Here is a 133,804-nt window from a genome sequence, read left to right as displayed (position 1 = left end):
CCGTGGAATCGGCTCCAGAGACGTCCAAGGAGCAAGAAACAGAGAAGGTCAATGGCACCGAGGAAAAGACATCCGGTAAGAATTTCTCAGTACCATTGTTGCGACCTGCGCTCTTCCCAGTTTCCTTGGGAAGGGGCAAGGTGTCCCTCAGTTTCGCTTTTCATCTGATATTTGAATCACTAACCATGCTTCCGTTGTCGATTAGGCGATGCTGGCGCATCTGAAGAGAAGAAAGAAGCCACTGATGCTCCGGCTGGAGAGCCCGGGGCACCTGTAGAGGCTAATGACGCGAAGGAACCGGAAGCGACCGCCGCCGCGCCTGCAGAGTCTGAGGCCACCACAGCGCCCGAGGCTCAAGAACCTCCTCCATCTTCCAAGAAGTCTGGAGGCTCGAAGCGCAAATCCACTAGCGGTGTCCCCGAACACAAGTCCAAGCTGAACAGGAAGAAGTCGCAAGCCCGCATCACAAATTTGCACGCGAAGCCTGGCGAGTACTATCTCGCGCGCCTGCGGAGCTTCCCTCCCTGGCCATCTATTATCTGTGACGAGGAGATTCTTCCTCAAACTCTACTGAGCACGCGTCCAGTGACCGCTATGCGGGCCGATGGCACCTACAGAGAAGACTATGCAGACGGAGGCAAGAGAGCTCATGAGAGAACTTTTCCTGTGATGTTCTTCGAAACAAACGAGTTGTAAGTGCCATGTCGAACTTATCTATCTGCATGGAGTGAGCGGCTAATGAACGGCAGCGCGTGGATTCCCAACACAGACCTGACTCCGCTCGATCCCGCCTCTTGCAAAGACGTACCGGAGAAGGGCAAATCGAAACAACTTCTTGCTGCTTATGCGGTAGCCGCAGAAGGTCACGATTTGCAATACTTCAAGGGTCTGCTGGCCGATCATCAGCGCGCATTGCAGCAGGAGTTGGAAGAGCAGGAAGCCCAGCAGGCCGCCAAGGAAGCGGCCAAGGCTGAAAGGGAAGCCAAGAAGAACAAGCGGAAGAGCATGGACATTGTTGATGACCTGGAGGATATTGACATGGAAGATGCGGACGAGCCCAAGAAGCCAAAGATCTCTAAGAAGCGCAAGAAGGACGCAGAAACCGACGGCGAAGCTGAGAAGGTAAATTGTGACTCTCCATTATCTTTGTTCTTCACTGTCAGTATTACGCGGTCGCCGGACTAACATGCCTTTCTTTTGTTATAGCCTGCGAAGACACCCAAGACTGCCACCAAGTTGAAGTTGACAACCCCCAAGACCCCGACAAGCGAGACTGAGAAGAAGACCACTGGCGCCAGCAAGGCTAAACAGACAGCCAGCAGCAAGAAGACTGGCAAAGGTGCCGTCAGTGACGAGGGCGAGGAGGACGCTGGCGCTGCGTTGAAGGAGCCAGAAAAGCCAGTCGACCAAGGGGAAGCCAAGGAAAGAAAACAGAAAGAAGGTAGGGTCGACACTATCCAAAGATTCAGCATGAAGCCAGACTAACTTAGAGGCAGTTCTTTTTGTTCGCCACAGACTCCAGAAGGGCTTTATCTCGCGCGATCAACCTCCCAAGGAGGAGGAAATGACTACCATGTCTAGCTACTTCACTAAACTTGAGAAGGTGGCTGATGATCTTGAGGTCTCGATCATCCGTGCGACCAAAATCAACAAGGTTCTCAAAATGATTGTGAAGCTCGACTCTATTCCCCGAGAAGAGGAGTTTCAGTTCCGTCGCCGTGCTATCAACATCTTGTCCAAGTGGAAGAATGTGGTCGATGCCGATACCACGGCAACACCGGCCGAGCCAAAGGCTAATGGAGCTCACAAGGAGGACAGCGTTGAAACGCCAGCTAAGACTGAAACCGAAGGGGAGAAGGAGGAAGAAGAGATAAAGCCAGCCAAGCAAGATACGGCGGAATCACAAGAGGAGCCAATGCCTGACGTTGACGCTGATGCTTCGGAGAAGGCAGAAGCTCCAGAACTGGCCAAGGAAGCCTCCGAGAAAGAAGTCCCCAAGACTGAAGATGCGACCGAGGAGAAACCGGCGGAAGAGAAGGCAGAAGAGAAATCCGTTGAAGCAGCAGCGTGAACATAGGCATACATGATTGTCCGTATGCGTTCACCGGTTTCTCTCTCCCACTTGTACTTCTTATGCTTACAATAATGTGCCTGTCCCTTCAGTTTCGGCATTCCTGCTCATTTTCTGCCCGGCTGGATTTTCAACTGGCATCTCCTATGTCCCTTTTCCGCCGCCGATCGATGAGTGGAGATTTGAGTACTCAAAAGCCTTTGAACTCTTTTTCCTACCAAGGGGTCTTGTCCCTTATTGTCTCTGTCTATCCCATGTTTATGTTTCTTTTTCACTGGTCAGCGACAGTGACAAGACTGCAGCCGGAACTGGATCACCAAGGTCTGAAAGCAATGCTGTGTGGCATGGTGGGACACACCGTGAAAGGGTATTAAGTGCATTTAAACAAGATGAGGAAGAGAATAAGCAGGGCTCGCAGATTCTCTGTATCTTGGAGTTTCCTCCAAACCTTTCGATGTGATGGGGCTTTCTCGGGTCTCTTTTGTTGTATTACGTCTCTCAGAATGTTAATTAGTTTCGCGAGCTTCTTGTTTTGGGTTGAGATTTAGTCCTTGCACAATACAAAGTTATTCATTTTCAATTCATCTCGAGCATATCGTCTGGAACATCATGATGATAACGTGATAAATATATGGTATCCTATTCTATCATACTTTGAGCTTGTATAGTCAGATAATAACATATGATACAGCGCCTCCGGGACTATCTGCAAAAAGTGACACTCTGGTAGACCCAGCATGCTCTATACATAGGTAGCCACAGCGCCAAAACGCGGATTGTGAGTTGACAATTAAACAAACGCAGGCGTCTAGCGAGATTCATGACCCCGACCCTCTTCAACAGCCACAATGATCAAGACGCAGATGTCGTCCACCTTTCCGCCTCGGTACCAGTCGCCGGGATAATAGCGCTGGGCTTCTTTGGCGAATGGGCCGTCCCGTCGGGCATCCATGCTGGCCCGTTTGGCTTCCCCGGCGACTGTGGAAGCGAGTAGAGACTGGAGCGTATGGTGCTGAAGATTTTGGCTGGATGGCGCGACACTGCCTGACGTGCAAGTGTCGAAAGACGAGGATGGCGAGGGAAGTAGAGAAGCGAGGCCGTCCGGGCCCGTCAGGGCTCCGAGATCATCCGATACCTTGATTCCCAATTCGGGCGTGGCGGTCCATGCCCCGGTCAGAATCATCCGGCTGGTGATGAGCTTCAAGATGTCTTGATTGTTCAGGTTATCGAAGACCCCATCGGTCGCTAGCATGAGCACGTCGCCGTGCTGCATATGGAGGTTTGTGACGGCCGCATCGCGCGGGAAGTCCTCCAAGAAAGCGCCGCCGAATATGGAGGCCTGAGCACGCATTTTGGGGGGGATGATGCTCAGTTGATATGGTGTGTTGAAGCCATGAGTCTGTGGGACCGAATAATGATGCACAGCAGCAAGACGGAGGAGCATCGAGCCCGAGTCACCTAAATTGGCCAACTCGACCTGACCATCCTCCAAGCCCACCCCGACCGATGCAGTACTCCCACCGGCCCGGATCGCCCTGTCCGCCACCACCTGGTCGTATCCTGACTGAAGCAGGTGCTTGGCCCGCAATTTGTCGGTCGACGAGTCCCAAGATAGGGCCTCTAGCGCCATATAGCGGCACAGAGCGTGGGAGAAGTTCGCTGGGTCGACCTTGGACTCGACCCAGCCTCCAACTCCGTCCGCAACCGCGAAGGCGATGGCGCCGGAACCTCGACTTCCAACGCTGCTCACAAAGAAAGCATCTTCCCCACTGTCTGGTCTCCTCTTGCGTCTGGTGGCCGGGTCAATTTCTTCTGTGACCACGCCGATGGCATCATGGAGCTCAGGTCTGAAATTGTGGAAATTGGTGGCAGGGTGGAAACGGCGGTTCTTGGATGAGGACGAGGCCGCGACACGGTAGGAGATGCGCGGAGCATCGGAACTGAACGATGACGTTGCATGAAAAGTCCTTCGTGAAGATCGCGAGAGGTAGGATGGAGATAGTCGCTGGCTTCTAAGGGAGGAGAGGTAGGCTGGCAAGTGTCGAGGCCATGTTGCGCTGGATGTCGCAAATGAGACTAATCTGTCTCTTGCGACGGTTTGTAGGCTACTGCAGGCTGAACTGCAGGCTCTACCGGAGGAGGCCAGCGGGATCATCGGCAAAGAGCAAGATCGTCACCGGAGGGCCCTGTCCCTCACAATACCAAGACCCTCCAGCAGGATAATTCGAGACAACGATATTGTCTGCTGGACCATTTGAAGGATGGTGGAAAAATGGCTGGCAATGATACCGAACAAGCAGCCGACCGTCACGGATCAACCGCTTTGATCCGGATTGACAGGTAGTGAACGATAGGAGGGGGTAGAGGGAGCAATGATCACGTTCTCTACCTTTTGTCCATTCAGATGGAGATTTCTCGCTGGATAGAAAAGCCACTGGGCCGATCACTCGATCAAGCCAGAGTTTCTGGGAAGATCGTGGATAATCATTCTTGCTGAATTTTCCTTTCCATGACAGACGGGATTGCCGACCGCCCGGCGTCATCGGCCGCCTCAAGGGGTAGATAAGGGAGTTTGACATCGAGATGGCCTTTGGTGATATGCTTTCGGTACGGACACTTCTTCCAGACATAGCTATTAGTTTTACGAGGACTCATTGATGACTCGCGGTCTGGAGTTCGTGAAGGTGGAGGCGAAAGGTAGATAGCTGGTGCAGGAGAAAAAAAATTGACTTACCAGTAGCAGCCTGGATGTAGCTCATTCTCGATGAATTGGTTCAGTGTAGGTGTCGATCTTTGCAAGAATAATAATGAGAATTCAAGCTTCTTGCAAGGTTAGATGTAGAGAAAGATTCTCTAAGAAGAACGACTTGTGGTGATAAGAAAACGGTCAATCCGCCCTATACGTATGACTATGGATAACGTCGTCTTCGCTTCTCGTTTTCTTTCCTGGCTCCCGCTAGAACTGCGGTGTCACCATAAGAGCAACCGGAGGCTCTTCAGACTGAGGAATACACATCGGAAAATCTCTTGCTACTCTCTGCGATCACATCTCAGGCGAAAAGACGACCCAATAATCAAGTCATCCCTCTGATTCGAGGGTAATCTATCTCGTTTTGTCTCAAGCTCCCCGCCAGCATCCTCGTTCTCAGCGCCCAAGATGATGCACCCTTCAAGACAGGCGTACGTGGAGGAGTCCGAGGTATGAAGTTTTCCTCTTTTCTCTGGCTCTCATCTCTTTTATATACGTCCTACATACATATTGATCTACCCATGTTCACAATATGAAATCAAAGGCTCTCTTCAGGAATCTTTCCACTGACGTCCAATGATGTTTGGGTTGACTAGGATACGGAAATGGGCATTGACCTGGCAAATATTCGTAAGTAATAGCTTCTCTCGATCTGACTTTTGGATTGCGATCCGATTATTTAGTCCTTTGGCTGACTCTTCCATGTCAATCGCAGCCATCGACCGCGACTATGATCTTCCCTCTGCTGCAGCGGGCATACCCGCTGAACGAGCATCTGCCATCCTATCCCAATTCGAACGCAAGCGACGAGCAGCCGCCATGGCGGTTCCGACGGATGATAACCGTGTGCGCGCACGATTGCGAGAGCTCGGAGAACCGATTACTCTTTTCGGAGAAGGCCCAGTGGACCGGAGAGACCGACTGCGTGAGCTTCTGACCGATCTGGCCGAGAAGCAGGAAGCGGCGGCCGCGGAAGGCGATATATCCATGCGAGGGGTGACAGAAGAAGCTGAAGAGGCGGAAGAGGAAGCAGAACAACAGGAAGAATTCTACACAGAAGGCTCCGAGGAGCTACTCACCGCACGAAAAGCCATCGCCCGCTATTCCCTACCTCGAGCGAAAGCACGAGTAGCGCGCTTACGAGAGGAATCTACAATTCCGTTGAGAACACATATCAAGCACCGCAAAGCGATCAAAGAGAAGTTGCAAGGGTTCGACCTTTACGGGTCCCAGATTGCGGGCGATCGCCCTGTGAGCATCTGTCGCTTTGCGCCAGATGGAAAGACGATCGCTGCGGGCAATTGGGGTGGCGATATCCGCTTGCTCACCGTACCAAATCTGGAGGAGAAGTCAAATCTCAAGGGACATACGGATCGTGTCGGTGGATTGGCGTGGTTCCCCGGTGCGACGCTTCCCACGTCGAATGTTTCCGAGTCGAGTGTTAACCTTGTCTCCGGAGGCGGCGAGGGCAATGTGGCGCTGTGGTCTCTGGATAAAGATACGCCACTAGCTACACTGTTAGGCCACAGCGGCCGTGTATGTCGGACAGAATTTCATCCTTCGGGGCGGTACGTCGCCTCTGCTTCATTCGACACAACATGGCGCTTGTGGGACGTTGAGACAACCGTCGAACTCCTCCTTCAGGAGGGTCATTCACGAGAGGTTTACACAGTGGCGTTTAACAATGACGGTTCTCTGCTGGCTAGCGGCGGTCTGGACAGCATTGGGCGAATCTGGGATCTGCGGACGGGCCGAACGGTGATGATCCTTGAGGGTCATATCCGAGAAATCTACGGTCTCGACTGGGGCGTAGACGGATACCGTGTCTTGTCAGGGTCGGGTGATGGCTGGATCAAGTGTTGGGACCTCCGACAAGTGCGCAACATAGGTGGGATCGGCGCACATAAAAGTGTCGTGTCGGATGTACGGTGGTACAAGGGCACTGAGTCGGCTGCATCGTATCTGCCATCCGCTGAAGGCAACGGGCGAATGGATATTAACATCACCCCGACGCTCACAACGAGTGAACAGTCAACGCCAGCAACTCCCGTTCAACCAAAGAAGTCAGGCACATTCTTTGTCAGCAGTGGGTTCGACAAGAACGTCAATATCTTCAGCGCGGATGATTGGTCTTTGGTCAAAACCTTGAGTGGCCATGCAGGCAATGTCCTCAGTACAGACATCAGTGATGATGCCCAGTGGATTGCCAGTTGCGGGCACGATCGGACTGTGAAACTCTGGGGCATAGAGTGAGATCTATAGCACTGATCAGGACTAAATAAGTACAATCGACAATGCGGCCACATTTCCGCTCGCAGACTTATACACCTACAAGAAAGCCTTACGCTGCCTAACATAGGGGCTGTGTCGAACATGGCTTGATAAAAAGTCAATGCTCCATCTCGAGATTCCAGTCACTCGGAGAACAGAGTACTACCATTTGCCACAAACTTGGATATATAAATGTTCCAGCTTAGGCACCAAGGGGCCGTAGCTTCCCTCATATGTACACTCATTTGAAATGTATAGATCGGATCGATAATAGAGAAATGTGTATCGATTATGAAGCCTTACAATGCTTTTTCGGGATATATGACGTAAAGGGCGATCTAACTATCGCCGAAGTCCGATGCTGACTAAGTGGTATTGGTTAGTTATTAACTAACTATCTCATTATTGCTTGACTGAGAAGAAAGCCCTCGAAGCAATTTGCAGATGGAAGAGGAAAATCTGTTTCTACCATTCCTGATCTAATCGCTAGGCTGCGCCAAAGAAACAGATTCTTGGTTTTATCAGCCAACAGACATACCTCCTAAAGGAGAAGATGGCGGCGTCATTTCGCATGCAGCGGCTGGCACAGCGACCGCTGCTCTCCGCAGTTCCACCGTCACGAACGGAGGCAAGGCGCTCGTTATTTTCAACAGATGCCTGTATTTTCTGCCAACTGAGACCGAGAGTCTGGGCTGCGCGACCTGCGCGAGGTCCCGGTCTGACGTTGCAAACCCGTCGACTTGCCGCGACCTCCTCAACTACAACAGCCACCGAGACGAGCAATCGGGATAGCAACCTCCCAGACCTTACAAACCACTATACCATTTTCCGCGAGACCTTGCCGGCAGGGCCACCCCCCGCATCATCATTTGATATTCCTCTGAGCGCCTTGAAACGCGAGTTCCTCCGACTGCAGAATGTGATACATCCTGACAAGTTCCCGCCAGGGCCGGCGAAGCAGCGGGCTGAAGCGCTGTCCGCCCGGATCAACGAAGCATATCGCACACTAGCGGACCCTCTGCAACGGGCGCAGTATCTTCTGCGCGAGATGCATGGAATCGACGTGACGGCGGAAGACGGAGCGACCAAGCATGCGCTCGACCCGGAGACACTGATGGAGGTCATGGAGGTTCAGGAGACAATTGAAGAGGTTGGTGCAGGGCCGGAGGCTGAGGGAACCATCGCTGCACTGAAGAAGGAGAATGACGCGCGGGTGGCTGGGTGTGTGAAGAGCTTGGCGCAAGCCTTTGAACGGGGTGATATTGAGGCTGCGCGTCAGGAGTGTGTGCGGTTAAGGTTCTGGTACAGTGTCGGTGAAGGTTTACGGGAGTGGGAGCCGGGCAGGACGGAAATTCGACTGATTCATTGATTTATCGAGGTCGAGGCAGGTCGGGTTTTACACTCGCAGTCCGACGAGATGTACAGATTCTGGAAGTGCATTGTGTCCTTCGTCGAGCCGTGTCTGAAGGACATCTTTATCTTAGACGCATAGTTTAACACTACACACGAAGCAAGCACTGTATCTATTTGATATAGAGCACAACTGAGACATGCCGCTCATTTCAAGACATACACTGCCAGCAGTAAGAGCACCGTGTGTTCTCATGAAGATCGACTTTGAATATCATTCGACGAGCTGCACCGTCTAGTTGATCAAGTATTCCCTACCAGGACTCGAGACTGTTTAGACCGAGGCTCGTAGCATGAAACCAGCTGCAGCGAGCCCAGCCATATTCTCACTATCCATGAAGGTACTCGAAGTCCACCAATCTCACCGCCAGATCAGGAAAATGCACTCCCCAATGATTGCTAACATGTATATTATCGTGATAGTCAATAATATCCTTCTCTCGTTCATGGCATTGACATTTCAACCATTCTCTGGAGTATCGAACTAGCTCCGTCCACGAAACGACCCGCAGTTGGGTCATCAAGAGGCTGGCACTCGACATGAATCCTGTCATCGGGCAACAACCTAAGCCATTCAAGGAAATCGGCATTAGCATCCCCGACGCAGGAGTCAACGCTAACTGACCGGACTAATGCTACTCAAAGCACTCTCGAACGATCTTGCTTGGTCACTTCCAAGCCCCCCTTCGGATCGAAAGGAAGAAAAGAGCTGCAACTATCTATTACCCGCGTGACTTGCGCGTGTTACTGTTGCCGTCTGCATTTGCCTTGGTTCTGCTGCGTTGTCTGGAAACACTAAGAATCGTTCTCGAGAGTTGATGAGACGAACAGCTAGCCTAGCTGCACAGGGTCTTAAACGGGTCGCAGATGTTGAGCTATCCCGCGAATTACGCGATGCTAATGTTATCAATGGCAAGTTAAGGCTCGTCTTTCGCTTAGCGGTGCACACAGCAGGACAGTGTGTTTTACGGTGTCTGCCAATGCCCGATCTGCGAGCTGCCGTGATAAGGAGAATGGTTTATGGGGGTGTGTTTCCTGTTGGCACCGTTGGAGAAAGAAGTTAGCGGTCAAACCGCCCTAAATCCCGTCATGAACGCACACGTAGCAGACTAACATGACCCATCTGGGTCGGTTTCGCGCTTGTAGCATCTCATTTTAGCTTAGATAGAGGGAAATGAGGCTGCAGATGGTAAGGACAGGAGGGCGCAGGGTGGGAAACTTGAGCTCGCGTGGACTCGGCCCTGAATTTGAAAGAGACAACGATGACTATTTCGGGCTGTTAGTATTTATTGCAACGCATTCAGCGCCAGGGGAACAGAAGACAATTGCGTTTGCTCTGTTCTTGCTCACCTTTTTGTCTCGGTTGAGATCGTACTGTCCGTTTGTTGGAAGAAAAAGTGGAGGGACTTTCTAAAGGACAATATCGTCAATGGAGTCTTGTCCAGACTGGAGCAGGTGAGTTGAACATCTTCATCAATCAAGTTGGTGGGGGATATCTTTGTTTGCAGCATCCTGCTTTTGCTGCGCCTTCATTTTGATTTTGTTCCAAACATTCAACGAATGATCAAAGAAGCTACAAGCATTCAAGTCATCATGCCAACCACGACAGTGTTGCCACTGACTCTTCGAATCACTCTCCTGGATACAGCATCGTCCATTCACCGCCATTCACGTTCCTTGTTGGGCCTAGTCATACCAAATTGACGATCCAATCGGGCCTTGCCCGTCATGTCTCGAAACCGCTCGATCATCTCATGAACAGTGGCCTCACCAGGGAGTCCAAGCATCATATTGCCGTCTTGGAGGAAGAGGATGTCGAGACCTTTGTGGCTTTTTGCGAATATGCCTACACGGGCGATTACAGTGTGCCCCCACCGGGATCTCGCGAAGATGAGAAGGACGACGCCATCGATGATACGGCGTTCAAGGGGATGTTCTCGAATCCCTTCGCCTCGACCGTTCCTCCCCCAGCACCATCTCCTCCCCCGTCTCTCAAGCTTCCGAACAGGGACCTGGATGTGCCAGATCGTGGGGACTCGGAGACCGCCAGGAATGAGGAGTTGACGCAGCCGCAGAAGGAGGGCGAGAGCGTGAAGGATGGCAACAACGACGTGGGAGAGGATGTCGCGGCACCCGATGATCCGCCACAGGATCCTGCATCAGCCTGTGACGAGCCAAGTGAGCAGCCTCTTGCTACTCCTGCTGCCGAAGAGGGAGATCCCTGGGGCTTTGGTGAGGACGCCGCACCCTCGAAGGGCAAAAAATCGAAGAAGACCAGGAAGGACAAGAAGAAACAGAAAGGTGGTGCGACAGCGGAGGAACCTATGTCTAACCTGACTCCTCCAACAACCCCTCCTCCTGGAAATCCCAATGACCAGATTGATAACAACCTCACAGTCGAGACTACTGCAATGCTGGATGATCCGATCCCAGTGACCGAACATATCAAAGTGGGTGAGGTGGCGGAGGTTGTGGAAGTTCCTGAGCCCACGGGAGCGGATGAGTCCATTGACCCTGCTGCACCGTCCTTGGATACTGAAAGTTGGGATCGAGCAACATCTGTTCCTCCTAAGGTCAAGGATACCCTCAATGAGAACGTGAAACTCGAACACAACAGTCAAAAGGAGGACGAAATCAAGGAAGAGGTTGTGTCTCCCCGAAGCCAGATGAAAGCGTTCATTGACACCTCTTTCGCCAAGCAGCTATTTCCTTCGCGCCGCCCAACTGGAGTTGGTCTCTGGGATAAGTTTATGAGCTTGGACTATCTTGATCATCCCTCCACCTACGGGACAAGACCTCTCACCCCGGTGTCAACACACTCAGATTCAAGCAAGTCGGATCTTCCGTATCTTGTCTTTCACGCCAAGCTGTACGTTTTCGCCGTACGATACTTGATTCCCGCTCTGGCGCAATTGTGTCTCCGAAAGCTTCACGCGGATCTGCTGTGTCTGGCGTTTCCTGGTCCGAAAGACGGCGAACGGGAGGAAGAGCGAGCTGCTCTGACCGCAACCAAGGCCAGAATGGTCCTTGACCTCCTCCACTACACGTACACCAAGACGACCCGTCTGGAGCCGATTTCACCAACCTCGGCCACTCAGCTTCGCGACAACGAGCTTCGGAAACTCGTTATACACTACGCAGCGTGCAAAGTGAGAGAGCTTGCAGAATACTGTCCTACGATGGAGAGTATGGTAAGCTCGCCATTGGCTTCGCCAGTGGACAAACGGCCACCAAAGGCAGATCGACCTTCGAGCCGTGGTTTCCGTGCGCTCTTGGACTCGACAACCGAACTTGCCTCCGATTTGGTCTTCCGCATGATGTGACTTTCGGGTTTCACTTGCACTTCCCTTGCCTTCTGCTCATCCTATCAGACGTTTTGTTTGTGTCCCGTGTTGGGTTTCTGTTCAATTCGGCCCTCGCTTTCTCTCCTCTTGTCAGTCATCGAATATTCGCTTTATTCCAATTCGGTATATCCACTTATATCCTTTTCTGAACCACGTATCTATGCATGGAACGGGAGTATATGGAACGACGAGCAATGGAACAAATCTGAAACATACCGCTCGGAGTCTTGTCTTGATTTGAACACGGGAACACCGTTTCGTCCGAATTGACCACATAAGTGATGATGACCCATTCCCCTAGCCTTTCTGGTATATCCTGCCTTACGTCCTCGCTTTCTATCATTGCTTTTCTACGCCTCATTCACTTTGTCCATGACTGAAATGATCATTATGATTAACTGTCTATTTCTGATTCATCTCATCAATATACCACTGTGTTCATTGCGCAGGCACAACAGGTGTGGCATTTTCATATGGACGTACCAAGTAATCTCCCCCCGTGGCTACTGTACAATCACGTCCTTGATTCATCGCGTCTGTATGGCTAGAGCATCATGCCAACCCTCCACTGCGAGATCAACATCTGAATCACACCTTCTGTACATAGACGTCGAGCCCACTAGATAACGGATAGATATGACTGATATACCCTGTCGGCGTCGAAGTGGATTCGCTTCGTTGAGACTGGGGGGTGTGTGGAGACGAAGCCTCTTTCCGTCTCTTGGCCTTGATTCATACTGATATACTCCGTAGTGGATATTCCGACTTGGCGTTGTTGATATCTATTATCTGGTCTCCATGGACTGGACATTGAGGGAGTTGGAGTGCTTGGCGATAGTGGACCTTTGATCTGTCTGGTGGGTAGGTATCACGCCGATGTTGCGGTGGAATAAAGACGAAAGGCACTGGTTCAAGGTAAGCGACTCTCTGTAGATCACGCACATTGCGCTTTCGAATTCTATATTAGGGAGATGATCCTTACACAGCTCAGAGATCCACTCAACTATCTGGCCATGCACCTGAATTCAAATCTACCACCACAGCCATTCTTGGCTTGAGGATATGTGTAGAATCTAGGCACTGTATGAGGGTGCATCTAACAGGCAAGACTAGACAATAATGCTGATAGATCATGCATCATTACCTCATAGAGGACATTATTCTCAGAAATGGTTGTTGCTGCCTCCCTGATGTCGGTTGTCTCAACGCCAAGAGATGCCCTTCCCAGAAACGAAATCTGGACTGTCCTTCCCCTCGCTCCAGCATCTCCATTGACTCCATCGCCCTCTGCTCTGAGTTCATCTCTCTTGATTTCTCTAGAATCACAGATAACCACATTCTTATGGACCCAGGGATCTCTTAATGATTATGAATAGATCTCAGATTGTGGCGTAGAAATGCCACGCATTTACTCTAATATCCCAGCTCCAGGGGCATCTCGAAAAAGCAAACACAACCCACAGAGACCTAATCCCTTCAAGTAATGGCTTCATTACCACTCCCTTCCCCTTTCCTTATCTCTCACTCTCAGTCGCTGACTTGCTTCCATTCCCACAGCCACCACAAAGCTTGGCAGCGGGTCTCCCCGTCGATGATGCGCTGTCGATCCCTCTCTTGGCCCATGGACTCCTGGGCAAACCAGATTGAATGCGTCGGCGCACGTTGACATTCACTCGAGAAAGTTTTCTGTAATCTGCTGTATTCCAAATGTGCCGAGATCTTTCTCCATCTATGATTTGCTCGGATCCTGGCCATCATGGCCCACAGAACACCCAAGCGCCCAGATCCGTCTAATCGGCTTCAAAGCTGTTGCCTCCCCTATCGACGATCTATGTTTCTACTCCTGGGCTCAGCGGGCTGCTCCCCTTTTCCACTCCCTTCTGAAAATTCAACTGCTTCGGCCCGAAAGCCAGCAGCCAGGGTGACCCGGATGAGGTGCTTTCTTCATGCCATGGTCCAGTCCCGACTCCTAATCTTTGAGATCGTGCCGTTGAAGTCTGGAAAGGTCTCAAGACTCGGATGATGACATCCACTGTCGAAAGATTAAACTAGGAAAAGCGGCCAAAGAAGAGAACCCGATACCGTAAGAAGCAAAAGAAGCTACAAAGCTGACAAAATAGGAAATTGAGCCTTATCTCTCTTCCTTTTTTAGATGATGTGACAAGCCACTACTATCTTCGCTGTGAGCCTGTGACCTGTACCCGTACTATCGCCATAACGCGTCATCTGGATCAGCATGGCGAGAACGTTGAATTTGTTGTCTGCCATATCTTGCTCATCTTGCTTCAGGCACACTCTCATACCAAACATTCTCTTGGCGAAGTCTCGTCAATGGCCACTATCGTGAAGATCATGGCTCATCCCCCTTAGGCATCAGGCTTTACCTTTCACCCTCTCCTTGTCTAAACTCTCCACGGTGAACCTTCTCTCCTTGCAAGAGGCAAGTTGCAGCTACGCCCCCTAAATATGCGCCTGACTGAGCTCCCTTCCTAATCTTTCCGATTCGTGGTGGACACTACTGACCCATCCTGGGGCAATGAGGTTATAGGATGTCCTTTCGTGATATCCGCTAAGCCAACCGCTGTTGATGTATCCTGCATTCCTATTCTTGGACTCTTGGCTGATAATCAACCTTCACAACAGATGGGATGGCGGTGGTTGTCAACCTGAAGCCTTCAATGCCTTATGGTGAATCGTTCACATGTGCATGGCGCCTCTTCCGTCCGTTATAAAAGTATCTATTGCGCCACCGATATCTCGCCGTTCTCAATTGGATCAATTGCATTTCTCCAGGGCACTTCTAAACCCTTCTCTCTTCTTTCCTTTCTCAGCATCTGCATGGTGCATTCAGTCTTTCAATTGCACTTTGGCTGATCTTTAACTATCTCTGCTACGAACTCTTGACTTAGATTCAACTTTGTCCCAGTCTGTGGTTTCTGTAGTGGAGTCAAGAGCATTGACACATCTATACAAGCTCTTGCACCCAAATCTAGGATCCTCTTTCACGTCCCTCGTTCTACCGTATCTTCACTAAGCTTGACATATCTTTCATTCTTCTCTGCCTCCATCCATCCGCTTTTCGCATTCATATCGCGACCGACCTGCTTGGCAATCACAATGTTCAACAACCATGTTCCACCAACATCGTCACAGTCAGATTCTGGCTTCCTTGAGCATCAGATGAAGAGACCCCCTCGACTAAGCATTCGTGAGCGCCTACGGCATTTCACTTGGGCCTGGTACACCCTGACTATGAGCACCGGTGGACTGGCTCTTCTGATAGCTAGTCAGCCATACACCTTCAAGGGGATGAAGGTTATTGGGCTGGCGGTTTACATCATCAATCTTCTGTTATTTGCTCTCGTCTGTTCTCTGATGGCGACAAGATTCATTTTGCATGGCGGTTTCCTTGACAGCCTTCGCCACCCTCGCGAGGGCCTCTTCTTCCCTACCTTCTGGCTATCCATTGCAACGATCATCACTGGCTTGCATCGTTACTTCGGCTCCGACGATTTAGGATCGTATCTCGTCGCGCTCGAAGTCCTCTTCTGGGTCTACTGTGGTTGCACCCTTGCCACAGCCGTAATCCAGTATTCATTCGTCTTCTCTGCCCACTCCTACGGCCTCCAGACAATGATGCCATCTTGGATCTTACCAGCCTTCCCCATCATGCTCAGCGGTACCATCGCCTCAGTCATCGGCGAAGCCCAGCCTGCGCGGTCCGCGATCCCCGTCATCACGGCCGGTGTTACTTTCCAGGGACTGGGCTTCTCGATCAGCTTCATGATGTACGCCCACTATATCGGCCGGCTCATGGAGTCAGGGCTTCCCTGCCGCGAACACAGACCAGGTATGTTCATCTGTGTGGGGCCTCCGGCTTTCACTGCGTTGGCTCTAGTGGGGATGGCCAAGGGCCTGCCCGAGGAATTCAAGATCATCAACGATGCAAACGCCCTCGACGACGCACGGATCCTTGAGCTGATGGCAATCATCGTGGGCGTATTTCTCTGGGCTCTGAGTCTCTGGTTCTTCCTCATTGCCTTTGTTGCCGTCGTCCGGTCCCCGCCCACAGCGTTTCATCTTAGCTGGTGGGCTATGGTCTTTCCTAATACCGGTTTCACATTGGCCACTATTACCCTGGGGAACGCATTGGGTAGCCCTGGCGTCTTAGGCGTTGGCTCTGCCATGTCAATTGGTATCGTCTGCATGTGGCTCTTCGTTCTCTTCAACCACATTCGTGCCGTCATCAGACAAGACATCATGTACCCGGGCAAAGACGAGGACGTTGCAGATTAAATCTACCAGGACACAATCACTCTGTCAATGCCCTTCAACTGTTACAAATTTTCAAATTTCTTTCTTTGACACAATTTCCAGCGTTATGTCTTCCATCGTGTTCGAAAAGAATACCCCCATTACCTCAACCCTACCTTTTCTTTATGCTATTCTTCACTGTTTCCACTTTCCACACATTCAACCGGCGTATCCTGCATTTCGAAAGGCGTTGGGGGATACATAGGTCAGTCCCATTATGTCATAGTCGGTTTCATGTTCATCAATAATGACTGCCCATCTATGTTTTATTGGATCGACGCCTGCTTTTGGAGTACATGTGCAGGTTTTCGGGTTATTTGGTGCCCTTGCGAGATCTGGGTACTGTTTTAGATAGTTAGATTAGAATCGACGCAATCTATGAGGCAATTTCCAGCTCTGGAATCCCACTTGCAATCTCAAAACTTAGTGCAAGTCAAACGCAATTCATCATGATGCTTTATTGATTTTCCATCATACCCCCCCATTCGGGTAGCAGACTGACGTCCACCAGGTCAAGGAAAACATCCTGCCGTAGGTAAAAACCTTGACCAGGGCATATACCGCAATAAGTACAGGCCCAACTCCATGAAGACTTGCCATCAAACACAAAGGCAACCAAGAACACATCCCATGGTCAACCCAGCACAGTATCAGTCATAATCACAAAGGAATATCCACTGAAAGCGATGCAAAAGCGAAGCGGGGGGCGTGCCAGGAAGCCCTAAGATAGATTAGCAAACACGCCCCACGAAGGAATAAGACTAGCTCACATTATCGAATAATGAGCTTCCGTTTCGCTGCGGTGTGGCGAAGTTGTTTTTAGCCAGCCTATGATTGTAAGTTGGGTACACAAGGACAGGGAAAGGAGAGTTGCTTACAAGCTCTGTCACATACTGGGCTGGCCACGATGCAGCTTGTTGGCTAGTGGACTGTTCTCGAAAAAAGGTGTGTGTTTGCTGTAGCCTCGTTAGTAGAGCTATAGACAGAAGGGAAAAACCTACTGACAGGCTCAGAAGAGAAGTCGAAGCTGTGCCTCCGGTTAAGACAATTGTTTTTAGCCAGCCTTAAAGTTGTCAGCAAGGAATGAAGGTTCAATGGACGCAAAGAAATACATACAAGCTCTGTCACTTACTGGACCTGTCCGAACCGGCAGGTTGTCGTGGTTGTCGAAGTGATAGATGGTTGGCAAGACATTGAAGCGTGAAAGCGACGGTGGAACTCTGGGCTGATCAGAGCAGGTAACAATGAGAACACAGAGGAACTCCACTTACTGGAGCATGTCCCGTGAGGAGCTGGCCTGCGGTGCGAGCGGGTGTTTTTAGCCAGCCTGTGAAAGTCGTTAGTTCAAAGCAACAGCAGAGAGATATGCGGATTCACATACAAGCTCTGTCACTTACTGGGCCTGCCCGCGGTGCCAGGCATAATGCTCAGAGGAACGAGGGCGGAAACGGATAAAGATGCACGACCGGCTCCTTGTCAAGCCTCCGATGGTGTGCAATTGGAAAATGATCAGCCTGTGATTGAAACGACGAAGTTTGAAACTTACCAAGTGGTTTGTTCAGTTCGACATACTCAATGAGGTACCTATGCAGGTGATAGGCTGTGCTCTGAACAGAAGCTGACCCCAAGGCAACTTACACGGGCCGCTCTGACTAGGTAGATAGGTCACATCGAAACAAGGAGATAGGCAGAAGGAAGACACGTGAAGCACGGCGAAGATGAATATCTGGAGAGAGCAAAAAAGTGTTGTTCATGCTGAGGAACATGTATGAGGAGAAGAAGAGCGTAGGAGAGGGAGAAAAAGAAAACGTAGACTCTAAAGGGCAGCGGCGAAGGATGAGAGCAGGAAAGAAAGGAAAGAGGAGGAAGAGGGGAGCAGCTGCCTTTTTGTACTGCGCTGGTGGAGGGCTAGACCCCCAAGGCAACCGCTGCAGATAAGGAAGGTACGATCAAACTGTGGTACTGAATAGCGTCATGCTCCCCAATCTAGGAAAGATCGCTGCGCTGGGAGCTGGTTTGAGCAAATTGTTGCCTTCCGCCATATCAGACACTGTCGTATGCCTAAAGTCATGACGAAAGAGACATGTCAGAATGAAAGCGTAGTACAGGGTGTGCAAATAGGGGCATCTTGAGCTGTGGATCGTCCGGTCTGCTTTGCACAGAGAGAAGGTATATAGACAGTTCTTCCATACTCCCTCCAGTCAGTAAACGCATTGCTTGTGTCACTGTAGGAGTAGATCGGAGATAGCTCCTTCCTAAGATGCACCTCCATATCAGGATACATATTATAGCAGTAGTGAGGAAACGGGAAAAGAAGAATATGAATGCTAACGTGTCGAAGGCTTTGGTCGTTGACATCAAATGCTAAATTGTGCAGGATCTGCATGCATGCTAGTTCTATATACATACAAAAACCATAGTGCGCCATAATGATTCTTTCCCTGAACACCAGAAACGCCTCTTCTGTGAATGCCACTTCAATTTGCCCTGACCAGGTGTCCAGGAAGAGCTTGGGTAATCGAAATATGGGTATAATGCGACGCAAAAGGCGAACAACCCTTCAAAACTTTTTTCTGCCCTCGCCGAACACCTCAAGATATTGATTGTCCTGCCGAGGACCTCAGTGGTATGAAGTACAACTGACTGCGTGCCTGATCCCAACCACACAGTATAGAACCGGACGAGCGATGGCGTTTTGATAAGACTCGAGGCAGTTCACTCGACTTTGATGCCACATCTGGGTAGAGCATATCTCCCAAGCAGATCGGTCGTGGCTTGTTACCGAAGCATGATCGGAACAAGACCATCATGTGTACGCGGAGCTGCTTTACTGGTTCAGACGTGCAGAGAAGCCTCCAAATGACGGTTGAGCCTCGCACTAATAACCGCATGAGCATATGTAGCAGGCAGTCATATGCCGACAATTCGTGTCTTGCCGCGATCAAGCAACCTTCCGACCGACGTTGCCAATACCTCGTCCGACCACGCTCACAATAACGTCTCCTTGCTCATTCTCACCGGTAGCATCTCTCAGACCCCAACCAGGGGCACCGAACTTGGCCAAATCTCTGGCCAGCTGGATGATACTCTCATCGGCAATCACTTCCCGTCCCAATTGAATTCGACCAACGTCCTCTGACCCCATAGTCATCAAGCCCAGCATGGTTGAAGCTGCAGCCGGTGCGACGCATCCGCCTTTCGATATAGTTTCCAGGAGCTGGTAGGCACATTGTTTTCCAATATCCTCCGGTGCTTGGCCACCCGCAGGTGGAGAAGCAACATCGGCGGAGTACAAGCAGCCGGTCGAAGACTCCGCAACCAAGGATAAACCGAAGCCAAGACCGATCTTCCTCTTTGCGGATGGGTTGCTTCTGTCAGGAACCAGCGGCGCGGACGACACATCGGAGAAAATGTAGGTATCGGGAACGAGAGGATTGAGGATGCCACGGGCCACATCAATCATTCTCGCATTGTTGGACGCTGAAACACCCACCGAGTACGCCACGCCACGAACCTTCTTAACTCTGCCTGGGTTCATCAAGTGTAGTGTTTTCGGAAGACGCACTTGGTGGCCGAAAACCAACTGAACTTCTCCACCACCTCCCTTGCCGTTGGGTCCGGGATTAGACCTGCGGAGGACGCGAAGCTCAATGTTGTTGAAGATACCGAACTGGTTGTAAAGCGGAAGGATTGCAGTGCGGACGCTGTCCACGGACATGTCCCCAGTGGGTGTGGCCGAAGTGATAACGCCAGGACCAGTGAAGAGTACCTTGATCGGGGCCTTAGAGAATGGCGCGAGGAGACAAAGAGGTATTAAGAAGTAGCTGACTCCTCGAGTGCATCCTGCAGGGAGCTCATGCCGGATAACACCCCCACTGCTGACCCCATTCCCTGAAACGCCTCCAGTGATCAGACCGGGCTTGTAGATAACGATAGTTCCTGTGTACGAAATTTCCATCTGGGAGCCATTTGTGACAGCCTCCAAGAGACGCAGAAACGAGATTTCGTGTGAAGCAAGACCAGGATTCGTGGGAGACGACGGACGGATTTGGGAGATATGGACTGCCCGACCGGTTAGGGTTGAAAAGACCAGTCGGTTCACAAAATTCTTGTGGCCAGTGAACCGAAGGGGAGGCTGAGACGTAGTGGCCATGATTGCTGGATTGGAGATGCTCCGATACCCTGTCGTTGATATCAGAAGCCAAGTCTCTCAATCTAGGGATGTGGACAATTTTTGATAAAAAGAGAAAATCTGTCGGAGGGACAATCTTCCTTTCCGGGCGGCCTGTTTATCTAATTTTAACTCCGGCTATCTCCGCCCGATGGGATGACCGCATCGGCTCCTTGTATGATCATCAACCATGTGTGACTGCAAATATTTCGCAATTCGTCAATCCAGAGTCTGTCCGGCAGCAGAAAGGGCACCAAACTGAGAAAGACTGCGACAATGCTACCACTAGCTCTGAATATTCCAAAATGGTATTTCCTACCTGAAGTCCCACCTGAAACTATATGCCCCTCCCCCGCCTTCGCATAGAGCATCTCCTGATACGAAACCATGAAGTGCACATACAGTTCAGACAATGACCCGATTATAGGCTCGAAGAAAACTCTCACCTTCTTCAACCGCCTGTGAATAATTACTGCGTCTACCACCCCTCCTCTCCCGCGACAGCCGGATACACCGTCATGATCGTAGGCGGACCGAATGCCCGCACGGACTATCACATCAACGCGACCCCGGAATTCTTCTATCAGTATCGAGGCTCCATGCTTCTAAAGACAGTCGATACATCCGTCTCTCCTCCCGTCTTCCAGGACATCCCCATCCACGAAGGATCGATCTTCTTACTGCCCGCCAACACCCCGCACTGCCCTGTCCGGTTCAAGGACACCGTCGGTGTGGTGATGGAGCAGCCTCGGCCCAAAGACGCGGTCGATAAGATGCGGTGGTACTGCAAGAAGTGTGGGGAGGTTGTCTGGGAGAAGCAGTTTGTGTGTACAGATTTGGGGACACAGGTGAAGGAGGTGGTAGAGGAATTTGCTGCTGATCAGAAGAAACGGACTTGCAAGGGATGTGGGACCGTTGCGGAATCGAGATTTCAAGAAGGGGAGATTGTACAGCCACCTAGATTTCCGGAGTGATTGGGTTTCTACTTTCTAACCTGTAGGCGGGACGAAAAAGAGGCACCGGGAAAACCGGATGATGAGTCATGTACTATGTGGTTGTTCATGCACTGTATTGCGACGATCTCCAAATTGTACGTCGATTTGATGAGAAAGACACAGGCTGTTGGCCCAAAATGCGCTTGCTGACTACATGAAGAGCCGAGAACCACAACTTGCTTGGACGCGTCATGTACATTCTGGCTAAAGGATAGCGGAAATCAAAGATGGGGAAGGTGGGCCGAAGTTCTGCGGTTCTGCGGGGAGATATTTGTATCAGATGCAGTTGCTCGCCGGAAGAACAGGGTTTATTGAGCAAAAAAAGTACAGTAAGAATACAAAGGAGGGTGAAATGAAAGGACAAAGCTGGCAACAGTCGAGTCAGAAAGAAAGAGTGAGGGGTCGAAAAGCAAATGAAGGTATTAACACAAGCTCTGAACAAGGTCTTGCCTTGAGGTTGAATCTCTAAAGCAAGGTTGGGCTTCATATGGTCATGACAGCGAGAGCCCCCAAGAGAGGAGATTATAAGAAGTTCGAAAAGCGAGCCCTAGGGCAACAGGCGTATGAGGTTTGCCAGAATAGAAAAGAATGCAAAGTATTAATATGCTTGGTAATATTCCAAATGAAGAAACCCGCTCAGATCATTCAGATGCAATGACTGTCATTGTGTCAGCAAGGACAGAAGAAATAGGTGATCGTCCAACATGAGCCACCATCAGCAGCATCCCGAAGCAGCGGCGGCTGTTCAGTCATCAAAAGGACAATCAATGCTTTCATGACCGTCTCTCTCACAGAGCGCACACCACTTGGTTTCATCAATCACGCCACTGGCTTTTCCTGCAACAGGAGCCATTGAAGCCGTGAGCCCTCCACTGATACCCTTCAATCCCTCCAGGACGGCATCTCGTCCTGTCTTTTGCGGGGTGGCGCTATCATCATCCTTTGAAGGTAACGATTCTTCGGCAATGGAAGTTCCGGGGGTCGACTTGCCGTCCACGGAACCCTCGTGGTGTGACTGCTCAGCGGGGAGTACATGCTCATGCTTGGTTTCGGCCCCAAGGATGTTTGTGCAGCTCAAGATATCGTGACCGCCGGTTTCGCAAATCTCACACCACAATGAATTGCCGTCATCAGAGCGCCCATCGGACTCATGCATGGTCTCCAGACGGTTGCGGGAGGAGTCCGAGGCTCCTCGGTGGTGTGAGCCAAACGGCTGATACTGACCTTCACCATGAGGTTGCTCTTGCCAGTCATTAGGGACCACCGTGCGGTCAGACAGTCGATGAGCATGGTTGATAGTGTTCGCGGTCCCGATATATCCAGCGGAGCTCGATGGTTTGTGGTGAGTCGTTGAAGCGCTGATCGTGGAGCTGCGAATACGGCTTCCACTGTTAAGCCGCAGTTGCTGTAACTCCCGCTCAAGCTCCTCGATGCGATAGTTCTTGCTCTCGGTTGCGTGCTCAAATTCCTGAATACGCTGTTCCAGATGAGCGATTTGTTCCGAGTCATGGTCCTGTCGTGAACTTGCAAGCCCGTTCTGCAGGCCAGGAAAGTTCGGATCGCCCCTGCTCAACGAATGGATGATGGCTTTGAGGCCGCGAATCTCATCGTCTTTCTGATCTAGTTCCTTCGAGTTCTGCCGACCTCCTTCTCCGGCTGAATGGGCATCCCTCAACATAGCCGCGGAATGTTCCCGTTCCTTTTTCAGCTCGAGCTTTGTCCTTTCAACCTCTCCTCGTAGAAACTCAACCTCAGCCCGAGCTTCCGCCTCGCCGCGTCTTGCGTCTTCTAGGCCCTCTTCTAGCTCCGAAACCAGCTCTTCCAGCTGCTTCAGCTGCCTGGCAACGGCCTCCACGTCCTCACCCCGGTCTTGGAGTTCTTTGTTTTGCTGCATGAGTTCGTCCAGGCGCTGTTCGTAGACCCGCTCCGTCTCCGATGCGGCTATTTCCAGCGTATCGAGGGTGCTCCTGAAATCAGCTCGATGTAGATCGAATTCTGCTGTTAACTGCGCAATCTTCTCATTCTTCTCCCGCAGCTGGGCCCTGATGGACAGGGCATCCGAACCTTCCAGGTCCTCGATTGTCCTCTGGAATTCCGCCAGTGTATTTGCCTGTTCCTCCAGCTGCTTGTCGCGGTCCAGTAGCTGCCTTTCCAGGCTCTTAATCTGATCTTTCAGTTCCTGCACCTCCGACGCCATCGAGCTGCGATGGAAGTCGGAAGTTCTAACCGAAGACATGTCATCGTCCACGCTCAAGCGGGAGGGAGCCCTATCGGATGCGCGAGACGGAGCTTTAACCGGACTTCGAGGATAGCCATTGGGACTCGGCCCTGTTCGAGAGGCGGTGGACGGTGTACGAAGACCGGCAAGGCTGAGCTTGGAGGGGGGCGGACCACGAGGCGATTCTGGGCGAGGTAGAGAGGGTCGTCTAACGCGCGGACGAGGTACTGCAGGACTGGGTCCCACGGATTTGCTGAAATTGATCGGTCGCGAAGGCGTCGGAGGGGCCGTGCTAACGGTAGGGGCGGACGTGGAAGATCGCTTCGTGACGTAGCGATTGTTGTTCATGGGAACAAAGATGCCGGAACCGGGGACGGAGGTCTTGAAATACTTTCTCCCTTCCACATCTCCACTGTTCTTCCCTCTCCTGGCATGCTCCGGAGCCAGTTCAATCCCGGCGAATTTACCTGGTTTTCCGGCGACGCTGCCCAGGTAGCGGACCGTCCCATACATGCCCCCGGGAACGTTCACAACATCACCAACCTGGATATCGTCGAGAGGCGCCATGGGGATGGAGTTTGAGAAAGAGCTTCCTCAAAGTGCTCGAGGTGACGAACGCGACCAGAGCGGAAAGGTGAAGGGGTCCAGAAGTTCAGAAGGGACACAAATCGAAGAGGGGGGAAAGAAAGAGCGGCATTAAAGGGATGATGCGGTGCAAGGAAGAACAGACAAGAGTGGAGCTCCTGCACTTTAGATCATTGACTGGTCATTGACTGATAGGTAGGAGGAAGTTTTCATGGCTTTTCTGGAAGCCAACAATGGACTGTTAACTATTAAGGGGGTTGGACGGGGTTTCGTTTTCTTTTTTCTTATTTTGCCAGTTGGGCAGGGAAGAAGCCCGAAAAAGAAGAATGAAAAGAATAGGATGGGTCAATTGGCAAAAAGGGAACGACGAATGGAGATTTAGGCATGCATTATTAGATGGAGATATGAGAGGATTGACGCTGAGAAGAGACACCGATCATCGACAATTGCACTGAAAGTCTGGTCATGATGCTTCCCCCGTTATGTATCTTCATCCTCTATCTAGATACTTTTGTACGTAGATATAATCATAATATAATAGCCATTATGATGATGATAATAATAATAACAAACAACGGAGACACGAACCATGGGTTATCTGCTGCTCCACAGCGCCCATGCGTAATCCGACTAACTCCCTCCATGGCAGCAGTAAGGCAGTTCTTCCTTTTAATCTCTGATCTGTATCTATCTATCTATTCTGTATATTGTCGATGAGACATTCATCACAGCTCTATTTCAACCTTACTGCGACATGAGCCTACACTACAGCAGTATCTATCTCACCATATCCCGACGCTAAGAATTATTACCTTGGAGTCCTCCTGATCAACATCTCTCGGGTTCGTCCGACTATCCGTTCGTCCACCTGCCACGTTCATCTCCCAAGATTCTCTCTCTCCTTGCATTCCTTATCCTTGCTCCCCGCTCCGGCCTCGAGGCCACTTGTCTCTGAATATCATCCAATCTCGCCTCCCGACTTCCATTACTGGCGCGAAGTACGTACGTGGTTGCTCTACAGTGGGACAGTGGGACCACGCAAGTCGACGATTCTGCGGAGGCACTAGATAAAGTACGACGACCGCAGATTAATGAGCTTGGAAGAGATCACGTAAAACCAGTCGATTATAATCTTATTCTGATACAGAGTCCGTCGCGACAGCTTCCCTGATTCGTCGCGCAAGATGGCCCAATATTTCTTCGATCTGCTCTACAACTTTACAGATTGCATGTGCTGCTTTCCGAGTACGCCGCAGCTGAAAATCAACAATCGCAGCTTCAAATTATTACGGCTGCTAGGTGAAGTAAGTCAATCGGATCTCCAGATCATGTTATGTCGTTGTTATACCCCCTCAGCTGACATCGCCGACTCTGCTAGGGTGGATTTTCCTACGTTTACCTCGTCCAAGATAAGGCTACGTCAGAGCTCTTCGCCTTGAAGAAGATCCGGTGTCCATTCGGTCAAGAGTCTGTTTCACAAGCTTTGAAAGAGGTCGAAGCCTACAACCTGTTCACATCACAAGCGAACATCATCCATTCGATAGACCATTGCGTATCCACAGAGCCGGGCTCGAAGTTTCGTTCCGATGGCGGCGAACCAGGGTCGAAAACCGTCTACATCCTGCTTCCTTACTACCAACGCGGGAATCTTCAAGATGCGATCAATGCGAATCTCGTGAACCATACTCGCTTTCCCGAGAAGAAGCTAATGGTGCTTATGCTGGGTGTCGCCAATGCGCTCAAAGCGATGCACCAGTATCGAGTAAAAAGTGGCGCTGGGTCCACACGCAGAGCCAAAGCGGTTAGACGCGAGGGCGAGGAGGCAGATGCAGAATTATCAATGCAAATGGGAAAACCGAAGCGTCGAGCAAGCCAGCGAGTGGACGAGGAAGATTCAGAGAATGAGCCGTTGATGGATGACGAGGTTACCAGAAGCCAGGAGGGAGTTCAGGAGGGAGACCTCCGCCCCTATGCGCATAGGGACATCAAACCTGGTGAGTTGGCGCGCCTGCAATTCAAGTGCGCGGGGGGGAACTGACCTATGGCAGGCAATATCATGATCGACGATGACGGTCAGACTCCGATTCTCATGGATCTCGGCTCCCTAGCGCCTAGCCCGATAGCTATCACTTCCCGTTCCCTGGCTCTGGCCGTCCAAGATACTGCTGCCGAGCACAGTACTATGCCGTACCGAGCGCCTGAGCTGTTCGACGTCAAGACCGGGTCGATCATTGACACCAAGGTTGATATCTGGTCCTTGGGATGTACATTGTACGCCTGTCTCGTAGGGAAAAGCCCCTTTGAAGCCCGAAGTGAGGAGACCGGCGGTAGCCTAAGTATGTGTGTGTTGGGCGGGGACTGGCGGTTCCCAGATGAGAAGCCCGGGTCTACCAAGGGTAAAGGCCGAGCTGGAGCTGATGATGCGGGTAAAGACAATACTGCAACCATCAGTGAGCCAGTGAAAGAGGTAGTCCGGAAGTGCTTACAGGTTGAGCCTGCTGACCGCCCTGATATCGATGAGCTCATTCAGATCATAAAGGACGTGATCAAGGATCTTTCAGATGACGATGGTATCGCTTCAGGGTCCGCCTAAAAGTGATTATTCTATTGGGTGTGACGTTTCCAGTCTCTACCGCGAGGCCGTCACCTTTTTTCTCTTCGCATTCTTGCAACGAACGCCTTGTCTTGACCGGGCCCATTATGTGCGGGTTGATTTGTAAAGTATGAGCCGAGTGCTCAACATATTCCCCCGGAATATCTCTTTAATGTCCACCATCTCTTCTGAAATTTGCATTTCGATTATATCTTTCTCTGAGACCACAAGGGAATCCGGTCGATGACAGACCCTCGACTAAGTCTTCACTACTTCATTCTGCCGCGATAGCGACTCTGCTTCTTGATACTACTGACGATTGGCCGTTCACACTTGCTTGACCTTGGTAACAATCCACCAGACCAAATAAGTAATGGCACATCTTCAATTCTTAGGACGTCTTCCATACGTAATGTGAGCGGACTCATGATGACGAAAACCAAAGCCTCATTCAATCAGACAGCTTGCGACAAGTGAGGCTTCTTAATGCTACCATCAAGCTGTACAGACCCTGTGAGCTCTTGATCAACAGTCGCAAACATGGTACTCAAATGGGGATCCGAGACCAAAGGTGCCGATGTAGTCAATGCATTTCCCATGAGCATCAAGAAACGAACATGTACGCCAAACACGTCAAACCCTTCAAGTACTGCAATCATAAGCTAATCATTTCCATGAGAAGTTCTCTTGACCGGAGTCAGTCGGACAGGACTACCAGCAGCAACCGCCGAGGCCCTGGCAAGCGGCGATGCGGCCGCCATTATCCTGATGGGCAAGTCCCAGGCCGAAGCGCAAGCGATGATCGACGATATCAACCTCAAACACCCCAAGGTCAAGCTGATCTTCATCTCGGTAGATTTTGGCAGGTTGGCCTCTGTGCGCGACGCGGCGCAGGCTCTTAGGAAGCTTGATGTGCCTATTGATGGGTTTGTGGGATTTCCGACGGTGATGGCTGCGCCGTGGACGAAGACGGTGGATGGAATCGAGTCTCATTTCCAGTGCAACTATCTCAGTCATTTCCTTCTGATCAATTTGATTGTGGACTTGCTGCCGGCGGGTTCAAGGGTGGTCATGATTTGCTCTAGTATCCGGCCTGAAGCTCCGCCGCCGGCGTGGGATGATCCCAATTTCGCAGTAAGTGTTTTGCTCTGGTTGGAGTTGGGGTACAGAGGGTAATCGCATGGGTATCTGTCGATTCTGCAGGATGGAAAGGCATATCATCCATTGGATGCATTTGCTTTGTCGATGCTCGCCAACGTTCAGCTGGTCAAGTGTCTGGCTATCTCGGGGTCTGGACGGTCAATGTGCACCTTTTCTGTCAATCCCGGAAGTGAGTTTGCAATCTCATCATCCTCCATCTTTGGCGTAGGCTGAACATCCTTCAGACTCCAAGCCAAGCATTCAGACTGTTGCTTCGCCAGAGCAGGTAGCTTCATGGCTCCAAAGAAAGAAAGAGTGTGCGTGCCAGAACCAGATGACTCCCTGCAGTTGATGAGTTCCTGACAGTCAGCCATGTTTGAAGTGGGGGAAGATCTACCCCTTCTTCTTCAACAAGCGCCAAAGTCAGCTTCGCAGGCAATTGCCACGATTCTCATAGCTCTTCTGGATCCAGACATCAGTGGTGAGTGGGATCCTCTCTTCTGGTTTTGTAAGATACATGTAATGTGTCAACCGGAGGCTATCGTGCTGATGGATTTGTATCTGGGAATAGAACGCTCCGGCGCATACCTAGATAATTGTCGGATTCTAGCTCTGCCGAAGATTGACTTCCCTGCTGGCGAGGAAAACGGCCGAGCGTTGTGGACACGGAGTGAGGAGATGGTAGGGCAGGCGTTTAAGCGTCTCTAGTGCTGACCAGGTTGTCCACTTATGTGTGGGAAAGTAGCTATGATTCTTCCTAGATGAGTATACCTTTAGTGATCAGATAATAGAACAAATGTGTATCCTGTAGATGTTGTTTCCTGTGGAGATGTCTGGTTGAGAGGACGATATCAACCAAAGGACTGAGGTATCTTCATGTGCGGGGAAGCCCAGCTGTCTCCAACTGGAGCACGAATGTATCGACCACTTAGACAAATCATTTCATCTCAACATGATGCCTGTCGGCGAGCCCATCCAATGATGCAGAAGACAAGGAGGGGAGAACATGGACTATCAAGCGACGGTGATAACCAACTACCCCGATGGCGCTGATGTACAAGCTAGCTCCTTGCTTAGCTCGACGGCCCATTGAGACTGTCCAATAAACCTCACCAGCAGCTCATCGTCCTTGTTCCTTAATTCCTTTTCGGACCAAAGTACCGTCAAGAGAGGAGAAAAGTCCGCTTCCATCAGTGATATGCCCCTCTCATGCTTCTGATTCATTTATCGACTACTCCGTATGGAATATGGATCATCGTCTCCTCGTGGAGAGAGCCCCCGATAACCAGTCAAGTGGGCCTCTTTGATATCTGAACTTGATGCATCCATGTATTATCATCCAGTCCCATGACAGCGGAATGCTTCCGACCCGTGCTTATCGGCAATTGTTGCGATGTGGTACAGTCGTGAGTCGTGACGCTGATATCTATCAGGAATGTGCATATCCGCCATATCGCGTCTTGGTGGATTGGAGAGGAGCAGATAACAAGTGCATACTCATACTTCCCATTCAACTTCGTACGCTCCGGTTATCTTCGAGACTAAAGCTAAAGCTTATAGCAGCAAACGTGTACCCGTGCGTGATTGATACATTCTGCAGTGAGACTTATATTTGAGCTCGCCACTCGACTCTGATCGGCAGTCCGATTGCAACCTCCATCGAGCTGGGCAGCGGTGTTTGTACATTCGGAAAATCCAAGGACATGTAAACAGCATTATTGCAATTCACAAGCACTCATACAATCAATTCTGCTTCGTCATGGCGCCTCATGTGGACAGTGATGCCATCCCAGGCACGTTCATCCTGGTAGACTTGGATGGTGTCTTGGCCACTCGTCACCTTGATAGAGGAGACAGAGATATTGTGCTTGTGCCTGAACCCTCCAATGACCCAGATGATCCCCTGAACTGGTCACCACGGCGCAAGCTACTATCTACGATCTGTGTGAGCGTGTGAGTCAACCTAGGAGGTTGTTTGATCTATAGAGTTCTTTATGAAACGGCTAATCTGCTCCCTATCGTCCAGGTACACCTTGTTTGCGGGAATCTCAACCTCGGTTGTTTATTCGGTGCTTGTTCAGCTCTCTGAAGAGACGGGTGTTGCGGTGGACACTCTCAATCAAGGAACCGGATATATGTTCTTGCTCGCAGGCTGGGGCCTTCTCTTCTGGCAACCATTTGCATTGCAGTATGGCAAACGGTTGACCTACATTCTCTCATTAGTCGGAATATTGGTGAGTCCTGCAAAAGTATTGAGACAAGGTCAAGAGACTGACAGAGAATCCTTGCAATAGGCTACCTTGATATGGGGGTACGTTATCAAGATGCTTCGTCATGGACTCTAATCGCTAATGGGGACACTCTGCTAATAGTCCTTATGTTCGTTCGAACGGCGAGTGGATTGGCCGCAGCATTCTGTCAGGCTTCTTCGTTGCTCCGATTGAAGCCCTTCCAGAAGTGACGGTCACGGATGTGGTGCGTATTTGTGGCTCAAAAGTGTATGCTACTTATTGATGAAGTCTAGTACTTTACCCATGAACGAGGGACGTATATGGGACTGTACGCTTTCTTTTTGGCCGGGAGCAACTACTTTGCGCCAGTCATATGCGGCTTCATCGCCCAATATCAGGGATGGCAATGGGTTTTCTACTGGCCTGCCATATTCTGCGCCGTAACTATCGTGTTCCTCTTTTTCTTCATGGAGGAGACAAACTACGCACGGAAACATGCCGAGACAGCCACGGTCGAGGGCGTGCTAGAGTCGTCAACGACCCCCTCTGAGCAAGCTGACCAGGAAAAGGCTTTACCTGCCACTGCACAAGCGGATGAAACCGAGTGTGGAGTTATCTATAGCAAGAAGACCTATATTCAGAAGCTGGCAATCATTGGACCTCGACAAGCCCGGAACAACATGTTTAGGAGGTTCTACCAAACGTTGTATTACCTGAGCTGGCCGGTTATCTTCTATGCTGGGTACGTCAACCGGTTCCTGATCTTGATTTCAAACACTGGACACTGACGGGGGCAGGTTTTCGTATGGCTCGTATCTGATTTGGTTCAACGTGTTGAATGCCACCGCGTCTCTTATTCTGGGGTCAGCACCGTATAATTTCAGGTAGGACTGCTGAGAGAACAACCTAGCATGCATCCGACTAAGTATGGCAGTTCATCAATGGTCGGTCTGAGCTACCTTGCATGCTGCCTAGGTGTCATTGGTGGGTGAGTTGGTCTTATGGCTAGCGAGCAATCAACATACAGGCCCTACTAAACTCAGCCTAGATCTCTTTTCACCGGCAGATTCAGTGACTGGCTTACAATTAACCTAGCTCGACGCAACGGCGGAGTGATGGAAGCCGAGCAGCGTCTCTGGCCCTTCCTTGCATGTCTGATTCTTGTCCCTGGATCCTTGCTCCTCTGGGGTGTGGGTGCAGCCCATGAGGTCCACTGGTTCGGACTTCTAGTTGCAATGTGCCTTCTTGCGCTCGCCAACACCTGCGGAATCACCCTGAGCGTCAACTACCTCGTTGACAGCTACAGGGAGCTGAGTGGCGATGCGATGGCTAGTGTGATCTTGGTTCGCAACACGATGTCGTTTGCCATCGGCTACGGGTAGGTTACGGCCCAAGCGGACTTGAATGCGAGTGCTGACGAAGACTCGATTAATATAGTATTACACCCTGGCTTCAAGACATGGGATACCAGAACTGCTTTGTGTCAGCGGCATTCATTGGCATGGCCATATCTGCCGTGTTCCTGGTGATGATCAAATGGGGAAAGACATTCCGAGCTCGCAGTCGCGACAAGTACTGGAGCATTGTCATGGAAAATCAAGCAAGGGGAATGGGACATTGATGTCTTCATGACATAACGACATACGTTTATGATATATACATCTCTCGGAACATGCAAGTAGCTATACATCTGAATACCAAGCCCTCATTCAGCCAGCTTGATATTCCCCTCAGCATCATAAACAATCTCTCGCATCTTCACACTCCGCAGATGATCCACGCCTCCCGACAGCGAACAGTCATGATAGAAAAGATACCACTTCCCCTGGAACTCCGCGATAGAATGATGCGTCGTCCACCCGAGGACCGGCTCCAGGATCCGGCCGCGGTACGTGAACGGACCCAGCGGACTATCCCCCGTCGCATACACCAGGTAATGCGTATCACCCGTCGACCATGAGAAGTAATACTTGCCGTTATACTTGTGCATCCACGCCGCCTCAAAGAACCGCCGCTCATGGTCATCCGCCGCCAGCGGCCTCCCCTCCCCATCCACAATCTCCAGCTCCCGGATCTCCCCATCAAACTCAAGCATATCCTCCGTCAGCCGCGCCACACGCGGATACAGCGCCTTCACCCCGTCCCCGCTGGGCTCCTGCGGGCCCGTCTTCGATGCATCAAACTCCCATTCCCCCTTCTCCGACTTGGACCAGCACTGCAATTGCCCGCCCCAGATCCCGCCGAAGTACAGATACGCCTGCCCGTCCTCGTCGACAAACGACGCCGGGTCAATGCTGTAGCTGCCCCGGATGGGATTCGGCTGCGGCGCGAACGGCCCCTCGGGCTTATCGCCCACCGCGACGCCGATGCGGAAGATCCCCTCGCGATCGCGCGCGGGGAAGTACAGGTAGTACTTCCCGTTCTTGGAGGCGGCGTCGGGAGCCCAGAGCTGCTTGGAGACCCAGGGGACGTCGGAGTCCTTGAGGACGACGCCGTGGTCTGTGACGGGGCCGCCGACGGTCTCCATCGAGAAGACGTGGTAGTCGTTCATGTCGTATTGGTCGCCATTGTCGTTGAACTGGATGTCTGTCTCGCGGTCGTGCGAGGGGTAGATGTATAGTTTGTTGTTGAAGACGTGGGCGGAGGGGTCCGCGGTGTAGATGTGTTTGACGAGGGGTTCTCTGGCCATTGTTATTTTCTTCCCTGTGTTTCAAGGACGGCCTAGTCTAGCGAGTAAAGAAGTGATTGCCGTGAGCATTCTGATATCGACAGTGCCGCTGGATTCTTATAGCATCTCAGTGCCTCTCGGGTTTATCCGACTCAGGCTAAAACACCAGAAACCAAGAAATTACCCCACCACTCCATCAGGCTAAACGGGGTATTAGATTTATTGGAGATGCCTTTAATCAAATAGATTGGATAATATGATTTGAATCGCATCGAATTGAAATGTGGTCCCTGTCTCCAATGAGTATGCGTTTGGCTGAATGTAGATATCTATCAAGGCTGAATATGCACGCGCAGCATCACAACTCCCGCAAAACGAACAAAGACAAACAAAGACGACGCACCTTTCAGACCCCAACTGAATAGGGTCTGAAGAATCAACACCCCCATGCCTTCCACCGCAAAATAGCATCAGGATCATCCCGCTGCGCCTGCAAAAGACCCTGCTCCCACTCCCACTCCATCCTCGCCAGAAGCTCCTCCTCCGTTTCGTCCTCACTCGCAGATCCTGCCAGCGTCTCTCTATGATCACTAACAGTAGGCGACTCACACCCCCTCAGCCCAATAAAGCGACCAAACCGTCGCCGCTTCGTACGGAGGTTGACGCTCTTCTCGCCCTGTGTACCGATCCACGCGGGGATCGACACGGGGTATGCCGTCGTGGCTTCCACCGGGGGCCATACCTGGTGGAAGTGACGAGCTAGATCGTCCAGTTGCCGGGAGGTGAGTAGGTGGTAGGCGAGGAGGGTCTTGGGGAATTTGGGATGCTGCAGCCCCGTGGTGCTGGAGACGAGGGGGCAGAGCGGGGTGCGTAGATGGCGGAGGATGGACTGGAAGGATGGATGGGCCTTGCTGGGTCCTAACCCTGGTCTTGATTCCACTTGTGATGGTGACTGCGATGGCTTGGCTGTCAATCGGTTCGAAGTCGAGTTTGTGGGTGTTGACGGTGAGAATGTGCAGGAGATACTGGGGGATTGAGGTGACGAAGGGTCTATCACGATACGGGGAAGGGAGGGATTCTTGCCGCCCTGCATTCTGTATATGGAAGAATTAATTTCCTGGTCAAAGGTGAGATATAGACTTGGACTTCTCTGTCAGTTCGCTTCTTGTGTTGCTGCGTGGGAGTAGATTGCTCAAATCAAAGCAGTTGGATCGTAGCTGTGAGATCATAGAGACGAGAGCAGGCAATCGTCGCTTATATACGGTTTCATCATAAACCATGAAACAGCTGCTGTATGTCACAAAGATTTATGGCGAAGAAAAGCCAATGACAAGAATAGCAATTCTTTGTTGGTGCCAACAAACCAGCAGTTGACCATATTGGACTCAGCCTTTGTCTCAAAGGCTTTTCCGTTTCATCCTAGAAAATGAAAAATCAAACAATAAGATCATTCAACAATGTAATGAGCCATCCATTGAGGATAATCAACAAAGGATTATGAGACAGAATCTCGAATTCAAAGGATACCGACGCGGCTATATCAAAAGGTCATTGTGCACATCCAAGACTACAAATGCAGAGTCGTTACAGATACATCAGACTATGAAAGAGATAGACCAGCTACACGCTTCTCCAACGGTGTCTTCTTCGAGGTAAAGGCATCACCCTTCTCATCGGTCACTGGAGGCAAGCCGACATACTTGTTGATCCAGTTGAAAACAGTCTGGTGCCAGACGAGAGAGTTCTCCGGGTTCAGCACCCAGTGGTTTTCGTCTGGGAAGGTCAGGAAGGCACTCTCAACTCCTCTCATTTGCAGGATGTTGAACGCCGCCAGTCCCTCGGCTATTGTCAAACGGTAGTCGAGCTCATTGTGAATGATCAGATGCGGTGTCTGCCAATGTTCCGTAAAACGAGACGGATCCCACTTTTCCCAGTTCTCTGGGACCTTCCAGATCGGGCCTCCCAGATCATGGAGCGGAAAGTATTGTTCCTCACTAGCAAGCTGAGAGGTCATGCTGAACACTCCGTCGTGGGTGACGAGCGCCTTGAATCTGCGGCCGAGCGGATGGCCCTGGATCCAGTTCATCATATAACCACCATAAGACGCTCCAAGTGCAACGGCTCTAGTGGTGTCAACATAATCCAGATTCTCTTCGATGTAGTCAAATCCTTTTTCGATGTCGATATAAGGAAGGCCTCCCCATGAACCACGGATCGCGTCCGTAAATGGTTGCCCGTATCCGGTGCTGCCTCGGGGATTGGGCGTAATGACGACGTAACCCTGCTCAGCAAACACGGCAGGATTCCATCGAGTGCTCCATTGATCATTCCATGCTCCCTGGGGCCCTCCATGAATCAGATAAGCGAGCGGATACTTGTCGCCAGGCTTGAAATTGGACGGTTTGACCACCCACGCATGTACGGGGTGATCCTCAGCGCCTCTGAACCAAATCTCATCTACCTGTGTGGGTGAAAGGCCAAAGGCGGTGCCTCCACGGCCAATAGATGAGACGACCCTGACGTTGGAGGCATCCTGGGTGTCAATGATGGTCCACAAGCTATTGTCCACCAAATTGTTGCTGGAGATCAACAGCTTCGATGAATTCGCCCCTAAGGGGAAAACATCCGTAACATAACCAGAATGCGTGAGCTTCTTCAACGCATCGGGCGTACTATGGCGGACATTGTCGAGAGGAAGTTGATACAAAACGCCACGGCCCAGCTCCTCGACCTGAACGAATAATGATTGATCGTCCTTAGCAAAGGTCAATCCCGACGGACTGAGATCCCACTGTCCCTTGCCATCAGCAGAGGCAAAAACCTCAATCATCTCACCACTCCAAGGGTTTGGAACATATAAAATTCTGTTCTTGTCCGACTCATAGCCATCCTCACGCATCGCGAGGAGAGCAATCGAGCTGCCGTCAGACGAAAGGACAGGGGATGACATAGCGCCCTCGAGACCCTTGACCGTGCACATCTTGGCTTCCAGCGCGCCCACACCGGTCCACGAGAACATCGGACAGTAGTAGCACGAGCAGGAAGTGTGCGTCGCGGGGTTGAGATTAGGATCTTTCGCAACAAACACAATTGCTGACGGGCTGATGTCGAAATCGCCTGAGCCGCCAAAAGGTGGGATAGGCGACTCAACCCCAGTCAGCCCGCAAACCGAGATCAGGTTCGTCAACCCAGAGACGGAATATCTGCCTGCCTGCCGAGTGGCAGGGGACAAGGGTGCGCGCTGCAGCAAGCCATACCAAATGGCGTTGCGCTGTGGCTCAATCCACGAGTCCCAGTGTCGGACAAAGAGGGACGTATACAGCCTGCCTGAACTGAGAGGCTTCTTGGTGTCGTGTGGATTGTACAATGACCCATCCGGGTTGGCCTTCCCAGCCACCGCGAACCCAACCTTGCCCGGTTCGACAACAGTCACCTTGAGATCCGACACGGGACCGGGAACAGTGCCCGCAGTGTAGGTCTTGTCGACTTCCCGCGCGTCTCCGACAATGAAGCTGGTGTTGCCATTTGCTTTTGTCTTCAGCCAGACCAGCTGGTCGCTGTTATCCAGCCACTGTGGGCTGCTGGCGCCCGGGTCGTTCGTGATGAGGGCTGATCGGCCGGTGGCAATGTCTAGTACGCGGATCTCATTGGTCTTGGAATGAGAGTCGAAGGAGTAGGTTGTCTGTGTGTAGACGGCAAGTGTCCCTGAAGAGTTGGGGATGGGCCCAGAGCGGCGGGGAGCTCCCAGTAAGACCCTGATCAAGTCAGCGACCCGAATTGTGTTAAAACATGCCTGTTTTCGACTCGAGGACTTCACAGGCTCTAGGAATAGACATGACTGCCTTTTTTGAAAGACGAATGTCTACTTACTCCGGAGTAAACTTCATTGATCGGATGGTCATGAGTGATAAGAGCTGTCTCGATAAGATCGGCGCCAAGCGTTTAGGGGAAGACAATGCAATTGGGTTGAACAGACAAAACTGTGTAATTTATGGATAATGGATTATTATACTGTGTATATGGCAAGCAGTGAGATACAACAATGATGGACGCTGTCAGATCAGGAGGGGGTTGTGGAGGAGATGGAAGGGGGAAGAGAAGAGGAGGTTGGAGAAATGGAGAGCTGCCTGGTATTGCGTGAGGAGAAGCCAAGCAGATCAACGTTTAGTACTGAGTCTATCTACGGAGTACTTCACATAATAAATATTATTTGTGATATATCATACCCTGAAGATCATTGAATGATGGTGGTGAATATAACTACACTCATCAGAGATAATCGATAGAAATGCTACAAAAAAGACGCTGACAACTGGACGTGATCTGAAATCTTGGATTGAACATTCCTATTATCATTGCTTCCACATAGACCGTATAATTACAACAAAGAAAAATAAAACAGACGGGTCTAGATGCCAACAAATTTTATAGGCCCTTTACTCCTCTTCCTCCTCACTCTCATCCTCTTCCATGCCTTCAGCTGCCGTCACAGTAAACGTGGGGGCTTGATCGACACCCACATAGCTGTCGCACATTAGGTACAGCGTCAACTCATGCTCACCAGGCGTGGGCACAATGTACTCCAGGCGCAACTCCAATTTGCGTCCGATGGTAACTCGCTTGATGGCAAGCAAATTCTTCGTCTTCTCGTCTCCCACCACCAACCACCAATTCTCCATCTTCTTGCTGGGGTAGAACGGGGCGTGTACAGTGGTGTCAGGCTCCTCGTCCTCTTCGACTTCCCGTTCGATCTTGATTTTGAGATACGCCGGCTCGCCGGATGTGATATTCTCACAATCCTCCACCTGGAAGTCAAGGTCAAGGTTGGGATACTTCTCGTTCGTGAACGCGGCAGCCTGAGCCAACTGTGAGTTATCGAGACCAAGTCGCTTGACCAACGTGGTGTAGTCCTTGTTCTCGGACGGATCCATCGCTTCCATGAACTCGAAGATGTCATTGATGTTGTATTCATTGGCGACCTTGATGGCTTCAGGGCCAAAGTGAGGAATCTGCTTAAGAGGGCTATCCCGATCCCACATGGCTTGGACGACCATCTGTGACATTTCCATGGCATTCATCGCGTTCAAGTGACCCTCAGATGAGAGAACATCGACACATGCACTGAGAAGGTTGAGAACCTTGCTGACAATGACCTCCTGGTCCTTGGCAAGGTCAATGGGCAGTTGCATGCGGGAGAAGTGAGCTTGCAGGAGAACAAAGGCCTTGAAGTGAGGCGAGTCGTAGGCGGGTTGTGACATCTTGACGGGTACGCGATCGTACACCCGTCGTAGAATGTGGTCTTCGTGTCGACGCATCTGAATCGATTCGAATTCCGTGGCCGAGGTGATAATCTCCAGAATACCCTTGAGCTTCGTGCGAGCGCTGAGCGAAAGGAGGAAGGTCTGCATGGTGATGAAGGAAATGTTGTAGTAAGCGCCAATCATGGCCGCATTGAGGGGCGAAACGCTGTCATCCTCTTCATCCAGATCAATGATCTTAGCCTCCGACAGCTCCTTCAATGTGTTCTCCACCAACTCGGACAAGAAAGTGCTGAGACCTTCGTGGCTAACGTCACTTAAACCGTAGAAGCTGGGGTTGGCAAGGAGACGGCGGTAAAAATACGTGTAAGTCATCCAATCCACGGCGTCCTGGGTCGAAGTGACTGTCCTTGTGCTGATCTCGGTAACAAATGCGTCATGTAAGTACAATTGCAAATGACTTTCGACGGGCAAAGCTTCGTTAAGGAACTTCTTGTAATACTCGCGCTTGACTGCAGGTACCATCAGGACACCTCGGCCAATCTTGTCCTCCTTAGGACGAGTAGCTTTGCCGAACATCTGCAGGATTTCGCTGATGGGATAGTCGATATAACGGTGCTCGCGGCCTTCAAAGAATTGTGTTCCCATGACGATTACAAGATGCGCAGTGAGATTCAGCTCCCAGCAGACATCGCGTGAAGCAAGTAGAACCTGAATCGCACCAATGGTGAAGAGGTGCGAAACGATGCGCTTGTCAGTGGCGCTAAGAGCTTCGTGATAGTATCCAATGCCGTGGGAGAGCGATTCTGCCAGCGTCCGTTCCTGAACCCGATTCAGTAGTGGCGCAAGTTCATTCACATCAGCATGAAGGAACCGGTCTTCGTTGTCGTCGGCAGCGCAAGCAGCCAAGAGATCCATAGCTGTTGATCTTGTTTGCTTGCGATTAGGTACAAAGACAAGCGCGGGCTTGTCCGGAGCCAACTGCAAGATCGAGTGATATGCCGGCTTAGCCATGGCCAGCATGAGTGAGGGGAAGTGAGGAATGCTGAAGGACTGGAGATGGAGCTCGAGAGGCACAGGGCGAGCATGAGGGCTGAAATTGTAAATCGTATGCTTGCTCGCGCCAATCCACTCGCCAATGTCGCGGGCGTTAGCGAGAGGCACACTCAACCCAACGATACGCATACCATTCTCTAGCTGAAGGGCAATGGAATGCATGCGCGACACCACTACCTCGTACACGTATCCTCCATAGCCTCCAAGCATATGCAGTTCATCTGCTATAAACAGCTGCACAGATTGCACGTTCTTGCGCCTTTGCCATTGCCGGGACAGAACATCCCACTGCGTCGGTGTGGCGAGAACCAGATCTGCCTGATCCAGCAATTTAAGATCCGCAGTGGTCTCTCCGGTCAGCTTGACGATATTCTTGCCGCCACCGAGGTTACCCAGGCGCTTCTCCCAGTCCGCATGTCGTTGATCAACCAACTCTTGGAAAGGAGTAATATAGACGGCCCTGCCACTATCTCTGGTTGACCAATGCCGCAGCAACGCAAGCTCAGCACAAACAGTTTTGCCACTGCCCGTGGGAGCACCGAGAAAGACATTGTCATCGGAATCATATAAAGACTTGAAAGTTTGGGTCTGGATCTTGTTGAAAAATTGCCATTCAGGATAGAGCTGCTGGTAATCCTCACGCTTCAGTGCCTTGACGGGCGCCCGTTGCATGTCCAGCAAAGGAGTGTGGGGCGGAAATCGCTCTGGAAGGATCAGCTTCTGGAAAGACACCGCAATCTTGGTCTCTGAGTGCATCCACCGATCGGAAACGAGAGAGATGAAATAGTTAGGGGGCATCGGCTCGGTAATGGGAACAGTAAACTCGACCAGATGCTCGTTCATCTCGGCCTGTGCATAGTCCTTCCGGAGGATGAATTGATCGTGGAACAAAATTTCCTCGCCGTCACAGTCCTCGACGAGGATCCAAAAATCTTGCGCTGTCCCGTGCAAAGATTCATCCCACACGAAATTCGGAGTAATGGTAAGTTCCACTCGAAGCAATGACCGGGTGACAGGTTGAACTTGCGCCTGGACTTCCAAACGAGGGAACTTGGACACGAGATCACACACCGTCCGTCCAGCCTTGGGCATACCAAGGAGTTCGCCCATGCGAGGAGGGTCGAGGTCGAAATAGCTGGACCAAGGCACGTCAATTCTCTCCGCTTTCTGCAGGATATCCCGGGGACAGTGAGGGAATTGACGAAGTGGTGTCATTGTCGGCCACATTCGCCGTTCAGCCATCTTGCAGAGATCGAGAGCAGTCTTCGCGACAGATGACCAGCCTTTCCTCAAGGAAATCTCAAAAAGCGCCCGCAAAATACGACCCGCGGACTGAGTAACATACACCATGTCTGCCATCAAGGCAAGACCTTCTAGCTTTAGTCTGGAAATGTAGGCCTGCAGCAAGACGTTGATCTTCGAATGAGGCTCATCAATGCTCTCCTTCACAGGAACAGGAACACGACCGAGAAGTTTTGCTAACTCCAATTTCTCGTCTTGTCGAACAGGGATGTACTTGAATTCGTCGCTGAGGGCGAAAATGCGGAAGAGCTCAATGGTCGAGATGGATGGTTGGATGTGCTGAGAGTAGGTCAACATGGAATTGTGGCCAATGTAGTAATGCGAAGCAACTCGTCCCAGTTCGGTGGATTGCAGACGCCCAGTCTTCTTCTCATACTTAACAAGTCCGGCCCTTTCCAAGATGACGGCTGCGGAGTGAACAAGGTCAACTCGTTTTTGTTCCAACGCGTCGTCGTTCTCATAATCAGCGCCCACGCTGTACAAGCCAGGCGAGCGGAGCATACGGACAAAAAGGTAAGTGTAACCCAGCCACTCCACTCCCTCGTCGCGGTTGCGGATGTTCCCAAGAACGATCTCCGCATTCATGGTATCAGCAAGTTTGCTCATGAGCTGACTCTCAATTGGCAATTGCTGGTTCATGAGGGAGAGGTAGTACTGAATTTCAGATTGGGATGTGATAATAATACCTTCACCAAAAGTGTCGTATTGAGGTCGACCGGCTCGGCCTAGCATCTGGAGGACATCCTGAGGGCTAAGCTCAACCCAGCTACCCTTCTCTGGTGAATATACCTGGGTTCCTTTGATGATAACGGTATGCGCGGGAAGGTTGACACCCCAGGCAAGAGTTGCCGTGCATACGAGGACTTGGATGCTGCCATCAGCGAACAGCGCTTGGACGGAGTCACGATCCGCTAGACTCAGCCCTGCATGGTGAATACCGAAACCGTATGGCAACAGGTCTTTCAGCGATGCGTCGTCGACAGACTCGGCTTCTTCCGCTAGAATAGCCCTGCTTGCAGCATCGCTACGCAAAATCTGGCCAATAGTCTCCATCTCCAATGCTTTATCCCTGATATACTTGGCCGTCTTCGCCGTTTCCTTCCGGGAGTGGACGAAGATGAGCATCTGGTTTCTTCGCTGCCCGACTTGCTCAAGAACCTTGTTATAGCAAATATCGTTCATCGTCTTCAGCTGCTTGATAGCTTTCTTGTCGGTGACACCAATGAATTCCTGCTTCAAGGGGCATGGTCGATAAGAACCATCAAAGTGGAACAGGCCTTTATTGGGGTCAACTCGCAAGAAGCTGGCTACATCACGGTAGTTTGGTAAAGTCGCACTGAGACCAACGATGCGGACAGGTTCTCCCGTCTGCTCTACCTTGCGGATTGTCCGACTAACGATACTCTCAATGACAGGTCCTCGCTCGTCATGAAGCAAATGAATTTCATCGATGATAATGAGACGCACGAGCTTGGTGTAGCTCGTCTCCGACGCTTTTCTGGTGATGACGTCAAATTTTTCGGGAGTCGTGACAATCAGCTGGGTTTCAGCAATCTGTTGCTTTGTGAGTTGACGATCACCAGTCAGCTCAGAAACTCGAATGCCGTAGGGCTCGAGCCGTTTGCCAAAGTTGCCGACTTGCTCCTGGACCAGAGCTTTCAACGGAGAGATATAAATGATTTTGAAATCGTCGAGCATGATCTCTCCCGTCTCCGGGTTGCGATTCTTGCCGATCTCGCGAAGAATGGCAAGCATGGCAACATTCGTCTTTCCAGATCCTGTGGGAGCACAGACAAGCATATTGCCGTCATCGTGGAAGGCGGACGGGTAGCATTTGGTCTGAACTCGATTGAGTTCCTTGGAACTGCCAAAGCCGATACGGGCCCATTCAGGCAGTTCAGTGGTGGGGATGTTCTTCTCCCCAGGGTCTCGCTTGGGTTTTGGCGGTGGTACATGAATTTCCTCGTATCCTTTAAATGTCCGCTTGGTGGAACCTTGAGGCAGCTTGACATTCGGATTGGTCATCAGATGGTTGCCTTGATGGAAGACAAGGTTCTCCAGGTTGATCAGCCTCTTGGGTTGCAGACCGCCGACCAAGCCACCCTCTGCAGGCTTCTGCTCGGGGACTGGCGCGCTAGGGACATCAACATCCATCAAATCGAGCTTGATCTTCTTCTCAGGACGACCTGCCGCTTCATCACGGACTGTCTTGCCTCGAATTTCGTCCAAAATAGCTCGGTGGCCAGCCTCAACCATCTCACTTTCAACGAGATGGCGAGCATCGGCATCTTCGGCAACCCTGCGCCAACGAGTTACCCACACAATCTTATCGCGGTTTGTGACGAATTTGGCGACAAGGTCTGGGTGCTCATAATCGAAAAGTTCCATCAGATCGTTTTCCACGTCTCGCAGGGATTTCTCTGTGCCGTCCTCCACTTTGCCACCAAGTATTTCCAGAGCTTGTGTGGCCTTCTCCTGCTGTATATGAGCGTCGGTATAAGCAGAACCAATTTGACGTTGTAACCAGTAAGCGTCGATTTGCCGGGCAGGAACTATCAAGTTCTTGTCCTGTCGTTGGTCGGCGCGATCTAGCCCACCGTCGATGACCATCTCTTCGTCATCCGCAAGACCTTCGAGATTCGCCTTCTCGGCCGTCGCAGCCTCAATATCGGGAGCTTCTTGTTCATCTGGCTCTTCATCGTCTGTCAGGTCATCCTCGTCTCTGACCTCGGTGACAGTGCCCATCCGCTCATCATCCTCGTCTTCCTCGTCGAAGACGACGGCGACACCCTGGCGTTCGTCGAGCTCTGCCTCTTCTTGGCCGTCCAATCCACCCTCCATCTCTTCGTCCTCGTCCTGTGCATCGTAGTCCGTAATCTTCTTACCCAAGTTTACAAGCTCGTTGAACTCTTTTGGACTCATGGAGCTGCCAAGTAAATCATCAATCTCCTTTTTCTTGTCAAAGTCCTTCATATCTTCGTCCTTCAACAGCTCCAACACAGCGTCGGCAGCACTTCGGACGACTTCGTGAGGGACATCACCCAGATGGCTGGCAGTCATCGTAAGTATAAGATCGTAGGTCGCGCGGGTCGCGGGTGTCCGAGGGCGGTATTTCAACCCTTCGATGAGAGCATCTGCAGCGGAGAGAATACCCTGACCGCGTAATTGTTGTTGCCCGCGACGTTTTCTCTGTTCTCGAGCGAGCACATCCTCCCCTTCTCGGATCGCACCTCGCTCGATATCTGTAGGCCCGACGGCTTTCTTCTTTGTCTTTGGCACATCATCATGCGCGACTCTTGAGCCCATCTCCCGAATACTGATGCGCCCGGCAAGGGATTCTGGGTCTCCGGTGGGTTCATCGTTGATGCGAGAGATGAAACGACGGTCCGCCTGGAGAACCAGGTTGGACATCGCCGAGTACTTGTACTGGGAGATATTTTGGTCCGCCATCTTGACGATGTCTCAACTGCAATCAAAAATCCGACAAAACAAGAACGATCGTGCGACGACTTCTTTCAGTCGCCCGGGCTCAGTGGAGCTCAGATTCAGCCGGCGCGTCGAGACACCTGCGTCAAGAAATGAATTGTGGGGATGATTAAGTGTCCGAAAAGGCTTCACAAACCTGAATCATCCTCTTGCAGCAGGCAAGCTTACTCGTTGTTGCAGGGTTGCAAGCTGCCTGAGTGGTTTGGATGGTTGAAGGGAGATGGCGTTGAAAGTTGTCGGGAAGTTCTTCTGTAGCAGATTTCAGTGGCGAAGCGGGAAGGTTTGGCGAGTGACAGACACCTGAGGTTTGAGGTTCCCCTTTTTAGTTGTCGCCGCCCGCAATCTCATTCATCCACATCAACACCATCTTGGTGACCTGCTCAGCTCAAGACCATGCGCATCAATGGACTTCGATTCGCCCGTTTAGTCCCGTCGCGGTTCTATTATCTCCCTGAATTCGACACTTCTGCCCCGCATCGTTGCCTCGTGCATCGAACGATCTGTCACCATGCGCGTCGTCCACTCTCACGCGTCGAAGCTCCGTTACCAACGCCTCATCTCGAGCTCAGAAGGGGGGCGAAAACGCGGACTACGGTCAAACTCAAGGATTTACCGCAAGGCGCATTGAAACTCGAGCCGTATGATGATGCTACGGACGATGCGCCTCGATACCCCACCGTCGTACAAGGACATCGGAATAACATGCAGAAATTCAGGAATTGTGTTGTTTTGACTCGAGTAGGAGGCTTCTACGAGGTACGGACTTCGGACTGGCGGTTCGAGTAGATTTAGACAGTCGTATTCTCTCTTCTGAAGGCAGCATAGATCCCTGACGATTCTCCAGCTCTACTTTGAGCAGGCTGAAGAGCTAGCTCCGTTGCTGAACTTGAAGCTCGCCTTCAAGAAGACCAACGCGGGACCTGTTCCCATGGCAGGATTTCCTTTCTTTCAGCTAGACCGGTTTCTGAAGATACTCGTCCAAGACCTGAATAAATACGTGGCTATCAGCGAAGAGTTTGCCAATGTCGCCGAGGATAAAGCCCGGGGTGGTCTGCTCTTTGATCGCAGGGTAGCCAGAATTATCACGCCAGGTACCCTTATCGATGAGAAGTTCATGGATCCTTCGGAGAACAATTTCTTGCTGGCGATTTATATGGACGTGCCAGCCTTGAAAGCGCAATTAGAACAACAGAAGGATGATTTGTCTGCGCAGCAGCACATTTTGTCATCCGCATTCCAACGCGTAGGCTTGTCCTGGCTGGACCTATCCACAGGCGATTTTTTCACACAATCGACGACCGCTCAGATGCTTCCTTCGGCTATTGCTCGGATTGGAGCACGGGAGATACTCGTGGACCAGAAACTTCAGGATCTGATCGGGCAGGAGCTGCAACTTCTGGTCGGGCATGACCATCGTTTGATAACCTCTTTCGCATTTCCCGGCAGGATTCTACCTATATCGCAGTGGAGCTCTGTGCTTGAAGCGCCTATAGCTGGCCAAGATTCTGACGCTTTCACGCCAGAAGAGGTCTCAGCCGGTTATAGCTTGCTGGAGTATATCAGAGTACAGCTGCAGGGCTTGAATTTGAAGCTTCAGCCGCCTCGTCGTCGACATCTGAATGAGTCTATGAACATTGACCGTAACAGTCTGAGAGGCCTGGAAATTCTTGAGACGGCGCGGGACGGCTTTGGAAAGGGAAGTTTACTACATGCGGTGCGCCGGACGTCTACCAAAAGCGGAGCACGTCTGCTACGAGATCGTCTGAGTATGGCTCACCCTGTTCTGGTATTTTGCTGATTGTAGCTACATCGACTGATATATTCGTAGCATCCCCTTCCACGTCATTGCAGGTAATCAACGAACGACTCGACCTTGTATCAGTCTTTCTCGAGAATAGTGAATTACGCGACAGTGTAATCCAACTGCTAAAACGAAGCTATGATGCTCAACGCTTGGTCCAGAAATTTACCTTGGGGAGAGGAGACCCAGACGACCTGATCTGCCTTGCCAGGGCCATTCAGGCTTCGAGGGAGATCAAGAGGGTTTTATCAAGCCAAGATAACGGCCGGCTTGACAGTTTGCCTCATATACAGTCCATCGGCGCCAAGCGTAGTCTCTCAGCTATGACTGGTCGACTCTATCTGGATGGACCGACCATGCTGGCGGATCGAATCTCAGCTGCTATTGACGAAGAAGGTCTACTGCAGAAGCAGCGTCTTGAGGATGATACGGCTGCTGAAGCGGCGGTTTTGGCGCAGGAAGTAGCCATGAGCGAGGGTCTGCCTGGAGAAGTGGAGGCACTTCCGAAAAAAGTGAGAGCTAAGAACAGCGATCAATCGAAGGTTCCGACGGAAGAAACAATTGCGCTTGACAGTTGGATCATGAGGCGCAATGCCAGCGCGGCTCTTCTTAAGCTACATGAGTCCTTGGACCAGCTGCAAGATGAAAAGACGCGTCTTACTCAACGTCTTCGCGAAGCAGTCGGATCTTCTGCCCTCTCGCTGAAATGGACTCCTGGCCTGGGACATATTTGCCATGTCAAAGGAGTCAGAATTTCCCAGCAGTCTTTAGAGGAGCTAGGTGTGACGCGGAATGTGTCTTCAACCAAGTCGACAAGGTCCTTTTACCTTCCCGCCTGGACAGCATTGGGTGGCCGAATGGACCAGGTGAAAGTCCAAATTCGACAAGAGGAACAGGCGATCTTTGAGACACTGCGCCGCGAAGTGATTCTCAACCTAGTGAAGATTAGACGCAACGCAGCCGTGATGGACGAGCTAGATGTTGCGTGTTCTTTCGCCACCTTGGCTCAAGAACAACGTTTAGTGCGTCCGATCCTCAACAATGGAGTCTCCCACAAAATCGTTGGGGGAAGACATCCAACGGTCAAGCTTGGGCTCGAGGAGCAAGGGCGACAGTTTGTCAATAACGACTGCTTCCTGGGCGACTCGGAGAGGATCTGGCTCATCACTGGTCCGAACATGGCCGGTAAAAGCACGTTCTTGCGCCAAAATGCGCTAATCACAATTTTGGCACAGGTTGGGTCATTCGTGCCTGCTGAGTATGCGGAGATTGGCATTGTAGATCAGATATTCAGTCGCATTGGGGCGGCTGACGATTTATTCCGAGACCAGTCCACTTTCATGGTAGAGATGCTGGAGACGGCCGCCATATTGAAGCAGGCGACAGCGCGCTCCTTCGTTATCATGGATGAGGTTGGCCGCGGGACAACGCCTGAAGACGGGACAGCAGTCAGTTTTGCGTGTCTGCACCACCTGCACTACCGCAACAAGTGCCGGACATTGTTTGCAACCCATTTCCATGCTTTGGCGGACATGACCGGTGACTTTGAGGCACTGGGGCGATACTGTACCGATGTGAAAGAGACGGCCTCGGGGTCGTTCTCATTTGTCCATCGACTGCGCAAGGGAGTGAACCGTGAATCTCATGCGCTGAAAGTCGCGCAGCTCGCAGGATTGCCGAAGGAGGCCCTAGAGATGGCCAGTCGAGTACGACAGTCGTTGGGTAACACGGCTGCATGGTCTTCGGGCGGTAGCGATAGCAATATGTCGGGTGAGCAACCGCGTAGTGCTCGTTACTCCTGACCCTCCATGTACATATGCCGTATCTTCTCGTGTGTTGCACTTTTGCTCGAGATACCCATCTAGTCATGCTTATCGTACATTCATAACTAAGTTTCTCCAACGGACAAAGGCCTCCATTCCAGACGTAGGCAAGAATACCACCTCCTCCAAGCGTTTTAGAGCTTGGAAGCACCCGATGTCCGAGTCTTCCCCAAATCAACCACAACTCCTTCCCCAAACGCAGCCTCCTGCACATCCTCATCATCCACACCGTTGACAAACTGCACAACCACAAAATCCACCCGCCTGGAACCCAACACCACCATCGGCGCATGCCACGTCCCAACCCCATACGTCACCGCTTGCCCACCCCGCGCCACAAACGCCCGCACATTGTTCAAGTCAGGGGGGTCCCTGATCGTCACAGTGTCCCCCGAAGGCGTAGTTGCCGTCGCCGTCTGGCCCTTCAACGTCGGCGCCACGATAACCAGGTAGAATGGTTCCTCCGCATCGCCTGCGCGGGCCTGGCTGGATAGGTCGATAGGTGTGAAAGTCTGCGTGGTGAAGGGGTGTCGCTCCAGGATGCGGACGTCGAAGACGCTAGTCTCCCCTCCTGTTCCTCTGGAGCTGCGCAGTTTGCGCGGGAAGCACGAGAACATGCTCATGCGGGCGGAGGAGGGCTGTCCGCTGGGACATTGCGGGTAGCGGTCGAGGAGTGGGGAGATGGGGCTGTACTTGAGGGCGGAGGATTGGTTTGCAACGACTGGAGCGGGATCGTGAGGAGGGAGAGAGGACAGAGGAGGTGCGGAGGAGAGATTGCGTGGGAGAGGACAGCTGATGGCGGTGCCGAAGGGTGAGAAGGCCTCTTGGGTGAAGGGTTCGGGGGTGATGCGGAGAGTTGGGCTGGAGGTGAGGATGGGCGCCATGGTGTTTTGGATTTGACACTTCGTTGAGACTTTGGGAAAGTGTTAGTGTGTAAAGTTCCTTTGAACTCAATTGCAAGGACCAGCCTCGCAAAACCTGAGAGCAATGCTGGGTTAATAAATCAGGAGAGCAGTCGACAATGACTCCATAAGTGTCGGCACTCGCCGTGGGTGGCAGACGCTAAAAGCAGCTTCGGAAGAGGCCGACTATCATCAACACTTCTCCTATCGACTCCATTAAGAGGTATCTTTCGCAGTCTAAGAATAAGACGAGTTTCAATCATGCATTCTATGGTGATCGCTGATACAATTCATTCTTCTGAATTGTCTTGGAGTTGATTTCTGATTGATGATCGTCCACATCGATTTTCAGGGTCCTCCTCTAAACCAGTTGGCGGGATCTCGCCGGTCATACAACAGGGAGACTCACCACTCCAGCTTAATTTTTACGGACTTACACCGGTCTGCATCAAAATGCAGCAGAAGATTGACAGGGTTCAGAACAAGGCTCCTCTAAATATGGATGCTCCTTTTCTTCCCCGCATTCCCGCAACTCCGCAACAACCGATTGGCATCAGCCATTAACCGAGGCCAGTCTGTAGTTGATGGGGACAATAAGGGTACTTCAATCAACTACGATAAGACTTCTCTTGCTATAAATGTACCGAGGATCACTGCTGAATTCCTTCTAGTGACTATCCCAGATCCATGCGACTTCACCATTGTACTCTCGAGCAAGATCCATACCCCTAGCTACTGATCTCAATGGCCTCAACATCCAACCTGCCGAGGAAGCTCTGGGAGCATTCTGACCCGCAGTCTACTCAAATGTGGGCTTTCAAATCGGGTTTAGAGAAAGAGAAGAGACTTCAGCTTCCAGTACGTACCTTTGAGACTAGTATATCACTCTCCTTTTGTCGTCTAACGCGATTGCTAAGGACTACCACTCTCTCTATCTGTGGTCAACCCACAATCGTGCAGCCTTTTGGGACTTTTGCTGGAGATACTTTCCCATCATTTCAGAAGGCACTTATAGGAATGTTGTCGATGAATCAGCCCGCATTGACAGCATCCCTACCTGGTTTGAGGGTGTGCGACTCAACTTTGCCGAGAATATGCTCTTTTCGGCAGAGAGGTCAAGCTCGGGGCATCTACAGATTACAACGAAAGGCAAGGAGGACAATAAAGTTGCTCTGACACAAATTAGGGAGGGAGGCTCGGAACCAGCTTCAAACGTTACATGGGCCGAGTTGAGACGCAAGACAGGGGGAATGGTGCAAGCACTCAAAGCAGCCGGGGTCGTCAAGGGAGATCGAGTCGCTGCTGTAGCAAGTAACAGCATCGATACACTTGTCGTCCTCCTGGCAACGACGGCTCTCGGAGCGTTGTTCTCGTCAACGTCCACCGACACCGGCGTCAAAGGAATCCTCGATCGACTGCTCCAGTTAAGGCCAAAATACGTTTTCGTTGACGATTTTGCAATCTACAATGGGAAGCGGATTGACCTTCGACCAAAAATCAAGGACATTGTCGATGGTCTCCGGGAAGTTTCCGAATTCGAAGGCATCGTCACGATCCCACGATTCCCAGGCCAGCTAGTCGATGTGACCGGAGTGCCTAGAACACAGCCCATGGCAGCCTTTCTCGCAAGAGCACCATCAGACAAGCTCGAGTTTGTCAGGGTTGGATTTCGGGATCCTTTCCTGGTCGTGTACTCGTCCGGGACAACTGGAAAACCCAAACCCATCGTTCACGGCGTAGGCGGCGTCATCCTCAATACATACAAAGAGGGTCGGCTGCACCGTGATCATGGACCAGACTCGACGGTATTGCAATACACAACCACAGGGTGGATCATGTATCTGTCTGCCATATCAGGGCTAATGTTTGGCGCAAAAGCCATCTTGTACGATGGAAGTCCCTTCCTACCGGATGTCAAGTTCCTCATCGAGCTACTGGGCAAGCATAAAGTGACTCATTTCGGCACATCACCGCGCTATTTCCATGAGCTCCGGAAGAACAACATACGAGCAAGAGACATTGCAGATCTCAGGGCACTCCGCATCGTCACGAGCACCGGCATGGTCCTTTCCGAATCCTTATTCGAATGGTTCTACGACGAGGGTTTCCCATCTCATACCCAGCTGGCGAATATCTCCGGTGGCACAGATCTCGCCGCCTGCTTTGGCTTGGAGAATCCGCTTACTCCTTTATATGTGGGCGGGTGCCAAGGTCCAGCTCTGGGTATTCCCATTGCAGTATTCGATCAAGCGGATGAGGGTGCTTCTGGCGTCAAAGGCACTGCCGTTCAGGATGGTGCGCCAGGAGAGTTGGTAGCCACCGCAGCATTTCCAACTATGCCGGTCAAATTCTTGGGCGATGACGGGCCGCAAAAGTATTTTGACTCATACTTTGGCCGGTTCGACAGTAAGTCTCGTTCACAACTCCACCCTCTCAATCGCATCTACTAAACCTGTTATGTGTAGATGTCTGGACCCACGGCGACTTCATCAGCATCCACCCCATCACAAAACAAATCTTCTTCCTGGGCAGATCAGACGGTGTCCTCAACCCCTCAGGCGTCCGCTTCGGATCCGCCGAGATCTACAACGTAATTGACACGCAATTCTCAACCGAGATCGCAGATTCGATCTGCGTCGGCCAGCGACGGCCAACCGACGCAGACGAATCTGTCATGCTCTTCCTGTTAATGCGGCCGGGATTCCAATTCACGCCGCAACTTGTCTCCAGAGTGAAAGAGGCAATCCGGAAGGCATTGAGTGCCCGACATGTGCCGAAGTATATCTTCCAGACGCCTGAGATTCCGGTATGTGCAATTCTTTAGGGTCTCAAATGGACTTGACTAATGTGGTACAGACAACGGTGAATCTGAAGAAGGTAGAATTACCGGTGAAACAGATAGTATCAGGCAAGAAGATCAAACCGTCGGGTACTCTGCTCAACCCGCAGAGCTTGGATTACTATTACCAGTTTGCGGAGGTCGAAAAGCTGGTCGATCTCAAGAGCAAGCTGTAGAGTGGGCTTTACACGAGTCACTGGTTTCTGAAGCCATCCTTGCATTTTTTTTTTTATTGGTAGACTAGCCTAGAAGAATCGCATGCTTGTTGGCTATGAACACTCTTGGCCATCGTTTTTCCAAGCACACAGCTCTCAATAACTTGAGACAATCCATACCTAGTCCGAAAAAGGACGGAAATCAGACGCACAAAGCCTATCTCAGGAACTGCATCAAATCCACAAGATCGCGAATTCCAGCATCGACTACTCTTTTTGACCATAATGATCATTCATTCAATGGGTAGCTTTCTAAGATGAGCCCTTCTCCCGTGCATGCTTTGGCGAGTGCAGATTTCAATGTGAGAAGAGATGCGGCATTTACACAACGGTGTTTGCCCGCAGTGCAATGAGTGGTTTTAGATTGAAGGCTTCCATAGACTGCCGACAATGAGGAGCAATCCATATGGCTTGTGGCCTTCATTATAGCCCCGAGGTGAAGTGAGTCGCAGCAAAAATGGCAATAGACAGTCTCGCTCTTGAGGCGTGTGGTTTCGGCTGAGAGTACATCGTTCGCTTTTTCAGTTGCAGCAATCCAGCCCTTAGTGATGTCGTCTAGCGAAAACGCGTTTGTAAGTTAGCACTTATGACCTTCAATGCATTGGATCGAGACTCGAGACTTCCAGGGGCCAATAAAGGATATAGGAAAAATGATAGGACAACAATACCTTTGATAGTCACTGGAAGATTGAGGTCGGCGGGATACTTGGACGATGAACATCTCCAAGACATGGCAGCACTTGTGGAGCTTGTGAACAAGGAAGGTTGTCTGAAAGCCCAGCTGATATAGGCCCATTTCAGGCAGTTGTCCCATGTGTCGTAGACTACTTTCTTCGCATCGAGCAACCGCTTTATCCAGACTCCGAGGACAAAGGTACATGCCGGTTCACAGTCGAGATAGCAGACCACAGCAGCGACTTTCAGCATCATTGCTACATCCACCTCATTCGGGATCTGCTGGCCCTTCCCGTGGATGATATTCATGACTATCAGGAAAGCTTCAGGATCGCAGTCTAGCATATGGACTTCATCATACCCTGGCTCGTCGGCGGTGCTTGTTGGAGCGATGCGTTTCTTGATATGGGCCTTGAAGTACTCTGATGCCAGAGTGAGGTGTTTCGACGAGACTCTGAAGCGGGTCTGGGGTGTTTCAACTGCAGCTGGTGCAGCTTCCTCTGGATCAGAAGGTTTTTCTCCCGAATCTTGTTTGAGAGGCGTATGGTGATCTGCTTCTGTAGACGCTGGAGAAGTCGATGACGCCGGTTTGGCTTGTGCTGTTGGCTCTGTCGAGCTGGTCTTGACGGGAGCGCGTCGCTGTGCGGACAGGACTAGGACGACATCGCCAGAAGGGTCGATCTCGTGGTAGTGACCACTCATCCTATCTTGTTAGAATGAAGCCTTGAGGGGTTTGATGCGTGAGGAGGTTCATACTTGATGCTCACCCTTCTGAATGAGGGTGGTTGCGGGTGGTAGTTCCTTGATAAAATGAGGAGAAGCTTAAGCTGTCAGAGGTAACAACGAAAGAGGGCTGTTCTGTTGTTAGAAAGAGAAGAGTAGAGTGTTGCTATAGCGATGCTTGTGTTGTTAACCTCACTTTTCATCAGTACAGCTCAGGCACTGTCAGCGTATTCGATTAATTTGCTCGCTAATAAGGAGAAGGCATGTCAATAACATCAGTGAAATGGGATTGCAAGGCAATTAATCTTCAACATATGGACAAAATAAGAAAAATCACTACATGCACTAGTTAAAAATGGAGTTACATTGTCTTTCAGGTGAGGTGATCTTGATAGTGCACCCAAAAAGAGTGAGAACACACTCAGATTCCTATAAGAATCACCTGAGGCTTTTCACCCAGCCAACCACATATGTAGTTTCAGACCCTGTGGTTCTTCTGCCAATGTCAACGCCATCTCTCCGGTAGCAGGATGTGTCCAAGTGATTTCGCTTGACGGTATAGGCGCTCTTCGATTGCTCCAGGTCCAAGAAGCCCACCGCACCGACCTTTGCAAGATACCTCGGTGCTCGGTTTCTTGAATTCGAGGATTTTCTTAGCCACGCTTTCTGGTGCAAGGCCTTTATAATCGAGGTTCTCGCGGCGCCATGGCAGTCCGTGGGCCTTCATTTGCTTCATAAGTGCCCCTAGTCTCAACGAGTCGCACTCGAAAGTGCAGGTGATCTCGCCGGTCTCTAATTTCTGCCGCCTGGCTTCCACAGCTCTGAATATAAGGTACAGCAGATCTTTCCTTCTCCGATTGATGATGTCTTTCTATGTAAGCGTAACATCGCTAACATGGCTCATATGGGCTCACCTGTAACAGATAGCGGTATAGGAAGATCCAGCGTGTTGATGATGTCCTTGGTCTGTCGTGCCGCCAAGCATGTAACAGATGAGTAAAGCTGGCAATCATTGAACACCCCAGAAATGAAAATCCACTTGACGGTCTCATCACAGTAAGTGTTGGGACGTTTCGCCTTCCACGGTTCGATCCATCTCGCGGGATACAGCCCCAGAACTCCATGGCATTTGAAGTAGTCAACTTGGACAGCCAGCTCGACCAACTCGTCAAAGGTCACCGAGGTAGGAACTTCCTGCATGCGGCAGTGCATCAAATTAAGCAGGATCGAAAACGCCTTAGGATCAGTATCGGGGACATCCATCTCGACGCAGCCATTCTTCTGCAGTTCTTCGGCGTCGCCCGATTCTTTCTTCAGCCTGTTTTCGAAGTATTGCGAAGCCAAGATCAGATGTTTAGAGGAAGCTCGGTACCTGGCAACTTCTGCCTCTCCATCTAAATACAGCCTGGAGGGTGCGTATGCGCGAGGCTGCTTTGGTGGGGATACCACGAGGATGACATCCCCGTTTGGATCGGGGTCACTGGCTCTGTTCCCTTCTGTTTTCATTTTGAATTCCTCATCCTATGAAAAGGCCATGAAGGTATAAAATGGTTCCTGACTGTAGGATGAAGTTGAGGGCATCATAAAGAGGTCTGATGAGTTGACGAGATCAGTGAATATTGAGTGACCTTGGCAGAAGTGAATCTGATTACCTATGCCTTAGGTCTACTTCATTCACTCTGCCATAAATTGACCGAGTAGTTAATGATAAAGTACTAGCATATCTCAACCTAGTGCATATTTGATTTGACCTAAGAATTGCCTCTATTTACATGAATGCGCTCAGTCTATTGCTAGACTGACTCCATGGGAATAGGGTTAGGGTAAGTACCAATAGCTTAGTTCACTTCTACAAAGATCACTTCAATAATGGCGGTATCTCCTCTATTGCTTCGCTGAAGCTTAGGTACTATGTGTCACGAAGAGATTCGCTGGCTGTAGATTTCCTTCAGTGACTGGGTGACAGGAATGTTCTAATTAGGTTTACTTAGAACATCCCACCCATATCAGACTCGAAATAACGGAATCGAAAGATCGCCTCATAATTTAACAGTTGTATTCTTTGGACAATGGAACCGCTATTCGCAAAGCCCTCTATACTATGACTGTCATGAACACCGTCTCCCCTATCCGCCTGCGGCAGGGATCTCAGCAAATTCTTCAAGTCAAGCTGACTGGACACAGTCATCGTGTCCTGAATCATGTTGGGGCAGCCCAAGCCCTTCGCATGAAATAAAACATAATACAGGGTAAAAATGAACAAGAAGGGAAACCGGACAATGTACCCATTCTATGCGCCAGGTATACTCCATGGTAAGTATGCAGACCTCCTGACCAGCCATGCGATGAGAAACACTGAATAGAAGGACAATCCAGAGAGTCCCTCTATTTGTTGTGTATCAAGAAGTTGCGGAATGAATCCCAGTGATCCGAGTCGGCGTAACTGAAAAGCATTAGTATATGAAGATATCGCGTAGCAAAGTTGAGACATACATGTATACCATGCTGCTTCTCAGACTCGACATAAGTGTCTCTGGATGCCAACGGAAGATGTACATAACAAGTGCCCAGCTGAGACTTGCAAATACCGGCCACGCATTGGCCTCGATTCTTGCGCGCGATTCGGGAGTGATCAAGGAGGATAGCGGGTGCATATTCGGCTGGACAGAGAGTTTGGCAAGAGCAAGCACCACACGAGCAAAGACGTATATGACGATCTGGACAAGCACATTAGTCTCATTTCTCTCCTCCTCAAACTTCGAATTGATCGCACCTGCTGAGTAATGCTTGTTTTATGCCGACCAAACACTGCATATCCTCCCAGCAGACCCGCAAAGAAGCTGTCATAACGGCCTTCTTTCCCGACACCAGCAGGATTGACGTTGCGCAGAACAATCATGGAACTCTTATATATAAGAGCGAAAGTCGCCAGGTTCCGAGCATGCTGGCGTGTGGCTTTCAGGACGAGCTTGACCTTTTCTCGGAATCTAAATCACGGAATCAGTATTTTCGGCAACGTGCTCGGCATGTCGATAGGATCGCCTTACGTTCCGGAGCGGAATAGAAAGATCATTCTGTGAGATCAAGATATCTCGCATTAGCTGGGTTTTCGATGTCAAGATTGCGTGTTTCCGCCAGCGGAATCAGACATACACCAAAGCGTGCGGAAACCGCACTTTTGATCCATATACAATGCCATTGCGGGCACCCTTAACGAGCGACAGAAGGGGCGCAAGTTGAGGATTGAGGACAAAGGAATCCAGGCGAGACTAAACAGCGATCAGAAAAGTATGTGACATAGCCGGATTGACAAAGTCGAGTAGGAGCGTCAGGCATACCAGAAGCGCATCCATGGTGTCTGGGGAACCTCGGTAGGTTGATCGGACCAGCGACGGATTGGATTAATGTCTACCGACGGAGAACACCAGGTGTCAAGAGGGTCAGGATATAGGAAGGAATAGAGGTCAGGAACTACCAGGAACAGAACGACGAGGTATAAGTATGGATGGGCATGATCCCATCATCAGGACACATGGTGGGGAGGGCGGCATTTAATGGACTGCGCTGCACCCGCGCAACCGCAAATGATCCTCGGCATGTGAGGCCACACGTCATGTCACGTGACTGTATCCTCTCTCCTCCTTCACTTACCCTCCAACGTATCCGGTCAGCTACTGCAAGCAGTGCAGTTACTTCGCTCCATCTAAGCAAACATAATGCAGAGATAGCTAACCTAGGACGAGGCGAAGCAGGGCAAGGTCCCAGCAAGACCTTTAAATGAGGTTGCAAGTCTGCAAAAGGGCAGCATTTACGTATAGACTCCTACTACTGAGTCCTGAGGATGTTCACATTGAGGATGCGAGCAGCATCGGTTGTCCTACCAGACACAGGAGAAGGACGGGCCCTTGAGGCTCTGAAATGCTGCATCCACCGAGTTAGTCGACTGTGGAATCGAAATGCAGTGTGAAGAAATTGGAAAAGGGGTTGTCTTGACTCTGTCTTGACGGCATTCAAGCCTAATATGTAGCAGCTTGTCAGTATCAAGAAGATACCTCTGAGATTCCATGGAGAGGACGTATCGGCCCTTTCGAAGAATTGATTAAGGGATGCGTTGAGCGGTTCATCCTTCAGGTAGAAGCAAATTTGAACTCACAAGACTTAGATAGGAGGTAGGATGATGAGCGAATGAACTGGACAATAACCATGTCACATTCATCCTGCATCAGCATTGGCTTCTAGGTAATGGTAAAGGAATGCAGAAGCGTTTCAAACAGTGCAAGTGGAATGCTCAGTTGGTAGAAGAATAAGATAATCTTGATATATGCTGGATACTTTTAAGCTATAGTGACCATGAACGAAAATGATCGATCTGCTCGACGGCCTCGACAGAGAAACCAAACCACCTGAACGCCTTATGCGGTATAGATAGACAAAGTATCATGCGTCAAAAACATCGCCAGACAAACGGACACAACAGTCTATTCCGTTCTCGCCTTCTTCCGTCCCTCGTCCTCCGAGACTTCGTCCACATCCATCATCTCGGCATCCTCCTCATCAGACTCCACACCAGCACGTCGCTTCAGACCCTTCATCTTCCTCGTCTGCAGGCCAGACAGATCCTGCTTGCCCAAGTGCACACGACCGATCTTGTCACCCATGACGTCCATGCCGATGTTCTTCTTCGTCTTCATGTTCTCATTAGGTCTCTTGCCCTGCTTCATGGCCTCCTTCAGAGCATCCTTGGGCGCCTCCTGCAGACGACCGATCTTGAAGTCGAACTTGGGCCCGATCTCATCCAGCTCAACGCGGGGGAGTTTGTGTCCACTGCGCTTTGTCCGAACCTTGTACCACCTGAGATGAATAACAGGAGCCAGGCCGTCGGTAGGTTCCTCAGCGGCAATCATCAACACGTACTGCAGTCCCTCGACATCGATCTTATCCGACTCCTCGCCCTTGAACATATCAACAAACATGCTCTTCAGCATAACGTGAGCGGCAGAGTTGGAATCTTCCCACGCAGTACCCGTGAACAGCAGCATAGGCCGTAAACCGATTCCGATCTGCATCTTGAGGTTGTTCATCGCGGGGATCGAGTCTCCGTCCGGGTTAGGGAGCAGCATCAATTCGCACATGTCCAGGAGCTTGGAGTCGAATATCCGCGCCACAGTCACGCAGTTAGGTCTCTTCTTGCTGCTGCTTCCGAAAACAACAATACCGCACTCATTCTTGTTGGCGAGAAACTCGATGCTCTCGGCGCTCTCGAACGGGTGAATGTTCTCGTTCTTCTTGTGGAAGAGGACGGAGTTGGGGACCGTCAGCGAGTGTAATGTCTTGAGGACTGTGTTAAGTGCTGTCGGGCATTTTGAGCCATGCATGAAAAGGGTTCTCTTGGGGGGTTCGATGAGTTGGGGCTCGCGGGCCTTGAGAATGCGCGCTGTGCGCGGATTCTTGGGTTTGCTGTGGAGAGAAAGACCTTGTCAGATGGTACTTTCCTGCACAGAGATAGACAAATAATTCTGTTTCCGGGACAAGACTTACACTTCTCTGAGCATTTTGACTTCTTCTGCTTTCAACGACGAAAACTTGGGTGTTTCGCCGATCACCGACTTGCCTGGTCGAGGAAGAAAAAAGCGGAACGAAAAGTTTTGGCGGAAATGTCTTGGCGTCGCTTATCGATAAGCTTAACTGGAGATGTCCAGAGTCCAGACATCTGCAACTGCTTACTCTTCTTCTCGCATATTGTTTTGATGAAATATTTGGTGGGCTGTATAAATCCAGTAGAAAACAGCATACAAGTACATTAATTCCAGGTCACAGCAAAAGACTCGTGAGGGTCCAAGTAACAAGCAACAAGAAATGCATTCAACAGTAAAATGGCGATTTTTATTGTTATATCTCGGGGTCATCTAATCTACTCCAAGCGAAGCTTCTCAAACTCGCGAATCTGCTCTTCCAGCCGGGCAGCCTCACTCTCGGCATCCCGGAGCTTTCTTTCTTCCTGTTCACGAACCTCTGGCTTAACCTTCTCCTTCCATCCAGCGCCGTTGACGAGAGTCTGTTGGCGGCGAACAGTCTCGCGTGCCTTCTCCAGGCTGGCCTTGGCCTTCTCTTCCTGCTCCAGAGCTACCTCTTTCGACACACGGAGGTACACAGCGGCCTGAGCACCGACGGCGGAAACGACACAGCCTGAAGGGGGATTGGTGTTCTCGGGGTTAGCTACGCTGAGGTCTCCCAAAAACTTGCCACCCAGGGACTTGATACTAGTCACCTCGTCCGAGATGGTCTTGTGGCTGACAGGGTCATATGTCTGGATAATGATGTCGCCCTTAGTCTTGATCTCATATTGGGCAAGGATCGACCGGATGGCCTTGGAGGTATTCAGGATGAGCTCGTAAGCCGTCTCGGCTTCGGGGTCGTTGAACTCTGGATTGTACTGGGGGTAACGAGCCTTCATGATCGAGGTGGTCTCATCACCAGGTCTGCGAGGTAGACGCTGCCACAGGTGCTCAGTAACGAAAGGCATGATGGGGTGAATAAGAGTCAGTGCGCCCTCGAGGGCAGTGTACAAAGTCTGCTTGGCCGATTCCTGTACTTCGGCGGGCACCTCAGGCGCCAACAGATACTTCGAGTTTTCGATAAAGATGTCGCAAAGCTGGCCGTACCAGTACTGGTAAGTGGTGGAAGCGGCGACAGAGAACTCACGCTGCGCCAACGCCTCATTGACCTCCTTGGCAGCGGTGTTGAATTTATGCAAAATCCAGCGCTCAGAGAGAGACTCCCGGCCAGTCTTTGAAGGGGTTGGCAGGGGCTTGAAGTCATCGCCCAATCTGCCCAAGACGAACTTAGTAGCCTGGTAGATCTTGTTGCAGAAACGGCGGTAGCCGTGGATAACCTGAATGTCGAATGCGATATCACCGCCTACACCAAAGTCAGTCCATGTCAGCTTCGAAGTATATAGTAAGGACAATGGCCTATAGCGACAGACGGCCATCGGTTTCGGTGCTTTGATTCGGCCATGCCTGGGTCAGGTAGTATCAGAACTTACCACCAGTAGTATAAGACACGAGGGCGAAACGCAGAGCATCGGCACCACATTCCGGAATACCCTTGGGGAAGGCCTTCTTCTGGTACTTGGTCGCGGTTGCAACCTCCTTCTCAGCAAGGTTACCAGTGAGCAGTTTGGCATGGAGAGCCTGAAGCTCAATACCCTCCATAACATCCAAGGGGTCAATGACGTTACCAAGGGACTTGGACATCTTGCGACCCTCAGAATCTCTGATCAAGGAATGGCAGTAAACTTCCTTGAAGGGCACCTTGCCGGTCAGCTTGATACCAAGCATAATCATACGGGCGACCTGCAAAGTGATTAGCACAGTTACAGATAACACAATTGTAGCGGAAAGCATACCCAGAAGAACAAAATATCCCATCCAGTCTCGAGCACAGATGTGGGATACAAGTTCTCCAAGTCATGAGTCTGGCGGGGCCATCCCAGTGTTGAGAAGGGCCACAGCCCGGATGAGAACCAGGTATCGAGCACATCGGGGTCCCTGATCAAGGAGAATGTCTTGCCAGGGAACTTGGCCTCAGCCTTTTTGCGGGCTTCTTCTTCGGTACGCCCGGTAACCCAGAGGTTACCGTCACTATCATCGCCGTCTTCACCCTCGATCTTGACGAAGTAAGCAGGAGCCTGGTGACCCCACCAGAGTTGTCTGGAAAGACACCAGTCATTGATACCTCTCATCCAGCGGAAGTAGTTCTTCTCAGCGGATTCGGGTTTGATGACAATTTCACCATTCTCAACAGCCTTGATGGCAGGTTCGGCAAGATCTTGCATCTTCATCCACCACTGGGGTTTCAGAATAGGCTCAATAACATCATTCGACTTGGCACAGCGAGGAATCTTCATGGGGTTATTCTCCCATTTCACATACAAGCCCTTTTCCTTCAGCATCTCAATGACCTTGTAACGGGCATCGAAACGCTTCATGCCAACGAATGGGCCACCATTCTTGTTGAAAGTACCATCATCGTTCAGCACAGATATGAATTCGAGGTTGTGGGCCTTTCCACGGTTGAAATCGTTGAAATCGTGGGCCGGCGTGATCTTCACCGCACCGGTACCGAATTCGGGATCGACATCCGTGTCGCCAACGATGGGCATCAGGCGGTCAACGAAGGGATGGCGGGCGAACTTGCCAATCAGGTGCTGGTAGCGCTTGTCGTCAGGGTGAACGGCAATACCTGTGTCACCGATCATGGTTTCCGGACGAGTGGTAGCGATCTCGATTCTCTCCTTGGTGCCATCAATCTCATAGCAGAAGTGGGTCAAGACACCGAACTCGATCTTCTTGTCGTATCCAGGCACGTCAAGCAGTGTACGTCCTTCGACCTCCTTGTTCTCGACCTCGAGATTGGACAAGGAAGTATTCAGGGCCACACACCAATTGACGAGACGGTTGGCACGGTAGATGATGCCTTCTTCGTGGAGTCGTACAAAAGTCTCTGTGACGGCGGCCGAGAGGTTGGGGTCCATGGTGAAAGCCTCGCGCGACCAATCAAAAGAACCACCGACTCTCCGCAAAGCATTCTTGATGTTCGCATGGTACTCGTCCTTCCAAGCCCATACTCTCTTAGTGAACTCCTCACGGCCAAGATCGTGGCGGGTCTTTTTCTCCTTCTTCCAGAGCATCTTCTCGACAACGCTCTGAGTGGAGATACCAGCGTGATCCATACCAGGAAGCCAAAGAGTGGTCTTTCCCTTCATCCGCTCCCAACGAATCATAGTATCCTGAAGGGCATTGGTAAGAGCGTGGCCCATGTGCAGGGAGCCTGTCACGTTCGGGGGAGGAATTGGAATGACGAAGTAGCCCTCGGGCTTGACCTTGCCATCGGGGCCGAACTCGGGCTTGAAAAGATCACGTTCCTCCCACCATTCGTACCGGCCGGATTCAATGACCTTGGGGTCGTAAGCATCGGTCGTCTTCTCCTTCTCGATCTTGTTGGCCTTCTTATCAGCCTTGGCGGGTGCAGGTTTGGCCGCAGCAACCTTTGCCTGTTTCTCGGCGAACTTCTTCGCTTTCTCGGCCTTTCGTCGTTCTCGCTCTACTAACCAACGGCAACATCCCACCATCAGCAACCGATGCAAATGCTATATCATCCACATTTCGAGACTCGAGAGACATACACTCTTTCTCACTCTTGACCTTGGGGGCGCCCTGAGCATCCTTCGCGGCAGGGTCAACAACCTGATTTCTGGTCTGGTCATCGGCCTGAGGGGCGGGGTCGGCTATAGGAGCTCTCGGCTCACCCACTGAATGAATTCAAGACTGTTAGCCATTTGCATCTCTCCCCCGCGGTCTGATTGATGATGAGTCACGGCGGGCAAAGCACGGAGGATACTCACCCGGGTTCGGAGAGGGAGTTGGCTGAGACATCCTTGAATATGTTTTAGAAATCGGAGGAGTTAACAATCTCCAAGGCGCCGACCGCGCCACAAAATGCCGGATGAGTATCTTGAATACCGAAATGAGAACAAGGAGGGGGAGGGGCAGGTGGTTGTGCGAAATGCGGGCAATTAAATTTGGCTGGCGCAGAGCAGAGAACGGAACGAATCAGCGGATGTTACTGCGGGGCCCAGTGAAGACTCCGGCGGTGGAGAACGATTGAGCTGAGATATGGGATGGATTTGGTGTCCAAAAACATGAATGACCAATGTCATCTACTATTCGGGGAGCATAAGAATGGCCAGTCAACCAGCATTCTTTGTTCTTCTGCTTCAAGGTCTAATCGATAGGGAAGACGCGAGAATTTGAGTCATGTCACGTGATAGAACTCAGCCCGAGCCCGAGCAGCAATTCTAGTTTCTACTCCTCTGTAAAGCAGCATCTGAGGCTCCATGTTTATAGTCGAGTATGACAGTGATTTGATCTATCGGAAGTCGCACATTAAGGCAAAGGATACTCAAAATCTCGTAATGCATGCTTTCGCCACTTCAAAAAGAGAAAAGCTTAGAGAATCAATTAAGCACCCAATAAGACCCCTCACTCCTTTCCATGACAAGAACGGAAAGACATCAAAGACACAGATTCGCAGTAGAGCAGGAGGGTGGTGAAGTAAGATAAAACTGAAAGTGGTAATGGAGAAGGCGAATCCCACAACACCGTCGAGGCAGTTTACGAAATGAACAGGCGAGGAAGATGTGGAAAAGATATGAGAAGCATGGAAAGTGAAATATAAAATATCAGTCCGGACGGTCATCAGATACATTGGAGTGCGCTGTACGCCAAGACTGAGGTGAAATGGGCTCTATACCCAGGCAACATATTAGGTGTACGTCATCTGTCATCATCGTTTGTTTCCGCATTCCATTGCTCATCGCACAAACGGTGCGTAAAATGATACCAGTGAGAGGCAGCGACTGGCCGCCGTGGGATCCCGTTTGCACCTGTGTTGATTGATTGGCACCACTCTCTTTGGACCTAGAAATTGACTCAAAACTTCGAACCAAGCCGGCGGTGTTCAAGAACGCAATTGAATCACAGCAGGTGCTGAGTTAGGGTTCGGTAGATCCCTGAATGTATGAAGTAATAGTCAGGTCAATAACGCCTGGCTTCATGATTGAGACGTCGCATTGTTCCGAGCGGCCTGCGACTCCGCTGCGCGAACCGGGGCGAAATATGGATGAGCCATGGCCTCCTGGGCTGTAAGCCGTTCCTAAAAAGTGAAGAAAGGTCAGCACAGATAAGAATTGAACGAGAGGTGGGAGACTTGCAGCATGATCATATCGAAGGAGTTTGTCAAGGAAGTCGATCGCTTCGTCGCTGATGAAGCGTTGGTTGTCGGCATTGATGAAAGAGTGCCAGGGCTTTCTCGGGTAGCGAGAGAGTATTTCATCATACTGAGGATCAAGCTCGATGTCGTACTTATCCAAGTACTCAAAAAGCTCCTCGGTTCCCAGTACCTTGGCAATCTTCACCAGCTGATCTGAGTTGCTCTGGCCGTGGAAAAAGGGTTCCTTGCGGAAGATCATCGAGGCAAACATCGCACCCAGAGACCACATGTCCAAGGAGTAATCGTATTCCTGGAAATCAACAAGCAGCTCAGGGCCCTTGAAGTACCGAGAGGCGACACGAACGTTGTATTCAGTGCCTTTGTGGTAGAATTCGGCAAGACCCCAGTCAATCAGCCGTAGCTAACGTGCCCTGTCAGCGCCTGACCTATATTGGGGCGTACTCGATAGAACTCACTTTGCGCTTCTCATGGTCAATCATAACGTTGTGGGGCTTGACATCCCGATGCATGATGCCTTTGCTGTGGCAGAAATCCAGAGCCTTCAGAAGCTCATACAGATAAAAGCGCACATCGTAGTCGGTGAAACGAGGGTACAGGGTCCGAAAGTCGGTGTTGTTGACGTATTCGAAAACCAGACTCGGGGTCTTGCTCTGACTGTCACGAACCACATCCAACAGAGCTACCACGTTCGGGCCACCCGCCAGATTCTGGAGAATTTTGATCTCACGCTTAATCTTCTTCTTCTTGACCGGTTTGAGGACCTTGATGACACACTTCTGGTAGTTGACGACATTGATGCCCTCGAACACTTCGGAGTACTTTCCCCGGCCTGCATTTACAATTATCAGCCTTCAAAAGCCACTAGATCGGTGTGGCACAGGTCCTCCACGATAATGGCAAGGCTCCCGTCGGGTGAATAGGAGATCTGCTCACTCACCAATCTTGCGGACCACTTCATAGTTCTCCAAAACTCCCCAGGAGATGTTCACACTATCATAGTCCCAGTAGGACCGAGGCATATGCTCGTTGACATCAGCATAGACGCGCGCCATGGTGATGGCGGCTGATTCGCAGCTTCCGAGGGCGCCCACAATGGACGGGAGATAAAATGCGGCGGTGGGGTAGAGGAGCAGCCCGTCACAGAAATTGTCGCAAACAGGAATTGAGATGGATGACAGACAACAGCTGCTGCAAGACTAGGGGCATACAGGCCTGTCTAAACAGTGCAGCCGTGCTATCGCCCAAATTACAGATGGACCGGATTGTATATTGTGGTGATGATGAGAATGGAGAGGACCGTTCGCTCCGCCTTCTCAGGCACGTGATGATACTTTGGAGAGCCGTCCCGATCAAGGCTAGCGCACTTCTCGGGCCGGAGCAACTGTTGATGCGGGATGGTTTCTAGATTTCCTTTTGCAGACAGTTTCGACAGCTTCGATGGCTGATGAGCAAGCTTTGTCTTTGTTAGAAGAAGATTGGTTGGAGGATAGCGGGTTCGGACTTGGCTTTTAATCTTCTACAATGTTTTACGATCTGAACGTTCCTTACTCCTCAGATGATCCTGAGATCTCTGATACCTTGAGCTTTCTTTCAGAGCGTATGTCACTCTTCCCGGGCACAAGACCTAAGCGGCGTTCCGCGACGCTGAATATGACCACCTGAGGAACTGACCTGACTATCAGTCGGTTACACAACCGTCGCTCTCTCGCAGACCATCAGTGGAAAGCTTCCATCAAACCTTGCCCCGCCACCTGCTCCTCCGAACGCTCCCAAAAATTTGAAGTTGCTTTCTCGTGTAAACTTGACGTTGTCCGACCCCGCACAGAATCAGCGCCTTGCCAGCTTAGCTCAGGTGTATGACCTGGTTGCGCTTCGCCCTACCAATGAAAAGGCTCTCCTGAATGCATGCACGAATCTCGAGTGTGACCTGATTTCTCTGGATCTCTCCGTGAGACTTCCGTTTTACTTCAAATTCAAAATGCTCTCTGCCGCTATCGAACGAGGGGTTCGACTGGAAATTTGCTATGGACCTGGGGTTACAGGGAGTGGGCTTGAAGCCCGTCGGAATCTCATCGGCAATGCTATGTCCTTGATCCGCGCGACACGCGGAAGGGGAATCGTTGTGTCAAGTGAGGCAAGGAGGGCCCTGGGCGTGAGGGCTCCATGGGATGTCATCAACCTGACATGTGTATGGGGTCTGTCACAGGAACTTGGCAAGGAGGCAGTCTGTGAGGAGGCAAGAAAGGTCACTGCGCTAGCTAAATTGAAACGCACTAGCTGGCGTGGGGTCATTGACATCGTTGACGGGGGACAGAAGTCAAAGTCACAAGCTGTGGAGTCCGGGATGGGGCAGAAAGGCACACCGTCTAAGAAGAAGGGTGTCTCACAGGCTGGAACTGGAGATAACCTGAAGAGGAAGGCATCTCTCGGCTCGGAGGCAGCCGTTGAGGAAATTGAGAAACCTCTATCCAAGCGTGAGATGAAGCGAAGGGCTAAAAAAGCGCGGTTGGAGGCAGGAGATGGCGGTGGCAACGCAGCAGGTTCTGGTGCGACTGTAGCCTCTGGCTGAATATGACTCGGCCAGCATATCACTTGAATTTTGCTGCAACACCACTTTTTCTATGCCCCAGCCCTTTTCAGCTGATTCAGGGAGACGTCATTGAGCATCGATGTAGTGTCTCGTGATGTTTCCGTCACGGATGGTTGGATTGGAGTCTGGGGTTCGCGCACTGCATCTGCGAACCGGGCCGAGTTGTGCATGCTTGCTTCGCGCTGTGTCAAAACCGATATTCACCTATGCCTGTTTCACTCTGCCGTCTGACCCGGACAGGTGCCCACTTGGATACTCCTACGGGTGAGGAAACCACTCTGCTGTGGCATATCGGGAACTCTAGACATGCAGGTCCAGATCATTGCAGAGAGCTGAATCTAGCGACCTAGAGCTGCCAGACGCAGTAGACTTTTCATTACCGGCCCGCAGCAACCACTTCCACCGTGCGCTCACTCGACTTGCCGGATATGCTGGATGCGCTTGGGTACTAAATACCCGGACCCGTGGATCAGGATTCGAGCTCATCTTGATTGGGAGCGCCAGGAGGCTCATGGGCTCGGTAATGGGCGCAGTACTATACAGTAAGCAGGAACATTGGGCAAAGGCCTATGATGTTTTAGTTATACTTCGTACGCGTTGTCTGCCATGATTTCTTGAGCATTCTCGCAGTAGAAATAAGAAGGTTGACATGAATACACTTGTTGCTGTGCTCGCGTAGGGGATGGAGGCTGTGGTCCTATTGTACAACTTCACACTGCAATGTACTAGACTTAAGACGATATCATTGAGCACTCGCTGGCCGGACATGGCATATGGTACTTTTCGCGTTCTGCACACCCGGATGAGCCAGGAATGAGCGCGACTAAGCAGCGTCCGAAATATATATTATCCTCGCATGCAACCACCAGGACGCGGCCACCCACCACACCAGCGGCTGCCAAATAGAGTCAAGTTAGAAAAATCGAACAAAAGTAAAAAGAAAAAAGCACAGATCTTCATAACGCTATTCCATTAACATAGAACTGACATATACCAAAAATCAAGCAGAAAAAGACAAGCTCCTACCCGGATTCGAACCGGGGTTGCCGGAAGACTCAGCGAATGCTCAAAATCCGGAGTCATAACCACTAGACCATAGAAGCGATGTAGTTACTGCTGCCAAGCTTGAGCATTTTATAAGCTGCAATGTAAAAAAAATCACAAAGCAAGGGAATAGTCTGAACTATGAATTCGCGATCCCACTTTGAAATGAACAGCCACGAAGTCACTCGCTATGCTCCGGCTACTGAAACGCGGACCAGGGCTGTTGGCGAATCTATAAGGCCTCGTTCTGGCTCAGGCGATAAAGAACGATGGAGTACTCATGGGACAGTGCAACCAATGGAAGGCCTGAGCATGAACCTTACCTAGCTGGGTCATTTCCTCTCTGCGAGGTAGCTTCGTTAAGTCTGTCTAGGAGCAATATGAGGAAGGATTATGGCCAATAGTCTAGGAACCATAGAATTGTTGAAAGCCAGTTTCCCGAAAAGTACTCAACCAGGTAGTGGTGATGACGAAGAAAGACGAGGTATCATTCCGATATTGAAGGGTAAGGTAAGAAGTACTTGTACATGAACGGCGTATCATGGGTAAAGGAACAGTACTATAAGCAATGGAACAATCAATGGCCAAAGTCATGAATCACGCTTGAAAACGCAAGGGTATGAAAGCTACCAGAAAGCCATGCAGATAATCCATATAGAGACCATCAAGCCGACGTCCCAAATCCCTCGAAAAGAAAACCACGTTAGTTCCTGGAATGATCACGAGGCTGGGGATCAAGATTGCAGCCGGGTCGAACGTATGGAAAGAAACAGAAGATGTAAAGCAACAGAAAGGAAATCGTCAATATGAATCCTCCTATGGGCTCTCCAATTCAACAAGGACTTTCAAATCGCCATCCATCCAGTCTACATTTCCAGCTGAAAGAATGGCCATCGTCCAGTCGCCGTCGTTCTGAACTGCGACCAACCCATCGGGAAGCCAAGCCTTGAACTTCCACCCGAGCGAAGAGCCCCATGAGCCCCCGGTTGCCTCCATTGCAGAATCGGAGGGTAGGCCCGGCAATTGACCAGCAAATCGACGAGAGATGAGCTGCTTTAGAGTCTCAAGATCGGGGCACTGCACGGCGGGTATATCGAGGCGAGGAAGGCTACGCTTTCCTTGCTGCATAATATTTATACGAAGAGAGACGGAGTTCGGAGGCGCAGACATGGAAGTGTGGGCGTTGGTATTAGCGTTTCCTGACATGGCGGGAAACTGCGGTGGCGGAAAAAGTTGGGGTTGCGGCATCGGATCATGGTCGTGAGTAGAAGAGTGAACACCTTGCTTAGCGGCCAAGTTGTCGCGAATGATGCGCGAAACATCACGAGTGATGCTGCTTGCACTATAAGAGTGTCAGTCGCCGTACCTTTCGTGAGGAATGATAGCGAGGAGTACGTATACATACAATTCATCTCTGGCAGTCGGGTTGTGATTGCCACCGATTCGCCAGCGAAGATCTGACGTGACGTTCGCATTTATAATGCGACGTATGTTCTCATCCTCACAAGGGGAAGGGCACTTGAAGTCGCCATCATGAACGACCTGGTAGTGACTATCGACTGCGGCAACCAAACCTCGCCAGTCCGGCTGCTGGAGACCCGAAAGATACCATAAATTATCGAGTTCAAAGTCATGATTATACATATCATATGACTTGTTAATTGCACTCCAGTCATGGGTATACCCGTCGAGTAGAAGATCTGTCAGGCCAAGCTCTATGTTTTGTGATGTCGAGTCCCCTTGGGGTTGGGGTGGTGGCATGGGAACTTGCGTTGAAGAATACTCTTCTGGCATATGATGCTGAGGGTGCATCTGAAGCTGCCCGTCAGAGGGAAACCTCGGCGGACTTGCGCTGTTATTGAAGGTCTGAAAGCTTTCATTCGTTTTCCGTCTCCTTCGCTCCTCAGAGCCGCCTCCTTTCCGCGTTTCAACAGCATATTGTCGCTGGCGTTCATTGGTGACCATCCTCCTGAGTAAAGGAATCACCAAAGCAATAATCTTCTGCTGGTCGCGCGGCCAGACGTAAGCCCTCGGGCCCATACCTTCGTTGACAACATTCTCGCCGAAGAACCGTTCTCCATTTCCTTCGACCTCCAAGAAGTGGCGCACACAGTTCCAGAGTCTTAACTTGACCATTTCAGTATCACCTTTGCCCCGCTGACCCACGCAATCCCGTCTCTCAGGATGTTTAGGGTCGAGCATATATGCTTTCGCGGCCGCTTGTAAATGCAAGAAGTTTTCCGGCGACAATTCCAGAGAGGCGAAGAGTTTCGACATTGGCGGACGAGTGTGTTTCTTGTTACTGGAAGGTTGGCGGAAAAGTGCAGCGGCGGAATGAACGCCAGCGGCGCGAGCGTCAGACAGAGACTGGGGCGGGACGGCTCGAATATCTAAGCTGTCTCCGTCATAATGGTGAGACGGCGGGTGAAGATGGTGTTGTTGCTGTTGCTGTGATTGCTGCGGACCACCAGGAAGGCCTACCCCACCGGCGGCTGTCAATGCCGGATCAAGTGCATCCTCTCCTCTTTTTCGTTTCTTCGAGACCGATCTCGACAATCCTGACGACTGGCCCTGGTCGTTGACCAAAGCTGACACTGGTCCGCGTAGCTGTCTACCTGCACTCATTCCTGACCCAAAACTCCCATCCCCAAAGCCATCATCCTCAATGTGTATTTCCGGGCCATAGCTATCCAAGTGATGTTGATGACCGGCTGCTCCGGCCTCTGCAGCCACCGCCGCCGCCGCAGCCCATTCCGAAACGTCTTGACCAGCCGCTGCTGTCGCGGCTTCCACCAACCCAGCTAGCTGGTTGTCATTTGGGGCATATCCGCTGGTCGCTAGATGTGTATTCGAATCGACGTGAGAGGTATGAGTTGTCTGATTAGAGAACTCCGGAGCCGAAGTCGCAGGAGGATGCTGGTGGTTGGGCGCCGACGTGGACGTCATGATGATATTGAATATAAGGTTGGTCGCAAGGTCAAGAATCGTTCTGCTCAGTGAGGAAGGAGCTAATGCGCAAGTAACTTGAAATGCGACGACTGGTCGGTGCGGGGGTATGACCGCTGTCGAGCGCGGAAGACCTCAAACGGAATGTTGCGATGGATAGTCTGTTTCGCAACTTGAACGGCTGTCTTCCTGGACGGAGAGGAAGAGTATCACTTCCGATTACGCTGGAAGACAAAGCGGTCGCAAATCAAAGTAAGTGTCTCAAGAAAAAAAACCTCCTTCAAAAAGATCGGCCCATGGCTAGGCAACCTATGACCGTTTCGCGCGAATTGTAAAGCCCTCGTCCCCTTGCGATGCGTAATCTCGCTTCAGTCAGTGTCGCCGCCTGCCGACGAGGCGACAATGAAGATCGGAAAATGATCACGGTTAAAAGTGGACAGATATCAGGGAGCTAGAAGCTTCCCACTGTCGATTCCGAGGTATTTCGCGCGAATCGCGATAAGTTGAATCAATCAGATAGTAGCTTAGATGACGCTGTTTGCGCGGTTTGAAGAGAGGACAGACAGTGCAAACTCTGCAGAGGAACAAGAGCTGTTTCGGAGGCAAGAAAGTCCGAGCTGAGTCACCTGACCTGTGGTTAGAGCTACAGCACCAAGAGCATGCCGGACTCAATCATGAGGTGAGGTCGTGAACAGGACCTTGCAGAACTGAATATCTTAAGATAAAGTACATTTTCTAATTGACAAGTCCAGAGTCGACCCAGATCGACAATCATATGCGAGACTAAATGTAAATAATGAAATGTCCGAGCATATCCCCTGCAACAACCTCTCTTCTGCCTGCAGAAGTGCGAGGAAATTCTGGAGCATATTGCAAAACGTGATGAGATCTGACTTTTTAAAAACCGTCACCTTCGGTCCATTCTCTACCTGTTTCCAAGGCCCGAACTCTGGGGTCCATACCACGCTGGGCGGCATTGTAGAGAACCTCGTTGATCAGCTGTTCTTTCTCATAGATCTGCTCCTGGAGAGATAGATCTTTTCCGGGCTCAGGGATCTTGAGGTGACTCGTTTCTCCCAGGGTACCACGCATTCGAGCGATTTCGATAGTCTGAGCTCGGGAGTTCCATCGCTTGAGCTCCTGTTCCAGGTCCTCTTTCTCATGGCCCAGTTTCCGGTACGCATCATACTCGTCTTTACCACCGAAGCAGAGCCCGTACCCATCACAGTAGCAAACATGGACCTCGGGACATACGATGTTTTCACCAGTAAATATCACATGCCAGAGGTACTCCCAAATACGGCCTGATATGTAGTCGCTCAGTTCTGTCCGGAGGATCCAATCTCGATAGAAGACAAAACGCGCTTTGGGGACTGCCAGGATTCGCTCCCGAGAGACGGCAAACTGAGCACAGCAGGGCTGCGCCAGGACCTGCGGAACAGGGTCGTCCGGGAAGATCTCCCCCCAGGATCTCGCCAGCATCGTCTCCTCTTGCTTCAGTTCGTTCTCCTCCGATGTACCGGGATGCATCCAGTCAGGGCAGCCGGGCTCCCATATACACCGCAGATTCATGTAGCCCTCCCTGACCACTCGCGCAACATTCAGGCGACGCAGCATCTCGGCCGCATCGCCACCAAATATCTCCTCGTTGTGCCAGGCGAACTGATGTGAATGCATGAACGCCACAATATCCGGCAGCTTGTCGTAATGCTCGATAATAAAGCTCAGATAAACCATCACTTCATGTCCCTTATTCTTCGGCGGATGTAGGGGTGCCGACGGGTCATCGACAACATAGATTGCCGACTGCCAATCGGGAAGCTCGGCCTCAATCCAATTCGTATCTTCGCTCTGCGTCTTCGGGACAACGAGCATCTTCGTATACGCGGCTCCGTCGGGCTTAGGGACACCAGGCACATATTGCGGCTGGGGCGCGTATGGTGTCCGGGACGGGCGGTTCTCCACCAAACTTATGTTCGAAAGTCCGGATGGTGTCGGGCTAGGTGAAGCGACCAATTCTCCCAGCCCCACGGCCTGGGGCGTCCGCCGCCATTGTCTCGAGAGGCTGCTGACTGTGTAGAGGAAGATGAAGAAAAAGGCAAGACCAAGGAGGGGAACCGCTCGCCGTGAGGAAATCATCGAAGAAGATATGGAATACTATACAGATTGAAGTGAACAATAAACTAGGCTATCGCCATCATCTCAAGTACACCCATTAGCCTCAATTTCTTGTAACATACTCGCGATTAAGGTTGGGGATAGCGACATCTCAAGAGAACCGTTGCGGATGCCCCTGAAGATGTACAAGAGGCGCCACAAGGGAAATTCACAACTCACAATCAATTCAAGACAGCGAGCAGATCATGGGCTCACACACAAGACTTCGAGAACCAGGCTGTGAGGAGAATAATCCCGCTAGAGAAGCTAGAAGCAATGTCGCCCTGCGACCTCAGCGGCGCAAAGACGTAGATGAGACTCCAGTAGCCAGTAGCCAGTAGCCACAACTGGCATATAGAACGCCCTAAAGCAGCGACCAGGGAGAAATTCGACGGAAAGAAATTGGCTTGGAGGCAAAAGAATATCCAGACTTGAATAGAAAATTGACAATCTAATCTAGACAGGTGTTCACACAGACCAACCTGGAGAAGGCTGGCGCATTATTCCCCGAGGGCGGGCGGAGGTGGAGCCTGTGTGAGCAGTGGTGACGACGCAGAGAGTCGAGGCCGATTAGAGAGAAATGATGTCCCAATGGTACTCATGAAATCATTAAGTTAGGGGTTGCTGTAACGGCGTTGAGGTTTATTTTTCACTAGCTTGATATCACTGCTAGGACAACCAGTGGCTGAAGGAAATTGAGGTAGTATTCTTAACATCGATCTCTGACTCTGAGGCCAGGCCCTGAATGGCGGGCTGTGTCGGCTACGTTAATTTAGCTTCAGAGTCTTATTGGAGCAGCAAGACGATCCTCCCCTGATCTGCAGTCAATGGATGCAATTCCTTGTGCCTCAAATTTCAATAATGGTCAAATCGTGATCGATAAGGCCGAAGCAACGATCGAGTCTATTTTGACTATTGCAATGCTTTTGAGGGGATCTTACGCAGCGGATAGAACTTTCATCTCCAGAAGTATGACATCTTCCATATACAAGAGTGCAACACTTGGGATGATCAGACCAACATTTCAGCACGTAGAAGACAAAGATATGTACAAAGACAAGATGAGACATTCACGTTCTGCTGCGTGTCATGGTAAAGATTCAGAAACAGAGTTTAAGATCATCAGAGAAGGTAGTGGAGAGAGAAATATCATGTTCTTGGTACATGAGAAGCGCTGCGATATGATGGTATATACGCACAACAAACCCGGGTATGATTCAGAATCGCTCAAGAACGCCATAAAGCAAGATTACAGAGGAATATGCACCATGAAGAGATATGAGGGCAGTTGGTGGGGCAGACAGCCGGGTTTTCAAGCGTCCTCGTCCACAGCATCCTCGACTGTCATCACTCGTGACTTGCCCTTGGAGGAAGATTCTGGTGATCCGTCCGCATTCGTGGCCTCATTGTCCCATGCGGACGGTTCCTTCTTTTCCGACGGCTCCCCGAAGACTTCGCTGGTCAAATTCTGAGACGAGGACTCGGGATAAGAATGCGCTGCCGCCGTGGGAGTTTCTGAGCGCCAGTCAGGCAGCGAGGGAGTAGTGGATCTGGCTGCGTTGACTATACCCGAGCTTTCCCCATTCGCATTCACTGCCGGCGCTGAATTCTGAGTAGCAGGAGGATCCTCAAGCACTTGTACCGTGGTGGCAGATCCTGGGGCGGTTGTAGGAATTGGATTCGAGATACCGCTTGGACCCTGTTCGGCCGATTGCAGGGGAATAAGAGACCAGCCTTCTGGGAGGCTAAGGCCCTCTGGAAGTCGAGAATCGCCGGATGGAATGGACGATGCTTGATGATCCGAGATGAATTGTTGACGTAATGTTGCCGACAAAGGTGAAGAGGATTGGAAAGTAGATCCTGAGGATGTGGTGGTGTTCGGGTCGCTGGGAGCTGCAGGCAGATTCCGAAGTCTTTGTAGCTCCGCCTGGAGCAGTCGCACATGATGCAACTGTTCGGCAGTAACACGGAGGTTGTTGATTTCCTGCATTATCTGCAGCTCCATCTGGTGAAGCTGATTTTGCATCTGCAAAAAATTCGATGGTGTATTCGTCGGGAGAGCTTGGGGCACTGCCGCTGGGGCTGGCCGTCCAAAACCGAGTCCGAAGCCAATCTGCCTTGCACCGGGCGGGTTTGCATTATTCGCTTGTTGCGCCGGGGCATTGCCCTGGTGAATCTGTTGGTGAAGATTGCGGAAGAGATCACCCCGACCTGCTCCAAAACCAATCCGGAATGGTCCAAACTGGTATATACGGGCTCTTGGCAGGTTATCAGCCGGTCCGTTTCCACCAAAAGGTTGATTGCCATCTGGCATATTTGGTTGCGCACCGGCGCCCCCGTTGCCTTCACCAAGATTGGCACCCCCGCGAGGGTGATCGCGGCCACGCGGAGGCGCCGTGACGGGGCGTCGGCAGGTGGGACAATTTTGTTGCCTTTCTAACCAACTCCGAAGGCAAGAAAAGTGTAAGATGTGACCGCATGGGAGTTTCTTTGGACGTAACCTCTCGGGAATGGGAGTCCTTGGCTGAGCAGGCGCTGCCCCGCCCTCACCTGCGCCCGCAGGCTCCTGCCAATGAGCCATCTCTTCACGACAAATGATACAGACATCTTCTCTTGCTACCTCCTCAGGAGTGGCATCTGGATAGCGCTCGTTCATGTCCCGGGTCGCATTGCGGTAGCGGACGAAATCCATTATCCGTCGGCCGAAAGAACGAATAGTGACGACCACATCACGAAGGATATGGATAGGCAGGCCGTAGAACATGAACAGGATGGCGAAGAAACTCAAGTAGACCGTCAACTTGAAGAAATCGGTGAGCAAATCGAGGTAGAATATCCAACGACCCTTCTCCTCCCAGCCTGGAACATCAAGTTCCATCTCGTTGATTTCATTCTCATCCGGAAGGTCGGCAGCTGGAGCCGTCTCTCCGGTTTGCGCATTTTGGCGTAGGGCTTCTTCTCTGGCCACACGAATTTCCCGGCGGCGCTCTTCAACCTTGGCCTTCATCTGCTGACGGGTTATGTATAGCTCAACCAGAGAGATGGTGTACCTCGCGGCGGTCGAGCTCGAAAGGATGGTAAGGACGGCAAACTCAAACCCGAACATAACCATCATATCCGGTCGCGCTTGTTCAAGAACGGTCGTTATGCAGTATTTCAGCATGAATGAATCGAACAGAACTGCCAGTATGAGAGAAATCGCCAGCCGGGTGTGAAACAAGCGCGGGTTGGCGGGGGGTTGCTGCTCCAGGAACTCGACGCGGCCTTCACCAATCCAACCCCAGACCTTCCCAACAAGTAGACAAACAAACATGACCAAGAACCACCCGCCAAGTTCACCTCGGAATATAGTCATTGCCAGGCATGTTTCTGTGACCGCAAACCACGCCTTTTCGTAAAGCTGTTCGGTTTCTATCGGCCGCAAGGGTCCGTACAGGAGACGTTGAAGCCAGAACAACAGGAACCCGACGACGAGAAGACACAGATTTGTAAGTATCTGCGGTAAGTCAGCACTTTTGTTAATTCGCCGGCGTTGTCAACAACGTCGTCGACTAGAAAGACCACCGGAAACTTACCATCAGATTCGCACTGCTCTGAGAAAGGTAAACGCAAGCAGCGTAAAAATTAGCCCTCTGATGAAGCGCTTTCAGGACAACGGCGGTCGCCAGAGCCGTAGAGGCCTATACAGCAAGTTGGTCAGCCTGTTGTCGAGTCCAAGCCTCTTCCGCCTCGTGCGAGCAGCTTACCCCAGCATATGCGGCTAGTCTCATGGCCACAAACTAAAAGGACGTGAGCTGGGAGCCCAATGTCATTGATATAGACAAAAAATGGGGTGCAGCCAGATTTAAAGGTCAGCCAGACATTAGAAAGTCGTTGATGCAACAGAGTCCCTAGCGAGTGAGAGGATAGAAATGGGGCAGAAGAGGGATCGCGTGTACTCAGTAGTTCTGGACAGCTATACCTATACAACTCGTGGGGAAGAATTCGGCCCACCGCCCGAGTTCCTGGCCTTACGTCAGCGGATCACCACCTCTTGTCACTCAAGCCTCGATTTTCCCGAGTATTCCTTTGTTTGTTGTGACTGAGAGAACCGTCGAGGGCCGCAGATAATTAGATGGCGGGTTAAAGGTGGATGTTGACATTAATTTCATTTTATTGCTATATGGCTATCGATTGCAATGCATTCCTTTACTGAAGTACTCCGTACTGCAGAATATAAACAAACGGCTAGAACGTAAAGGTTGAGGCATATGCTCAAACGATCTGCTAAAACTAGCTTTTTCATTCCAAAGATACCGTAAGATTCTTCTCTCGTCTAATTTGACTTGCATCAAGCTCTTGGATTCTAAGCTTGAATATTCAATGCGACCGATCGAAAGTTGGATCATGTGACCGGGGACGTCAGACAGGTAATGGCCATGCATCAGGCGTCAGTCATCCTCTTCAGCTCAATCCACGTCAGATCATTCTCATTATCTCGCTTGACGTTGATGCGGTATCTCTATAGAGCAGTATCCCATACCAAGAGATAGTCGAAAGGTCTCGGCAAGACTTACCAAGCACATCGATCAGACTATGATTTGGGTTATGTGATGGCGTCACGACGAGCTCTATTTACAGCCACCCGCACCCAGACACTCACATATCTGCTTGCCGTCTGTCCATTCTCCATTGCCTTTTTGGTCTTCATCAATTCATCTGTCTCGTTTGTGGTCACTGAATTGATTGGACTGCACGATGGCGAGGGAGACGCTGTTGGCACATTAGGATTTGCTGATGAACTGCTCGCGCTGGCCGCGTGCCCCTTATGGGGATTACTTTCTGATCGTATAGGTGTCCGCAATGTAAGTTCTGTCATTTTCTCTATCAATGTAGTTCCATTATCACTGATGTGCTCTCAACAAAGGTTTGCGTTATCGGCTACGGCATCATAGCCGTCGCGCTCGTTGCGTTCGTGCAAGCAAGCAATGTCTATCCTCAGCTACTACTGGGAAGGCTATTCTTCAGCCTCGGAGGCTCTGCAGTCTCGACCATGGTGACGGCTGTGTTACCTGCCGTGACTGGAGGGACCTCAAGCGAGCAACTGCGTCTCAGGGAAGAATCGCAGGCTGAGGCGAAGTCTCCTTCCTCTAGGCTGGCCGGATTCGTGGGCATGTGCGCTGGCTGCGGTGCCCTCATATCTCTAGCTATTTTTCTTCCACTACCCGCTCGTTTTCAGAGCTGGGGCTACTCACCCTCGGAAGCCATCCAGAACAGTTACTACGTGGTTGCTTCGGTGGCGCTTTTGGTCAGCTTCTGCAGCCTGATGGGTCTTAGGGGTCTTGCAAGCGAAGAAGGAAAGGAATGGCGCTTATTGTGGACCGCCCCCAAGACATCTGTGTCCGAGACCGACCGGGTAGAATTGAGCCAAGGAGTGATACAATTGCCGTATCTTGATCAACTTAGTACAGCGCTTTTCTTAGGGCTGCGAAACCGAGATATATTCCTCGGTTACCTGGGAGGTTTTGTGGCTCGAGCCTCATCAGTCGGCATTTCATTGTTTATCCCCCTTTTTGTCAACCACTACTATCGACGATCTGGTCTGTGTGGTCATGACCAGGGCGAGGTGCCAGAAACGATGCCGAGAGATATCAAACAAACGTGCCGCAAAGCCTACATCTTGGCTTCCATTCTGACCGGCGTCTCCCAGCTAGTTGCTCTAATTGCTGCACCGGCGTTTGGGTATCTGTCGGAAAGATCGCGCCGGTACCATGCACCGCTTATGTTCGCATCTTCGGCTGGTATTCTTGGCTATACTATGTTTGCGCTGTTGCCTAGTCCCCAATTTAGGGGATCGGACGGCAGTGCGGGTGTCTTTGTCCTAATGGGCTTGATCGGTATCAGCCAGATTGGGGCCATTGTCTGCAGCCTGGCGGTGCTGAGCAATGGTATCCTCAGTATCAGTCTTGACTCTGACGGCTCAGAGACATTCCGCAGAGAAGAGGGTCCCGTTAGTGCTCCCAATCGTAGTGGACAAACTCCGACGAGCCAAGGGAACCAAGACCTCGACGAGCATCAGCCCTTGCTAGACGGATCTACGCGTCAGAGAGGCCACCAGTTGTCCGACCTGAAGGGATCAATTGCTGGTGTTTATTCCCTGTATGGAGGAGCAGGAATATTGTTTTTGACCAAGCTTGGAGGTCTACTATTTGATAACCTGTCTCCAGCAGCTCCGTTCTATATAATGGCCGGCTTCAACGCTGTACTGCTTCTCGCAGGAATCGCCACTGGCGCGATGAGCTATCCGAAAAAGTCTGCCAGCCGTGCTGGGGCGTAGCTGACTGTCAACTGCGGCCGATCGATTGTCAACACTACCTGATGGATCGGCAGTGAGTTCCTCTCAAGGGAAAAGTTGCATGAGGAAGAATTGTTACGATTTGATGACCGTATTTCTCAATCATTGCGTGCATATTACTTGACTGGATACGATGGACTTTGCATAACATAGACGCTCTACCCAAAAAGGCAAGTCAAGTGCCGCTCGGCATTTTCCGAATCGTGCACTAGTCCTGAAAGGTCTAGCTCCCGCGCCGGTATTTTCCGCCAATGGTATTAGTGCACAATCAGCCAATCAGCCAATCAGCAGCTGGTAAAGATGCCCTGAGACCCCATATTCCATTCAAGGCGTCAATCAGGCTTTCAGGCTTTCCACTGTCCCCCTGACCCTGAAATAACCACCAATCTTGATTCTTGCCTTGTAGTTGTGAGCCGAACAAAGACGACTACTTACTCTGCAAGTCTGGGGTCTGAGTCTGGGCCCTGGAATAGACTTTGGCTAAAAGTTTGTCAGCTTGGAAAACTGTTTCACCAAGATGACCAAGATTTCAGCCGAAGCCCCCATGACCCGTAAGATGAGAGTCATTTATCAGGGGCTTGATGCCCAGAGGCGAACAATCTTGAATCGCTTTCCTTCGTCCATTTTTATTCTCATCATTCGAACGTTCATTGAATTGTCCGTGTTGTCGCCAGTCACTCGTTTACGCCTGTACGACTAAAGATACCATAATCATTATACTCTGAGACTACTTTTTCGTCGTTCTCTTTCCGACGCGCCTCCTTTTATTCACCTCCAGACTTATTTCGATATAGCCACTCTCCTTGAGACTTCACAAAATGCGTTCCAACAACCTCCGCTCTCTTGCGCTTCTGACAGCCATCGCGGCGACAGTCGCTGCTGAGAGCACCGTGTCGCTGTTCCTGCCCTACGCTGACCCCCAGAGCCTTGTGGCAGAAGTCCTCGGCAGTGTACGTTTGTTGAAGATCATCACTGTGCAACATTCTGCAAGATCATCTATCTGACGTCAGAATCCAGAGCGGCTCTGCGACCACCTACGTCGTCAACTGCGCCTCTACCGAGCAGGACTGCGGTATGCCCTCAGGCGGTTTCACAGTTGTCCAGGGCGCCTCGACGATGCAGCAGGCGTATTCTTACGATGACTAGTACGTTGCCCTTGTACCGAAAAGCAAATGGAACAATCCACTGACATTCTCAACAGCTACGTCTCCCTCGGCTGCAAACTCGGCGGCACCACCTCCATCTCCTGCCTCGTATCGCAGACGGACAGCTCCACAACCCGTGTGACTGCCAGCGCCATGACCGAGGACATCGGCTCTCTCTTCCTGCCCGTTGTGGTGACCGGCACTGCCTCCGCCGGCGCCCCTGCCACCACTGGAGCATCTGCCACCGCGGGCACGGCTTCGGCGACCGCCACTGGCTCCGCGAGCGCTACTGGAAAGATTACCCTGGCCACGTCGGGCGCATCTGCGACGAGCGGCGCCCAGGCCACTGGCTCTTCGGCTTCGGCCTCGGCGTCCCACAGCTCCAGCGGAAACGCTGCCATGCCTCAGATCACCGGCAATGCCAACTGGGCTATTGGGGGTGCTGCTATGGCTTTGGCCCTGGCCATGGCTTAATTGCTTGATGGGGTGCTGTGGAGTTACTTGCTTGGAAACGGGATGTGTTGTGTAAAATTATCGGACCGTTATACAAAATTAAATAATGCGGGTAGAAAATCTGCCTATCCCAGCTTGGTCCCAAGTGACGGTCGCACAGGCAAATTGGCCGCCTTGTACAGCGCATCAATCGACTCCATCTGCCAGATACTCTCCTCATTGCTCACCCAGTACGCCGGCGTCTTCCCCTTAACCGCATCCACAAATGCCTCCAGCTGCCATCGATACGTACTCCAGTGCGGATTCCCGCCCTTCTCCCCCGTGCTCGTTACCACCTTGCCCCACAAGGGACCACCCGAGTACTGCTTCTTATAGCTCACCTTGCCCGTCGTCTTATCCTGGATCGAGATGTAGTGGTAGAGATGCGGCATCATGGCGTTATAGAAGTAAATAATCGCCTTCTCCGTCTCGACCTCGATGGACGGTAATTCCCAGACCCGCGGAACCAGGCCCGCGACTTTCTCGCGCGCCATGTCCGTGTACACGCGGCTGTGCACGGGGTTGCCCTGCGGGCCTTGAAAGTCAATGTGCGCGTACATGGCCTCGTCCACGCGCGGGTCATCCTTGGATGGCCGCACGCTGACGGAGATGATCTCCTGCGGTAGCTTTGCATGCAGCGCGAAGCGGGTAAACGAGAGCGCATAGGTCATGTCCATTGCCGATCCGCCTATCCCCTCGTCAACACTCTTTATAATAATCCGCACAAGAGCACTCAAAAGAATCAAACTCACCCGCCAAATCAAACTTCCACCGGATATCCCCCCCCGGAATCCCAGGACTAGCCGTCATAGCAGCCTTCGTACAGAGTATCGTCCCATACTCCCTCGAATCCAGGATCTGGCGCCACGCATGCGCAGCCGGATGGAACTGCCAATGGAACTAGTCGTCGCATGCACATCCACCGTCAACCCCTGCCCAACCGCGCAAACAAAAGCCCCAAAGAACGCGAAAGAAAAACTTACAGCCTCCTCGACGATCAGCCCCTTCTCCCTCGCCAGCTCAACCAGCCTCTTCGCCTCGTCCGCATTAGCCGTAAACGGTTTCTCGCAGAGCACATGCTTCCCCGCCCGGAGCGCTTTCGCCGCCCACTCGTAGTGCAGCCCGTTCGGCGTGGAAATGTACGCGATGTCCACGTCCTGATCGTCCAGGAGATCCTGGTACGAGCCGTAGGCTTTGGTGAAATGGTAGCATTTCTGGTGCTTTTGGGCGGTCGGGGGATCGCGCGAGGCGATGGCGTAGAGAATGACTGATGGGTGGGATTCGGCGGGGTGGATTACTGGGGGGTCGGTTAGTATTCGGCGTCATACAGGAAGGGGTGGACTTGCTGGCTGCAGGGTTGATTTGGGCGGTGGAGATGACGCCTAGTTTCAATGCGTCTGGTGTTTTACTGGGGGTGATGTGCAGCCATGAGTAGATGTATTGGTGGAGGAATGTAGCGGCTTGGTCGACGAGCGCCATGATCACAACAGATTCAGGATTGATCAATGCCGATGCTGAAGCTGAGAACTGGTAAGATCGTTTGGTCACTATAAGCTTGAGATCATTTATATCGCACCTGATGGTCTGAGGTCTTGTCGATGATGACAACGGAGCTATGACGTTATAACTTCATCAGCCTGCCTCACGCATCACTCCGTACATACCACGAATGGTAGCTTCATATCGACAAGTATTCGAATATTCGAATATTCGGCCCTCAAGGCATGGCAAATCAATTATTCTGTCATAATTCTATCGAAAGTTTTAGGTCATATGCACAGAACATTGCAGAGAAGGATCTTCAATTCATAAACCATAAAATACGGTCTTTCTTCTCCAACTCCGAACTGATATGGATGTCTCGTAGAAGGTCATTACCGAGAGAACTTGCCCCCTAGCCCAGCCGGTCCCTTTCCAACGCCTCGATCCTCCGGCCTGAGCTTTCTCTCTTCTCCCGGTGCCCGCACCTCAAGCCCGGCACGAAGGATGTTAGTCCGCAACAGCCGGAGATGTGCCTCTTTTCTGAATCTGACAAGGCTCTCGAGTGCTGCTTGCTGCACGTCTGCCCGTAGATCGGTCTGCTTAGATACAAGTACCCCCTTCTCCAGGTCAATCCGAGCATCCAGCGTCCCATCCTGGATCAGCCCGATCAACTCTTGCACGAACGGGGAGTTGAAGTCGGTCGGATGGGCTTGGCCGCCAGCGACCCCTGGAGCAAAGATCTTCAACATAGAATCGAGCGTCACGCGGCTAAAAGGAACGAGGTATTGCTGGATAGCTTTGGTGCGGATGCGGGTGAAAAGGGTGCTGACATGACGTTGAAGGTGGATGTCGAGTAGATAATCAGCTTTGTAGGACTCAAGAATCTCCAAACAAGGCCGGAACTTGGAATTGCAGAAGAAGGAGATCGCCCGGCGAATGTGCGGTTCTAGTTCGAGGAAATTGCGGAACGAGTTGTTGTCAAGTACGCGGCGCTGGAGCTCGTTACGATCCATCGACGCAAGAGCACAGAGCCCACCATAGACCGCCACGTCGTTCGATGTGAGGACTTCATTGTAAGAATCCCCAAGCGATGGATCCGTGGCCAAGAAACTGTTCGCGGCATCCAAGTACGATCCGGAATGCAGCTGGGACAAGCCCAAGGCGGCAGAAATCTTAGGTTGATTCTTCGCCTGCTCTTCCGGTTTCGACTGAAGGTTCCGCAGCCGTTGCACGTTGGATTGTACACTCAACCAGTCTCCCCGCTCGATTGCCACGTTGATAATCTTGAACAACATAGAGGCGATGTGGCTGGGTGTTGTGCAATAGTCTCTCATGCGGGAGTAGGCCTTGGAAGCGGCCACCAGGTTGCCGATCTGATGATAGTGTAGTCCGAGATCTTCGTTGCCCATCTGTGAACATATAAAGTAAGCAGTGCTGCTGATTCCGGCAATATTCCACATACCCGTATGCTCTCCTTGATCAGATTGTTCTTATAACCCCTCAGCTCGTGCTCTAACCGGTCCGTCTCAGACTTCACAACTCTCTGCATATGGTCCACCCATTTCGTGTCCTCGATGGCTTCAGGTTCATTCGGTGAGACTTCGGCCAGTGCTCGGACAGCCTGTTGGTACCTGACTACATCCTTTCCCGACTTCGCTTCAGCTACCGCAGCCTTGAGCGCTTCCGTAGAGAGATACGTGGAGCAAGTGCCTATGAGGTACAAGCGATTGAATCTGGTCCGGCCTGTCGTGCGAGTATCAATTAGTTGCGGCTGTCGGAGCTTTGTGCGCATGCCATGATTTCCTACTAACCGTTGTAGTTCGCAATGTAAGACTCGAGTTCAAATTTAGGTGGATCTTCAATGGACATCAGCTATTTTCCCTCATTGACAGTTGACCTCCCCGCTCGGATAGCTAAGGACAACTCACCATCAACCTTTGCAAAAGGCGCTGGTGCTATCGTGTTCCCATTTGTACCCTCTGAATCAACCATGCCTGCACTGGAAATCTGTCCGGCGTACAAACCGGTTTGAGATGCATCAAAAGCATCTGGGAGTGTTGAGTCCATGGCTTCGTCGTTGTGCACGTGCAACGCCTGCGTCGACGGCACGGTATTTCTTAAGGATCAGAGTTTCGTTTGGAAGCAATAGGATAGCAAGAGTTTGTAAGTGCGTTCTGATATGCAGAAAAGAAGCACAATCTAGAGTCCCCAAAGCTGAGTCCGGTGATGCTTAACAGAGCGATGCGGAGAACGGTGTACTGCACGATGAGCGGAGAGCTAGTGACAGTAGTAAAGTGCCAGAAGGAATTAGTAGAAAGGATTTTTCGAAAGGTACTTTTGAGCCTACAGAATCCTTCTATAGGCGATAGCTCTCGAAGCGTAACAGGTATGAGATTGCAGGTCTTATGCTCTAAGGATGGAGTATCGGTCATCATCACCGGCATTATTTGGCATTCTAATCGCTAAGGCACCATGGCCGAGTGTTGACCGCCCCATCCACCGCCTTCATTCTTCTCCCCGACAAATCAATGATTTTCATGTCTCTTGTACGGCAACCAGACTATGTCGGGCGCAAGTAGAGGAAAGCAAGTCATTAGCTCATCAGATGATGTCAAAGATCCCATCACTATGATCCCCGACTACAGCTCCTACCGATCCGGTCATCTCGGTATCAACCTGCGCTGTCCAATCCCAGTGTGAAACATATCCACTCTCGGGGTGCTCCATGGAGGCGATTTCAGGCAAGATGTTTTCGTTGACTGGCCCTCCGTTGTTCGAGTTTCCAGGCAGCCTAGTTTCGTTACTGAGTCTCAGGGGAAGACCATCTGATGGCACCTGAGAATTCTCAGCCGGCTCAGACTTGGAGGAGTGATCGCCGCTAATGAACTTCCATATCAGTTTATGCAATAAGCAGAGGAACAAGCGTTAAGCCGACCTTGGGTTTGCCCTATTACGCAGTGAGCTTCAGGCTTACTCAATTGAACAGAGATACTTGATATATACTCACAGATCCTCGTCTGCAATGGTCGAGTTGCTTGTTGAAGAGCTGGGGAAAAAGTCAGCATTGATGACGATCGTGCCGGGAGCTTCCCTCACTAGCTAGAATGGAGGAATGACGATGAGGATGAGCTATGGATGACTGTCAATCTTGAACGTGGCCTGTTTGTCTAAAATGGTACATACCCAACCGTTGTGGCGGATGCGTTCCCCGTTGTACTGATTGGACTTATTGCTCCGTTATCTATAGTCTCGCAGGCGAGGCGAATGAGGTGCTTACCGCGTATTCGGTGGGGGAGGTGGAGGTGGCATAGACCGGGCAGTTGCATAGTTGCCACGGCTGGTATGATTGTGCTAGTGTGTATGTCAGTGCTACTTCAGTGAACTATAGCTATACGTCGAGTCATACCATATTGTTTCTCCTTCTAGTAATTCGCTCTCTCATGCGACGGCTGGCGTTCAACCATCTTCTCCGACGGCGCCATTCTGGTCCTGTGTTCGTATTTTCTGATGTCGTCGAGTTTCTCTCTGTTCCGTTCGGAAGTTGCAGCATCATCGAAACGTGGCCCTGTATCATCTTATCAGCCCATGCTATGATGATAATGTGTTCAATCGCCATGGCACATACGAGGAACATCAGACCCTCTCTAAGAGGGCACCTCATTAGAGGATGACCTCTCTGTAAACAGAGTTGACAAAATGGACCCTGCTGCTCATCAGCAATCACTCTCACCGTTGAGCTTAATCAAATGCCAGTCGAGAGGTGCTGGCTCATGCGTACCCTAGGCATCCTGCGAGTACGACCTCGTCTGGGTGTGTTGCGAATGACAATTCCAGAGAAAGGCTGATCTGGATTTGATAGAAAGAAGCAGGTCGCAGAGATGGCTTGACTGTGGATGCACACGCCCTTCCAGGGAGAACTGAACTGGACCACGAGATTTCAGGTTGACTGCTGAGAGATCAACGTGACGGGCAGCGAGAGGGGTAAGGTAGAGGCCCCGGGGAGGGAAGGAACAGGGTAGAAAGACGAGACGAAGTAGGAAAGACTCATCAACGAGGGGAGTCTTGAAAGAGCGGACCGGCCTAATTTGAGATGAACAGCCAGGCTCAGCACTGACTGTCAGAACAAGTACCTAGGTAGATCTCCCAGGTGTCCATGTTGAATCCATCAGCTGTGTTCGTTTTTTCAGTGAGATGCGTGTCGTTCGACCGGTTCGAGATGTTGTAAAACAAGACGGAGGTGCCTTCCACTGCCTTCCACATCAGCTGAAGCAAAATCATCTCGCGAATCTGTCACTGTGTTTGATATTTAATGCCACTACAACCAGTCATATCCTTAGTCATTAATAAATTGTATTTGCAAAAAATCCAGAAGAAGCACCGTGATTATGATTATTCAGATAGGCATAGGTCGTGAGAATTGATCGACACGTCACAAAACAAGGCGTCTGCAAAGACTTGACAAGAATAAGCTGGGAACGACGATAGCGGGAACTCCATGCTATATGCAAGGAAATCAGAAACAGAGGCATGAAATGAAACGACGCTGAGAGTGTCTTTAGAACAACATCAACAAGAAGAAATTGCAATCCAGAAAGCTATCCCGAGCTGTATCAATCTACAGCCCACAGTGTCTAGTGAAAGTCCAGCGCAAGCTGTTTACAGCAGCACTGCGAATCCAGCAATGAAACCACCCACCACGACACACAGACCATACACATGTCCAATGTCAACGGACGAGACCCTGACAGCCGCGTTCTTGTTTGTGGCCTCTCCTGTGAAAGCGGCCAGAGTCGTAGTCGTAGCAGCATTCTTGGTTGGGTTCGATGTGGCACTGGTGGTCGTAGTGACATTGTGGCGCTTGGGATTTTGAGCTCCACAAGGACGCTCAGTGCGGCAAGCAGACTGACAGGTTGCGTCGGAGCTGTCGCATCGATCAACACACTCGGTGTTGGCCTCGGTGCAGAGATAGTAGGGAATGGTCTGAGAGTATTCGGAAGCGTTAGGAGACATCTGGTTGCTGCAAACACAATTGTAGGTGAGATCATCCTATCCGAAGATAAAGAAAGTCTGTCAGCAAGTTATACTACAAGGTGGCCCAAGGTGTCAGATTTTGACTTACGGAGTCACAGTCGTTTTGAATTGGATCACCAGTGGCATTGGCCATTTGGAGACAGAGGAGGGGACACGACGAGGTCTGATCTAGACACCATTTGCCTGGCAGGGTCGAAATAGTCAGATAGAGCTCGAGTGTGAGAACCACTGTATTTGAGACCTACTTCGTGTTGCGCTGTCGATGGCACTAATGTTGACGGCAGTCCAAGTTTGGCTGCTGACCAGTCCGACCAACGAGGCGGCGACAATTAGAGCACGAGAGAAGATCATATTGATGATGATAGTGTGTCAAAGGTTGAACGAGGAAGACGAGACAATCGCAGGTATTTGATAGCTTTCTAAGCTCTATTTGGGGCGAGTCTAAAGATACTCGGAGAGTTCAGGTCTCAAAGGAAGAGGGGGAGGGAGAGGGAGAGAAGAGAGATTTCCGGGTGAATCAAAGTCAATAATGACCTTTGCTCTTATGAACAGCCGACTACTGATAACGGAAACTCTGAATGGAAAGTGAAAGAAGAAGATGGGCTCTTGAAATTGACCTGGGAACCACCAAAGCAAGTGTACAAGTGGAGAAGCAAACAAGCCGACAGTGAGGAGAAGCTCCGGATGAACTGAATATGGCCGACGAGGAGCTTTTAAACAGCCAGTCCGTGGTACCACTGAAGCAGCAGTGGACTAGTAGAGGACTAGTCTAAGGTAGTGCTACACGGTATTTGAGACTAGACACTTTATCTGTCACTGGAAACTGGTGGCGAGCTATCCAAGTAGTGTAGTACGATGTTCCGTATTTATCTACTAGTCACCTGCGGAGTGCGCTATCAGACCATCCAACCTTCCTTGTTTTGCGGCAATTTTGCAAGAGAAAGTCGGTGGTTAGCATGGTATCCTCTCGTGTGTGAGATAGAAGATGACTCTAAAAGCAATCTGGACTACGGATCAGATCGGCTGGTGGACAGAAATGAAGGGAGTCGGCTGTGTTAAGGGGCTACATTTTTCCCTTGAAGAAAAAACATGTCGATCCGGGGGAATCCTCAATACTACAAACAAGGGTCTGCGTCCCGAGCTCAGAACCCCTATCGGTGCTGAGAATCCACATTCTTCCCATCGAACGTGGGGTGTCTCAGTCTCCAAAGTCCAAAGGATAAGTTCACACTTCACAGTCGCACTTCAAAAGTCCAATTCCTTATCAATGTGCTTTCTCCGCATCTGACCATGGAGCCGAAACATGGTGTTGGAAATTGGAATGTTTTGGAAAGAAAGAGAGCCGATCAATATTATTGACGGATGTCTGCTTGGAGAGGTGTCTGGATGTCTCACCTAGAGTCATTGACTTTCTCCAAGCAAGAAATTTAATTGGACGGAATGACTCTTGGCTTCTTCTAGTGTTTACACTAGATGGATGGCACTGCTCGCTAACAGAACGAGGACTATCCAAGGGGCTTTCGGGAGTACTCCGTACGGCTGATGCTATCCGGGACCCTCGAAGGAAGATACTCTTTGCAGTTTGCACAGATAATCAGGCAGAAGTTGGGACCGAAGAGAGAAGATGATCCCTCTTGAGAGAGGATGATTAACACTGACTGATGACAGCTGCTGAAGCATGCCGAGGATGGACTCTGCCAAAGTGACTAGTACGAATAAGGAAACCTGCTGACACATGACTTTCTGCTCCAACTTGCGGTCCGTTGAAAGTCCCGTGATCTGGCCATGATTTGGCCTGAGGACATTGAGACAACCAGATCGATCCCCAGAATCAAGAAAATGTAAGGAATCGATGGTCAAGCGACATTGGCTATGTCTCAGACTCGTCATCAATTTCTGATGGACAACCTTCTTTGAGGTAGTCTTGCATCTGATCTGATTTCTTTTCTATTTTTACTTTCCTCTCGACGCCTCTCGGACTCTTGCTGCATATCTACTACACCCACTGGCCCAGGCAGGACACAGACCAACCACCCGGCAAGCTTCGCTAGTGAACCACGTTAGTGATCAATATCAGTGCCTCCCCGTACCCTTGCTTCCGCCGTTTCTGCTTTGCGCCATTGCTCCCCTCATTTTAGGTTGCATTTCATTTCGTTTTACTTACTTGTCTTAGTCAAGCACAGAGTACCAGAATTGAACTGGCAAGCCCCCCTGTCTGGTTCGGTAACCGTCAGTGCCAGCACGTCCAACCCCCTAAGTACAGTTAAATGGATGGAGCCAGCGAATGAGGAGACCGGTTCGGTGCCTCGGCTGCAACCGCTATCCTCCCCTCTCCAGTCTTCCACCACCACATCCCCCACCGCTGTCGACACTACAGATACAATTGTCGCTGCTGCGCTATCCGACGGGGTTAGCGTGCGCAATGGCTCTGTCCTCCCGCAGGTCCGCCATGTCTCGTCCACTGATCGTCCCGTCTCCGGTGTGATTCCGCCGTACTGGAGCCACCACCGGAATGCATCCCGCACGTCTCAGGTCTCTCTAGATCAGCCGGCCATTACATTGGAGGATCATACTGAGGATCCCAACTCGGAAACCAGCCGGGGGCTCTGGGCCAAGAGTGTCACCGTCGATGACTATGCGGTTGTCCAAGGGAAGACTGGAATAGGAGCATATGTGGTTTGGAATTGCAGAATCCAAACCCTTGATGTATGTTGGCTCGACGTACAAATCAATAATGATTTAATGCTAACATAGACCTAGGGTGGTCCTATCACTGTTCGCATAAGGTACGCCCTCGACCATCCTATCGAACCCGAACAGCTGGACGGCAGTTCATCTAGCTCACATTGCACAGATACTCCGAATTTGATGACCTACGACGGCAATTGCAAGCCTCTTTCCCACATGCGAAGAACGCTTTACCAGCACTACCTCCTAAAAGTGTTCTATGTATGTTTATCTCTGTGGATAAGACTGACTTTCAGTTAACGATAATCCTCAGATAAATTTCGCCCTTCTTTTCTTGAATCCCGACGAGTCGGCCTGGAATACTTCTTGAAGTAAGTTTACCGTCCTATCGACCATTTATCGTCGGGAGTTAACCTTGGATATCTAGCTGCGTTCTACTCAATCCCGAATTCTCGGGCTCGCCCATCGTCAAGGAGTTTCTCTTTGGCCGGATGTGCTAGTGCCATTTTCACTCCATCGACTGTCTTATGTCGAAATCATGATGACTTGTCTATTAGTCAACTCACTGTTGCATTGGGTCTAGAGGCATCGGTGGTAAAAGTCCTCCGGCTTGACATTCATGAGCGATGACCACCTGAATATGGCGTCCATACTGAAACTACACCGGGATCGACTACTGATACACAGCCGTGCAGTTTAGCATGAAATTTAACGAGAAAGCCTACATTGTCAGTATTTGTCGTAGGCAAGATCCTACATCCTCCTCCTTTCCCTCGTGAGTAACCATCATAGCACGAGCGGCATTCTGCTCCTCCTCGCGAGCGTTCTGCAAACTCTTGGAGTACTTCTTCCCCGCAACAACCCACCAAAGCAACTCGATAAGCAAGAATTCACCAACACAAACACGGGCGTAATTCATATTCGACGCTGTTAAGCCTGTCCACCTCCATCGCCCATCCATCTTCTTCTCTACAAGATCAAACTCACCAGTGACAGGCATGTAATACGGGAACGAGAAAATAACAATCGCAAACACCGACGATGCAACTGTAATAATATTCACAGCCATACCCGGCATATGACTCGGGAAGAACGGACCGCGGTGCAATGTCCGGCGACCCACAAGGACGTTGAGGTCTGAGCATGGGAATGAGTTAGGCCAGATTGTTAATCGTCCTGCATCTCATGAGTAGCACACATGTTAGTGTCTAGCAGTGAAGATTATTGTTGGTTGCTCTCTATCGTATACTCCCTAGTGGCCTCAGGCAGTCGTCATAAAGTTTTTCTCCAGTATAGTGCCCATATTAGTAATCATGCTCAAATTATGCTTCTGTATGATTCGCCAATCAGCGCCACCCCATCACATGGTGGCTGATTCAGGCTGTGAGGGCAGCCATGACGGCATTACGTCAGGAGAGATCCAACAACAACATCGCAATATAACACCCACACAACTACAGCATCCCATCCACGGAACAGAGCCTATTATATCCCTACCTTCATAACCTCCCAATTTACTGACGGGTTGAGTGGAGAAACACGCGGCCTGGCTATCTCCACCGCACGTCATCGGAACCAGGCAAATCGATCTGTCATGTCGCAGTGCCACACTAATGTCAACGGCCAAAGCTGGGATCGATCCAATCACATACACTCATCTGAAGCGGTGATATCAACGGGCTGGATGGGGGGTGCGACGACGATCAGCGTAAATTCTCCGATTGGGAGTGTGGGAGCAGGCCTAACGTAAGACTTTTGGATGTGATAGTGGACTGACGATGATCTCATCTTAGGCGCTGTTAGCGAGTAATTAGACTCGGAAGCAGGATTCTTATCCTATACTGTAAAGATAGGCGTGCAGGGTAGTAGAAGAGAGAGATGAATATCTTTAAATGCAGTTGTCTGTCATAGAGCAGGAAGTCTGTCTGTACTGTGATGTAATCTCACGATGGGGGGATATACGACTACATACTCCCTTTACCACATACCTAATGCACATGATGTATAGAATAAGTATAGCAGCTGTACTACCACAACATCATAGAAGATACAAACAATATACAATGCACCTTGACGCAATCATGACTCCTCGTCTATCAATCGAAAAAAACCAAACGTAAACAAGTATCGACACTCGTCCTGCACCGTGGTACCTAGCTCCCGTGGGAACCTCAGGCGGGTCCCTCTTCGCCTGGATGTACATTATACAGTCATATTAATCTATTCGAACCTGGCTACTCTCCTCCTCTCGACCACTCACCGGCACTCAGAACCCTGTTGCCTTGCTCTTCTCCCTCCTGATTCGATCTCCAGTCTTCCATCTCTAGTCCGTGCATCCACGGATCGACCCTTGAGCTCAAGCCACCGTCCCGTCCCCATCGACTGTGGCTGGCTTGCGACTACTCGCTTGATAGGGAGGAAGCGACTAGCGGGACACGAGGCCAGTGGAAGCGACTTGATACTGGTAGGGCTGTCCTGGCTCGGTGCATGATGATGATGCTGCTGATGCTGATGATGATGTCGACAGCCCATGACGTAGGTTGGTGATAGAAGCAAGTGCTTGTCGTCTGGCGGTTGCTTGTGTGCATTTAAATGGGTTGAGGGAGGGTGTTGCCTTGAGATTGGATACATGTTCACTCAGACAGACATATACTCTACTCCAATCGACGCTGTATACGATTAATCATACTTTGATCCGCGCAAAAGCTCATCTGATATTCACGAGATAATCTATTGCACTGTACTTTTACTGCTATCACGGTTCACAGTTTACGTTAACGGCTGACGACTCGACGACTTACTGACTTACGAATCGATCTGACAACAGCCATTACTTCGATCTTGATTTGAAAATCTTCCAGCATTGGTCCCCAATTGACTTCGTTGAGACATAGCTTCAACTACCCCTCTTATACCCCCGACCCTTCAGAGCATATCGATTCTCATCCAGACGCTATCGAAATGTCCTCCCCAAGCGTTCACGACCCCGTCCAGAGAAACCCTGCTACCCCCCGCAAGTCTCGAAAGGGCTCCGGTTCTAGCGCTGCGTCCTCAAGACCGGAGATCACCACCCCCAAGACCAAGAAAACCCCCCGCAAGCTGCAGACTAGGACGCCCAAACCCATCGAGGAAGACGTTGACGACGAGAAGCCTCCAACCCCATCTCCCCAACCGAAGAAGAAGTCTCAGCCCGAGCCCCAGCAGCGCGAGGAATCCCGCTCTCCAGAGGACAACCAGGAGGAGCCGGAGGAGCAAGAGGAGGCAGAAGAGGCACCGCCTGCTCCCTCCCCCAAGCCAAAGAAGAAGAAGTCCAAGCCCGAGCCCGAGCAGCGGGGCATTTCATCCCCGGATGATGCCCAGGCGCAGGCGTCCGGCTCTGCAAGCCGAAGCGGTAAGGCCTCGGACTTGGCAGGCACAGCGAAGGGTCTTGGCGATAAGTTGAAGGATACCGCGCAGGATGCCGGAGAGAAAGCCCAGGAAAACCTTCCATCTAACCCTCTTGACCTGTCCGCCTTGAAGGGCCTTGAGGTTGGTGAAGGTGGCCAGGTCCTGGGCAAGGATGGCAACCCCCTGGGACGAGTCGTGGAAGGCGAGCCTGAGGATCTCGTTGGCCAGGAAATCGGGGACGACGGCGAGATTCTCGACGAAGACGGTGATCTCATTGGCCGAGTGGAACTCCTGCCTGATACTGCACGGGACGTCACCGACAAGGCGAAGGAAGACCTTCCCTCGGACGAAGCGCAGAATGTCACCGACAAGGCGAAAGAGAATCTTCCCTCTACCCCTCTTGATCTATCCGCCCTGAAGGGCCTCGAGGTCGGTGAAGGTGGTCAGGTCCTCGGCCAGGATGGCAACACCCTGGGACGAGTCGTGGAAGGTGAACCCGAAGATCTCGTTGGCCAGGAAATCGGTGATGACGGAGAGATTCTCGACGAAGACGGTGATCTCATCGGTCGTGTAGAGCTCCTGCCTGACGCTGCGCAGAACGTTACCGACAAGGCGAGGGACGTTCCAGAACAGGCTGAGGATGTTGCCTCGCAGGCGAAGGACACCGCTGACAAGACTGCTGATCAGGCCAAGGACAAGGCCGAAGAGACGACTGAGCAGGCCAAGAACGTGGTGGCTGACCTCGCTGACCTCGATGGTCTTCCCGTCTCGGAAGGAGGACTCATCAAGAACAAGGACGGCCAGGCCATCGGCAAGGTCGCCGAGGGAGACCCGGAGGATCTTGTTGGCTATACTGTGAACGACGAGGGCGAGATCGTCGATGAAGATGGCGACCTCATCGGCAGAGTGGAACTCCTGCCACAAGAAGCCCAGGATGTTACTGATAAGGCTGGGGAGATCCCCGAGCAGGCCAAAGACACTGTGACCGACCTCGCCGACCTCGATGGCCTTCCTGTGTCTGAAGAAGGCGCCATTAAAGACAAGTCCGGCCAAGTCGTCGCAAAGATTGCCGAGGGCGACCCGGAGGACCTTGTCGGCTACACCCTGAACAATGAAGGCGAGGTCCTCGACGAGGAGGGCGATCTGATCGGCCGCGCTGAAATTGTCCCCCAACAAGCCAAGGACGCCACAGAGGGTGTCAATGACTCTGATGAGAAGTTGGCTCCTGAAGACCAGAGCACCCAAGAGGACATCGCCAAGCAAGCAGTTGAGAGCGTCCAGCAGCAAGGCCTCGATGACACGACCGAGAAGGCCCAGTCCGCAGCCGGTGATGCCACCGACAAAGTTGACGAAGCTGCCCCGGACGCTGAAGGCGTTAAGGACGGCGCGGAAGAAGCAGCCGAAGCTGCTGAGGACGAAGCCGAGCAACAACTGCCACCACTCTCCTCACTCGAAGGCATGAAGTGCACCAAGTCAGGCAAGATCGTCGACCCGAACACTGGCAGGCCAGTCGGTGAGCTCATCGAAGGCGACCCCAAGAAGATCTCCCGCATGGGGGCTCAACTGGACGACAAGGGCCAGTTCTGGGATAGCCGTGGTAACGTGATCGGCAAGGCCAAGACCCTTCCTGTCGAGGATTACGAGGACGAGCCGCCCTTCGCTGGCCTGGAAGGTCTCCACGTCGTTGAGGAGGGATGGGTTGAAGACGAAAATGGCAAGCGAGTCGGCAAAATCGTTCAAGGAGACGCGAAGAAGCTCCTTGGACGTGCGGTTGACGAAGACGGTGATATTACTGACAAGAACGGCAATGTCATCGCACAGGCTGAATACTACGAAGCCCCCGACGAGCCGGAGCCTGAGAAACCTGACCTTTCTCGGTTGAACGGCATGAAGCCTAACAAGATGGGATTTGTTATCGGTCCAGACGGTGTTCCCATTGCCCGTGTTGTCGAGGGTAATCCAAAGGAGCTGGCCGGTAAAGAGATCGACGATGGCCAGATCTGGGAGGGCCGTAAGCCCATCGGACGCGTGGAGCTCATTCCCGAAGAGGAGCGCGAAAAGAAGCCCGAAGGCTTGTTTGCCGGACTTGACAACCTTGTCGTGAATAAGGAAGGCTTCGTCGAGGATGAGGATGGCAACATTGTCGGCAAAGTGACCGAGGGCGACCCGAAGAAGCTCCGCGGACGCGCCGTCGACGAAGACGGAGACATCGTTGACAAATTCGGCAACGTTAAAGGCCACGCAGAGCCTTACGAGCCAGAAGAGGAGGAGGAAGAGAAGCCGGATCTTTCTATTTTGGAGGGCAAGACGGTCAACAAGGCTGGCAACGTCGTCGATGCGCAGGGCAATATCTACGGACGTATCACTTCTGGAGATGGGCGCCTTGCTGGCAGAAAGGTCGACGGCCAGGGTCAAATCTGGGGTGACAATGGAAAAGTCATCGGCAGAGCAGAGCTCGTCCCAGGGGCAGAGCAGGAGAAGCCCGAGGGACCATTCTACGGATTCGACAATGCGCAAGTTGGCAAAGATGGTGTTGTCATGGACGGCGGCCGTATCATCGGCCGTGTCATTGAAGGCGATGCCAAGCGACTCCTCGGTCGTAAGGTCGACGAAGATGGGGACATCCTCGACAAGAATGGTAACACCGTCGGAAAGGCTGAACGCTGGGAGCCAGAAGAGAAGAAGCGTGATGTTAACCCCATGTCCGGCCGAAAGGTTAACAAAGAGGGTGAGGTCCGCGACGCTGACGGTAACCTCATTGGTAAATTGACATCGGGCAATCTGCCAACCCTCGTCGGCAAGGAGATTGACGACAACGGCTACGTTGTCGACAACGACGGAAACAAGCTGGGCGAGTATACCTTGCTCGAGAACCTGCCCGAAGAAAAGGAGGAGGAACCTGAGCCAGGTCCCTCTGAAGAGGAGTTGGAGGCCCAGAAGAAGGCCGAGCAGGATAAGGAGCTGGCGAAGAAGATGACCGGCATCATCGGACAGACTCTCGATCGTCTTCACCCTACCTGCAAGAGAATTGCCGAGGTAAGTTGACAACCCACCTGCATATTCTTCGGGACAATTTGCTAACTGGCCCTGTTGCAGCTGCTCGAGAAAGCTGATCGCACACCACGTGACGAACTGGACGAAGAGAAGCTAGTCAAGGACGTCAAACCACTGATCGAAGAGGGCGGCCAGGTCCTTCAGGAATGCAACGGAGCCATCCGTGCTCTGGATCCCGATGGCTCGATTGCTTCCACTGCCAAGGCTCGCGCTGCATCACACGAAGCAACTCCCGAGGAATACGCTCTCGCGGAGAAGATCAAGGAGCTGAGCGAGCTTGTGATGAACACGATCGAGAACGGCCGCAAGAGGATCGCGGACATGCCTCATGCAAAGAAGAAGATCAACCCTCTGTGGGCCCTGCTCAGCGAGCCTCTCTTCCAGATCATCGCGGCTGTTGGTCTGCTTCTTAGCGGTGTGTTGGGCCTTGTAGGCCGTCTGCTCGACACTCTTGGACTCGGTCCTCTCCTAAACGGTCTGCTGGGTGGACTGGGTCTCGATAAGCTTCTTGGTGGTTTGGGATTGTCTTCTATAACGGATTCTCTGGGATTGACCGGAAAGAAGGACTAAGGGGAATTGCCTTGCGATTGATGAGCGGGATGTTGAACTTGAGCACTTCTACTGGTTTCTGCAATCGACATTGATGACGGGGTTTGTATCTCTCTTTCGGTTTCTTCAGCTGTTCTGCTTCTGCACAGTGTGTTTTACTTAGCCTTTTAATATGTCTCGTGAGTTTGTCTGTCATTCTGTGAGTTGTGGGATGTATAGTTACTGAATTGTACTTCTCAGTCAAGTAAATGTATCTATCTATATTACCATTATGCTTCTATGTATAAATTCTCGAGTGATATGTATCCCACTCACCACTGGCTCTCATCCTCACGGTACACCAATTATGTGCGTCGCGTAGGCCCTATCCAAACTCGTAAGACGTCCCTGTCCCTAGTCATGGAGTTGAGGATATATCCCCAGAGCGGCGAAACAAAGTATAATTACACAGAACGTAAAGGAAATCCAACGCTCATAGACAAGCCCTTAGTGTCATAAGCAAGGGCCTGAATTCTAAGCCGATCAATCATCCGGAGTGCCCTGCTTTGCACTCCACAGGATGAAGGAAACAATATTCCTTCTCATCAACCAAAGAATGACATGAAATCGGGATCAGTGGTGTTTGAGCGCAACCTTGAGAGGGTCAGTAGCATTGGGGACCTCTAAAGTGCTCTCGCCGAAATTGCGATAAGCCTGTTCCCTGGCCATCGAGCGATCTTTTTTGATGGTCAGGCAGTTAATACCCAGGAAAGTCGTTATCCGGTTGATCACCAAAAACGCCCAATGCATGTAGGCGACAAAGGCAAACAATAGATAGGCCCGCAGGTACAGAAGCTCTACCCATGCACTCACCGCAGGGAAACCCAACCTGGGCAAATTCGCAAGCACCGCGCCGCCAATAAGCGGCGTGAGCTGGACAGTCCAGTAGGGAAAAGGTTGCCTGAGCAGATGAGCGAGGATGATCTTGGTGGTCATCCGTCCGAAGACAAACGAGATTGTCCAACAGTATAGGACTAGCCGATTTTGAGCCAGCAGAGTCGAGTAAGGAGAGAAGAGCCAAGCAACGTTGCAAACGGTAAAGACGATCATTGGAACCCACTCCTTGAAGATGGTTGACACTGGAAGACCTTGCTTTCTGCGAGCTTCGATGACGTTGAAGACGCATCCCGGCAGATGTCCGACAAAAAACGATAGAAGCAGGAATGGAACCCAGATGTCCTTGACCGAGTAAGTCCCAAATATCTGGGGGTAATTTAGGAGTTCAACGATCGGCCGACTCCATATCTGAGGACCATAGTATCCCGAAGCGATCATAATTCCGATCGCGACCAGCAAGCCTTCGGTAGGTCCATTGATGTAACCCAGGTAGAGAGTATGCGTGTGGTAAGTCTCCCAGGTCGAAAAGTACATCGCGAGACAGGGAACAAGAGCCGTGTAGGCTCCTAATTGGGAAGAGCCAAAGCCCATTGCTGCTGTCTCCAGCAGACTAGCCAGAGTGCAGTTGAGGGAGTCAATTCCATGGCTGGAGGCGGTTTAGTGATAATCCATGCAGCCTCTGAGTGGTCACCTACTCAAAAAGCTCACCCAGTCCACTCGACGTTCCGGTCCTCCGCGCTTGCTTACCATCGACGTTATCCAAGGTAGAATACCTATTCAATCAGATACTTTCCTGAACAGCACACTGCGCGTGTCGTTGACTCACATCCACATGCCAAGAGCGAAACTATAGTACAACCAGGAAGGACCCTTGGACAGAGTGTCAGTGACCCATGGGTAGGTTTCTTCATACTTGAGCGATGCGTACCGGTCCGATGAGATCTGGCATAAACACCTCTATGAGCATCACATTTCCTACTATGAAAAGGAAGCCCAATAGCGTGACCATGTTGGGAGCAATCCATAGCGGGAGAACTTCGACAAACGCATTCCACTAGTGTGACAATCTTTCGTCAGAGCGAGAGCGTACGGTATGTGGGAAGAACCAAAGGGCGTAATACGTAATGCTTCAGGATATAATTTGAGATATAAGACTTATCCACGCTCTGGTACTTGTAACTCTTCAGGGGCATCAGAATTTCATCGGTAAGCGTGTCTTGAGTCGCTGTGTGAAGAGAAAAGTGAAATGATTAGTTTAGAGATAGTATATGTGATGAATAGACATTTGAACGGACCTTTGATCCTCCTGAAGATTGCGCTCATTTTGATCTCGGTTATATGCTGTGAATTCGTCCCAAAGAAAATAATAACGTCGTCTTAATTCGTTGCGCCCAGTTTCATAGCGTCGTAAGTACGGCGGTGGAACAATCCAAAACTGGCCAATTACTTCAGAGGACCTCACAGACTCTGGAGAGCTGCCGATTATTCGAGTGCTTGATCCGAAGCTCTTCAGATTCACTAATCTTCAGAGGCAGAGGTAAGGCAAAAAGACGAGGTTGGATTTGTCCTCCGCGGGTGAAGAGGATCGGCGACTCGCAATCTTCGGAGGTAACAACAGATGACAATCACGTGTTGCCGGTGGAAGCTCCGCATCTTTTGACGCGACATGACAAGGAAGTGAGGTGAAGTAGATCAGCTCGAAGGAACACATTTTCCCAGCCTCTCCCTCACTTATTCTCTCTTCAAACAAGGCTCAGGGCTGTAAACCAGTTTCCCACGAGTCTATTTCGATTACGTCTTGTTATCTTGCCAACTTCACTCCTGCTCACTTCCTCTTTTCCCCGCCGTTGACGAAGCTTTATTCATTGGGCCGCTGCTCTTTTTCAACTTGACAATTTTTCTGACCTCATCTCCCGAACGTTCCACAAGGAAGTATCACGAGAGAGGAATGGTTGCTCATTGAGCTGGACATGACGGTGGATGGTCAGCGTGGCGCTCGCGGCGCAGTGCACGATTGAGTATCTTGCGCGATGCCAGGCGTCGTCGATACGCCCACCGGGCCTCTATGGCCAGGCTTGGGATTCACTGTCGCACACCAGAAAGTTGAACTGGAGATAGATTTTGCGACCAGAAGCATCAAGGGAAAGACAGAAATCACAATCCATCCGCATTACAAGGACCTTCGAATTATTCGATTGAACTTCCGACAGGGCGAGCTGAAACGCTTAAATGTCAATGGGAAGGCGCCTACAATCAAATATGCGGATCCCTACGAATCCCTTCAGCTGTATGGTCCTCATTATCATCAACGCCTTACGACCAAAATCGATGGTTTGCTCAAGACTTCCCCGGAGCCGGACCTGCTTGTGACGATCCCGAAAAGCGTTCGGATCGAGGAGCTCGATCCTTTCTCACAGGAAGCTCAGGATCAAATGACTTTGCGCGCTAGTGGTGCGGCGGAAGAGACGGATGGGCCCTTAAGCTCTAAAGCGGCAGAAACTTCGCTTCCTCGGTTTTCGGCGCTCACGGTCTACATCGAGTTTATGATTGAGAATATTCGGGATGGGCTACAATTCGTCGGGGTGGACAACGGTGACAGGCGCTATCCGCATGCTTACACAACAAACTCGCTTGGTTACGGCGCTGGAAGCCCTCTGTTCCCTTGTGTTGACGACCCTTTGTCTCGTTGCACGTGGGAAGTCTCCGTCAAATGCCCGTGCTCTTTAGGCGATATCTTCGACCGCAAAAGTCGGGATCCATCTGGCGCCCATCGCTCAAAGTCGACACCTGGGAGTAGTCGATTCATCTCCCCGGACGACGAGACTCTTGACTTGTCAGTGGTTTGCTCTGGAGATATGACAGATGAGATTGTCGATCCTCGGGATCCTAGCAAGAAAACCGTTTCCTTCGCATGTGCCTCGCCTCTTTCCGCCCAGCAAATTGGCTTCGCCGTCGGCCCCTTTGAATACATAAACCTCTCCGACTTTCGTGAGAGCGACCAAGATGAGCAGCTTGGCCAGAACGCTATTCCTTTGCACGCGTTTTGCCTCCCAGGAAGGGGAGATGAAGTCAGAAACACATGTTTCCCAATGGCGAAGGCTATCGACTTTCTTTCGCTGACTTATGGTTCGTATCCTTTCGCAAGTTACAAGATGTGCTTCGTGGACGACACACCCGAAAACACGCTGCCAACGGCGTGCTTATCGATATGCAGCAACCATCTCCTCTTTCCAGAGGATATCATCGATCCAATGTATGACGCAACGCGAGCTCTTGTCCATGCCTTATCATGCCAGTGGATCGGCGTCAATATTGTTCCCAAGGAACCCGCAGACACCTGGGTCACGGTTGGTGTCGCCTGGTATATTACTGATACGTTCTTGAGGAAGCTTTGCGGTAACAACGAATACCGTTTCCGCCTGAAACAAATGTCCGATCGTGTGTGCGATTTGGACTATGAACGTCCCTCGATCTACGATATGGGAAATATCCTGAACCTCGATCCTTCTGAAATTGAGTTCATCGCGCTCAAAGCGCCCCTCGTCCTTTTCATTCTGGATCGACGTCTTACAAAAGCGAGTGGCAAAGCCACAATGTCTCGCATTATTTCACGCATATTCCTGAATGCCCGAATGGGGGATATACCCAATGGAGCCGTCACCTCTTCCCAATTTCAAAAGACATGCGAACGTCTCGGCCACGCGAAGTTGGATACATTCTTCCAACAATGGGTCTACGGGGCTGGATGTCCTCGGTTCCAAGCTACGCAGAGATTCAATAAAAAGAAACTTGTGGTGGAGATGATGATCAAGCAAGTTCAGTCTGAACAACCAAGTGCGCGTGATCTCGACAAAAACACATTTATGCGCGATGTCAAAGAGGAAATTCGAGGAGTCTATGCTGGACCCATTCAGCCAGTGTTCTCAGGTTCTATGACGATCAGAATCCACGAAGCTGACGGTACTCCTTACGAGCACATCGTTGAGATCAAAGAAGGTGTCACCAAGTTCGACATCCCTTACAACACCAAGTACAAGAGGCTCAAGCGGAACAAAAGACAAAAAGAGCGTGCAGCCGCGACATCTGGTGGGGACCCAAATGTGGAAGCGCAAGAGGATGTGTTGCTTTATTGCCTTGGTGACGTGCTCCAGACTGAAGAGGAAATGCAGGAGTGGAGACTAGCAGACTGGAGTAAAGAGGACGAGGATCGAATGGGTCAGGAATCATACGAGTGGATTCGCATGGACGCGGACTTCGAATGGATATGCAAGCTTTCGCTTGTAATGCCGGGCTATATGTACCTCTCGCAACTTCAACAAGATCGCGATGTCATAGCGCAATTGGAGGTGAGCGCATGACTTGCCCTTTTTCTTTTCGTACACTGACAGCGATAGTCCCTGCAATACATGGCAGCTCAGCGAGAACACCCCCTTATCTCAACCATCTTTGTTCGAACCTTGATGGATCGGAGATACTTTTATGGTATCCGTGAAGCCGCAGCGCGAGCTTTAGTAAAACACGCAAAGGAAGAAATCAACTGGTTAGGACTCTATCACCTTGAAAGGGCTTTTCAAGAGTTGTTCTGCCTCCCTGGATCACCCATGACTCGCTCGAATGATTTCTCCGACCGGGCGGCATATGTGCTTCAGCTTGCGATTCCAGAAGCTATATCTAATGTGCGCGATAGCGACGGAAAGACACCACTGAGAGTGAAGCGCTTCTTATATGATAAGCTGAAATTTAATGACAACTCTAACAATGAGGTAAGCAACTCGTGTCTACAACACGCATATGATCTTCACTTACACTTTGAATAGTATTCCGATAACTTCTACGTTGCCACTTTGATGCAGTCGTTATGCCATGCCATGCTTGGCAAAGTTGAGTCCCGCGATGTCGACGTCGATGATTTCGACATGGAACGCATGCTTGAGACACAAGCGGAAGAGCAGTTGGAAAAGGACGCTATTGCGGAATTTGATCGCTACAGGAGAATGGACGAATGGTCTAGTTCGTTTCAAAACGTCTATTCTCGTGCAGCACTGCGCTGTCAAATGCAACTCATGCGCGCCAAGATATTGGACGTTGACATAATGCAATTTCTACCATACACACGGGCCGGAACATACGATCTTCTGCGCGCGGATGCCTTTGAATGTCTTGTCGAGCTTGATGTGTTCAGAAGTCCTGAGCTTTTGAAATGGTTCATCTTCACCATGTCGAGCGACTCTTCCCTTTGGCTCAGGCGACGACTTCATGATCTGTTCGGCAAGGCGTTGGCGCCAGTTGCTTTTGGTCGTGAACCGGAAATTGGGCCCTCCGCGAATGTTGACAGCTTGATAATCGAGCAAGAATCTTCAACCGAGGTTCGTCAGGCGGATCTCGCGAGGAAGCAAACCGTCACTGGAGCCATCGAGGCGCTCAAAGGGGAGATTTCTGGTGATCAGAATTTCAAGGAATGTCTCTGGGCAGCATCTAACTCACCCGGCATTGGAGTCCTCGAGCTTTCTGTATTTGCTGATCTGTGCAGAGTCCTGTATGACCCGATCACCTCAGTGATGGTAAAGTTGAAGTATCCGCGGTATTGGCAAGTCAAGCATCTTGGAAAGGTATTCTCGTTCAGATCTGTTCATTTTCACTCTCGATACTAATCGTCTCAGGGCCGCATGCATTTCTCACGGTCCAGCCGAATCCGAACAACTCTCACACCCTCAAAAGAACCCTCGACAACTGGGAAGCGCAAACGCGAAGAGAACGGGATGCCTCCCCCTGGCCCCCGTATCACATTCAAGCAATCAAAGCTGGGTTCAAGCACTCCCTCAGCAATATCTCACCCAAGCTCGCAACCTATTCCCAAGTTGCATATTCCAAACCTTTCCGCTTCACCGGCACCTCAGCCACCGAAGACGCCGGCTGCTCCGTCCATGCCGTCGACACCAAGTGGTGGCGGCGGTGGGCTCAAGCTGAAACTCAAATTCGGCCAGAAGCCGAAATAAGTTACTTACCCGCTGTGGTATTATACCGAAACTTCACCTTTGTACTTTATTACATTGCATTTATTTCAAATCTGGAGGGGAATGGTTGAACAAGCGTCACGGCGCATGGCTGGAAGATCTGTTTCAAACGATTTATACATGTTGACTTTTGTTGTCTTCTACAACAGAGCTACCTGCTCATTTGCATTGGGGTTCATCGGGTTCTTTGTTTGATGCGATATCCTCGGCTTTATTCTCAGTGCCTCATGAATGACGATATCTTGACAAAAGTCAGGTCTGTAGTCCGAACACGACATCTCTGTCGAATTCATCCGGTAAGAATCGAGCTCAATCACGCAGAGATCAGGTGTTCTATTTTCCCGTAGAACGAACATGTAAAGAAACCAAAATGCTTTCGATCGTTTCGTATGAGCAACCAACCCATGAACTCCTAATTGCATTAAATCAATCCCACAATGACGATGTAAATTCGATCCGTGCCCATCTTCCATTCCTCAAGACTTTCCCGGCGCAGTTTCTATTTCTCAGATATCCGTTCGAGAGCCTCAAGCATCACCACCGAGTTGCCGCGAATGACCTGGTCACACCACATTAGCCTTCGCTCATTCAAAGCCTCCGATTCGCGCGACATACCACCATGCCGATGGCGACTTTCTCTCCTCCCTGCTTCTCCTCGAAAGCCTCGTCCAGGACGATGTTCATGAATACCTGCAAAGAAAACACCTGGTCAGTCCTAGAAACAACTTTCATCATCCATACCCCGTCGCAAAAGCGATCTCTTCAGTAGGGCCTCCATGGGTAAGTTCTCACGCACATCATAGCCTCGCAGGATACCAATGACTTTGCGGTTGCCGTTCAATTGGCAGAACACCCGCTTTTCCATATACTAGTGAACCGTGGGTGTCAGCTCCGGAAATTGTCAAGCTAGAATAACAGGCATAGAGCAAGATATACCTTCTTCAATTCGGGCTGAGCTTGAGGCATCTTGGCTAGCTCGTTCTGAATAATTGTCCCGATGTGGTGTCTCAAGTTCTGGCGCGTTGCGGACTTTGGAGCGGGCAGCGGGATGAGCTCTCGGAAAAATGATGTTCCGCATGCTCCAAAAAGATGTCCCAGCTCCCTGTGACGCAAAGGGCAGAATTGCAAACTGTTCTCCCCGTTATCTTACTTTCTTTTGACTAGAAAGCTTTCAGGCTTATTTAGCATGAGCTCCGCGTTTACAAATCGGAGAAAGCCTCGCAAGGTTGGCGGGGATGATGAAGAAAATGACAGCAGCGAACAAGGTCAGTATACTTCTACTCATCTTCACAGATGGCTCTCGATCTAGAATTGAGGCATCGACTGACATATAGCAGAGCCGGTTGTCAAGAGGCCGAATCCCACGAAATCAAAACAGAAGTCGAAACTTCGGTTATCCTTCGGGCCCGGTGAGACGTCCATGACAGATGATGGCGGGCAGGAAAGCGAAGTTGTCCTGCCGAAACGGCATGGGTTAGGAAGGCGAGCATTGGAAAAGAGTGCTCTTCAAAGGGCAGGGAAACCGCCTGGACTAGGCGATCAGCTTCCCATGAGGTTCGGACCAGAGCAGGATCGGCCCAACTACAGCGAGGATTATCTAAAAGAGCTCCGGGATTCGACACCGTCGACGCCTAAAACAACTACGGATGACGAGAAGGATAAGACAATCGATGTAGCTGCGAAGTTTGGTGAGGTGATGAAGGTAACTGCACCTTCGGCCATCCCGAGCGAAGCGGAGATCAGGGAAAAGAAAGCTCGCAGAGCCCGCTTAGCCAAGGAACAGGCCTACGGCACTGAAGAGCAGGATTTCATCTCTCTGGAGGACAACATGAGCGACGAGGAATGGGGCCTTGCAAAGACCGAAAAAGAGGACATGCGGGATACCAGGCTCATCCGCGACGACGAAGATTTTGCCGAGGGATTTGACGAATACGTGGAGGACGGTCGAATCTCATTGGGAAAGAAGGCAGAGCGCGAGCAGAAAATGAAGCAGCGTGAACAGATGCGGGAACTCATCGAGGATGCTGAAGGCGTTTCTGATGAGGACGATTCGGACCTAGAAGAGAAGGCGGCCTATGAAGCCGCACAGACAAGGGCTGCAATCGGCAACGGCGGCAGAGATCATATTGACCGACCTAGGACTCCGCCTAAAATGACCTCACTACCTCGTCTTTCGACAAGTCTAGATCGATTGCGCACGATGCTCGCCGTCTTAGAAAAGTCAAGAACGCAGATGATCAACCGAATGGAAGACCTGAGGAAGGAGAAAGCTGATATAGCCGTTCGAGAGGTTGAAATCCAAGCCCTCATTAAAGAAGCCGGTGATAACTATGAGAGGCTGAAACAAGAGGCCGGTCTGACACCTGGTTCTGAGGAGGATCTGTCGACTGCTGTCGATATCAAGACTTCTCGCGGACTTGAAAGCTTTGGCGCTTCTGTAGCTGGCTCGGCAGGCAACTCTGAGAGCGAGTCGTGATCCGTCATCGTCCTGACGCTCTTTCCTACTGAAGCGTTGCCCCTTCGCCCTTTCCGGCCAACAGCTCGTTGAAGCTGCAAATGGCGTCTTAGTCCTTCAATTCACTCAAGCTTCCGTCTTGAAGCTCGTGTATAGTATTTACTCAGATCGGATCTGCTCAGGCTTATGATACCCATGGATTTTTAGTCGACATTTTCTTATAATGACCCGGCCGCCATTCTTCTCCTTCTTTCGTCAACCGCTGCGTAAGCCCAAGCCTATCAAGGAAGACGTGCTGTGAGTGGACTTGCCAGACGGATTATCAACATGCAGTGATGCTTATATCAATCCGAAGACAGCACAGAGGCTTACCTCTTATTGCGACCCCTATCGACGAAAAGGATGACGATTCTCCACATTTTTGCCGCCATTCCGATGCCACCCCCATTGAACTCTTCTTCGATTTGTTTTTCGTTGCAAACTTGTCTTCATTCACCGCGACGCACGAGATCAACAACGTCGAAGGTATGTTGGGTTTAGATTGCGATCGATTAAGTCTATCTAACACTGTAATCCAGGTCTTGGGGCATATATAGGCTTCCTAGGGGTCATCTGGTTCACATGGCTTCAGATTACGTTATTCGATATACGGTTCGCTCGAGACTCGGTTTTTGAAAGAATTTGCAAGGCTGCGCAGTTGGCTGCCATGGTAGGCTTCGCGTCCGCGGGAACACGATTCACAACTCATATCCGCGTTGAGAACGTTTGGGCCTTTCAGTCGTTGAGTCTTCTGCTTGGTGGAAGTCGAGTACTGCTTGCCGTGCAGTACACGGTCAACATATGTTTGATTCATAAACGGATGAGACCTGCTGCAAAGGGGTTGTCCATCATTGTTGCGGCACTACTCGCTTCGAGTTCGGTCTATTTCGGGGTAAGGCTTGCCTTCTAATAAGGACATTTTATGACAAATTTTGGTCTGACTTGACTGACAGATGTATCTTGCCTTTCAAGAACACTATGGAATTCACTCGTACATTTGGACCGTTTGGTTTATCTTGTTCGGGTTTGAAATGTGGACGGTGATGGGGGTATCTTACATCACTCCAGATATCGGTTTTGAAGACACTCACTTGGTCGTCAGAATGGGCCTGCTTACATTGATCATCATTGGTGAAGGTGTCATAGCAGTGACTAGAATTGCCAATAAAACAGTACACCCCGGCGGCTGGACCAAGTGGTCGTTTGTCCACATATTGGGTGTGACCACAAGTGTGGTAAGGGACACTAGCAATCAGATTCTGCTTTCCCTTTTTGCTTTACAACATCTTATTGACCTTCCGCTGTGTTTAGTACTTCCTGTGGCAAGCCTATTTCGATGTCTCCCCGAGAGGCTCACTTGGCAGAATCGCTCAACAAGCATGGGCTCAGCTGCATTTTCCGTTTCACGTGGCCCTCATCCTACTCCTCGAAGGATCGCAAATCCTCGCTCTCACCTTGGACGTTACATTGAAATTGACCTATTTGACGGAGACCATCTTGTTCGCATGCGAAGAGCCGCGGCCTAAGGCGGAGGTTGCCATCAGGCTACTGCGAAGTACCATTGCTGATATGGAAATTGACTATGGTCGGGGAGCGATGAAGGAGAAAGCTATTATCTCGGAGATTTTGGAAGAGCTACCGACCCTTCCGCTATGCCCAAGCAATGTGGCGAGCGATGCCTACTTTGCGACCCATGACCGCATCGACGATTTGGTGGGAAACGTAACAGCAGCTTTATTCTCCAGCATGGGAATTACGCCGTCAGAGGGCCAAGACATTAGCCAACTGAACAATAGTCAGTTGCTCATGATGTATGTGGAAGTTCTGGGGTTTGTCTATGTGTACTTTTTCGTTGTGGCGTCAATTGCGATGTTTCTTTTTACGGCTTTTATGCTGTTGGCACATCGCCACCGGCGCAAGCTGTACGTCGGGATTGGCGTTGCTGTTCGCCTGATACTTGCTGTATTGGTGCTAGGCGTGGTTTCCTTTGTCCGACATTTTGCGTTGGCATACTCCTTCATGACGTCTCCGGTCATATTATACGCATTTACGGTCATACTGCTAACAGGTGAGTCCTCGTGACTTTTTCTTGTGCTATATAGCTCTGATGTCCTGTTTCAAATGCAGTTCTGTTGGTTGACCGACTTTTGGACCACTTTGAGGGACGCAGCCAGGCAAGAAACCGGTCCACGCGGGAAAGCGATGCTCAACTCATGTTATCAAGCCCAAGTGTGGTATTCGTTGAATCATCCTCATATCGGGTTGCCATCAGCCGAGAGCGTTTGACATGAAATGGCGCGGTGGGGAACCGGAACAGGCAGAGCAGTACCCTATTGTTGACAGAAAGTTCCGAGGGGTGCCTATGACAAGTATCCGTACTTTTCGCCTCTGGGTTCAGGCAGATCAGAGTCTGCCTGCTCCTTTCTGGTAGCCTCGAGGGGTTCTAGCAGGCTTGAGAAACAGATAAGCTGAGGTCTGGGCTCAAGACATGTATGTATCAATTTGGATCGGAGGGTATCGGGGGCGATTCATATCGAATGGGTTGGAAAGCAGGCCACCAGAATTAACTCAAATCAATGCAATCATGCCAATGAAATGGGACAACCAAAATGGGCCGATCAGCAGAATATTGAAAGCCCGATTCGCAATTGTCTGGATCCAAAAGTCTTTTACAGAAGTTCCAACGGCTGCCTTCTGTTCCGGCCGAGCAAAGACAACGGCGATGACAAACCGGATGGACGGCAACGGGAACGCACATCAAAGACGGGGTTGTACCAAAGTCAAAATCAGGCATTGTACTTCTTCATCCCACAGAGGAGAAGGATGATTTTCAGAACTTGGTCAATGTAGAAAACCAGTCCTTGAGTTGAAGGAATTCGATGATTCTTACCTTGTGTGGCCCTATAGTCTATACCCCAGGCTCGGTGTGAGCCTCAGTCTCGGGCCCGTATATCAATGATTGCTTCGGTACCATATCCTTGGGACCGGGGAGCGAGTTCATAAGATTATCATTAAGACCGTACACTGTGAGTTCAGGGATGTTGCATTAATGTGATGACTACACGAAGTAGTTCAGATACATAGAGATCATCCATCATCCACAGCAGGGATGGGACATACCGACATGCCAAGAACGACAGTGGGGATGGCAGAGGATAGGTCTGGCTCCAATAATGCGATAGTTCCTTTTATAGGTTAAACATGATTGCCAGGATGGATGTATCGATTTGAGTATGGCCGGGTTGTTTGCGGCACAGATAATTATAGAAGTGACTTGGGGTATGAAGCTTAGATCCTTTGTCGATGATTGTGTCGAATTAGAATTAAAGATGCGGGATCAACCTAATATTGCTTCCTATACTTTGATCTAACCTAAAGTAATAACCAGAGGGCGCGTTGTATGGGTTGGTCAAGATATGTCTGTGACTGTGATGGTGAAGGGCCCTATGCATATGCAGTCGTCGTGAACAACCACAAGCCATCCACACTTTCATGTATCTGTTGATATTCTACTCATTAACAGCTCTGAGGAAGCGACAGAGACGTTCCAGGGATAAAGAAGTACAAAAGTACTCGGTATCAGTGCGCATCCTCCGATCAAACGTCCCGTTCAATAGTCAGGTAGGATCTCCGAAAGCTTGAAAATCCTCCGGCTCTTATTTCTCCTCGACCATTTTCTCCAACCCCTCCAAGAAAAGAAAAGGGAAAGGGGAGGAAGTCAACTGCGGCCGTCCTACAGCCCCCATCTAAGAAAGAAGATCACCGCGGAAGCGCGAACAAAGCCCTGCATGTGGCTATCCGGGGCCAGCATGTCGACGCTGTACGCCCTGCCGCCAGTTCAGGTTGGTTTTGTCAGTGCGTCTGTCAACTGCTCATTTCTCATTCGTGCATCGACTGGCTTTTCCCCAGGGCTTTTTCCTCAGTTTCTTTCCTTGCTCCGGATTTCCGGGACATCGTTCGGATGTCCTGAAGAGGTCCCGACCTGTCTGGACTACTGTTGACTATTCGGAGCCCGGCGGGGAACTTCTTGAGACTGGTCAATTGATCATCGGGGATGGCAGTATCTGACAGAGTAAAGTAGGTCCAGATAGCAGAGTTCCTGTACGGGAGGCGATATCTCTCCTGGTATCATCCATGTTTTATTGAGACGAGAGAGTCGATAGTTCTTCAGCCCATTGTCTAGTGCAATGACATTCGGGTAGGGAAAAGGGCTTGGCCGTTACTGGTGTGAAGATTCGAGGTTCTATGATGGAAGACGTTGATGCTTCCAGGGGATCCAAGGTCTGAGACCTTATTAAAGGCCAGTCTCACTTGGCCGTTCGATGTCAAGTTCAGCTCGTAGGTTGTCTGTCTTTGATTATCAGCCAGCCTGATACTGTCTCTTTGTTGTCCATTCCTTTATTCATTCCGATTCTCTCGTTTAGAGCTCGAACAATTCATTCCCTTTTGACTCAGATAAGGTGTTACGTCACGCAGAGCACGCAGAGCGCGTTGAAACAGTCTCACTCTGAGTCCGAAAGCCCCATTGCGTTGAATTCTCGGATCGTAACGGCTTTTGTGGAAGACAAGGAAACCTGAGACAACATACCGTCTGTTCAAACTTGTGCTTCTCCTCCGTAACCAATCGACTCCGTTCCTGTTGCTATCAGACATCGCATTGAGAAGTCATCGTCCCATCGGCTCATTCCCCTTCAAGAGCATCTGCTGCATTCTTTCTTTCTCTCGCCTTCCTTCTCCTTCCTTGTCGGTGCCCCAGAGCAGGGCGCTACCAACGGCTAAGACATTGCACTTAAAAAGCCGACGCACATACAGCGCGTGTGGCGGCCAGTCAGAGATTGTCGGTATGTCAATCATGCCCCATGGCAGGTGAAACCTCTCCATATGGATCTTGACATGCTCAGTGTGCACATGTGTCCTGCAGGTGTCCCGTCAACCCCAGCAACGTGCATAGTCCGGCATTGAAGCTTCCCATGCACGCACTTCACCCGCCATCTATACCGACCAAAGAGGACAGTAGCGGTGAACTGGGCGACAAGAAGGGTAATATGGCCTCTCTTAAAGCGATGCTCCGTGTGCTCGTCGGTCCAGATCACTCCAAAACATGTTTGATCTTCGAGAAGAACTCCGATTCTACTGATCCCGATCCTGCCCGTTACCTCATTGAGAACCGTGCACATCTCCTCCGGGCAAAGCCCTCTGATCAGCAGTCTGAGCCGTGCTCCAGAGAGATCGTCAGCTGTGATCAGTCCTGGACAAATCACTGCACCGGGATCACTGAAGGACAGTCCGAGGCCATCGTTGACACCTCAAACAGAACGCCAATGGCCGATGAACAAACGATGAAACCAGACGTTTGCTCCTGGTCAGATGTCCTGACTTCTTTTGAATCTGAGGGTCATGGACTCTCTCCTAGCTACTATTCTTGTCTCGCCAATATCCAAACTCAGCATCGACCTAGACAGCCTGAGGGAGGTATCACTGTCCCTGAAAATCGTGAACAGCATGGTGATCTCAAGATGGAAGTTCCTGCACAAGGAAGTGCTTTCTGTGATGAAGAGACAAAGTCCGACAATTATCCTTGCGGCCTAGTGCACCCCATTCCGAGGCCGAGCCTGTATATGGCTGCGGACCCCTTCGGTTCGTTCTCAGAGACCAATGCAACATCAGGTACCACATCGCCTTCCAGCTCGCAAGAGAGTCTACCGGGCCTGTTTCGACAAGGTTTCCGCAAAGCGCACCGTCTGAGCGGTCACATCGGGGGCGCTATGCTATTCCAGAATCAAGGCTCGCCGGGTAGCTCTGTGGCCACAACCGACGATCCTTACACTCCTATCGCCGGCACATGCAGTGGTACCACGCCTCTCCACTGGTCCAGCGGCGAACAGATGGTGCCATGGGAGATGCAGAGTCAGGAATTTGAGCCTCAGGCCCCTAGCTGCGTCAACGTACGCTGCTTTTCTGACCTGCGCCATCATGGTGGCCAGATTGAAGAGATTCCTCTCAACGCCGCAGTCGACGTCAGCCATGCTCTACCTTCTTTGGACTGCGGCCAGCACTACCATCAGCAACCACCGTTTGTTCTGCAACCCTTCACCCCTCGTGAATACAACTCAACAAGCGCCAAGGAACGAAGTGCAGTCGACGGGGAACATTGCCAGTTGGCATTTGCCAACAACGAGCTCACATACCCCCAGCACGGCTACGAAATCATCCAATCTGTGCATGCGACGATCGCCAGCAACAGAGCCCTGATGCGTCAAGGGCGAGCAAGCACCCGGTCGATCCCATGCCACAACGAGACCCGAAATGCATTCTTGATAGAGTGCAAGCGCCGCGGATTGTCGTACAAGGATATCAAGAGGCTCGGAGGGTTCGAAGAAGCCGAATCAACGCTCCGCGGCAGATTTCGGACCCTCACAAAGTCCAAGGAGCAGAGGGTGAGGAAACCCCAGTGGAAACAAGAAGACGTGAGTGGCAGAATTCCAAGTGTCTCTTTCATTCTCAACTAATGCCCAAACACAGATCAAGCTGCTCTGCGAAGCAGTCAACGCCTGTTCGGCGTCTGCAACGCAAGCCTCTAATGCATTTGCGCCGTCTTGTCGACCTAGGGGTGTAGGTTTGCCACCCAAAGTATCTTGGAAGAAGGTCGCTCAGTATATATGGACTCATGGAGGCTCGTATCATTTCGGGAATGCGACCTGCAAGAAGAAGTGGTGCGAGGTGCACAATGTAAAGATGTGATCTAGGTTGCACGCCGCGGGGAATTTTAGGCTATCTCAGCGTTATTGTCCCCTTTGTTCGTCTTGGATTTTCGTTGTGCTTCTCCTCTGTTCTTGGGGAGACACTGTTTGGCGTACTTAGTCGCTTATCTTGGGCTTTCCCACAAAAATGGAGAGAATTCTCAATCCAATGTCATATGTACTGTATCGTCAACTCACATACAACACAAAAGACATGGGCGGCTTTCTTTCATGCGACAGTGCTATATACATCTCTCTAGGAGCATTCTTGAAGAGGTCACGCCAATGATCGTCATAAAAGAGCGAGTCCACGAGAGTCTGGCTGAGGATAGCCGATCGTCGCGAGTATGTCCGCCAATGTCTCCGGGTTACGCCGAATCTCATTCCACTCGGCCTCAGCTTTGACCATAAGGGTTCCAGCCAGGATTGTGCCGTTCAGGGTAACGACACCAGGTTCGTGGACATCTCGCAAAGCGCTCGGGTCGACAGGTATCCGACCAGTTTCACTTCTTCTAGGGCAAATCATCATCGTCGACTCGGTCATGGCTAAGTTGTAGCTGATGGCTGCGGGGCCATCTGTCACTCGCGCGTGGTCCCCCAGGCTTCCCCTCGCAGTTGAGAGCGCTACTCTGTACAAAGATAAGTAGATCGCATGCAGCGTATCAGCTGAAGGGTTCTGTGGCAATGGTAGCGCAAAATGGGCGAAGGGGATTTGGTTCAAGCGTCGGTACTCTGACTCGGGGCCTACAGACTGTGATGAAACCGTATCAATGAAAGGTCGCCAACTTCCCGAGTCACCCTGAGACATGGCTTCCACTGGCAAGAATTGCAAATGCCTATGGGGCTGACTCGCGCCACTCTCGTCTCCGGAATTAAAGAATGCAAATAGTCTCTTTGACCCTGAGTCTGCCTTTTCCGTCTGGTCGTCCCTCCAAGCTTTCACGCAGGCATAAGCAGCATCCAGATCTTCCTTCTCGAGTAGATCCGTTTGCGACTTCCATGCCTTGGTCGCGAGAATGAAGTGATTAGGAATGACAGGGTATTTGTTCAACACCAGTGTATATGTCGGATTTTCTTGAGGAATCTGAGCGATCAAAAGTTCTGCTGAGGGATTCTCGAAAGGATCGGGCTTCGGACCTGATCGGTCCTGGTCGGGTTTAGGAGCGGAAGGTTTCTTTGCGAGAGCTGGGCAGTAACGAAGTTGATACTTTGAGACCTTGGGGTTAGCCTTGAAAGTCCAGAGATAGCTATATCACCTTAGAAGGGAATTGAAAGAGCACATCCTACCGAGATTCCTCCAGAGTTGACTATGGAGAGATGAGTATGTGAGAATATCAGGTGGCCACCTTCCTTGGCAGCAATGAAACGCTTGGTTACCAGAGCAGGGAGGCTCTCCTTCAACCCCAATTGCATGTTGTCAAAGCTCTGCGTTGATCTCTTTGTGATTGAGTCGGTTCCTGAACGAACCGAGAAGGAGAAGGAGAGGTAGATGATTGTTGGCTGTGTGGTTTCGGAGAATGTGGAGCAAAGACTGGCATGTGCGGGGAATCCCAACAACATCAAGGCAATCCACTCGACACCCATTCACCCTCGATAACCAGCACCAGCACCTTAACACAACAATTCATGTATAAGACTCCAGCTGTATGCTCAGGTATGCCCCAAAGGTCATCACATTTGGTACTTTTCTACCTGCAGCCGCACTGATTCGAGGTCGAGTCCTTGAAATGTCTTGCCATTTTCCATAGGAAGAAACAATCCAGGGAGAACAAGTTTGATTCGTCTCTGTCTGGCAGAGCAGATATTATTTATAGAAGTAGCAGATAGCGCTTTTATCCGATGCGAGGAGATGACTTGTATCAGAATCTCCTTTCCGTCTCCCATGACACCGTGGCATAAGCCAAAAAAACAAACACACAAGCAGAAAACATTGACATAGTAAGTCATGCATCGAAGCAGATAAAATAGTCAGTGGTATCATATCCCAATATATAGCACACAGGAATTCGCTATTCATGATGCAGCATATGCAAAACAGAGAGGTATCCAACAAGAATGTAGGAGTGAAGAGGTAAGAGGAGGAACAACTCAGGGAAGGTGGCCGCATTCACGACATCAAGTCATCGATATCCACATCTTCGTGAGGATGAGAAAGTGTAGGGAGGATCATCGCCGGCTGTCCCATGAGATGGGTTGCCGGTCCCTCTAACCAGGGACCCCTTTCCTCCTCGTTGGCGCTCAACAAGCCTTCAGCACGTTTCAGCGTTTCGACATCCAGATCAGTTATATATGCCTCCCGGTTGGTACCATCTCCAGCCCCTCCGGGAAGCTTCAGCCGTACTTCGAACTCATTGTCGAGCATCATTTCATCTTTCCACAGACGGCGCTGGCCGTCGAAAACGCACAAGACACGCTTCTTCGTCTTCATGCTGCTGCTCGGGCAGCCCCAGGAAGGAGGGTAGCGATCGCGGTTGTTGCGCCTTTTTGAAATGGTTGCACGGGCCTTGCTATTTTTCGTAACAGCGTTGTTGCTGCCCAAGATAGGACGAGATCCTACACTCGCATTCCCTTTGTTTGACTTGGATGAACCTTTGCTTGATCGCAGGTGAAGATTGAGTTCGTTATAATCATCGTCCTCTTCTTCGTGTTCATCGTCGAGGCGGTCAACATTGCCGGCCGCATCAAGAAGCTTGTGCTTCTCCATGGTCTTCTTGACCTCCTCATCGCAGTCCACTTCCGCCAGCCGTTGCTGGTTGATAACCTCACTAGGCTCTACTTGTTGCACGACCCGGAGAACACAGTCGTCAAGATGCTCGTAAAAGTCCTGTGCGTTGCTGAAGGTGGCAGAGCAAGTTGAGCATTTGCCAGTGGCGTCCTGACAATAATCCGAAACCTTCTTGCCAGAGGCTGCAGCGGGGCTCCTCTTGCGACAGTTGGGTGGTGTTTGCTCAACGCCATGCACCGAGGTCAAGTGACGCTTGAAGACATCCGCTCTGTTGAAGCTTTTCTCGGCAGGTGAGCCAGAACCTGGACAGAATCCACACACCATGGTTCCCTTGTAATGGGTGAGTGTGTGCCGGTTCTTGTCGTATTTACGAGCGAAGCCCTTGACGTGGTATTCGCAAGTAACGATGGGGCACTTCTCGGGTCGTTCTGACTGATGAGTGAGCATATGAGCCTTCAGATCCTTGAAGACTCTCCCGCAATCGGGATGAGGACAGCGTCCTTTCTCCTTGCTCTCTTCATCAAAATCTGCAACGCTGGCAGCTGGACTCAGCTGAGATCGACGGGAATGGATGGATGAAATGGACGACCTCCGGTCATAGATGGAAACGGGGCGTGAGTGAGGGGCCGAGTTCGGAAGAGAAGAGACAGGGAGTCCAGTGTGTGAAAGGTGATCTGCAGAGTAGCTCTCGGGAACGGGGAGTTGGGATGGGTCAGGAGACTGGGGATAATATCCACAGTTGGCTGAGTAACCTGAGGGCTCGGGAAACGTGATAGTAGGAGTCGAATAGCTTGGATGTTGGTGCATTGGTTGTATCAAGGAAGGGTCTGTTAACCATGAGTCAGTATTTTTGAAAGGGCTGGCAATTTGACGATCGAAGAGCAGCAGAGAAACATAGGAATTTGCTTCATAACGAAATGTGATGCAAACTCATGGCACTCACCAACAAAGTCGTCCGGGCCTTTCCTCTCATAGATATCCTCCGCTTCTAACGAGCTTCCCATAAACTCATTGGGAAAGAATTCATCCATAACGGCGGCAGGAAGCCCGATACCGTGATTAGTATCGATCCAGCTCTCCGGGAAAGTATGTGCAGTGCCGGAGTATGGCGAGCCGATCGCCGATGATGATGCGCTTGCGATGGAGGGTCCAGATGCAGTGGAGAGGCCCGACATATAAGGCTCTGTGGAATAGGGTACTGGAAGGGATGGGGGAGTAGGAGGCATGGGAGGAAAACCGGAAGTTTTGGCCTCAAGCTGTGAATCAGCATAGACAGGCGATGTTTCGTAGTAAGATATTGGGGCGCTGGTTGAATCAGAAGTCTGCCCGAACCCGCCGAAGTTATCCATTTGAAACCCGAATGGATCGACCAATGCTGGGTCCATAGCGACGCTGTGAAAGTATGATGTTTGTCGTTGACGCGACGAGTCCAATGCCAACATTTTGATCTCCTTGTGCGCTAATGTACGGTATAGAACAAAATCAGAATGTGCTCTTGGGCTCTGCATGCACACGTCCTTTGGTCAGTGGTCAACTGTGCTAGTTCCCACCATCCGGTGAAAGACGAGGCCTGAGTTTCAGTAAGGAGATTGAGGCGCGAGATCTGCATGAAGTTGGTTGTCAGTCAACATCTCCTTTCATTGCTGTTGCAGTAAGATTGGTAAATCGCCAACTAAAATTTGATTGACACTTATGGGAAATGCGAGCATACCGCAAGATGAGCGACACCTCAAACAAGGGAACGGGCCGCTCAAAAGTGAACGTGAACCTCGGTCAACAAGCTGATAGTCGCCTGCACAATGCAAGGGAAGTTCACAGGATGATCTTCGGATCGATGCGAAAAATATTTCGAGGTATTTGACCGGATCGCCCACGGGTATGGGAACTATTCCGAGAACAGCAAGTTGCGCGATTCTGAATTATTTCGTCACTCAATTTTGGATCAAAAGAGTATATATATAAGACAAGAACAACAGTCACACAGAAGGCAATTGGATGCAAATCAGTGGACCTGCACGGCCAAGTCGGGGGAGGAGTATGAAGTATGTTGGAGAAGCAGGTGATAAAAGGAAAGGAGGACAAGGTGCTGTCTTGTATGAGCGCTTCCTTTGACACTTCTTGTCAGGGTTCAAGAAGGGTCCATCTACTATTCCTTGAGGTAGGATGAGTCTTATGTAGAATGAAGGAATGACGGAAAGGAGGGAGGGAAAGCATTGTTAAATGTTATATGATTGCTGGCCCTATGGCAGAAAGTGTACCTCATTCTGGGCTTGCAGTGGACTAGACTAGACTAAATTACTAGAGTGGATTCTGACTAGATAGATTAAGTGAACTAAACTACGTACTACGAACTGGATGAACTAGGTTAACTAACAGCGCTAAGTCAAGCCCATCCAGACTACTGGAGGTGGAATGCGCAGCAGGAGACAGGGGAGTGCTTAGTGTACATTGAGACTGACTGGGGTGGGTGGATGTGGATTCTGGGTGGTTAATGACGATGATACCACCCTAAGTGTATTAAATGTATTTCTCTGAACCAAGTGTCAGGGAAAAATGATAAAAACAGGGAAATTATAGAAGTATATGTGCCAATGCTACCGAATCCTTTGTCCTCTACTTTGATACTCGCAATGTTTTCAGGGCAGAGAAAGCGAGGGGAAAAGGGGAAGTGGAGATCATGGTCAAGCAGGGACTTGGTATCATTTTTTTGATTTTTAGATATTGATTTTAGATTTACATAGTTTATATTTAATCCATAAATATCTTTAGCGGTAATTGGGTTTACAGAAATACCACTAAATCTGCATGCGCTATTTGCACTGCCATAAGTTCTTCCCCATTTAGTGATTGCCTTGGCTACTGCAGTGTTTTGGGTCGTCTATGTTTCCATGTGTTGTATTGAAGACTAAGGTACCTCATGGTTCCTGCATTTTTATTTCCAGCTTTGTAGGTCTGTAGGCAATGATTCTATCTCTTGTATTCAAGACTCCGAGCCTGTTGACATGGTTCCTCATTCCAGATTCCACTCAAAATCATCATGGTAGGTGCTCGCTTCTGCGGGTTATTTTAAGACTTGCTTGAAGTGAACTGACCACGTAAAGATACTCCTTATCTTTGATAAGAATAAAATTGTTGATTATTTTCCAAGCTACTTACCTCAAATGAATAATGATACAATTTCCCTGTCGATGTCTCATCATTCTTGTGTGTCGGGAACCCCGTGTCCATCTGAGGCTAGGGATGCATGCTTGACATTTGTGGATACAAATGTCATCGGCAAGTCCGTGTACAATTGACTTAGCACCGTCAGACCGGACCGGGGACTCTAGTTCGTAAGGATACAGACCACAGATTTCAGTAATCAAGCAATTTCTCTGACTCTCTAGAGAACTCTGTTTATCGTGGTCTCCGCTTAATCTTATTGTCATTCCTTATCTTTCAGTATGATCGGATCTTTGTGATAAGATGGTGGCAAAATCCTCTCCCATTGACCTACAAAACGAGGGGTATCACGAAGACCTACGGAGACGGAGACGGGGACGGACTATGGGGTAAATACTAGCAAGGATGAGTGATTTGAAATAATGGTGAAGTAGCTCTGCTGTTCCACAAAGTACCTTACACATACTCACAATTCGCAATTTACGAATATATGAGCCTATGGAATCAGATATCGATAATTAATGGTAATCGGCATGATTAATGAAAAGTTGCTAGCAAGGCAAGGTATTATGATTGATCGCATATCTGCTTGGCAAATTGGCAGTCTGGCAAAGCCTCACCCTGTCCCGTCAATCCGGTACAGATCATCATCTTCACTCCTGAGGAGACACGGGAGGCAGCAAACTCCAGATCTTGAACCATGGCCGCAGTTTCCGAGCACCCTTCGCCTTGATCCGGTTAGCACTTTTTTTGGTTCTGGGGCTTTGTTGACGATCTTAGTCTAGCCCCACGACCCCAGCCTTTTCGAGGAACGTGCATATGAGTTTCGCCTAATTGATTGGCTCAAATATGTGACAGGCAAATGATGCTCGAGAAAATTAAACCAATCAGAAACCTGAACTGGCACAGACGGGAAGGACCTGACCTGTGCTTCGTTTTGACGTGGACGAATCTTTCTGCTTGATGTCAATATGTCAGTTTTTTCGCAGCGAGAGTCGCCTCGAAGGTTTTGCGTCGAGGTTAACAAGGTTATTTCTCGCAATAATAGACACTTGAAAACATCGTCAAAGATTGTAAGTACCAGTGTTGAGTGTTTACATATCACTGTGCGGGTAAACTGTGAGTGGGTCGGCTTAGGGTGCTAAGGTACCTAGGTACCTTACAATATTGAGTCCTAGCGTGACCTGTTTTCGGTATCACTACGTATTCCGTACTCCAGAATCGAGAGGTCAACTAATGAACAAGCATGCTGGCGCTGTACCTGTACCTGTACGCCGTGCGGGCTTCGAGTCGAATAGGTATTTCCATCAGCTGATCTCAAGGGGTTGCAATTAATTGTGTAGTGCGGAGTATAGGTAATGAGTACCTTGGACAGATCTGTCTGAATTTTCACCATTTGAATATGAAATTTACAGGCATGGGGTCGAAGGTATGGTATCTGGTAGTGTGGAGGTTGAGACTGATGAAAAATTTAGTCATAATGATGCAGTGCATCTGCTGTTGCCCTACGGAGTGCAGAGGTACAGAGATGCAGGAAACCCCAAACGGGGCATTGGTTGAGTCAATCCCTGAAGAAGGAATGTGGATGATACACTGTGGACCATGGACGCTCTTCTCCGGAACATGACATGACAAAATATTTGAGATCGGTGAGGAAAGCGCTCCAAAACAGCCTTAGCGCCACACCTTGGTCGAAGCCACATTAGATAATCCAATCATACTTTATAAAAGCGATCTACCCGAATTTCCATTGGCAGATCCCTGGATCAACGAGCGAATCGAGGCGCAGCAACTTATTTTCACACCGCTGCCTCAAAATTCTGTTTTGTTTTTCCCTTTTTTGTTCGTTTCTGTTCCGGAGTGCCGACTTTTGATGCATGGCCACAATCATGGTCCGTATCATGCACTATGGATGAGACGGGATATCCACAATACTGCATAGCATGCCAGCATGGTCATCAATCATGTCTCCGTGATTCTGGTTGAGGTATCCCCCTAGAATTGACCGATGCTTCTACTTGAATTCTAGAGCGAGGACACGGTTGGCCTGCCTATTGTTGCGGTGAAACAACCTTATTTCTGACCGAGAGTCTCGGTGAGAAAGAACGAAAAATATGGACATGAAACTCTCAAGTAGGAACATGCCCAGGAAACTTTCATTCTGGCACTTCCGACATCATTGCCTGACGGATCGTTACCCATCGTTACTTGTTTGTGGTTCTCGTATCTCCGGACGAAAATCCACGAAGGAATGCGGTAATTTCCGAGAGACCGACGAAAGCTACCCAACAGATATTTGACATACCGAAGGATTCTGAGGCTCTGCTACCTAGAATATCCTACAGATAACGCTCAACTTTATTGCTAAGAGGGTTTGTGTAGCAGCCGTTGAAACCACGCAGGTTGATCAATTATTCCTAGTACCAAGACAAAGTATGCAGGGACAGAATAATCGCTTTTTCCTTCTTATTTGCTGACAACCCACAGTGATCAATGATCAATCCATAACAATCAGTGATAATCGCTAACCAAGAAAAAATACTTCTGGCGCCTGGGCGCAAAAGGAATGGTACATATTGGAGAGCGGCGTCGCCGAACCCTGACATTTGCACGTGGGAGATGCATGTCCACATTTTGATCTTAATGGGATAGGAAAATCCCTGGCTGCTGACAGGGATTAATCTCCAAGTACCCAAGAATAGTCGTTACATCAGGCCGTAACAGTCATATCTAATGACGCTCAAAAGAAGCTTCGAATACTGGTATTCAGGTATTGAGTTTAAAGCTGGCTTACCAATGCTACAGAAAAACCATTGCTTGAATGTTTCAATAATGGGATCCATAATGGTGTCTACTTGTTTCCTGTTGTTTTTAAGAAAAAAAAACACAAACACAAACAAAACTTAAACTAAAACAACAAAGAAGTTTGACATCTTGGCAAGCGATTGTCTCAGCCCTATTATAGAGTTTGAGTAATCAGCAAATGAAGAAGCTGAACATACAGTCTAAGATTCCCAACAAATCATCCCTGCCTCCATATGCCAGACAAAAACAGCTGTAACATTACAAACGCTGATCCTAACAGAGAAAGAGACATTCTGGCTACCTTGGGCTTGTATTATCTCAATAGGCAACTGACAGTCGAGAACATCCATCTATTTTAGAAAATGGCATCTTGGCGTTGGGAATTAGGGCATCTAGACACAAGCCTCTTCAAGCCATCAATGACCGAATTCAAAACCGATTGTTGAGTGTCAGCTGATCCTTTTGCGGTGCTATTTTTTCCTCCTCTAAATTCCCATCGCTGTGTTGTTGTACAGCAGTGGAAAGTTAAACACAAAGGTAGATACATTGTGGCTTCGCTTAAGGTTACTCAAATCCCAATACGATGTCCCGTCATCGCTAGTAAGTTCCTAATTCTATCAAAGCCTCCCCCACCCTAAGCATCTCGGAATCCGCTTTCCAGGTAGCTTGTTACCAGTCTTTTCTTGAACCAGGTGTCCAGGTTTCCAGGTGTCACCTTAATCTCAACAAACAAACTAACAGTAATACCATTTGACACTCGACAAGAAGATGAACCTTTTGGCCCCCAAGTATGCGCCAAGAATCTATTCCTCTTTGAGCAGACAGTACAGAAGGGCTGCAGTGTAACCATGCAGCAGTCGCTTCATGAAACATTCCCCTGTTTCCTCGTGGCAGTAAGCAGTCCTTACCAGACACGAACAGCGCATTGCTCAGGTAGTCTATAGATAGACAGCAGTAGCACGGCGCTGCACAACGCCAGTGATATCGAACAAGGAGCTACAATGCCTTCTGATTTCTAGTCAAGTCTTACGTGCATGAATGGCTCTGCAATGTCCATGCGCTTGCATGGCAGGAAGCCAACGCTGGTAGCCACTCACGAGTCAGAGGAAAGATTCGAGAACAGAAAGTTGCAGCGAGCGTTCTAGCTTGAAACACGTTGCTGGTGATTCTGCAGTCATTGATCTGAGAATGAGTAGGCAACCCCAGGTTGGGAGGCGAGGCTATTGTTGCCATGTGGCTCCCCATCTTGAGGTTCTTTCAAGGGTATTGCATGTCTGTCAGATATGAATTTCGGGTGAGAGTTTCAGTACGCAGTACGGGATGGAGGAAGCTGAGTCTGTTGTTGGCATCGGGTTAATCCTTACAACTGAATTGATGTAGGTAACTTGACCCAGAGCCTCAAGTCTAGACAGATACCTGTCATTTCTCGGAGTGCCGTAAATTTAGCTGGAATGCGGGCCACCTTAGCTACGCATAGCTATTGATATTGACATCTCGGACCGTCTAATATACTTGAAGTAAATTGGTTCCACTGCAGAGTAAAAGGAAGATAGCAAGCAGGTCACGAGACCCTGGGGAGATTGTCTCTTCCCCATCAGCATCCCTGCCAGGTTACGGAGTATTATTAGGCATACATTCTTTTACCATAGGTAATCAATATCTACAGTATCATACTGATCATACTGGAGATGGTTAATCACGACAGGTTTCAAGTGTCAGCCAATCTAACCCCCAAAGAAAGATAGGCAACAAATATTGGAAATCTAGATCACTCTGGATTCCAATTTCCAAATACGTATCTACAGAGTACGAACAAGCACAACCCAGTCCATACTCCCCCTCAATAAGAGCCCCTTTCATGGTTGTTGAAACCACAGGAACTAGCGCATTAGTGCCCGACTCGATCCCAGGTTTAGTAATTGGTGCTGGGCCGAGCAGAAGATTAGCGAGCCAGTTTGTTGCACAATGGGGCCAAGGTGTCATGTCATGTGTCATGTCTGGACTTGCACTCTGGAGATGGATGATGGAGTATGGGGGAGCGTACTTCAGATTGCGCCTTTAAGAGCTTATCAGCCAGACATGGTGGGAGGTCGAGTCGGGTTATGCAAAAATCAAGAAAAAATGATTAGCTTGTCCAGTTTTAAGTTACTGGGTTCAGGGGCGACCAGGAAAAGAACTCCGTGATCAGCACGGACAAAAAGGGACGGCCACTAGAAACACGAGTAGCGACGTAAATTCAGGTGCATCTCGTCTGGTATCGGAGGATATGGATGATACAGATGCATCAAACATTGCTCTGATCATCGGCGCTCTATCTCCGCAGATCTATCAAAAATCCCAAATGTGACCACTGACCGCGCCGTCCAAACTCTGCCTCTTCATGACGCCAAAGGATCAACAGGGTAGGTCCGGCGATCTGAGAAGCATTAGATCTCAATTCAATCGCCTCAATCTTGGTAGATTCTGTGATCGAGATGCAGTAGCCATGGGTGACTTGGTGTATGTGATCAACTTGCATGAAATCATGCCCCGCGAGTTTAGATATCTTAAGCACCTACGGGGAACTACTATCGTACATATGAGTGTCCCTGAGGCGACAGGCGACACATTTGCAGCTGCACGATTAATGATGTTCCACATGACATCTGACTATCCGGAATTATGCGCTCGAAACCGTGGCGATCGCTGAGATCTACCATGAAAAATGGACCACATCTATATTAGGAGCTTAAGGTCATATCACAACCTGGACTGCTGAATGTCTTAAAAAGGATGGAGCGGCCTCGATAGCGCAACTAACTAGCCCGAGTCATGTCTGAATCATGTATGTTGACCTGTCAAATCTGCAAAGCTACCTACTTCTTACTGCGGAGGTTTACTATCATTCAGCACTTCTATCCTCTATTGGCCAGGAAGATACTGCGTACTTCAAGAAAATCAATGAATGCTTCAGACTAATCTGCAGTGTAGATCAGGTATCATTCAAAGTAAGATACAAAGAACCACGACAATAAACCTGACATCTTCCGCAATGGAAACCTTTTCCAGCGTAAGACCGTCCTTAGACCACAACATAGCTAGGTAGTCAGTGGGTCGGGGCTCCCAATTCCCACCATCTGGGCTGTACTATTCGTGGCGGAAGGATCATTCTTTGGGTCTATTTTTCAATGAGCGGAGTTTGTGATGTATCTATGCCGTAGTATGTTTCTAATTCATAAGCTGTTTCAATATTTCTGAAGAACGTGACCCGAGACCATCACACTAGAGAATGGAGTCGTCGTGCTCTATTCTTCTTTGAGAGTCGAGAGTTGAGACTGATCTTTGGGTTCCCATCTGCAAATCCGAGGATGGCCCATGTCGATCATCGATGATCCTATCCCACCTGGAGCAAGCGCCATCTTGAAAGGGGGTCGTTAGTTGACGGTACCTTAGCACCGGGCAGCTTTCGAGCCATGGTATCTTGGTTTCTGGTACGGAGTACTCCGTACCGTAGGTTCCTTACAATGATGGATCCAGCCGGCTTGTATCGTACCTATGTACCAAGTGATACATTCTCATCACAAACGCAAAGTGGCTTGGATGTGGGCCTCAGGAAAAACAAGTGGCTGTGCAGTGGGCACGGAATGGCTCCGGTACTCTGCCTGTGGCTTTGTCTGGTCATGAGCCACATGATAAGAGTTCTGGTCTTTGCTAATTCTGAAGTTCTTGGTCGGTCGGCTACGGAGTAGACCGCTAGCCCTCCGCAAGTGCAGCCTTACCAGGCGTCTACCTCACTATGATGCTAATACGGATACTAATAGTACACATGAGGCGGTGCGCAGGTGACACCGTGACTTGGACCGCCGGTGATAAGGGACGAGAGTTTGTTTGTGCAATTTTGATACCTGCCTGACCTTTCCTCCGGAGTCTGCAGTCTGTGGTCCGCAGTTTGTCCACACAATCTGTGGTCCTGTGCGTCCGGCCGTCAGTTTCTGTACAGGGGTTGGTTGGAGTGTTTCGGCAACCCCGACCGATGGATTTATCAACGAGTCGTCTAACGAACCTACTTGAGGTGGATAGTCGGCCATTTGTCAACAACGCTGAGTGAGTCTTTCGAAACTACTGATTCATGATAGATGAGAGGTGTCAGCGTCGGGTCACGATGAAACAAAACAGGACATAGTCCGTGTCTGCAGGGAAAAGGCCATCTTATCCTGTCCGTGAGTGCATAGGGCTTACTTGATACCGCAGCGACCTGACGGATATGATACCTCCTGGAGAATATGGAGATAAATTCCATGTTAGAGTAGAGGTATTTTGGCCTCAAGTACTGGGTACCCTTTGTCATTTTTTGGTATCAAGGATGATACGACAACCATTCGATATCCTAACAGACTCTCTGCTGTTGGTCTTTTCCCCTCGTGACTGCTTCCGTTGGCTTGTGTTGGCCTTTCATCCTTGCCCGACAGGATGTGGCTCATGCAGTGTAACGGTTGACTCGAGATTTCAGTCATAACCCAAACTTCCGTACAGAGTAGTCCATGGTCAGTGGAACACTGAGCCAGATCAAAACGCAGAAGAGGCTTGGTAATGCGAACATCAGCACGAGGTCAAAATATATGTCCCTGTATAGTGACATGCCAAATGGGAGGAGAAAAAAAAAAAAAAAAAAACATCCTAGCCGCGGGGATATTATTCCCCTTGCCACACGTACATACACTCGTACTGCGATCGAGAAATATCATCATGTCAGACAGAAAATTTCCTGATATCCCGATTGCTAGCGTTTGCTATCAAGGAGTAAGCCTGTCAGCCCTACGACGACCCCGGACGGGCTAATCACCTCCATTGGTGGGTCATCCACGCTCGCTGATAAAATCCATGAGGATGAACCACGATTCTTCGGAGACTCCGGAAAGGCTAGAGCGGACCAGACCGTCTGTTGCGATGCCAGAGAGCCTCAAGGACGTGGTATGAACGGTTCTGGTGACGGTCAACGAACAGCCTAGCAACTAATACCTTACTCACTGGCACGGCACTGTCCTGGTCACCAGTTCCAATCAACACCAAACCATGACAGAATCCAATAACCCAACCAAACCACAGAATCAAGAGAGGAACTGGAAATCTGGCCATGCAAGGAGCAGACACTGCAGCAAGCGGAGCACCAATGAACACCTCAATCTCAGTCCCCTGTTGACCAACCTGGAACCCACCAAATTAGGGCCAAAAGAAGATGAACCAATCGTCTTGAGAGGAGAAGGCTGTCTGTAGTTAGAGTCCTGTAATCCAGGGGTGTTGGTGATCATTAGAATGGACGAATTAGATCCAGTCAGTGGTTTGAGAGCAGACAATGGTGGCACCTATGCCCTCATCAACATGACATGTGTCTTTGTGATGTAGAGAGAAGAATGCCAGTGTTTACGGAGTACACTTCAATCAAAAAAGATATAGAGATTGACAAAGGGCTTTAAGGAGACTACCTAGTAACGCGACATACATGGCCGAACTGCACGAACTACCTGAGGTGGAAAGTGTTTCCACTATTATACTGGGAAACTATGATGATGTCAGTAGGGTTCAAACTACTCAAGACCCTGTGGACATGTTCTCATAGGAAATGGACAAGTGCATAACTTCTGTCGCGTATGCGCAAGGAGACACCAAACATACAAGACATTTATGCTACTTCAGAACTCAAGGAGCATCCGTTGAAGCTCTTTTCGTTGGCACAGGAAATCATTCAGCTGGATTCATTCAATTAGGCTCAGTATCCTGACCAGGCAGTACTAGAGCAGTGGGCAGCGTGGCTGTTAGTATGTACATGGATTAACAGCAGCTATCGCTGATAAAAACACAGAATGATCAATGAATTACACAATAGCACTCTGGTTATAGTAGAAATCGCACGCGTGGGGGTGCTGAAGACAGTATTTCGGCATCAGGGCGCCGGCTTGAACGCCGTTTGCCACCAAGTACTCCCGGAAGTTGAGAATACGCTGCGTCATGAGCGTAGTCCGCTTCTTCCCATTTGCATCGCGGTTGCCAGACCAGACCAGTTCCGCCAGAGCTGCCGCGCGGGGCCAGAACTTGCTCGACACAGTCACATCGTCCACCTGCTCGCTCCAGAGAGGCGCGGTCGCACCGATGATGTGCTTGGCTTGAGCATCGGTCAGATTTTGCGTAAAGTCGTAGTCGTAGATCCGCTGCCATGTCTTGTAAGGAGCGCACCACGAGCCTCCGTTGCCGCCATAGTTGAAGTTGGGGGTGTTGGGATCCGGATTGCTCATGACGTTGTACCTGGGGTCGTTGGAGATGAATCCGCCAAAGCCGCAGTCAAGATAGAGAAAGTCGGAGGACGATACAATGACATCGTAGCCCCGGGCCGTCAGATTCTGAATGTATTCCAGCCCGTTGTTCCAGGTCTGCATGACAATGTCCTTGGGCACATCGTGAGCGTGCTCTGCAGAGAGAACAATATCCTCCCACATGATCAGACGGCGCTTCTCGCTGACGTTGCGGAAGATGGGAACTGCATGATCCACCCAATACTGAGACAGATCGTGGTAGGTGCGCGAGGGATCCTCTGCGAACCATGCCTGGACATGGCTACTGTAGTTGAAGCAATTCGGTTGAATCTCGTCGGCTCCGACGTGGAACCAGTCGTCGGTAAAGACACCCGACAGCTCATTGTAGACATCCCGAACGATGTCGTACGTCTTGTCGTAGATGATGTCCAGCTGGCCCGGGTTGGGTTCAACGGCAGTATGATATTGCCAGACGTCATTGGACCACCAGGAGTCGGTGCAAGTCACCATGCTCGGGTCTACCTGCTTCCAGCCAGACGACGAATGGCTAGGCATATCGATTTCGGGGATGACACGGATACCTCGGGCACGGGCATAGGCAATGATTTGGCGGATGTCAGCGTGCGAGTAAATCTCCCGCACCGAGTATGCGTCTTTAACCATCTCCGGATGTGCGTTGATCTGTACAGGCCACGACTGCGTGTCATCCAAGTGCCAGTGCAGGACATTCAGCTTGGACAATGCCATGCCGTCCAACTGCTCCAGAATCTTCTTCACGGAGATGAAGTTGCGACCAGTATCGATCATGATGCCGCGATAAGGATAGAGAGGCGCATCCTGGATACTGACGGGCTGCTCGATGATTAGTCCACCGCTTCCATCAGAGATGACGATCTGTTGAAGGGTAGTGAACGCATGAAGAGCACCCCAAACGGTCTTGGCAGTGATTTGAATGCTACTGGAGCCTTCCTTCACATTCAGGGTGTAAGATTCGTCCACGCCGTGCTGGAGATCGGCTTTGGGATCGTCGACCTTCACATCGACGAATTGTAGCGAGGACGAGGCACGTTTGCTCTTCGTGGAGGCGGAAGGTGTAGCTGTTGGGAAAGGCTGAAAGGAGGAGATGGGCGCTTCAGTAGCAGCAGGAACCCATTGAAGCGAGACAATCGTCTTCCAGGCGCGATCCCATCCTTGCGAAATGATCTGGCTGTTGGGACCGCGGGCTGTACGCAGTGTGAGATGACCAGCAATGTGTTTGGGACCCGACGACGCCCAGGTGATATTGCGAGGAGCCGGCAGTGGATTGACGCCGACAGCTGCGACCGACGAGGCGACCGTAAGGACTACGGCGCAGATGCTGGAGATGAGCATGATCACAATAATCAATGCAAGAACACAGGCATTGAAGTGGCTTTTTTTGACGGATATGAGTAGGGAGGGCCTTTTGGCTAAAAAAGACATCAGAGACCAGAGGTGGAGGAATGGATTTAAATAACCTTGCAGGGTGGATAATGCGAGCGTGCTGATCGACAGCAACAGTGAATGTGCATCGGTCAATCTCCTGCATTCCATTGATCCATTCCATCTTCCCAGCTTCCTCCATCCTGCCAACGCGCGTCGATCAAGCAATCAGAATGGGAAGCTACAGCTCAAGGTCCGTCCATCCACCAATCTCCTGAAGGCATCATCAAAGCTAATTTGTCCAGAACTTACAGATTCCTCTGTCTATGCTTCAGAATCTGGGGGCTGGACGCCATCACGTCCCACTCCGCTTGCTCTCATTTGCTCTTCTTCACAGAAATCATGATCATTGGCAAAAGGTCAACACTGCGCCTCAAATTGTTTGGGACTCTCCCGCGATCCAAGAATGCTTTGGTTTCATCGCTGGTTCCAAGGGTTACATCCGCCTTGGTTCCCGCGCTGCAACCTGAAGGTCTCTCTAATCTTCGAGGTTTGTTTTTGATTGATAGATACCACGCGATATGGTCAGTGCAGATTTATCGGCTTCGTTCCTGTGATGATACCTTGCCACAGCTCGTATCTGCAGATAAACGGCTATCACCCGCACACAAACTGGATGATCAAGTGGACAAGTTCACAAAGTGGATGGGAACTACCGATAACAATGCGACCAAAAAGACTTCGGAGATTGCGTCTGCTAATCTGTCACAGTGACATCGCTTAGATGGACAAAGTCGAAGATAACATTATGCGGTCTGTTAACTTGTCTTCTCATGAGCTTGGAATCCTCTTGACACACTTCGACGCGATCTCTTCGGGCGAAGGCTCGTATGGCCTCCTTTGGTTTGATTGTCGCAGACAGGGAAGCAACCGCTACTTCGAGGACAAAATTCCTTTTCTTAAATTTCCACACTGACTTGCCTATATTGTCGCGGCCTCTAGGAAGGACCCAATTTCGGCATCAGACAGTTTTCTGTGATCTACGGTGATCGATAATTGTCACGCTAGTGATGATCGTGTGAGCTGTAGCACTTTTGCCTCGAGCAACTCAAGTTGCTGCCCCTTCGCTTCACGTTTTCAGAGCCAGAACCAAGCAAGTTGTCGTTGATACCGCCCAGGTAGGAGAGCGAGAAAAGGCTTCCTCGGCGCCTGTGGAGGTTTGGGCACACAAATAGAGTCTGGTGATAGATTTTTTACGACGATGACGGTTCGAACTACGAGCATATATTTGCACAACCGACGTCATGTCGCGGGCTCGATCTGGCTTGAGCGACGGGCCTTCCCGTTAATAAGCAAGTACCATGGTTCCGGCAACCATGGCCAAAGATCCATCTCTCTCAGAGACGGATCAGAAATATCAAAAGAGCTTTCGCAGAAGTGTCATCAGAGATAGCTGGAAGCTGAGCATATTCAGTTCGATACCAACTCTACAGTAAAATCTACTCTATCTTACATACAAGCAACCACTTGATATCTCGAAGAAAATCAATGACAACTCTTCCCATACTTGACCAACCGCCAATAATTATACGGCATCGGGGCCAAAAACCCAGCACCCATCGACACCAGCGCAGCCGCCCAAAACCGCGGATCATCCAGCAGCACCACACCTCCAGTGAGATGGAAATCCACCAGATTCTGCACCGTCTCCATAGCCACCATGGAGACGAGGCTCATACCCGTCGCAGTCCGAAATGCTGGTCCCCAGGGGAGTCTGTCCACTCCATATCGGAGAAGGATAGTCTCCAGGAGAATCGACGTGGTGATTCCGCTCGCCACTGCCACAACATCAGCCATCTGATCGGGCATGAGGCGAAATCACATAAAGATGACAAGGAATGGACGTACTAGAAACACCCATAATAGCACCCATCCCCCAGTGCCCGTAGAGACTTTGGAGCACCCACAGCGCCGAGAAATCGCCTAGTGTGCACCCGGCCAGACAGCGGAGGGTGTTGACAGCTGCGCGCTTCCAGCCTGGTTTAGATGACCAGAAGGATAATGTGAGGGCGGATTTTCGAGTTTCATTCTCCTTCTCCTTCTTCGAGCAGCATTTTGTAAGCTGATGCTGGGGTTGGGACTGAGAGGTGTAGAGTCGGTGGAAATGGGTTAAGGATCTGCTTGAGGAAAAGAGCTGGTGGGTAGTGAGGCGGGAATTAAACGGTGAGGATACGCGAAGCATGATGTTTCCAGTCTAGGATATTTGATCTTTTTAAAACAGCTAGAAGAAGTTCATGTCTGGTTTATGGGTTGAAGAAGAGGTATGTATATTGTAGTCCTCCGGGCGACAAACACCCAAGGCTAAAAAACGCGAAAACCGCGCAAATGACTGAAAGGGGAGAAGTGGGATTGGTCAGTTCGAAAAGTACATTCTTCTGGATTAATCATTCCCTGATCAAAGATATTGTCAAGGATTCGATTACTGGGTTATAAAGCCCTCGAAGACAAAAGCGTGAGCGTGGAATTGACGATGGGTAGTTCGGCACGTTAACCTCCACCACGCTGATCTGATTGCGGCCATTGGCCATATTTCCATTCCGCAACACATAATAATAGTCAAAAGCGCCACACATCCTAGACTCATCCATAATTACGCAACCTCGAAACTCCGCTCCATCTCCATCCCCTCCTGGAACGCATTCTTCAATGCAGAGGCCTCCTCCGCCGAAGGCGCCACACATGGCCGCCGCGGCAGCGCTCCGTATCCCCGATACGACTGCAGGGCGGTCTTGACCGCGACAAACCCACCCTTGATAGCCAGCCAGTCCGCCCGCGCCACGACCGCCTGCAGCTTCTGCGCCTCCTCTATCTTCCCGCTCCGGTAGAGCTCCATGAGGCGCACGCACGAGCGCGGAATCAGATTCGCCACGCCGCCGATGATACCCGCCCCGCCGGCGACGAGGGTCTGGAGGGTGAAGTCGGCGGAGCCGCCGAAGGTCAGGAAGCCGGGTTTGGCCTGGGCAGCGATGCGGGCGAGTTTGCCCGTGTTGCCGCAGGTGAGCTTGACGCCGACGATGTTGGGGTGTTGGGAGAGAGCCAGGATGTCGTCGGAGGTGAGGTCGAGGCCTGAGGAGGCGCCGGGGAAGTTGTAGATGAGGAGTGGGACCGGGGAGGCGGAGGCGACGTCGCGGAAGTAGTCGAGGAGGGTGTCGTTGCTCAGGAGGGACTTGTAGTAGCAGGGGGGCAGGACGAGGACGTAGTCGCCTCCGGCGTCGGCGGCGTCCCTGCAGAACTGGATGGTTTCGCGGGTGGAGGATGCGCCGCAGCCGACGATGAGGGGCATGGACGTGGCACCGGCGGCATCGAGGGCGCGACGGGTGGCTGCTGTAATGAGTTTGCGTTCCTCGCGGTCGAGATGGACGGCTTCGCCGTTGCTGCCTTGGACGACTAGACCGGTGACGCTGGCGTTGGCGAGGTAGGCGGCGTGTTTCTCGACGGTGGGGAGGTCGACCTCCTCGTCGTCCTTGAAGAAGGCGACGGTTGGCACGTAGATGCCGGGCACGAGAGGGCGCGGTCTCGTTGTTCCGTTGGTGGTCATTTCGTCTGTTGTTTTATGAGTGTCGAGAGCAAATGATCTCAAGGGCAGTCCTGCGCTACGAGGTAAAAAAGTTCAAATTGGAGGATTGAAATCGATAAGAAGAGAAGAGGGGAGGAAAGGGTTGTTAAAGAGGATCGAGACGGTGGGACGCCTGCCATGATTAAGGAATTGGAATGTGGTTCCAGTGCCAACCCAAACAGGGGAGTCGGATCGATGCGATGATGAAGATTGTTCGCCGTCTGCAGAGACTCGGCAAGTGGAAAAGAGTGGAGTGGACAGTGGGAAACCCCCACGTCTGAATCCCACAGAATGAGGCCTCTTAGGAGTCAGAACCCAGAACCCAGAATACATGGATAAAATGAGACTCCGGAGAAGATCAGAGAGGTATTGTAACTCTTATTGATATTATTGGTGGCGGAGTTGCATCTGATGACATTGGAGCATGCGCGTCGAAGATATGCAGCAGCTTGGTTCTATGTAACCCACGAGGACTTGAAGGAGATGCAATCCTACTGCTTGCTACGGGATAATTAGCTACATCTTAGGATCATCCTTTCAATGTAGTATGAAATCCACCGAACATTAGATAACTGCTATGATTGAGGCCGTGAACCCCCACGTACTCCTTGATCCGGGGTCATCATTGTACGGAGTAGGTGGGGAATTATGTGGACCGATAGATACATCCCATGATTCTATCTTCAAAGCAGCAGCAGGAGGAGGAAATTGTATTCGGTAGACTCAATACTAAGATACAACGATCTCTCTAGTCGGAAAGAACTCCGATGGAACTCCTACAGAGTCATCTTTGAGATCGAGGAATCTGTCTCTACTACAGTCTACTCTCCCCTCGTTGTGTGGGGGTGGGGGATATTGTAACTTGCAAGAATGCCAGTAAGAGTCTGCGTGTTGCTGTGTTGGATGATCATCTGATATAAACCAACCTCGAGTTCTCCATCATATGCCTTTCATCTGACTCGGTGTTCGGTTGGTTTCTAATATGTGTTGTCTCCATTCAGAAGCTCAATATGGTAGTGCAGGTTGTCAGGATTCCATCCCGTTTAGGTTTAGCGTCCCGACTTAGTCAGCCTATATATAGTTGGCCCCTGAGCCATCCTAATTGGACACTTGGCGCTTCCCGATTCTCTCAGGTTATGGCCCTATGTTGA

At 50.6% G+C, this 133,804-nt stretch overlaps 46 protein-coding genes across 46 annotated transcripts in view; 19 read left to right on the top strand and 27 right to left on the bottom strand.

The window, feature by feature from the left end:
• The window catches only part of CDV56_108898 (PWWP domain protein), a gene marked incomplete at both ends in the record, with an annotated part of 2,165 nt that extends 94 nt beyond the window's left edge, over positions 1-2,071 (top strand). The window contains 5 exons of the mRNA XM_026762517.1: positions 1-75; positions 206-692; positions 750-1,122; positions 1,207-1,441; positions 1,497-2,071. The exon at positions 1-75 is cut by the window's left edge and continues 94 nt beyond it. Of these exons, the coding sequence (XP_026616340.1) occupies positions 1-75; positions 206-692; positions 750-1,122; positions 1,207-1,441; positions 1,497-2,071 (1,745 nt within the window). The remainder of the gene's footprint in view (positions 76-205; positions 693-749; positions 1,123-1,206; positions 1,442-1,496) is intronic.
• Positions 2,072-2,879: 808 nt separating this feature from the next.
• ppmA (type 2C protein phosphatase PTC7) lies at positions 2,880-4,726 on the bottom strand (the record flags this gene model as incomplete). The annotated part of the gene is made up of 2 exons (XM_026762476.1): positions 2,880-4,011; positions 4,590-4,726. 2 exons carry the CDS (start codon positions 4,724-4,726, stop codon positions 2,880-2,882), a joined length of 1,269 nt encoding a protein of 422 aa, XP_026616339.1.
• A 502-nt stretch (positions 4,727-5,228) lies between these two features.
• CDV56_108817 (putative pre-mRNA splicing factor) lies at positions 5,229-7,073 on the top strand (the record flags this gene model as incomplete). The annotated part of the gene is made up of 3 exons (XM_026762436.1): positions 5,229-5,270; positions 5,417-5,450; positions 5,536-7,073. The coding sequence occupies 3 exons, from the start codon at positions 5,229-5,231 to the stop codon at positions 7,071-7,073; spliced, it is 1,614 nt and encodes a 537-aa protein (XP_026616338.1).
• Positions 7,074-7,644: 571 nt separating this feature from the next.
• CDV56_108792 (J-type chaperone JAC1) lies at positions 7,645-8,460 on the top strand (the record flags this gene model as incomplete). Its single annotated transcript, XM_026762411.1, has 1 exon — positions 7,645-8,460. The coding sequence occupies one exon, from the start codon at positions 7,645-7,647 to the stop codon at positions 8,458-8,460; it is 816 nt and encodes a 271-aa protein (XP_026616337.1).
• A 1,795-nt stretch (positions 8,461-10,255) lies between these two features.
• On the top strand, positions 10,256-11,824 carry CDV56_108733 (uncharacterized protein; the record flags this gene model as incomplete). The annotated part of the gene is made up of 1 exon (XM_026762352.1): positions 10,256-11,824. The coding sequence occupies one exon, from the start codon at positions 10,256-10,258 to the stop codon at positions 11,822-11,824; it is 1,569 nt and encodes a 522-aa protein (XP_026616336.1).
• A 3,138-nt stretch (positions 11,825-14,962) lies between these two features.
• CDV56_108634 (tellurite-resistance/dicarboxylate transporter family protein) lies at positions 14,963-16,141 on the top strand (the record flags this gene model as incomplete). Its single annotated transcript, XM_026762253.1, has 1 exon — positions 14,963-16,141. One exon carries the CDS (start codon positions 14,963-14,965, stop codon positions 16,139-16,141), a length of 1,179 nt encoding a protein of 392 aa, XP_026616335.1.
• A 2,959-nt stretch (positions 16,142-19,100) lies between these two features.
• CDV56_108529 (RNA 3'-terminal phosphate cyclase-like protein) lies at positions 19,101-20,312 on the bottom strand (the record flags this gene model as incomplete). The annotated part of the gene is made up of 1 exon (XM_026762148.1): positions 19,101-20,312. The coding sequence occupies one exon, from the start codon at positions 20,310-20,312 to the stop codon at positions 19,101-19,103; it is 1,212 nt and encodes a 403-aa protein (XP_026616334.1).
• A 294-nt stretch (positions 20,313-20,606) lies between these two features.
• BNA11 (3-hydroxyanthranilate 3,4-dioxygenase) lies at positions 20,607-21,304 on the top strand (the record flags this gene model as incomplete). The annotated part of the gene is made up of 2 exons (XM_026762126.1): positions 20,607-20,638; positions 20,758-21,304. The coding sequence occupies 2 exons, from the start codon at positions 20,607-20,609 to the stop codon at positions 21,302-21,304; spliced, it is 579 nt and encodes a 192-aa protein (XP_026616333.1).
• Positions 21,305-22,070: 766 nt separating this feature from the next.
• Positions 22,071-24,110, bottom strand: CDV56_108437 (CAP-Gly domain containing linker protein BIK1; the record flags this gene model as incomplete). Its single annotated transcript, XM_026762056.1, has 1 exon — positions 22,071-24,110. The coding sequence occupies one exon, from the start codon at positions 24,108-24,110 to the stop codon at positions 22,071-22,073; it is 2,040 nt and encodes a 679-aa protein (XP_026616332.1).
• Positions 24,111-25,312: 1,202 nt separating this feature from the next.
• On the top strand, positions 25,313-26,721 carry CDV56_108372 (putative serine/threonine protein kinase ENV7; the record flags this gene model as incomplete). The annotated part of the gene is made up of 3 exons (XM_026761991.1): positions 25,313-25,432; positions 25,507-26,122; positions 26,177-26,721. The coding sequence occupies 3 exons, from the start codon at positions 25,313-25,315 to the stop codon at positions 26,719-26,721; spliced, it is 1,281 nt and encodes a 426-aa protein (XP_026616331.1).
• Positions 26,722-27,261: 540 nt separating this feature from the next.
• CDV56_108322 (putative oxidoreductase, short-chain dehydrogenase/reductase family) lies at positions 27,262-28,569 on the top strand (the record flags this gene model as incomplete). Its single annotated transcript, XM_026761941.1, has 6 exons — positions 27,262-27,340; positions 27,404-27,855; positions 27,925-28,051; positions 28,107-28,178; positions 28,232-28,342; positions 28,472-28,569. The coding sequence occupies 6 exons, from the start codon at positions 27,262-27,264 to the stop codon at positions 28,567-28,569; spliced, it is 939 nt and encodes a 312-aa protein (XP_026616330.1).
• Positions 28,570-29,620: 1,051 nt separating this feature from the next.
• CDV56_108241 (putative MFS transporter) lies at positions 29,621-31,713 on the top strand (the record flags this gene model as incomplete). The annotated part of the gene is made up of 9 exons (XM_026761860.1): positions 29,621-29,814; positions 29,888-30,095; positions 30,156-30,172; positions 30,234-30,336; positions 30,386-30,834; positions 30,890-30,976; positions 31,027-31,080; positions 31,141-31,470; positions 31,530-31,713. The coding sequence occupies 9 exons, from the start codon at positions 29,621-29,623 to the stop codon at positions 31,711-31,713; spliced, it is 1,626 nt and encodes a 541-aa protein (XP_026616329.1).
• An 84-nt stretch (positions 31,714-31,797) lies between these two features.
• On the bottom strand, positions 31,798-32,781 carry CDV56_108206 (glycoside hydrolase family 43 protein; the record flags this gene model as incomplete). The annotated part of the gene is made up of 1 exon (XM_026761825.1): positions 31,798-32,781. The coding sequence occupies one exon, from the start codon at positions 32,779-32,781 to the stop codon at positions 31,798-31,800; it is 984 nt and encodes a 327-aa protein (XP_026616328.1).
• Positions 32,782-33,196: 415 nt separating this feature from the next.
• Positions 33,197-33,853, bottom strand: CDV56_108179 (uncharacterized protein; the record flags this gene model as incomplete). Its single annotated transcript, XM_026761798.1, has 1 exon — positions 33,197-33,853. The coding sequence occupies one exon, from the start codon at positions 33,851-33,853 to the stop codon at positions 33,197-33,199; it is 657 nt and encodes a 218-aa protein (XP_026616327.1).
• Positions 33,854-34,360: 507 nt separating this feature from the next.
• On the bottom strand, positions 34,361-36,647 carry CDV56_108094 (oligopeptidase family protein; the record flags this gene model as incomplete). Its single annotated transcript, XM_026761713.1, has 2 exons — positions 34,361-36,515; positions 36,631-36,647. 2 exons carry the CDS (start codon positions 36,645-36,647, stop codon positions 34,361-34,363), a joined length of 2,172 nt encoding a protein of 723 aa, XP_026616326.1.
• Positions 36,648-37,196: 549 nt separating this feature from the next.
• Positions 37,197-43,826, bottom strand: CDV56_107858 (ATP-dependent RNA helicase BRR2; the record flags this gene model as incomplete). The annotated part of the gene is made up of 1 exon (XM_026761477.1): positions 37,197-43,826. The coding sequence occupies one exon, from the start codon at positions 43,824-43,826 to the stop codon at positions 37,197-37,199; it is 6,630 nt and encodes a 2,209-aa protein (XP_026616325.1).
• Positions 43,827-44,255: 429 nt separating this feature from the next.
• CDV56_107730 (mismatch repair ATPase MSH1) lies at positions 44,256-47,465 on the top strand (the record flags this gene model as incomplete). Its single annotated transcript, XM_026761349.1, has 3 exons — positions 44,256-44,618; positions 44,707-45,628; positions 45,691-47,465. The coding sequence occupies 3 exons, from the start codon at positions 44,256-44,258 to the stop codon at positions 47,463-47,465; spliced, it is 3,060 nt and encodes a 1,019-aa protein (XP_026616324.1).
• A 155-nt stretch (positions 47,466-47,620) lies between these two features.
• On the bottom strand, positions 47,621-48,370 carry CDV56_107693 (ureidoglycolate hydrolase; the record flags this gene model as incomplete). The annotated part of the gene is made up of 1 exon (XM_026761312.1): positions 47,621-48,370. One exon carries the CDS (start codon positions 48,368-48,370, stop codon positions 47,621-47,623), a length of 750 nt encoding a protein of 249 aa, XP_026616323.1.
• Positions 48,371-49,132: 762 nt separating this feature from the next.
• Positions 49,133-51,403, top strand: CDV56_107565 (acetoacetyl-CoA synthase; the record flags this gene model as incomplete). The annotated part of the gene is made up of 4 exons (XM_026761184.1): positions 49,133-49,246; positions 49,306-50,794; positions 50,854-51,194; positions 51,245-51,403. The coding sequence occupies 4 exons, from the start codon at positions 49,133-49,135 to the stop codon at positions 51,401-51,403; spliced, it is 2,103 nt and encodes a 700-aa protein (XP_026616322.1).
• Positions 51,404-51,997: 594 nt separating this feature from the next.
• Positions 51,998-52,819, bottom strand: CDV56_107503 (uncharacterized protein; the record flags this gene model as incomplete). Its single annotated transcript, XM_026761122.1, has 1 exon — positions 51,998-52,819. One exon carries the CDS (start codon positions 52,817-52,819, stop codon positions 51,998-52,000), a length of 822 nt encoding a protein of 273 aa, XP_026616321.1.
• A 526-nt stretch (positions 52,820-53,345) lies between these two features.
• CDV56_107434 (uncharacterized protein) lies at positions 53,346-54,346 on the bottom strand (the record flags this gene model as incomplete). The annotated part of the gene is made up of 3 exons (XM_026761053.1): positions 53,346-53,707; positions 53,755-54,158; positions 54,213-54,346. 3 exons carry the CDS (start codon positions 54,344-54,346, stop codon positions 53,346-53,348), a joined length of 900 nt encoding a protein of 299 aa, XP_026616320.1.
• An 879-nt stretch (positions 54,347-55,225) lies between these two features.
• CDV56_107359 (Tim17/Tim22/Tim23/Pmp24 family protein) lies at positions 55,226-56,193 on the bottom strand (the record flags this gene model as incomplete). The annotated part of the gene is made up of 6 exons (XM_026760978.1): positions 55,226-55,283; positions 55,334-55,557; positions 55,614-55,827; positions 55,888-55,914; positions 55,994-56,109; positions 56,179-56,193. The coding sequence occupies 6 exons, from the start codon at positions 56,191-56,193 to the stop codon at positions 55,226-55,228; spliced, it is 654 nt and encodes a 217-aa protein (XP_026616319.1).
• A 1,125-nt stretch (positions 56,194-57,318) lies between these two features.
• Positions 57,319-58,392, bottom strand: CDV56_107249 (rRNA-binding ribosome biosynthesis protein RPF2; the record flags this gene model as incomplete). The annotated part of the gene is made up of 2 exons (XM_026760868.1): positions 57,319-58,297; positions 58,379-58,392. 2 exons carry the CDS (start codon positions 58,390-58,392, stop codon positions 57,319-57,321), a joined length of 993 nt encoding a protein of 330 aa, XP_026616318.1.
• A 359-nt stretch (positions 58,393-58,751) lies between these two features.
• CDV56_107066 (valine--tRNA ligase) lies at positions 58,752-62,277 on the bottom strand (the record flags this gene model as incomplete). The annotated part of the gene is made up of 5 exons (XM_026760685.1): positions 58,752-59,758; positions 59,886-60,195; positions 60,249-61,948; positions 62,028-62,153; positions 62,247-62,277. The coding sequence occupies 5 exons, from the start codon at positions 62,275-62,277 to the stop codon at positions 58,752-58,754; spliced, it is 3,174 nt and encodes a 1,057-aa protein (XP_026616317.1).
• Positions 62,278-63,395: 1,118 nt separating this feature from the next.
• CDV56_106944 (casein kinase II subunit alpha/alpha') lies at positions 63,396-64,686 on the bottom strand (the record flags this gene model as incomplete). Its single annotated transcript, XM_026760563.1, has 3 exons — positions 63,396-64,034; positions 64,090-64,463; positions 64,572-64,686. 3 exons carry the CDS (start codon positions 64,684-64,686, stop codon positions 63,396-63,398), a joined length of 1,128 nt encoding a protein of 375 aa, XP_026616316.1.
• Positions 64,687-65,155: 469 nt separating this feature from the next.
• On the top strand, positions 65,156-66,203 carry CDV56_106865 (ribonuclease P subunit p30 family protein; the record flags this gene model as incomplete). Its single annotated transcript, XM_026760484.1, has 2 exons — positions 65,156-65,231; positions 65,317-66,203. 2 exons carry the CDS (start codon positions 65,156-65,158, stop codon positions 66,201-66,203), a joined length of 963 nt encoding a protein of 320 aa, XP_026616315.1.
• Positions 66,204-68,084: 1,881 nt separating this feature from the next.
• Positions 68,085-70,214, bottom strand: CDV56_106645 (uncharacterized protein; the record flags this gene model as incomplete). Its single annotated transcript, XM_026760264.1, has 2 exons — positions 68,085-68,610; positions 68,674-70,214. The coding sequence occupies 2 exons, from the start codon at positions 70,212-70,214 to the stop codon at positions 68,085-68,087; spliced, it is 2,067 nt and encodes a 688-aa protein (XP_026616314.1).
• An 897-nt stretch (positions 70,215-71,111) lies between these two features.
• On the bottom strand, positions 71,112-72,353 carry CDV56_106511 (DUF3431 domain-containing protein; the record flags this gene model as incomplete). The annotated part of the gene is made up of 1 exon (XM_026760130.1): positions 71,112-72,353. One exon carries the CDS (start codon positions 72,351-72,353, stop codon positions 71,112-71,114), a length of 1,242 nt encoding a protein of 413 aa, XP_026616313.1.
• Positions 72,354-73,683: 1,330 nt separating this feature from the next.
• hrdA (E3 ubiquitin-protein ligase HRD1) lies at positions 73,684-76,141 on the bottom strand (the record flags this gene model as incomplete). The annotated part of the gene is made up of 3 exons (XM_026759888.1): positions 73,684-75,867; positions 75,947-76,051; positions 76,118-76,141. 3 exons carry the CDS (start codon positions 76,139-76,141, stop codon positions 73,684-73,686), a joined length of 2,313 nt encoding a protein of 770 aa, XP_026616312.1.
• Positions 76,142-76,963: 822 nt separating this feature from the next.
• CDV56_106107 (putative MFS transporter) lies at positions 76,964-78,687 on the top strand (the record flags this gene model as incomplete). Its single annotated transcript, XM_026759726.1, has 2 exons — positions 76,964-77,215; positions 77,278-78,687. The coding sequence occupies 2 exons, from the start codon at positions 76,964-76,966 to the stop codon at positions 78,685-78,687; spliced, it is 1,662 nt and encodes a 553-aa protein (XP_026616311.1).
• Positions 78,688-79,523: 836 nt separating this feature from the next.
• CDV56_105997 (putative GPI anchored glycoprotein) lies at positions 79,524-80,324 on the top strand (the record flags this gene model as incomplete). The annotated part of the gene is made up of 3 exons (XM_026759616.1): positions 79,524-79,655; positions 79,723-79,850; positions 79,907-80,324. 3 exons carry the CDS (start codon positions 79,524-79,526, stop codon positions 80,322-80,324), a joined length of 678 nt encoding a protein of 225 aa, XP_026616310.1.
• A 104-nt stretch (positions 80,325-80,428) lies between these two features.
• Positions 80,429-83,891, bottom strand: CDV56_105746 (uncharacterized protein; the record flags this gene model as incomplete). Its single annotated transcript, XM_026759365.1, has 9 exons — positions 80,429-81,030; positions 81,095-81,230; positions 81,326-81,609; positions 81,671-81,869; positions 81,919-81,955; positions 82,221-83,233; positions 83,287-83,567; positions 83,636-83,680; positions 83,753-83,891. 9 exons carry the CDS (start codon positions 83,889-83,891, stop codon positions 80,429-80,431), a joined length of 2,736 nt encoding a protein of 911 aa, XP_026616309.1.
• Positions 83,892-85,761: 1,870 nt separating this feature from the next.
• CDV56_105494 (uncharacterized protein) lies at positions 85,762-87,206 on the bottom strand (the record flags this gene model as incomplete). Its single annotated transcript, XM_026759113.1, has 5 exons — positions 85,762-85,904; positions 85,955-86,087; positions 86,520-86,870; positions 86,944-87,038; positions 87,101-87,206. The coding sequence occupies 5 exons, from the start codon at positions 87,204-87,206 to the stop codon at positions 85,762-85,764; spliced, it is 828 nt and encodes a 275-aa protein (XP_026616308.1).
• A 1,920-nt stretch (positions 87,207-89,126) lies between these two features.
• Positions 89,127-90,043, top strand: CDV56_105270 (uncharacterized protein; the record flags this gene model as incomplete). Its single annotated transcript, XM_026758889.1, has 5 exons — positions 89,127-89,561; positions 89,616-89,641; positions 89,710-89,804; positions 89,857-89,914; positions 89,971-90,043. 5 exons carry the CDS (start codon positions 89,127-89,129, stop codon positions 90,041-90,043), a joined length of 687 nt encoding a protein of 228 aa, XP_026616307.1.
• A 221-nt stretch (positions 90,044-90,264) lies between these two features.
• CDV56_105171 (putative choline transporter Hnm1) lies at positions 90,265-91,331 on the bottom strand (the record flags this gene model as incomplete). The annotated part of the gene is made up of 2 exons (XM_026758790.1): positions 90,265-90,680; positions 91,196-91,331. 2 exons carry the CDS (start codon positions 91,329-91,331, stop codon positions 90,265-90,267), a joined length of 552 nt encoding a protein of 183 aa, XP_026616306.1.
• A 1,173-nt stretch (positions 91,332-92,504) lies between these two features.
• On the top strand, positions 92,505-96,554 carry CDV56_104743 (LEA domain protein; the record flags this gene model as incomplete). The annotated part of the gene is made up of 2 exons (XM_026758362.1): positions 92,505-95,966; positions 96,027-96,554. 2 exons carry the CDS (start codon positions 92,505-92,507, stop codon positions 96,552-96,554), a joined length of 3,990 nt encoding a protein of 1,329 aa, XP_026616305.1.
• Positions 96,555-97,145: 591 nt separating this feature from the next.
• On the bottom strand, positions 97,146-98,418 carry CDV56_104595 (sn-1,2-diacylglycerol cholinephosphotransferase; the record flags this gene model as incomplete). The annotated part of the gene is made up of 4 exons (XM_026758214.1): positions 97,146-98,055; positions 98,105-98,182; positions 98,236-98,279; positions 98,338-98,418. The coding sequence occupies 4 exons, from the start codon at positions 98,416-98,418 to the stop codon at positions 97,146-97,148; spliced, it is 1,113 nt and encodes a 370-aa protein (XP_026616304.1).
• Positions 98,419-99,439: 1,021 nt separating this feature from the next.
• On the top strand, positions 99,440-103,405 carry CDV56_104114 (transcription initiation factor TFIID subunit TAF2; the record flags this gene model as incomplete). Its single annotated transcript, XM_026757733.1, has 4 exons — positions 99,440-101,755; positions 101,804-102,172; positions 102,227-103,018; positions 103,070-103,405. The coding sequence occupies 4 exons, from the start codon at positions 99,440-99,442 to the stop codon at positions 103,403-103,405; spliced, it is 3,813 nt and encodes a 1,270-aa protein (XP_026616303.1).
• A 517-nt stretch (positions 103,406-103,922) lies between these two features.
• Positions 103,923-104,389, bottom strand: SMG1 (putative small nuclear ribonucleoprotein SmG; the record flags this gene model as incomplete). Its single annotated transcript, XM_026757629.1, has 4 exons — positions 103,923-103,982; positions 104,039-104,113; positions 104,220-104,291; positions 104,360-104,389. 4 exons carry the CDS (start codon positions 104,387-104,389, stop codon positions 103,923-103,925), a joined length of 237 nt encoding a protein of 78 aa, XP_026616302.1.
• Positions 104,390-104,609: 220 nt separating this feature from the next.
• CDV56_103862 (uncharacterized protein) lies at positions 104,610-105,899 on the top strand (the record flags this gene model as incomplete). Its single annotated transcript, XM_026757481.1, has 2 exons — positions 104,610-104,688; positions 104,761-105,899. The coding sequence occupies 2 exons, from the start codon at positions 104,610-104,612 to the stop codon at positions 105,897-105,899; spliced, it is 1,218 nt and encodes a 405-aa protein (XP_026616301.1).
• A 202-nt stretch (positions 105,900-106,101) lies between these two features.
• On the top strand, positions 106,102-112,658 carry CDV56_103142 (uncharacterized protein; the record flags this gene model as incomplete). Its single annotated transcript, XM_026756761.1, has 8 exons — positions 106,102-106,175; positions 106,234-106,403; positions 106,457-106,809; positions 106,871-107,152; positions 107,229-107,839; positions 107,893-107,985; positions 110,839-112,384; positions 112,440-112,658. 8 exons carry the CDS (start codon positions 106,102-106,104, stop codon positions 112,656-112,658), a joined length of 3,348 nt encoding a protein of 1,115 aa, XP_026616300.1.
• A 291-nt stretch (positions 112,659-112,949) lies between these two features.
• On the bottom strand, positions 112,950-114,241 carry CDV56_102964 (putative bis(5'-nucleosyl)-tetraphosphatase; the record flags this gene model as incomplete). The annotated part of the gene is made up of 2 exons (XM_026756583.1): positions 112,950-113,885; positions 113,945-114,241. The coding sequence occupies 2 exons, from the start codon at positions 114,239-114,241 to the stop codon at positions 112,950-112,952; spliced, it is 1,233 nt and encodes a 410-aa protein (XP_026616299.1).
• A 523-nt stretch (positions 114,242-114,764) lies between these two features.
• Positions 114,765-116,824, bottom strand: zfpA (putative C2H2 finger domain protein; the record flags this gene model as incomplete). Its single annotated transcript, XM_026756258.1, has 2 exons — positions 114,765-116,209; positions 116,326-116,824. The coding sequence occupies 2 exons, from the start codon at positions 116,822-116,824 to the stop codon at positions 114,765-114,767; spliced, it is 1,944 nt and encodes a 647-aa protein (XP_026616298.1).
• A 10,377-nt stretch (positions 116,825-127,201) lies between these two features.
• On the bottom strand, positions 127,202-129,007 carry HEX1_1 (beta-N-acetylhexosaminidase; the record flags this gene model as incomplete). The annotated part of the gene is made up of 1 exon (XM_026754551.1): positions 127,202-129,007. One exon carries the CDS (start codon positions 129,005-129,007, stop codon positions 127,202-127,204), a length of 1,806 nt encoding a protein of 601 aa, XP_026616297.1.
• Positions 129,008-130,582: 1,575 nt separating this feature from the next.
• CDV56_100563 (DUF4396 domain-containing protein) lies at positions 130,583-131,279 on the bottom strand (the record flags this gene model as incomplete). Its single annotated transcript, XM_026754182.1, has 2 exons — positions 130,583-130,875; positions 130,946-131,279. The coding sequence occupies 2 exons, from the start codon at positions 131,277-131,279 to the stop codon at positions 130,583-130,585; spliced, it is 627 nt and encodes a 208-aa protein (XP_026616296.1).
• Positions 131,280-131,687: 408 nt separating this feature from the next.
• CDV56_100360 (dihydrodipicolinate synthase family protein) lies at positions 131,688-132,635 on the bottom strand (the record flags this gene model as incomplete). The annotated part of the gene is made up of 1 exon (XM_026753979.1): positions 131,688-132,635. The coding sequence occupies one exon, from the start codon at positions 132,633-132,635 to the stop codon at positions 131,688-131,690; it is 948 nt and encodes a 315-aa protein (XP_026616295.1).
• Positions 132,636-133,804: the final 1,169 nt, after the last annotated feature.

Source organism: Aspergillus thermomutatus, assembly GCF_002237265.1.
Source record: "Aspergillus thermomutatus strain HMR AF 39 chromosome Unknown NODE_44, whole genome shotgun sequence".
NCBI classification, from domain to species: Eukaryota; Fungi; Ascomycota; class Eurotiomycetes; order Eurotiales; family Aspergillaceae; genus Aspergillus; species Aspergillus thermomutatus.
This window is presented reverse-complemented; position numbering and strand designations above follow the sequence as displayed.